The sequence below is a fragment of the Podarcis filfolensis genome (genome assembly GCF_964270895.1).
Source record: "Podarcis filfolensis genome assembly, chromosome: 14".
In the NCBI taxonomy this organism is placed as follows: domain Eukaryota; kingdom Metazoa; phylum Chordata; class Lepidosauria; order Squamata; family Lacertidae; genus Podarcis; species Podarcis filfolensis.
The window spans coordinates 265,941-388,852 of record NC_139616.1 but is presented as its reverse complement, the minus strand read 5'-3'; the positions used below and the strand labels follow the sequence as shown (position 1 = coordinate 388,852).

Below are 122,912 nucleotides of genomic sequence, written 5' to 3'. Positions count from 1 at the left end.
GATCCTGAGCTCCCTCTGCATCCTGGGCCATTTTGACACATGGGTGGTAGCACCAAACAACGTGACAGGGCTTGAGCTGTGTCTGCAGAGGAAGACCATCTGCATTACCTGCTTGATATCATTCTAACTATGCCTTGAAGGCTCCCTGTATCTGGCATCAAACATGGCAAAAGAGGGTGGCGTTTGCCCTAAACAGCCTGGCAAGCAAGCAGGGGGGATAGTGTTGTATAGTGGTTTGAGTGTTGGACTAGGACATGGGAGAGATGAACCTCACCGGGTGACCTTTGGCCAGTCACCGCCTCTGAGCTTAAGCTATCTCACATGGTTGCTAAGGGGGTTAAATGAGGAAGGAGAGAACCATGTACTCCTTGGAGGAAAAGGTGATATGTGTTATAAAATGAATGAAAAGAACGCCTCTGAGGCCTGGCACGCCTAATTAGCCATGAGGGCTGAAGGTTCCCCACCTCCGTAGTACAAGAGATAGAAGCTGCCATAGACCATGTCAGACTGTTTGTCCATCAAGCCCAGCACTGCCCGCTCTGACAGGCAGCAGCTCTCTCTGGTCTCAGGGGTCTTTCCCAGCAGGCAGCACACAGTTGAACCATGGAACTCCCTGCCACAGCACAACCTAGATGGCTTTAAAAGAGGATTAGACAAATTCATGGAGGAGAAGAGGGCTGTCGATGGCTCGTAGCCACAATGACTATGTTCTGCTTCTGCCGTTGGGGCAGCAATGCCAGTTGCTGGAAATCATGGGGGAGGCGAGAAGCTCTTGTGCTCAAATCCTGCTTGCTGGTTTCCCACAGGCTTCTGCTCAGCCGCTGTGAGAACAGGATGCTGGGCTAGAGGGGCCACTGCCTTGATCTAGAAGGCTCTTCTGTTATGAAACCCCTAAGCTGAAGGCACACAATTTCCCATCAGGCCTGCAGCCTGTTCCCTAGAAGGAAGCCTTGCTACGATGTTACGCTGCCTGGCTTTAACTACACGTGTTGCAAATACAGAGCTTGAACAATTCACTAAACGTGCAACATGCCTCCCTTGCAGCATCACAGAGAATTATGGGGTCCGACCACAGCCATTAACTCAATAATGTGCTGAAGTCACCCATCCCAGCAGCACAGGAGGAGTGTCTGGCTGAATAAAAGGATCTTAGGGGGTTTTAGCAGATCACCAGCTTAACGTAAACTAACAGTGTGATGCAGCAGCAAAAAAAGCTAATGCACTTGTAGGCTGAATCAACAGAGGTGTAGTGTTCAGATCAAGGGAAGTCATAGCCCCACTCTATTCTGCCTCACAGACCCCACCTGGAGTATTAACAGACCAACTGACCATACATTTGCTAATATATCTTTGCATTCAAAGGCTAGACATTTTTATTTTTAAAAAACACTGAATGCTGAGGTCCTGAGGAAGCTGGATCCTGCAAGGCAGATTCTGCAATTACAGTCATACCTCATGTTATGTTTGCTTCATGTTACGTTTTTTCAGGTTGTGTCCTGTGGCGACCCAGAAGTACCGGAAAGGGTTACTTCTGGTTTCGCCGCTCACGCATGCGCGTAAGCGCCAAATCGCGATACGGCACTTCAGGTTGCGGGCTTTACATGTTGCGAATGGGCCTCTGGAATGGATCCCATTTGCAACCAGAGGTACCACTGTATTCTGATCCCACCCACTTTAGTCTACAGACAAAAGCATGCATTTAGTACTTGCTTATCACAGACACATTGACTCTCACATGTACTCTTCACATCCAATAGTTTCCTTTTTGCTGCATGGACAGCTCTGTGTTCTCTCCACACATGTTGACTGATTTGGACCAATTAATTAATAACCCTGTTCTTTCTCAATGTTTTTTCCAAAAGTGCTTCTATTACCTGCAATTTTTCCAGCGGATTTTCAATTGTTAGCAAGGTGTCATCTGCAAATAACCTTCTTTTCTCTTTTTCTTTATTGCTTATTCCTTTTATATTTCCATCTTCTCTAATTACATTGGCCAGAGTTTTAATGACCAATACAAATAAAATTGGGGGAAGGGGGCATTTTTGTCTTGTACCTTGGGCTAGTGTTATTTGTTATGTTATACCATTGTTCACTAAGTTATATGCCTTGTTCCTCAAGTATAATTGATTTATTAATCCTTTAAGTCGTTCTCCAAATCATAAACTTTCTATAATCATTTTTAAATGCCAGCCATTCTACTCAGTCAAAAGCCTTAAAGATATCCAATGCTACTATACCAGTTTTCAATTTATTTCTTCTTATTATATGTATTTTATTCAACACTCTTCCTATTAAACTAGACATCTGTTTTCCTACTAGAAAGGCTCATTGGTTTTTATTTATATATTTATACATGAAATTAGTCATCCTTTTCCCCTACTGATCAGAGAACGGAATGAGTTCACCAACAGAAGCCTCTGAACAGGACGGCTCCACATATTGCTCCACAGTTTTAATTCTTTTAAACAAGCCCTGCTGCTAGCAATTAGGATTTACATCTCAGGCCTCAGCTAAATAACTTGCGACGCCTGGAGAATTATTATGGAAGTGGACACCCTTCTACCCAAAGTACTGTCAAAACAGAGCTGCTCCCATGTTAAGTTTCTTTTGCTCTCCTCCTGAACATGGAAAAGCAGCCACCCCGGGCTACCTATCAATTCTCCATCTTGCTCACAGAGTCCCTCAGAGCCGAGGGAAAGCCTTCTGCTTTTGGTGTGGACAAGTGTTCCAGTTCATAGCGGCCGTCCTGGGGGGCTGTGCTGACACTGGAAGAATCCTCCTTGGCGGCCTGCTGTAGGCTCCTCTTATGCTCCACGATCTGCTGCAGCTGGAGTCCCGCGTAGTCTGGCTTGGCCGTCAGTGGGCAGAGGGGGACAGGTATGCCCAGGATGTCTGGCACCATGTACGGACGGAGCCAGCCCACTAATGGGGTGCTACCAGGGTTGTAATGAGTTTCCTTGTGATAGAAGAGGAGCCCGTCCACCTAGGAAAGAGAACAGAGAGAAACCAGGTAGGCTATACAGTCTATACAGTCCATGGCCTTACATGAGGCCTTACCTGAGCCCGGTCTTGGCTGGGATATAAATAAAATTTATTATTATTATTATTATTATTATTATTATTATTATTATTATTATATTATTATTATTATTATTATTATTATTATTATTATTATTATTACTACAGGATGGTCCAGGGGTAACCTGCCTTTTGAAAAATGGGAGAAAGTGCTGTGGGCATCCCACCTCACCTCCTGTTCTATTGGTTAGAAGGAAATGCTTCTTTCAAGCTTAAATCCAACAGGAGAAGAGGGGACCCTATGGGTATGCCTTTGGTGACAATTGGGATATTTTGTGGATTCAAAGCACACCCCTTTTGCTGTGGGAATCAGCTATAGCCTCTTTTAAAATAATGGCAATTTTCTTCTTTTAAAAAAGCCTACACCTTTTTAAAATTTCCACCTTTATTTTATGGAAGTAAATCACACAAACCAACAGAATAAAAATGACAGAAGTACATAAAAACAGTGCAGTATAGCTAGGAGAGACTGCCTATTAGGTTAGTAAAGAACTTAAGACCCCCAGGAAAGGCCAAATTTCACAGTGTACTATGGAGAGGGAGTTCTGTGAGTCTGTCTTTCCTGTATATAAGATAAAATCCCACCAAACGGCACAGAATTTTTCAGGGTCCTCCAAGCCCCTGGCAATATATACTGTAATTTACTAACTGCAGCTCCAATTCTACGGAGGCCAGCTTACTGTGCGGCACCGTTGGAAGGACAAGGTGTGATGATAGGCACCTTGCAGACCTTGATACCTTGAGCTCCTTGGATGGGAAACGATAACAGAATCTGAATCAAGTCCTACTGAACTCAGTGGGACTTGCCTGTGAGTAGGCCAGAATAGAGCTGCACCGGTTGAACTGAAATCCAATGTGCATTTACCTGGAAGTCTGTCCCACTGAGCAAATATGTTAAAGGTTGTGCTTGTGGAGCAGAAAACATTCTTTCAAGCCAGGGGTGGGCAACCCGTGTTCTCCCAGATGCTGCTGCGCTACAGCCCCCGTTTTCCCAGAGTATTGGCTGGGGGCTGATGGGAGTCAGATGTCCAGCAGGAGCTGGAGGACCCCAGGCTCCCTCCCGCCATCCTAAACTGAAAACTGCTTTGAGCACTTTGGCACAGCATGTAAGTGTTACCAAATAAATAATATGAAAAATGAGGTGCATTGATAGGGTAGCCAAGTAAAAAGAGGATGTGGTGGTGGTGGGGAATCCCCTCTTCTCTACAACTATTACAGCTGCAGAAGCCCCGTCTTTTTCTTTTAATCACCAGGCCACTGTAAGGTGCAATACAGATGTATAACTCTCTTGTGTACGCCATCACATGAGTGGCTTTTCATCAACTAGCCAAAAGTCTCTCTGTAAAAAGCTCCAACCCCACCCCCACACTTGGGTTATTTTTTAAATAGATACATGATTGGGTTTTGTATTTGCAAATCTAACAGCTTAAGGAGAAGATACCTGGATATCTAGTGCTGCTTAGTAATTAAAGCTGCCTGCATAATCCTGCTGGCATGTCCATCTGGCAAGGTCCCCATTGGTTGGGATGTAATGAGAAAACAAAAAAACATTTGCCTCCTTACTTACTTACTTCACCAAACCTTTATTAGACATTACAAATATAGGCCATCATCAAACATCCATATTTTAAAAATATACAAATAAACAGCCATGTAAAATATGTAATAACAAGGGTTTTCATTGGAGTTTCTTCCCACTAAATAGTGCTATTCACCACTCTGAAATACTATTGACAAAAAACTCAGCCACCTTTGCAGTTACTTCCGGGTTAATGTCAGACAGATTGAATCTGATATTTTCACCATGCCGTGATGTTAGACTACCCAAAAAGGGGGATAGCACACATTTGCGTAGCTGATTGTACAATGGACAGTAGAAAAGAATATGTTTTACAGCATCTAGCACATTCAAAGAACATCCACAATGTCTATTATTTCTGGGGATGTTTGAATATCTGCCCTTGACAAAAGCTGAGGGGAAAACGTTCAGTTGGGCTAACATAAAGGCCCTGTGTTGGACTGGAATTATTAATTGTGAAATATAAGTGACCCTGTTGTCTGTTGTGTTTAAACCATAGAACTTGGGGGAGCAAATTTTATTTACAGCTGACTTGATGTTTCATTTTTCAATGACCCTTAATCTGGATTGACTATTGTGATATATTGCTCACTTGAATTATACATGAATTCCAAGTCAGTGCCAATAGATCTGATTTTGTTATGTAAGAGTTAGAACCATTTGGATTTATAAAAGTCCTTAAGTCAGAGAGCAGACTCGAGGGTTGGCAACGGAAATGGCAACGCAACCAGTGTTTTCCAGTGCTAGCCCATACCCAATATTCCATTGTGTGTATACCTAGTTCTGCACACATCATCTCATACTTGATTGAACTTGGGAGCCCCAGGATACGTCTCAAGAAACTTAAGTGTATCTTATTTAAATCACTATTATATGCTTGTATCCATATTGGGATCCCAAAAAGTATCTGGGACGACACTTTGGTTTGAAAAATCTGAATATCAGCTGGTATAAATTGGTTACCTTTCTGAAAAGAAAAGCGAGCTACTGTTGAGGAGGTAAACTTTGCCTGTTTCATAGCACTTACGTGATGGCTTGACCAACCTGAGTTGCTCTGGAATAAAATTCTGAGATATCTTTGAATCTTTTCTTTACTTGGATTTCTTGTCCTCTAATTTTCCATTTCTCTAATTTCCAGGAATTAGAGAAGATCAGAAATTTTGTCTTCTCATAATTTATTGAAAATGTATTGCTTTCATAATAGGAAACCAGGGAAAGTAAAAGATGTTTCAGACCTATCATCAGTGATAATAAGGCCACATCATCCGCATACAGTAACAATGGGACCGGGTTTTGATTGATTTTGGGGGCATGTGATTCTACTTTTTCAATGTGCTCTGGAAGATCTGATAAAAATAAATTAAAAAGAAAAGAGGCAAGAATACACCCTTGTTTTACACCTTTCGTATTCGGGATGTTGGAATAAAGCTGACCTTTGGCATTGAGTTTGATTTGGCAAATGTTAAAGGAATATAAATTCTGTATTAAGATCAGCAAATGGTGATCAATTCCTAATTCCACAAGCATCTTCCACAATATATTTGCCATTGGGGCAGAGTTGCCTGCAAAACAAGATTAGCTATGCTATTGCTTCTGTCCAATATGGAGACACCATTAGACATTTCCCAGGCAATAACGCTTATGTGAGATTTAAAAAGCAAGGTCCTATTAAGTCCAATTTTAAAGATTTAGTACCCTACTTTGTTGACCATTGGGTCTACAAAGCCTTTGCCGAAGCCCCATCAGTGCAGTCATTGTGGAATGAGAAAACAGCAACATTGAAATAATTTTTTTAATCCATCACTTTGCTTCTATGTTGTTCAAGACAGTTCTTAAATGCAAAGCTAACTTATGGAATTTCACTGCAATAAGGTGCAATGGTGGCCACTAAGTTCGCGGTTTTTAAAAGGGGATAGGACAATTTTTGTGACATGGGCTGTTGTCTAAACCACTGAGCCTCTTGGGCTTGTCGATCAGAAGGTCCTTGCAATGGGGTGAGCTCCCATTGCTTGGTCCCAGCTCCTGCCAACCTAGTAGTTTGAAAGCACACCCCCCCCAAAAAGTGCAAGCAGATCAATAGGTACTGCTCTGGTGGAAAGGTGAATGGTGTTTCCGTGTGCTGCTCCAGTTTCGCCAGAAGCGGCTTAGTCATGCTGGCCACATGACGCGAAAAAACTGTCTGTGGACAAACGTCGGCTCCCTTGGCCTGTAAAGTGAGATGAGTGCCACAACCCCAGAGTCGTCTGTGGCTGGACTTAACTATTAGAGGTCCTTTACCTTTTAGGACAATTTTATGGAGCAAGTTACTAGCCATAACGGTTCCATAGAACCTCCTGGTTCAGAGGCAGTATACCTCCAAACACCAGCTGCTGAGGGGGCAAAGGGAGATGATGTAGACCCTTGTTGGATGCTTGATGGAGGCATCTAGCTTTCTACTGTGGAAAACAGGATGCTGGACTGGATGAGCCTTTCATCTGAACTGGTAAAGCTCTTACATTTAATAAACAATCAACATTTCCACAGCATTTTCAAGTGTTCAAAGCACTTCATATGCAAATCCCCTGCTGTAGCTTCCTCTGGGGGATGTCCCCATTTCTAAAAGTGCATTGTTTCATGAAAATAATACCAGCCAGACTGGTTAGTCTCAAATGTTCTATCATTTTCAGAGGCAGCACCTAGGAAATACTTCTAAGTATCTAACAAATGGCATTTGGGGCACACTAAATTAGAACGCAAAAGTTCTGCAATTCTTGTATCCCTTGAAACTGAAACAATGTCAGGGAAGTGCATGCTGCTGAGTGACCAAATCTTCTAATAAAAATGGAAGGGACAAGTCAAGCCTTGCACTGGCTTGAATGCAACCTGAAACATGCATTTAATAATAATTTAAATAATAATAATTTAAATAATTTAAAGTGTGCTTCCTTGGATGCAAATACTTCCATTCCATTGAGATTCCAGGAGGGTGGGGGTGGGAATTGAGATTTGCATTCCAATGAATTTAGAATGTGAAAAATAGTTGCTGGTACCTCCAGCTTCATAAGGGTGGGGAGGGAGGGGAGAGTGGCTGTGTTTTGTATCTTCCTGCTTGCTCAGGCTGAAGAAATCCTTAACATTCCCAGGATCCTCCTCTCCTCTGACAGTCAATGTGAATTAAGAGCATCCTGTGCTTTAACAAGCCTTAACTCTTTCCATCATTTCCTCTTGCTGCAATACTGCAGCTGGCGAATACTCCACACCCCTCCTGCTAGTCCCATCTACATACATTCCCCCTTTGGCAGTAAAAAAAGAAAAGGAAAGATTTTTCTATTATCCCTCATGTTCAGCTCCCCAAGGGGAACAGAATTTTACAGATAACCTGCTGTGGAGTTTCCTAAGATTTGAGCTTTTGCTACTTTCAGCTAAATTGGCCTGTGCTTTTAAAAGGCAATTTGTGTGCAGGGAAGTGATGACTCTGGAAAAAGGAGCAGCGGAAGCTGGGAAGAAGTTGGGGGGGGGGGGAATGATGACAAAAGACACAAACTCTCTGCAAGCATTTCTGGCCGGTAAGGGGGGCTCCTCATTCCCGCTCCAGCATTGTCTTTCCTTAAGAGCTCTGGCTCGAAAGAAGCAGCTTTGATCAATGCCGCCAAAGCCAGCAGCATCAACCTTAGAATCACAGAATCACGGAGTTGGAAGGGACACCAAGGATCATCTAATCCCAGCCCTTGCAATGCAGGAAGCCTGCCCACACTGTCTCTGGGGGGGCTCCAGCCACCAACCTTCTGGTTAACAGCCAGACCCACTGACACACTGCATTGGATGGGGGCCGTTGGCAAACCACAGCTTCCCAGGGACCACAGCCAAGACCCTTCCGAGAGACGTCATGGGTAATACCTTGGATTTTGTAAAAAGAAAATGCCCTGTTAGATCAGCTCAGAAGCCTGTTTACCGGGTATCCTGTTTCCCGAAGTGGTCCAACCAGGTGCCTCTGGGAAGCCCACAAGCAGAATCTGAGCACAGCAACACACTCCCCACTTGCAACTTCCAGCAAGTGGCACTCAGAAGCTTGTTGCCTCCACCAATGGAGGGAGAGCAGAGTCATCAGGGTCAGCAGCCATCCAAGTCAGTGGCCATCACATTCCTTCCTTCATTCCTTCACTCAATACCTCCTGTGGAAGCACATTCCGCAGTTTAACTATGAGCTGGGGGGGGGGGGGATACGTTCCTTTGACTGTCCTGACTCTTTCAACATTCAGCTTCACTGGATGAATGCAAAGCTTGTAGCATCATTACAAAGGTTTGGTGTGCATGCTTTAAAGTATGTGCATCAGAACATATGGCGGGGGTGGGGGGTGGCACCTGGCCTGACAGCAACACATGAAAAAAAGATCTAAGGCTCTTAGTAGACCACAAGCTAAACATGAGTTCACACAGGGTTGCAGCAGCAAAAAAAGCTAATGCTATTCTAGGGTGCATCAACAGAAATCTAGTGTCCAGATCAAGGGAAGTCACAGTCCCACTCTCTTCTGCCTTGGTTAGACCACACCTGGAATACTGTGTACAATTCTGGACAACACAATTTAGGAAGGATGTTGACAAGCTGGAACATGTGCAGAGGGCAAGCAAGATGGTCAGGGGTCTGGAAACCAAGCCTTATGAGAAATGGTTGAAGGAACTGGGCATATTTAGCCTGGAAAAGAGGAGACTGAGAGAAGATACTATCAGAAGGCCTCTTCTTCCTTGGAGGTTTTTAAGCAGAGGTTGGGTGGCCATATGTCGGGGTCACTGCCAACTCTAAGATTCTATGTGCATGTAACATACAGTATGTGTTACACCCACACATTCACCACAACACCCATCAACCAGGGTTTAGCACCTCACTCCCTCTGTATCCCTGGCACTCAGTTCTCACGGGATTGTCGGGTTCCATTGTCCCTTTGCACCTTTTAAATTGGATGCTGAGAGTTTTTCTCGCACAAAACAACCTTAATTTAGTCATTTATTTTAAAAAAGCTCAGAACATGTGACCCAAACAAGGTTAATTGTTTTGGCATCTTATTTCCCATCTGTTTTTGGAGACTTTGGAAAAATACTGCCTTGTATGTACACAATTCAACCAGAGGGGCAAAGGAAGTATTGTCACCCCCTAACCCCCTCTCAAAAAACACACTGTTTCTGTTTGCTACTTTAAAAACTAAAATACTTACAAGAATTCAGTACCTGCACCCCTTAGGTCAAAACTATACAGCTATGTCTTAAGCCAGCCTTCCCCAGCTGGCGCCCTCCAGCTCTTGGACTCTGATGCTCCCCAGCCCATGCTGGTTGCAGTCCAAAACTAAAGGGGACAGTTGTTTAATGACTGCATGGTTATCCTGCATCCCCCATATGGAACGGAAGATGGTATAGACATGAGGTTGTTCATATTGCCAGCCCTTCTCCAGTTCAGACACTGGCCAGACCAAAATCTGCTTGCTTTCAGGATGGGGGCTGGCTGTACCATGCGCTTTTGGACCTTGCCCAACCACAGCCTTCTCCAACCAACATTTCACACTGGACCTCCCAACAGCTGGAGCCAGCTGGCTTGGCTGATGAGAATTACCAGGATAGACACTTTCAACCCTTCTAAGTGCATAAATCAGTTTCATTCTATTTATACTGTTTGGGACACAAACAAAGAAAAACGCTTCCCAAAGTGGGGAATGCCTGCTCTCTCCTAGCTTTTAAAAAAAAGAAGACTGAAGGGTTTCCCACTTGGTCACTCCAAAAGGAAGAGGATCAAACCACACTCTCCCGCCTCAGTGCCCCCCCCCCCAAGATCAAGGCATTTAGGGAAAGTCCCCGGAGAGCAGCAGAATCCAGAGGCTCAAAGGCACTGCCTTTGTTAATAGCCTCTCCACTTTTCAGTAGCCCAGATTATTCCATCCTGTGAAGCTGCTCGTGTTTATTTAATGCACCGTCTGCCTCCTTCCCACTGACTCACGGCACTGACGCCAGCTGAATCAGGAAGGATGGATGAAGTTACTGTTTGTCTAAAAGCCTGGGGTCTGACCGGCAAGGAGTAGCATCAGCACTTTGCTCTCTGGACAGCCAGAGGTTCCAGACTCTCTAGATGAGACAGAAGCAGCTGAGCTGCGAACTGGGGCAGCAAAATGGCCATGCGTGAGGCATGCTTAAAGCCAGACATGATGCTGGTCTCAAACCAAGGAACTGTGGGTGGGGGTGCTTTTGTTTTAAAAAGGGGCTCCTCAGAGACACATTTCCATCGCCACAAGCCATGCAAGTAGGGATGTGGCAGTGTGTGTGTGGGGGTGTGTCCATGGCCCCTTCAGTTGTTGTTGGACTGTAGCTCCCATCCTCCCTGACGGTTGACCATGCTGGCTGAAGCTCATGGGAGTTGGAGTCCAACACGATTTGGAGGGTCCCCTATGCCTGCCTTACAGACAGAGCAGTGTTGCTCAACAGCACCACCTAGGTTGCAGTACAATATGGGGCTCAGTCAGCTGACACTCTCAGCTGATTCCCAGGGGCCAATCAGGTTCCGCCAAGCATTATAAAGCCACAGCCTCAGCCCCTGCCTTACTGTCTTTCCGCCAGCGGCTTGCCTTGCTGGTAAGGACTTTGCCTGGCTGAGCAACAGCTCCCTTTGGACCCTGGGCTACACTCTGTGCCTCAGCCCCTCCCTCTGCAAAATGGGGAATACTACTGTATTAATGGGAGCAAAAGAGGACGGGCATCTAGTACTGCTGAGGTGTTCTGGGAAAAGGTTCCAGAATTTTGGATGGCTCAGGGCAACCGACACAGGGCAGTAAACGCTGCAAGAGGACACGAGAAGAGTTCTGCCAGATATGAGGCGAGAGGCCCATCACGTCCACCTTCAGGAAGCCTCCAAACTGGACATGAGGGGGAAAGTCCCTTCCTGCTGTTGCTCACTCAGCCACAGGTATTTCAGTGGTACAATGCCTCTGGATAGGGAGGCTCCATTTTGCCTCCATGCGCAGGGACCTAATTTACTCTGGAAACAGCCCTGTTTCTCTGTGTTTACTTTAGTCTGTTTCTCAGGTTTGTGTTAACATTGTTTTTTTCTTTTTGCAGAGAGAAAAATCAAACACATAGTAACACAATCATACACTGAACAATAATCATCCTTGGAAATTAGAAGTTTCCAAAATGATAGAGAAGGGGGGAAAGTAGGATAAATAACCTAATTATCTGTATTATCCTAATTATATGCACTGCACAACTCTTAATAAACTAAAGGGCTGAGTATTATCCTGTACCTATTTTTGGTGCATCATGAACATGGAGCATTTCTCTACAAAACTGATGCATTGACTTGTTACATGCAATACTTTGGAAAAGTCACAGCTTTTCCCCAACCTACAGATTGCTGTGAGATCATAACTCCTAGCAGCTCTGACCACCATGGCCAATGCTCAGGGGATGATGGGGCTTGTAGTCTACAATGCTTGTTTTACTGTCTGTGTTTAAAAATATCTGCAAGCTTCAACATTACTGCACATCCCAGATCCCACTCATCCAATTTCTCAGTGATGGCAGGTCCCTCTGTTTCCACTTATGGCCAATCGCCCGCCTGGCTGCCGTTAGTAACAAATCATCATCTGTCCATCATCCATGAGTACTTTCTTTCTTACACTGCCAAACAATGCAAACAGCAGGCCGAATGACATGTTATAGCCTGGAATTTCCCAGCTATGACCCCACGCCTTTTCTTACTAATTACACATTCCCGAAAGAGACGTACCAAGCTTATTTCTTGTTAACAAAGAAGTCAGGGATCTAATTTGTTCTCATGCAAATGGTGCTGAGTTTGTTCAGATGCAGAAGACACCAGGCAGTTCCTATCACAGGAGGGAGGTATGGCTTGGCTGCGACGGAACGGGCTCTCTCCAGTGGAACATAATCATTCCTAAACTAACTGGAGCTAGAGATTACCAGCATTCATACAACATACGAAGCACCTGCTGGATCAGGCCAATGGCTCACCTGTTTCCAGCATCCTGTCTCCAGTGGCTAACCAGATGCCTGTGGGAAATCTGCAAGCAGAACCTGAGTGTAAGAGGCCGCCCCCCCCCCCGTGGTTTCCAGCAACTGGCATTCAGAAGCATTCCTGCCTGACAGGGGAGGCAGAGCAGAGGCATTATGGCCAGGAGGCATGGATAGTCTTCTCTTCCATGAATTTGCCCAAACCTCTCTGAAAGCCACCCAACTTGCCTCCTGTGGGAGTGAGTGCCATAGCTTAACCATGTTCTGTGTGAAGAAGTCCTTTTATCTGGCCAGAACTGTCTGTATGTCTTGAACCGTCTGAATCTCCAGCTAGAGCTTAGGACAATGCTAGTCTGAAACTGCTAGTCTGCATGAAGACAATACTTTATCCTGATGTTAAATGGACAAATGGTCTATTCATCAGGATAAAGCAGCTTCTTTCTATGTTCCACTGAGCCAACAAGTGCACGTGCCCCAAGGAAAAGGAAGGGGCAGAGCCCACTTGAGCTTGCAGGAAATCCCAGATCACCAAACCATGCTTTGCAGGTTGGGCAGCGCTGTGATGTCCAACATCTATAAGTCACCCACACAGCCAAGTGTAGCATCATATTACTGAATCAAGTCATTAACAAAAAAGGAGCCTTTGCTCCCAAGCTAGGCTTAGCTGCACTAAACTTAAATGAGGAAGAACGGAGTCTCCGTTTGTGTGTGTGGTCAAAATGGGCTTCCATTGGCCAAGTTCTGCTGGCACAGCTGCATTTCAGTTAGAACATGCAAGGGACTCCTCAGCAGTTTCCTTGGATCCTGGCCAGCAACTCCGGCACCTCCCTTGGTCCCAGGATGGCTTGGAAAGCGGGGACCTGCCAAATACTGCTCAAATCCAGCTACTGCTACACCAGCCTGGTCAGAATCTGCAATGTGCAATAGCTGGGGCTGGGGGCTGCTCAGAAACAGGAGACTCTCCACTTGGATTTGGAGGATCATTCTGATCCGAGCTCTGCCAGTTGCTGGAGCCATTGAGGGCTCCATTCTACATGGAAGTACATGGAAGCAGCACACAGTTAAACTATGGAACTCCCACAGGAGCAGTGATGGCTACCAAACTGGATAGTTTTAAAAAAGAATGAGGCAGAAAGGGGAAGATTGATGGTCCAGGTTCTTGAGCTCATTGGCCAGTCAGTGAGTCTCTCTGTGACTCGGCGTCTGTGCTACGCCTTGAAGCTGGAGCAACAGGGAGACCACAGGAGGGGAGAGGGCTGCTCTTGTGCTCAAATCCCGCTTGCAGGTATCCTTGGGGGCATCCGGTTGGCCACTGTGAGAACAGGAGGCTGGACCAGCTGGACCCCTTTGGCCAGATCCAGCAGATGCTCTGCTTTGGTTCTTAAGAGAGCTGCATCTCTTAAGAGAGCTGCATCTCTTATTGCTTCACTTTCTTTCACTAGCAGCAGCAGCAGCAGCAGGAAAATAGGCTTCCTCCTGCTTGCCCCGCCTTGCAAGCAAGAGGGGAGGGAAAGGGTGTTTGATTCCCTGAGACTCAGTCAGAAAGGAAGAATGTGATCTGAAGGGAGGGAGCTGGAGGACAGGCAGACTTGGAACGTCTGGTTCCAACATGTGGCACAAACAAGTTGTTAAGCCCTCTTGCACAACAACAGCATGGAGTCTGTAAGCAAATCCAAAACATTCCCACTTCCTAACCTGATGCCTCTGGCAAGCCTGTCAGGGCAACGGCCCTCTTCACCTGAGGTCCCCACAGACTGGTATCCAGAGCCTGCTCCCTCTGAGTGCTGGAAGATTCAGGACAGATAAAAGGAAGTCCATCTGTGCACAGTGCAGAGTTAAACCATGGAACTCACTCCCACAAAATGCAGTGATGACCACCAACTTGCCTGGTTAAAAGAGGACTAGGTAAATTCATGGAGAGAGCTGACGATGGCTCCTAGCCACCATGGCTATGTTCTGCCTCCATGGTCGGAGGCAGCCATGCTTCTGGATTTTTATTTTATTTATATACCACCCTATACCTGGAGGTCTTAAGGTGGTGAATGCCATTTGGTAGAGATCATACGAGGGGAGGGGGCTCAAGTGCTTGAATCCCACTTGCAGGTTCCCCACAGACATCTGACTGGCCACTGTAGGAACATGATACTGGCCTAGAGGGGCCCCCATGGGCCGGATCCAGCAGGCTCCTCTTAGTGCTTCTGTTCTCTAAACCTGGACGTGGCATAGAACCATCATGACAGCAGCGACTGATGGCCTTATTTACTCATTTGCTTAGAGAACTGTTTTACTCACTCTTAAGCCCCCCAAAGGCTCTCATGACAGCAGCTAAGTAATCCCCAACAGAAGAGCACTCAACCTCTTTTTAAAAACCTCCAATAAAGAAGAGTTCACCACCTTCTGAAGTAGTCTGTTCCACTGCCAAACAGCTGTTACCATCAGAAAGTTCTTTCTAATGCTTCTTAACAGTTTGGTCCAGTGGAGAGAATGAGTGCTTCTAGAGGGCAACAGCATAAAAACCACCTCCTGAGGTGTAGCCGATGCCTGTGCCAGCCCCAGCCATGTTCGCGAGTGACTGACAGCTGCCATCTGCTCCCCATCCACATGGTACTGGCCCATTTCTCTTCCTTCCTGCTAATCCGAATATTTGTGGCACACACGTTCTCTGCTCCCTCAAAAGGACAGGGTCAGATCTTTGGGGCTTAAGTTAAAGGAAGGCAATTTGAGCAGAACATTGGACAAAACTCTGAAACCGTAACAGCAGCAGGACATCAGAGCCGACTCCCCTTGGGGGCAGGCTGGCTCTCCCTCGCTTGGACGGTCAAGCACAGGCCGGAAGCCATACTTGGGGGTGCCCAATCACAGCTCTGGGCTGTCTGCATCAAGCAAGGGGTTGAGGGCTTTTTCAGTCCAAGGCCTGCAGTCCCTCCCGGGTAATCTTTTGCATCCTCCTTAAAGCAATCAAAATTGGTGGCCATCACTGCCTTCTGTGGGAGCAAGTTCCATTGCTTAACTATGTGCTGCATGAAGAAATACTTTTTTATTGGTCCTGAAAACTTTATTAATTTGGGGGGGGCAGTAAGCAGTATTGCTTAGCTGGAACCTGTTGCCCCTGGGGCTCCTACTCTCCAGGTTCTTTGGGGGGTCTTCTCCACCAGGAATACAAGTCTTGGGGTTGAAAGAGACAGAGCTGTGGTGCCAACAGATGACTGCTTACCTCAAAGGGGAAATCTGTGGCCAGAACCTTGCACAGGCTTTCCGGTGTGCAGGAATAACTCTGCAGTCCCACAAATTTAAACTGAAAGGGAAGAAAAAGAAAAAAAAAGAAAGATCAGAACTACAAGTGCTCACATCTGAGCCTCTCCCATTCATCTCTCAATGGCTGAATGGAACCTCCAGATTCAGAGGCAGTGTATCTCTGAATCCCAGTTGCTGAGAAGCTGCTACCCACAAAGAAAGGGCTATGCTCCCCTCACTGGAGGAATCCTCTTTGGTGGGTGACCTGGAGCTCTCACAGCAAAGCATCTTAGAGGAGCAGCCTGTGTTGAAGAACCAGGGGGCATGCCAGAGGGACGGGGCTCTCCCACTGGAGAGCCTTCTGATAACCTGTGGCTGAGCCATGGGCTATGTGGCTGGAGGGCCACAGGTTCCCCATCCAGATGGGCTTGGACTCCCACTCCCACCAGCCCAGCAAGCATTATGATGGTTATTATTGTTGTTGTTGCTATTATTATTATTAATAATAACTTAATTTATACACTGCTATAAAATAAATAGATGGTGAAGATGGGTGTTAGACACAGAACATACACATGGAGTTGGGGACCCACATTCCTTTCTTCAACAAGCCTTTAAACGGTGTTCAGCTCTCCAAAGTTTCCCAGAGAAGCAGTCAGCTGGCAGTGGAGAGGAAAATCCCAAGAGCCATTTCTGAAATCTTTCCAGACCAGAAGCCCTGTGTGGTTACAAGGGGGAAACCGTATCTTTGTGTGTGTAAACCAGAGAAAAGTGGGGGTTGGAGTGTCCAAGAAAGAGCATAGCTGGCAGGAATCCTGAAGAGGAGCACCCTATGCTGCAGCATTTTGTTGCAGCAATTAGTCCAAGGGTCAGCAAACTTTTTCAGCAGGGGGCCAGTCCACTGCCCCTCAGATCTTATGGGGGGCTGGACTATATTTTGGAGGGGGGAAATGAACGAATTCCTATGCCCCACAAATAACCCAGAGATGCATTTTCAATAAAAGGACACATTCTACTCATGTAAAAACATGCTGATTCCCGGACCATCCGCAGGCCGGATTGAGAAGGCAATTGGGCTGGATCCGGCCCCTGGGCCTTAGTTTGCCTACCCATGAGTTAGTCCTTCAAACATAAAAGTCATCCACCTGAGACTAATGTTCTAAGGGGCTGTTTAGCACACTGTGGGTCAAATCAAGCAGTGTTCCTTTTCTTCATCAAAGCCTTCTACAAACTGAAACCTGGAGAGATGTGCTATTTGCTAAAGTTTCCCTGTACAGAAGGCAGACAGATTCTGCCCCTGCCAGCTTCTCCTGCCCACAGTATAGGCACCAGGAGAATGCCCCCCCCAAAAGAAGGTAGGTGGTTTCTGTTTACATCTGCCTTTGTAACAGGGAGATTAAAAGCAGGGATGAAGTCAGCTAATACCCAAATAGTAAGGAAGGAGGCACACACAATTTAATCTTCCGGAAGGTTTGCCTTATGCCCAGAAGGTGATATTTCACCATTGGGAGATGTTACTGTGTCCAAGATTGGCAGGTCCAGGATAAGCAATTCTTTACTGAATTGATCTACGTCATATACACTGGGGTGGGGAACCTCAGGCAGGGGGCCAAATCCTTCCCAGACCTGTAGCCAGAGGAGCTGCTTTATAGATGTTTAATTTCTTCTTTGCAATGAGAAGAGAACAAAATTGTATACCTTGCAACTAGGCTGCTGCATTGCTGGCTGGCAGCTGCTTAGCAACTGGAAATAATACTACTACTAGTAATAAACATTTAGACCTCCTGCCTGGCCCCCGGAAGTCCCCCAGGCCATTCCCCTCACTGTTTCTGCTTTGTACCCAGAGTGTTTTTTCCTGGCTGCAATGTGTCCTTGAACTCTGATCCCACCTCTTGCTTGTCTGGATGGATGATGAGAATGATGATGATGATGATGATGATGATGATAATAATAATAATAATAATAATAATAATAATATATTATTTATACCCCGCCCATCTGGCTGGGCTTCCCCAGCCACTCTGGGCGGCTTCTGTTTAGGGCTTTAAAGGTCAGCACCAACACTTTGAATTGTGCTCGAAAACGTACTGGGAGCCAATGTAGGTCTTTCAAGACCAGTGTTATATGGTCTCGGCGGCCACTTCCAGTCACCTGTCTAGCTGCCACATTCTGGATTAGTTGTAGTTTCGCTTTCAAAGGTAGCCCCACGTAGAGCGCATTGCAGTAGTCCAAGCGGGAGATAACCAGAGCATGCACCACTCTGGCAAGGCAGTCTGCGGGCAGATAGGGTCTCAGCCTGCATACCAGATGGAGCTGGTAAACAGCTGCCCTGTACACAGAATTGACCTGCGCCTCCATGGACAGCTGTGAGTCCAAAACAACTCCGAGGCTGCGCACCTGGTCCTTCAGGAGCACAGTTACCCCATTCAGGACCAGGGAGTCCTCCACACCCGCCTGCCTCCTGTCCCCCCAAAACAGTACTTCTGTCTTGTCAGGATTCAACCTCAATCTGTTAGCTGCCATCCATCCTCCAACCGCCTCCAGACACTCACACAGGACCTTCACCGCCGTCACTGGTTCTTATTTGAAAGAGAAGTAGAGCTGGGTATCATCCGCATATTGATGAACACCCAATACAAACCCCCTGATGATCTCTCCCTGCAGCTGCATGTAGATGTTGAAAAGCATGGGGGGAGAGGACAGAATCCTGAGGCACCCCACAAGTGAGAGCCCAGGGGTCTGAACACTCATCCCCCAACACCACTTTCTGGACACAGCCCAGGAGGCAGGCACGCAACCACTGTATGACAGTGCCCCCAGCTCCCAGCCCCTCAAGACGATCCAGAAGGATGTTATGGTCGATGGTCTCAAATGCCACTGAGAGATCCAGCAGAACTAGGAAACAGCTCTCACTTTTGTCCCTAGCCTGCCTCTGGAGATCATCGACCAGTGCGACCAAGGCAGTTTCAATCCCATGATGAGGCCTGATTCCCAACTGGAAGGGATCCAAATGGTCCACTTCTTCCAGGCATGCCTGGAGTTGTTCAGCAACCACTCGCTCAATCACCTTGCCCAAGAATGGAAGATTTGAGACTGGGCGATAGTTGGCTATATTGGCCGCATCTAAAGATGGTTTTTTAAGAAGGGGTTTAATAACCACCTCTTTCAGCAGATCTGGGAAGGCTCCCTCACAGAGAGAAGCATTCATCACCCCACGAAGCCCATCGCCCAGCCCTTCCCCGCTAGCTTTTATAAGCCAGGATGGGCAAGGATCAAGGAGACAGGTGGTTGGTTTGACTCGTCCAAGCAGCCTGTCCACATCCTCGGGGGTAACAGATTGGAATTGATCCCACACAACTTGACTAGACAGGACTCTACCACTCTCCCGCCCCGGCCCTGCTCCCACAGTGGAGTCTACTTCCCGAATCTGAGCGACTTTATCTGCAAAAAAACTTTGCAAAATCATTGCAGGAAATCTTGTGGCCCGTACTGGGCCCCGATGTAGCAGGTGGTTCCACTAAATTGCGAACCACCTGAAAGAGTCTCCTGCTGCTGTTTTCTGCAGATGCAATAGAGGCGGTGAAGAAAGCCTTCTTCGCTGTCGCTACCGCCACTTGGTAGGCTCGACATTGAGCTCTAACCTGTGTCTGGTCAGCTTCAGAATGAGTTATCTGCCACCAGCACTCTTGCCATCACAGCGATTGTTTCATTGCCCTCAAATCTGTGGAAAACCACGGGGCTGTCTGGGCTCCATGCAATCAGAGAGGGCGCTTCGGAGCCAAACAGTCAATAGCCCCGGTTAACTCCACATTCCAGCAGGCCACCAGGGAATCAGCTGAAAGGCCATCAACATGGGATAAAGCATCCCCTGCCACTCTCTGGAAACCATTTGGATCCATTAAGTGGTGGGGGCGGACCATCCAAATCGGTCCCACCTCCCTGCAGAGGGGAAGGGTCGCGGATGACAAAGAAGGGTGGATGATCCTGTGTAGAAGCTAGCACACAGTGCAAAAGCGAAGTCTATAGCTTTGTTCTCTGCACACTGTTGCCTCTGGCCCTGCCCACCAGCAGCACATGGCCCTCAGAAAGCTGCCCAGAAGGGAATGTGGCCCTTGACCTGAGAAAGTTTTCCCTCTGATATATTGCCACAGCAAACTCTATTCTCCATGTGCCTGCCAGCCCTTGCGCATCCAAAACCAACAGCACCCAAGCACAAGGAGAAGGCATCAGCGAGTTTGCGGGTAAACCCAAAGGTATGCAGAAGCACCCACACAAAAAATAATAATTAAAAAATATTTAGGGAAGAACACCCTGCACCGCAAAAAAAAAAAAAGCAGATTGAAGGCTGAGCATGCTGGTTGGTGGCAGGCGGAACAGGACAGAACACCAGGGATGGGGAGGTAAATGGAATAGAGTATCCTGTAAGGGGGCCCTGAACAGGAAGACTTCACAGCAGATTATTTCCTTGCAGGTCTCACTTGTCTAGAACATCCACACTTCTGGGCAAAAAGGACTTACTGGATTAAGACGGCTTTTCTTTCCCAGGCCATCCTCTTCCTGCATTTTTGAATGCAGCCAATAGAACCTGAAGTCTGTCTGGGGGGGAAAAGAGAGGAGGAGGAGGAGTTTGGACTTGATATCCCACCTTTCACTCCCCTTAAGGAGTCTCAAAGCAGCTAACAATATCCTTTCCCTTCCTCCCCCACAACAAACACTCTGTGAGGTGAGAGACTTCAGAGAAGTGTGACTGGACCAAGGTCAGCCAGCAGCTGCATGGGGAGGAGCGGGGAAGCAAACCCGGTTCACCAGATTACGAGTCCACCGCTCTTAACCACTACACCATGCTGGCCAGGAGGGTCATGTTAGGGGACTAAATGATAAGCAGCAGCCTCAAGAGCTCTGCCCTGAATATGGGAAATCCATCTGAATTTCTATGAGCTCCGCATGGAACAACCCCAAAAGGAGGCAACACAGAAGCTTTGTAGAAGCAGAGCAACTGCTTCTGCTCTGGATTGTGAAGCAAACTATCATGACTTCAACAGAATCCCTTATCTTGCTAAGCTCTTTTGTTGGTTTTAGATTAAAAGAAAGTATATGGAGAGGTGGCCAAGACAAACAGGGATCCACTACAGATAGGTAGCCGTGTTGGTCTGCCATAGTCAAAACAAAACAAAAAAATTTTTTTTCCTTCCAGTAGCACCTTAAAGACCAACTAAGTTAGTTCTTGGTATGAGCTTTCGTGTGCATGCACACTTCTTCAGATACACAGATCCACTATTTAGGGCTAGTCTTGGTCGCCATGCCAAAAACCGCAGTCATCTGAACATCGGAAGCTGCAGCCAGCGCAGAATGCTGCAGCATGGTTGCTGACAGGAGCGAGGCCCTGTCAGCGTATTAACACCTCTGCTCAGAGAACTGCACTGGCTGCCAATTTGTTACTGGGCCATGTTCAAGGTGTCACTATTAGTATTTAAGTCCCATAATGGCTTGGGTCTACTTTGCTCCCAGAATTGTTTTACCTCTTATATGCCCCCCATTAAATATAAAAAAATTAAAATTTTACTATGGGGCAACATCTCCAAAAACACCATTACAGGTGAGTTTTAGCAGAATCCAGGAAGTGTCTCAGAAAGGGAACAGAGAGGAGGAAACAGCTGCCAGGGATGCAAGCCAGTAGCAGGACCAGAGGCAAAAAGGTACCTGGCAGTCGTACACAGGGTGTCCCCGCCAACACATCACATCGAGGATGTAGTACATCTGCTGGGCCTCGCTGTAGATGCAGTCCAGGATTGTGTATTCTTCACACAACAAGAGGCAAGAGATTAATCTCGGCCAGTGGTTCCCGAACTTCTTTGGGCCACTGTCCCTTGCTTCCATACACTTATCCCCAGTGCTCCCTACCCTATAACAGGCATTATTCAGAATAGTTGTTTGCACAACCACTAAAGAAGAGAATTACACAATAAAATTCAAAATAGGAACGAATAATTGCACATTTAAAATCCAGTTAAAACTATTTGCTTTAGCTAATTCAGCCAAACTAAGGAAAGTGATCCTGAAGTTGCAAGAAAACAATGTTATAACAATGAACAATACAAATATGAAGAAACTTTGATCAAATTTACTCTAAGCTGTATAAAGCTCAAACAATCTTTGGGGGGGGGCAGGGTCGGATAGATGATTACTTGCAAAAACAACATCCAGCAAAAATCTCAGACTCTCCCAAAAATAGATAAATAAAAATCAATGGCCCTTTAACAATTCAGGTGTTATGCGATGCTATTAAAAAATCCAAGAAAGAACAGGTACAGCGGCCAGCTGCTAAATATCAATTTTTTGAAGAACTTCTACAACCCTTACAACAAGGACAATGAATAATATACTCATATACCAGATAGCTAAAAGAGGCCAACATCCCACTTATACCTAAAGAGGGACAAGATTTGACCTCAAGTAAAAAAATATCAGCCAATCTTATTACTGAACTATAAATTATTTGGAGTGATTTTGGCAGCAAGATTTTTTTATTTTTTACAAGACTGGTCATGATGTATAATTTTTTTAAATATATTTATTTATAGATTTTTACCTAAAAGACAGTTAAGAGACAATGTCAGAAATATGTTAGATATTTTGGAGTATTTGAACTGTCAGAACAAGAAGCTGTATTGATTTTTTGGGATACAGAAAAAGCTTTTGACATTGTGAACTGGGAATTTCTGTTTAGAGCTTTGCAAGAAATGAACTTTGGAGATTTCATTAAATGGGTGAAATTGATTTATTAAGCAGAAGACAGCTTACATAATTGTTAAAGGAGAATTAACAAAACCTTGTGAGATACAGAAGGGAACAAGGCAAGGGTGCCAACTGTCACCATTGCTTTTCATCTTGGTTTTGGAAGTCTTGCTTAGAGATATTAGACAAGATGAGAGAATTAAGGGGATAAAGATTAAAAAGGGAAACTACGTTAGGAGTTTTGCAGATGATCTGATGATAGTTCTGGAAAACCCATTACAGGGAGTGGAAACTCTTATGAATAAATTAAAGGATTTTGGCATGCTAGCAAGTTTTAAGGTTAATCATTAGAAAATGAAAATTTTAATAAAGAATATGACTACAGAAGAACAAGACTTTGACAGGGAAAACTGAATTTCAAATTGACAAAAAAGTAAAGTACTTAGGTATTAACCATAAGAAATTTGAATTGTATGTTGTTTCAAAATAATAATGTTAAGACGTGGGTGGAAATTTAAAAAGAGATGTTAAGGTGGAATAAATTATAACTGTCCTTGTTGGGTAGAATTTCTGCGATAAAGATTAATATATTGCCCAAAATGATGTTCTTGTTCCAAACAATACCTGTTATAGCTAATGACTTATCGCTCAAGCAATGGCAAAAAGAAAAGAAAAAACCCATGGAAGGTGGGTAATGAATGGTACACGAAAGTTGGTTTTGAGTAAGGACCTGGAGTGTCTCTTTCAAGCAGATCTTTGCCCATTGGGAGATTGCAAAAAGGGAGGGGAATCACGAAGTTACCTTTCCCTGTTGCTGAAGTACGGCGACTCCCACCTGGCAAAAGAGAAGGGAATCGGTTGACACAGAAACCGCTTTTGGTGTAAGCTGCAGTGGAGCCCTGGAAGGAGAGAAGAGAGGGAGGAGGAGGAAGGGATCAAGAACAAACAAGAGTGATTTCCCCCCCACTGTAAAAGGACTTCCTAAATTGTATACTCCAAGTAGAGCGGGGGGGGAGGCCCCCAAACCCCACATATATTTTATTATGTTTATATCCTTCCTTTTCTTCCATTGTGGAGCCCAAGGCAGCATTGCATGTGGTAGTAGTAGTAGTACTAATAATAATAGTAACAACAACAAGAATAATTGTACCCCACCCATCTGACTGGGTTGCTGCAGGCACTATGGGTTGCTTCTAACATATATAAAAACATAACAAAACATTACACATCAAAAGGCTTTCCTATACAGGGCTGCCTTCGGATGTCTTCTATAAGCCAGATAGTTGCTTATCTCCTTGACATCTGGTGGGAGGGCATTCCACAGGGCAGGCATGACTCCCAAGAAGGCCCTCTGCCTGGTTCCCTGTAGCTTCGCTTCTCGCGCGGTGAGGGAACTGCCAGAAAGCCCTCGGCGCTGGATCTCAGTGTCCAGGCTGAATGATGGGGGTGGAGACGCTCCTTCAGGTTTTCAGACAACCGCCTGTTCAGACCCAGAACTGCTTAGCTTTAGCCTCATGTGCCTTTAGACCAGCTAGCTTCAACCTTTTCACACTCAGGACCCACTTTCAACCCAAATATGCATTTGGGGACCCATTTCTTAATCTTTTTACCATATATTTGCATGGTGGTAGTACTCCTATTGCGACCCACTTTGGATCAGGCTGTAACCCACTAGTGGGTCCTTCCCCACCAGTTGAAGACCATTACTTGAGACTGTACCTTGGAACTGTATTACTGTTGGAACTCATTGCAGCGATGGCTGCTCTCATTTCTTTTTTAAAAAAGAAACATATTAATAGAAAATTATGTTTTTTTTAACAGCAGGAGTGGGGGACCTCTAGCCCATGGGCCAACTCTGGCCTGCCAGGCCATTCCTGGCAAGCCATGTCAACAGATGCCAAGTGGATGCTGGAGGAAGGATGGAGAGATTGGCTCCTCCCTCCGCCAGCTTGCTGACTCACCTATATGGAATTCTTTGTCACCTACAGTGATCATGCAAATTGTTAAAAACAAGGCTGGGATCACAAAAATGTTAAAGGCCACAAACACAATGCACAATTAAACAAACCTATCAACAAAACAGTAGATAAGAAGCAGCAGGGAAAACAAGTTCTTAGAAATCATCAAAATACTTTTTAAAATGGAGTGTGTTTTTTTAAAATAAAAAAAATGCTCTGTCAAGCCCTGTTAAAATGCAGCTTGTTCAGATGGGGCGAGATGGAACAGATCCATTTCGTAGTCTTGGAGGAGTTTCACATGCAATAAGCCTTTGGACACGGACGCGAGAGTTGCCTGATTTCAAAGGTTCCTCAACCCCAGCTTGCCAAGCTATTAGAATGCGGCAGGAAGACAATTTACAAAGCAGCAAGATAAAAACTCTTCCTTGGTTTGGCTTGTGGTAGAAGCCACGGTCTCTTACCTGAGATGCCACAATAAGAGCCCTCTTCCCCACAGGGCACACCACCAGCAGCCACTCCTGCACCAAATCTGGGGGCACGTCAATCAGCCATTCAGACAGCATCAGCTACAAAGGCAGTAAAGAAAATTGTTCACTTGTAGCACTGGGGAAAACGGCAAATGTCACAGCCTTCCCTGGCCTGGTGCCTGCCAGACACTGTAGGACTACCACTCCCATCAGCCCCAAGCAGCATGGCCAATGGTCAGGGATGATGGGAGATGCAGCTGGAAAAAAGTGGAGGCACCAGGTTGGGAAAGCGTGGCGCAGAAGGAGAAATGCAACCAGAAACCTTACTGGTTAAAGCCATGCCTGAACAGCTGTCAAGGCTATGAGATGGCCATAACCCAGCGGCAGAGCACTTGCTTAGCATGCAGGAGGCCTCAGGTTCATTCTCCCCTGGAAAGGACTTCCGCTCAAGAGCCTGGCAACCTAGTCAGTACTGAGCCAGCACTGGATTGATGATCTGAGGATACCTTCTCTGCTCCTCTTTATTTTTATTAATCCTGGCCCAAAGAGCCACTAGATGCAGCAAACCCCAGAGCTGCCACAATGAAGCAAACCGCAGAGCTCTAGGCACCTCTTGGGGTTTGAGATGGAGGAAGCTGCTGTGGTCAGGAGTGTTGAAGTTTCAAATTCCAAGAATGAGGGGTGCTAAAAAGTTGCAATGTGGCTCAGGAATTCTAAAGATACTTTGGTAAAACTGATTGATAAGATTCATTGATTGATTGATTGATAAGATTGACTGCTTGATAAGTAAAATATGTGTAAAATTGCATAGAAAACAAAAAAACGATTGCCAAGTGCTTGAAGTTTTATTATTCATTATTATTGTTGTTATTATTAATCACTTTTCAGAAGGTAAAAGTAAAAGTCTTTCATTTTCTGAAAGCTGTTTATATGCTTCTTAATCAAAGGTAGACTTACTAAGCTAAATGTTTTCCAATCACAAAAATAATTGCAAGTGTGAACTCACACCCAAAAACATATTTTTAAGATCCCTCACTGAAGAAATGTGCAAAAATTAAGTTTCTCTCCCTAAAATGACAATTCCTGCCTACTGCTGTAGCTCTAAGCCAGGATTCCTCAAACTCAGCCCACCAGAGACTACAATTCCCATCATCCCAGACCACTGGTTCTGCTACCTAGGGATCATGGGAGTTGTAGGCCAATAACATCTGGAGGGCTGAGTTTGAGGAGGGCTGCTCTAAGCCACTTCCTTGGCTGGCTGGCAAGAAGGGAGAAAGAGAAAGCTTATCGCTCAGCAAAGGCTGATAAGAAAGGCCTCCTTTTGCAGAGAAAGCCATAACAAGCTGGCACCTGCTTATGGACAGCGTTGAAACAGAAGGTGCTTCCCAAACCAGTGGAATTAGGGTAGAAAACTTAAAGAACCCTGGCTGCATTTGTCCCTAGAAAACTAAGCAAACAAAATAAGTTGAAGGCCCTCAACAGCCCTCAAGCCAACCAAGGCTTCCCTTTCGCCTTCACCCCAAGGGCTCACTGAGTAAGCCCTGCACTGGCAACTATGAAGGACTCTTCAAATTTAAAATGCTTTGTTGCTTCAAAGTTGCCATGAAACTTCAGCATCCCAGGAACTCTTATGTCGCAGGGCTAGAGGGATTTGAGGATGGAACCATCCGTAGGGGGAGACTAGCTTTGTCCTCGTGGTTTGTGGGCTTTTGCTATCATTTTCATATGGCTTTTTAAAAATTCCTTTCCTATTTATTACACTGAGTATTATATCATTCCCTTTTTGTGGTTCTTTCTTGCTAAATTACTTCAGAACTCACAGTAATGATTAGGATAATTTAAAATGCAGGGTTTGATTTTCATTTTAGTTTTAAAAAAGCAAACAACCCTGCATTTTTGTAAGTCATCTGGAGACTATTTTTTATTAGGAGACTCATAAATGAAATAAAATCAATAAATGAGAAATAGTCACATTAATATCACATAAGGGTCATCCCTCAAGTAGTTTATTGTTTATATTTATTTCCCCACTTTTCCTAGGTTGACCATTGTACATGAGTAAACTCTTTAATTAAGCATAAAACTGTAGAGTTGAAAGGGTCCTCAGGGTCATCTAGTCCAACCCTTGCAATGCAGAAATCTCAACTGGATCTCAGTTTCAGTTACAACTTTCAAGCTGTATAAACACCATACATTTAAAGAACATCCCCCTTAACTCCAAAAAGAACAAAGGGAAATGTAGTTTGCTAAAGGTCCTAGGAGTTCTGTGAAAGGCAAACTACAGTTCCCAGGGTTTTAAATGTATGGTGTGTACATAGCCTGAATCTGTGGCCCTCTGCGGTTCCACTTTCTCTTTCTATAATGCTCCCAGATGACCATAATTCCATTGCTTGTACTCAAAGCCACAAAGGAGAAAAATCAAATAAGGTTGTAGTCAACCAAGTTCTACTCAGAGGAGATCCACTGACATGAATGTACTCAAGTTAGTCATGTCCATTAATTTCAATGGATTTCCTCCAAGTATTCTTAGGATTCGATATAACCCAAAATCTATTAATATTGTACCAACTATACAAAAAAACAACAACAACCCATTCTCTTAATGGTGGTTATTATTTCTTAGATTTATAATCAGTCAGACAAACTTATTTGCTAAAAAAAGCTTGATCACTACAAAATACAAGATGGGTGACACCTGGCTTGAGAGCACTACATGTGAAAAGGATCTAGGAGTCTTGGTTGACCACAAACTTGACATGAGCCAACAGTGTGACGCGGCAGCTAAAAAAGCCAATGCAATTCTGGGCTGCATCAATAGGAGTATAGCATCTAGATCAAGGGAAGTAATAGTGCCACTGTATTCTGCTCTGGTCAGACCTCACCTGGAGTACTGTGTCCAGTTCTGGACACCACAGTTCAAGAAGGACACTGACAAACTGGAACGTGTCCAGAGGAGGGCAACCAAAATGGTCAAAGGCCTGGAAACGATGCCTTATGAGGAACGGCTAAGGGAGCTGGGCATGTTTAGCCTGGAGAAGAGGAGGTTAAGGGGTGATATGATAGCCATGTTCAAATATATAAAAGGATGTCACATAGAGGAGGGAGAAAGGTTGTTTTCTGCTGCTCCAGAGAAGCAGACACGGAGCAATGGATCCAAACTACAAGAAAGAAGATTCCACCTAAACATTAGGAAGAACTTCCTGACAGTAAGAGCTGTTCGACAGTGGAATTTGCTGCCAAGGAGTGTGGTGGAGTCTCCTTCTTTGGAGGTCTTTAAGCAGAGGCTTGACAACCATATGTCAGGAGTGCTCTGATGGTGTTTCCTGCTTGGCAGGGGGTTGGACTTGATGGCCCTTGTGGTCTCTTCCAACTCTATGATTCTATGATTCTAAAATACCAGATTGAGAAAGTTATAGTCTAGCACATGTGACCCCAATATACTAGAATTTTTTGTCTGATTTTCAGGGCACCTAGAGCCAACAGAGCACAATTTATCCCTAACAATCAATACTTAGCAAATTTCTTTCCAGCAATTCAAAAAGAAAATTGTCCAAAAATCCTATTTAAAACCCTATGGTAGTTATATACAAGGAGCAATATAACAGTATATTAACAAAACAAAAAAATTTTTTTCCTTCCAGTAGCACCTTAAAGACCAACTAAGTTAGTTCTTGGTATGAGCTTTCGTGTGCATGCACACTTTTTCAGATACACTGTAGCACCTTAAAGACCAACTAAGTTAGTTCTTGGTATGAGCTTTCGTGTGCATGCACACTTCTTCAGTCTTTAAGGTGCTACTGGAAGGAAAAAAATTTTTTTGTTTTGACTATGGCAGACCAACATGGCTACCTATCTGTAACTGGAAGTATATTAACAGTATATTCCAGTATATTCCACCTCTGCTTGGTCACAAACACATTAAATGGTGCTGGATTTATAGTCATTCATCAATAAACATTTCCTGGAGAGCTTACAACACAATATAGAATAGCATTAAAAACCAATGGCAAATGACATGAAAATATTTCCTTCCCTAAAGAAAGGAAAAATTGTTCACAACCTGGATTTAAAATATAGTGTGAAAGTCTATGCTGACTATATGAATGCACCTAACATATTAATTAGGACCGTATCAGCAAATAATAGAGGAACTGAAACCATGCATTGTCCAAGAGAGGTACAAATCTAGTTCATTCCAACACCAAACTAATTGGTTTGATTGGGATTGTAAAAAGTCTCCATCAGTTGCAAATATGCCAGAAAAGTCAAGACAAATCACTCTCCAAACATTATCAAGGAATTTATAAATAAGAAACACAGGAAGCAAATCAGGGATAAGAAAAGTGCTTTTCAGAGACACTTTTGGCTTAGCTCCTCTCTCTCTCTCAATATATATAACTCAGCCTTTTGGGGGGGAATTAATTTATAATTGTTTGAACAGAGATAATTTTTTATTAAGTTCCCAGTTTGTCAGATTAGATTGGGGGAAGTATTTGTACCTCATCTTTTTAATTCTGACCCGCTTCCTCAGGTAGATCAACCATTAGGTTCTGCTCTCAGAACCACAAGTCTACAGCCTCCTGCCTCCACTCTAAAGACCCAGAAACTTGAATTCACATTTTGCTAACAAATAAGGCTCTGGGGAAAATTATGTCCCAGGAGGGAAATAATCAGAATGATACCTCATATACACAAAAGCAACAAGGGCTGGCTTCTATTTGGAGCCCAGTTTTCCCCTTGCTCAGTTTTCCTCTCTGCTACCAGTCCCCCTCACCTGGTTGGCGTAGCGTTTTGGTAGCTTCGTCCCGACTTCCATCTCCATGTCTGCACTGTCTGCACCTGCCCCCTCCTTCTCCTCCTCCTCCTCGGTGCCTGTCCAATCATCCTCTGCCAGCCTCCTAGCATGGTTGACATAATCCAATCGCTTACTTGTCAGGAGAAAGAAAAAGAAGGAAAGATTTGAAATTTCCCACCAACTTAGATAGGAAAGAAAATTCTTTATATCCTTTTCCTGCTGCCCAGTAACAATAGCTTTCGGGGTGACATACAAACAAAACAGTAATATTTTATTCAAAATATATATACTAAAATAAAAAAATCCAATAAAACAAGGGTAAAAGACAAAACAAAACAAAATCAGTAAACAATGCAACTACTGTATTAGAACAAACCACCATTCCAAAGCAGAGATAGTAAGGAAAATGTCATAGAACAATAAATTAAGGAAGAAATGCAATAGCCCTAAAGCGATCAATTCCATAGTTAAAACCATTATACTAAATCCACCGTGCAGCTTTTGTATGGTAGCATCCTGCCTTCATAAGTCTGCCTGTCAGGCTGACACTTTCTGTCTCATCTGAACTTTTCATTAACATAGGGTTGCCGTATTTCAAAAAGTGAAAATTCAGACAGAAAAGTTGATCAGTTTTTTTCTTCTTTCAAAATCTTGAAATTTTTTTAATTTTTTTTTGCAATCCTAATTAACACTGATTTTGATGTCTTGCTATGGTCTGTTGGTTTCAATCTGAGCTGACCAATTTTATTCCATGCTGTGAATTTAAGATCTTCCCTCCACAATTTTTGCCATTCTGAGAGTTGTATATTATGACCTAGATCTCTTTCCCACTTTACCATGGCTGATTTTACCTCCTCATACTTCACTGACCATTCTAATAAAATTTTATACATTTTGGACAGTGTTTTGTTGTCATTATATATCATCTATATCTATCTATCTATGTATCTGTCTGTCATCTATCTATCTATCTATCTATCTATTATCTTTTAAATTTTATTCAGTTTATTTACAACACGTATACACACACTTGTCAAACTGAACATAAAAATAATACAGAATCAAGAGAGAAACAAACAACAAGACATAAAACAAAACAAAAAAGTACAAATAAAACATAACATGAAAACTTATACAAAACAAATAGTCACACACACACACACACACACACACCATATTTCAGTTCTTTTCTTCCATTTGATTTAATCCTCAACATGGTTCTTTTATCGTTTTTGGTAAACCGTCTCTTTTTTAGTTCATTATTACTCCTTTTTCTTTGTTTTTAACTTAAGTACCATAAATTATTTTGCAGAAATCAATCAAAATAAGTCCAAGTATTAATTTGAGGGCACTGCTATTAAAAATATTCTCTTTGTTTTACCCATTCTTTTTGGAAATTTTGTTTGGTTTGACCCCAATTGCCTCTGTCAATCTGGCCAATTTAATATAATATAATAATCTGTCTTGCCTTTATTTTTATGTCGGGATTATTTCTTTTTTCCAATTTTTTGGCAATTAGTGTTCTCGCCACTCCCATGGCATAAAGGAATATTTTCTTATTTTCTCTGGCAATATCTATGTCTAGTATCCCCAATAAAAAAGCTTCTGTTTTCTTAACAGTTTTGTTTAAACATTTTCTTTAACTCTTCGTACACTATATCCCAGAAGCCTTTGATTTTATCACATGTATGTATGAATGTCCCCTCTGCTTTGTTACACCTCCAACACAGATTTGATTTTGTTTTATGTATTTTACATATTTTGGTTGGTGTTAAATACCATCTGTAAAACATCTTTATTAAATTTTCCCTTATCACTTCACAAGTCATCATCAAGTCACTTTTGAATCCTGAAGGTTCTTTACTAAAGCCCTTTTTTATCTTGTTTAAATAAGTCACGTATTTGGTGGTATTGTAACCAATTGTTGACTTTACTTCTTATTTCTTCAAAATTTTTGAGTCTTAGTTGGTTGCCTTCTTCACAGATAATTTCTTTATACGTAACCCATTCAACCATCTTGTTAATTTTCTTTACTGTCATGGCTCCCATCGGCAACAACCACCAGGGTTTCTTTTGTTCCAGGATACCCTTTTTTGTCCAGACTGCATATAGAGATCTTTTTATTACATGAGTCGTAAAATCTCTGTGAACTCTCGCCTTATCGTAGCATAAGTAAGCATGCCAGCCAAACAGCTGTTAAAACCCTCTGTCTAATAAGTTGGGACGCGGGTGGTGCTGTGAGTTAAACCACTAAGCCTCTTGGGCTTGCCGATCAGAAGGTCAGCAGTTCGAATCCCTGCGACAGGGTAAGCTCCCATTGCTTGGTCCCAGGTCCTGCCAACCTAGCAGTTCGAAAGCACGTCAAAGTGCAAGTAGATAAAAAGGTACCGCTTCAGTGGGAAGGTAAACGGCGTTTCTGTGCGCTGCTCTGGTTCACCAGAAGCGGCTTAGTCATGCCGGCCACATGACCCGGAAGCTGTACGCCAGCTCCCACGGCCAATGAAGTGAGATGAGCGCCGCAACCCAAGTCGTCGTGACTGGACCTAACGGTCAGGGGGCCCTTTACCTTTTTAAGTCTAATAAATCAGTACAGTGGTACCTCGGGTTACATATGCTTCAGGTTACAGACTCCGCTAACCCAGAAATATTACCTCGGGTTAAGAACTTTGCTTCAGGATGAGAACAGAAATCGCACAGTGGCAGCAGGAGGCCCCAAGAGAATGTAACCTGAAGCGTATGTAACCCGAGGTACCACTGTATGGGGAAGCTACCAGAATCATGGGAGGAGGCCTATATAACCTTAATCCCTAAGGGAACATCAGTTAAGAATTACCGACCTATATCTCTCCTTAAAAATGACTATAAAATATTCACAGATATAATAGCAAGTAAATTGAAACGTATACTGAAAGACTATATTCATGAGAACCAAGCAGGATTTCTCCCAGGAAGCCATATGAAAAATAATATGAGATATGTAATAGATACTCTAGAGCTGGGGTATCCAACTGGTTGACCACAGGATGATCGTGGTCAACCGTGGGATCCTTATTGCGTTGTTTAGAATCATGTCTCCGCCCCTCCCCCTTTCCCTGCGTCGCTGTGTTTGTCTGTTAGCGAATGTGTTGTTGGTGAGCGATTTATTTTAATTCTGCACACTTACTGTTTAAAAAAGGGGCAACAACTTTGACCTGCCCCCCTAAAAAAAGTTCAACAACTCTGAACTCCCCCCCCCCCCGGGTAGATCACTGCCAGTCCCCCCCCCCCCGGGAGTAGATCGCAGTCTCTTGGGAGCTGGACGTCCCTGCTCTAGAGTATCTGGAAGTCACAATCGAAAAACAGGTGGCACTGTTATTTATTGATGCAGAGAAGGCATTTGACAACGTCTCCTGGAGGTTTGTGAAAAAAACATTAGAAATGATAGGAGTGGGAGAATTTTTTTATAAAGGTATAAACGCAATATACTTGCAACAAAGAGCTAAACTAGTTATAAATAACAATCTAACAGAAAAATGTAATATAAAGAGAGGTACAAGCTAGGGGTGTCCTTTATTCACATTGTTATTTATATTGGTGTTGGAAATTCTGAATACGAACATTAGAAAAGAAAAGAAAATAAGGGGTATAATAAAGAGTATAGTTGTTGGAAACAAGACCTTCAAAGTAAAAGCCTTCACCAGTCACCTGACTATAACCATGGAGAACCCAAAAGAAAGTGTGCCAATAGTGATAGAGAAGATTACGGAATTTGGGCTAGTTGCAGGCTTTAAACTTAAGAAAGAAAAAACTAAAATGTTAGTCAAAAATATGAGAAGAGGATAGAAGAGAACTACATCATCTTACATTTCAGATACAACAGCTAAAGGCCAGAAATCATAGAATCATAGAGTTGGAAGAGACCACAAGGGCTATCGAGTCCAACCCCCTGCCAAGCAGGAAACACCATCAGAGCACTCCTGACATATGGTTGTCAAGCCTCTGCTTAAAGACCTCCAAAGAAGGAGACTCCACCACACTCCTTGGCAGCAAATTCCACTGTCGAACAGCTCTTACTGTCAGGAAGTTCTTCCTAATGTTTAGGTGGAATCTTCTTTCTTGTAGTTTGGATCTATTGCTCCGTGTCTGCTTCTCTGGAGCAGCAGAAAACAACCTTTCTCCCTCCTCTATGTGACATCCTTTTATATATTTGAACATGGCTATCATATCACCCCTTAACCTCCTCTTCTCCAGGCTAAACATGCCCAGCTCCCTTAGCCGTTCCTCATAAGGCATCGTTTCCAGGCCTTTGACCATTTTGGTTGCCCTCCTCTGGACACGTTCCAGTTTGTCAGTGTCCTTCTTGAACTGTGGTGCCCAGAACTGGACACAGTACTCCAGGTGAGGTCTGACCAGAGCCGAATACAGTGGCACTATTACTTCCCTTGATCTAGATGCTATACTCCTATTGATGCAGCCCAGAATTGCATTGGCTTTTTTAGCTACCGCGTCACACTGTTGGCTCATGATAAGCATTTAAGAATTGATAAGCATTTAAGAATTTAAGAGACAGCAGCTGACATGTTGCCTGCAGACAATTATATATATTTTTAAAATATATTAACTATTATCTTTCCTGAGCGACAGGTGAGTGTGGCAGGTAACTGAGTGGCAAATGTGTCTGCTTCTTAAATTCCCCACCCCCTGTCTTCAATATGGCAGTAACGGTACTTGCCTGCTTTACAAGGTTGTTGTACAGAGTAACAAGAACACAATGAGATGTAGTCAGTGTGAGCTCAGAGCCAATCCATTGAAACGAATGAACATCATTCATTTAGGTCCATTAATTGTGTGAGTTTCTTGTGGCTGATTAGCTGCTTTCTCTGTGCAAAGGTCAGAGGGCTTGTAGGGCAGCTGCTGAAGAAGGAACAAAAAGGGTTTTCTTGTGTGAGTTTCTTGTGGCTGATTAGCTGCTTTCTCTGTGCAAAGGTCAGAGGGGGCAGGGCTTCTGTTGAGGTAGGTGATTAGCTGTGGGAGGAGCTTGTCAGAGCTTGTAGGGCAGCTGCTGAAGAAGGAACAAAAAGGGTTTTCTTGTGTGAGTTTCTTGTGGCTGATTAGCTGCTTTCTCTGTGCAAAGGTCAGAGGGGGCAGGGCTTCTGTTGAGGTAGGTGATTAGCTGTGGGAGGAGCTTGTCAGAGCTTGTAGGGCAGCTGCTGAAGAAGGAACAAAAAGGGTTTTCTTGTGTGAGTTTCTTGTGGCTGATTAGCTGCTTTCTCTGTGCAAAGGTCAGAGGGGGCAGGGCTTCTGTTGAGGTAGGTGATTAGCTGTGGGAGGAGCTTGTCAGAGCTTGTAGGGCAGCTGCTGAAGAAGGAACAAAAAGGGTTTTCTTGTGTGAGTTTCTTGTGGCTGATTAGCTGCTTTCTCTGTGCAAAGGTCAGAGGGGGCAGGGCTTCTGTTGAGGTAGGTGATTAGCTGTGGGAGGAGCTTGTCAGAGCTTGTAGGGCAGCGGCGCGCGCCTAGCGGCGCGCGCAGTTTGATCCATCTTTTAGATTTAGGGGAGCTAGTCTCAAACGTTTGTTGGGGGAGATATAGGTTTATTTGGGGGGATTTATTTGTCCTGTCTTCACGCTTTTTATGATGGAGGACCGCTGTAGTCACCCCCAACGACACCTTCTCAAGATGGAGGGTGAGGGAACAGCTGCAGTCGCCTGTGTTTCCTGCGCAATGTTTGCCATCTTGCCAAAGGTTGCAGGCAGCTTTACCTGCAGCAATTGCATGTTGATTGCCCTCTTAAAAGACAAAGTCCAGCAACTGGAGGAACGTGTAGCTACGCTCCAAAGAATTAGAGAGCTGGAGCTCTTCTTGGAAGCAACAGAGCACACCGTCTCCACCAAGGAGGAGACAGGGGACTCCCCTGAGAAGGAGGCTAGTTCACCAACACAGGAGCCAGATATATGGAGAAACGTGACTCAAAGAAGTAGGAGGCCCAGGATTCGCTCTGATTGTTTAGAAATACGCAATCGCTTTGAGGTCCTTTCTCCTAGCATGGAAGACGAAGAGCAGACTCCATTTGAGGATCTCTCCCTCATTACAGTCGATCAGGTATATGAAGACGAGCAGCAAAGGCAGTCCTCAGGGAATGTGCAGGCGACCTTGGAACGGACAGCTCACGGAAGAACCCCGACCAGACCTAAGAGGAGGCGTGTAGTGGTGATAGGGGATTCCCTACTGAGGGGAACAGAAGCAGTGATCTGTGGGCCTGACAAGATGTCTCGGGAAGTGTGCTGTCTCCCCGGGGCTAAGATCCAAGATGTAACTGAACGACTGCAAGGAATCATAAAACCCACTGACAAATACCCCTTCCTCTTGGTTCATGTGGGAACCAATGACACTGCAAGCAATAGCCTCCAGAAGATCAAAAGAGATTACGAGGCTCTGGGCAGGAAACTGAAGCAATTAAATGCACAAATTGTCATCTCATCTGTCCTCCCAGTTGAACGACGTGGCCCAGGGAGAGAGGGAAAAATAGTGGAAGTGAACAACTGGCTTCGCAAATGGTGTAAACAGGAACGGTTTGGATTCTTAGATCACGGAATGCAGTTTCTTGAAGATGGACTTCTGGCAAGCGATGGGCTGCACCTCACAACGGTTGGGAGGAATGTTTTTGCAAAAAATCTCAGAAACCTCATCAGGAGGGCTTTAAACTGACTAATGTGTTGGGAGGGAGACAGTGCTCCTGAAGGTAGGAGTCTATCAATTGATGAAGATGATCATCCAAATGTCATAGACCGAATGGAGCAAACAGCACGCAGACCTAGTGGTGGGAGGAAAAAATCCTTAAATAAGAGACACGGGGGAATGATTAATGGACTTCAATGTCTGTACACTAATGCGCAAAGTATGGGAAATAAACAAGATGAGCTTGAGCTCTTGGTACAGCAAACTAAATATGACATAATAGGAATCACTGAAACCTGGTGGGATAAGTCCCACGATTGGAATGTAATAATGGAGGGATACAATCTATTTCAGAGAAACAGACCAGACAAGAAAGGAGGAGGAGTGGCGTTATATGTCAGGGATGTGTATACCTGTGAAGAGATCCAAGATTTAGAACCTCAAAGCCAAAGTGAGAGCATTTGGGTCAAAATTAAGGGAGAGAAGAATAACAGTGACCTCATTGTGGGAGTTTACTATAGATCCCCAAGCCAAACGGAGGACATAGATGATGCCTTCCTGGAACAGATGGCCAAGCATGCAAAAGGAAGGGAGATAGTAGTAATGGGGGACTTCAATTACCCGGATATTTGTTGGATGTCAAACTCAGCCAAGAGCATAAGGTCAAACAGATTCCTCACTGGCCTTGCAGACAACTTCATTGTCCAGAAAGTGGGAGAAGCAACAAGAGGAACAGCCATTTTAGATCTGGTCCTAACCAATGTTGATGACCTGGTTAGTGGGGTAGAAGTGGAAGGATCATTAGGCGCGAGTGATCATGCTCTTCTGAAGTTTACTATACAGCGGAAAGGAGCAGCCAAGCATACTAGGACTCAATTTCTCGACTTTAAGAAAGCCGACTTCATAAAACTTAGGGAAGTGCTTGGTGAGATCCCATGGACAGTAATACTAAAAGGAAAGGGAGTTCATGATGGCTGGGAGTTTGTTAAGAGGGAGATAGTAAAAGCACAACTTCAGGCAATACCAATGAGACGGAAACATGGAAGGTGCCTAAAGAAGCCAGGGTGGCTATCTAAAGAACTTTTAACTGAGTTAAGATTAAAAAAGGATGTGTACAAAAAATGGAAAAGGGGGGAAACCACCAAAGAGGAATTCAAACAAATAGCCAGCACGTGTAGACACAAAGTCAGAAAAGCTAAAGCACAGAATGAACTCAGGCTTGCTAGAGAGGTTAAAAGCAACAAAAAAGGCTTTTATGGGTATGTTCGTAGCAAAAGGAAGAACAAAGAAACAGTGGGGTCACTCAGAGGAGAAGATGGTGAAATGCAAACAGGGGACACAGAAAGGGCCGAACTCCTCAATGCCTTCTTTGCCTCAGTCTTCTCCGATAAACAAAACAATGCCCGACCTGAAGAATTTGGAGCAAATGATTCAGCAGATGAAACACAGCCCAGAATAACTAAGGAGATAGTACAAGAATACTTGGCTAGTCTAGATGTATTCAAGTCTCCAGGGCCAGATGAACTGCATCCAAGAGTATTAAAAGAACTGGCAGATGTGATCTCAGAACCACTGGCAGTCATCTTTGAGAATTCCTGGAGAACAGGCGAAGTCCCGGCAGACTGGAGGAGGGCAAATGTTGTCCCTATTTTCAAAAAGGGGAAAAGAGAGGACCCAAATAATTACCGCCCAGTCAGTCTGACATCAATACCAGGGAAGATTCTGGAGCAGATCATTAAGCATTAAGCAAACAGTCTGTGAGCACCTAGAAAGGAATGCTGTGATCACCAATAGGCAGCATGGATTTCTGAAAAATAAGTCATGTCAGACTAACCTGATCTCGTTTTTTGACAGAATTACAAGCCTGGTAGATGAAGGGAACGCCTACCTTGATTTCAGCAAGGCATTTGACAAGGTGCCCCATGATATTCTTGTAAAGAAGCTGGTAAAATGCGGTCTTGACTATGCTACCACTCAGTGGATTTGTAACTGGCTGACTGACCGAACCCAAAGGGTGCTCATCAATGGTTCCTCTTCATCCTGGAGAAGAGTGACTAGTGGGGTGCCACAGGGTTCTGTCTTGGGCCCGGTCTTATTCAACATCTTTATCAACGACTTGGATGATGGACTCAAGGGCATCCTGATCAAATTTGCAGATGACACCAAACTGGGAGGGGTGGCTAACACCCCAGAGGACAGGATCACACTTCAAAACGACCTTAACAGATTAGAGAACTGGGCCAAAACAAACAAGATGAATTTTAACAGGGAGAAATGTAAAGTATTGCACTTGGGCAAAAAAAATGAGAGGCACAAATACAAGATGGGTGACACCTGGCTTGAGAGCACTACATGTGAAAAGGATCTAGGAGTCTTGGTTGACCACAAACTTGACATGAGCCAACAGTGTGACGCGGTAGCTAAAAAAGCCAATGCCATTCTGGGCTGCATCAATAGGAGTATAGCATCTAGATCAAGGGAAGTAATAGTGCCACTGTATTCTGCTCTGGTCAGACCTCACCTGGAGTACTGTGTCCAGTTCTGGGCACCACAGTTCAAGAAGGACATTGACAAACTGGAACGTGTCCAGAGGAGGGCAACCAAAATGGTCAAAGGCCTGGAAACGATGCCTTATGAGGAACGGCTAAGGGAGCTGGGCATGTTTAGCCTGGAGAAGAGGAGGTTAAGGGGTGATATGATAGCCATGTTCAAATATATAAAAGGATGTCACATAGAGGAGGGAGAAAGGTTGTTTTCTGCTGCTCCAGAGAAGCGGACACGGAGCAATGGATCCAAACTACAAGAAAGAAGATTCCACCTAAACATTAGGAAGAACTTCCTGACAGTAAGAGCTGTTCGACAGTGGAATTTGCTGCCAAGGAGTGTGGTGGAGTCTCCTTCTTTGGAGGTCTTTAAGCAGAGGCTTGACAACCATATGTCAGGAGTGCTCTGATGGTGTTTCCTGCTTGGCAGGGGGTTGGACTCGATGGCCCTTGTGGTCTCTTCCAACTCTATGATTCTATGATTCTATGAATTTCAATGGGTCTACTCCAAGGAGAACTTAGTTGGATACAATCCAATGTTTCATATATAATTTGCTTCCATGGCTCCTTTTTATGCCGCTTTGGGAGATTTATAGTTGCCTAATTATGTGGAATGACTATGATTAGCATTCTTTCGTTTTGAATGTGGAATTTGCATTCCCATGTTATATTGATGGTTTGGTTTACATTGCTTGGTTAGTATTGGACCTGAGAGCCCAGGATTCCAGCCCCACTCATTCATGAAGCTCACCAGTCTCTGTCTCTCAGCCTCACCTACGTGCCAGGGTTGTTGTGAGAATAAAATGGGAAGAAGAATCACCATGTGTGCCACAGTGGGCTCCTTGGAGGAAAGGCAGGATAGAAATTTAATAAATAAATAATACCCGCAACAACATGGAAATATAGCCATTTAGAGATGCCCCTTACGTTTTCTGAAATGCAAGGAGCTGCCGTCGCCTCTCTGCCTGCTCCAAGGAGCTGTACTTGGATTTGTACTGTGCCAGCCGGGGGTGTGGTGCTGCTGTGCTGTTGAGGTCCTGGGAGACAGCAAAGCTGAAAGCGAGAGCTTGGCTCAGCTCCTCCATTGTTTCTGTAGGCGAGACAGCGTAAAGAAAGCCAGACCAAGACATTTAGGTACAGCAGAATTAATTTGGTTCAGCTCAGAGTAGGTCAAGCCAATGCAAACACAACCAAAGGTCCATCTAGTCCTGCATCCTGTGGGAGTGGTCTAGATGATGCTTGGGGTCCTTTCCAACTACAGTGGTACTTCTGGTTAAGAACTTAATTCATTCTGGAGGTCCGTTCTTAACCTGAAACCGTTCTTAACCTGAGGTACCACTTTAGCTAATGCGGCCTCCTGCTGCCACCGCGCGATTTCTTTTCTCATCCTGAAGCAATGTTCTTAACCCGAGGTACTACTTCCGGGTTAGTGGAGTCTGTAACCCGAGGTGTTTGTAACCCAAGGTACCACTGTATACGATTCTACGATTCCTACAGTGGCTACCCAGGATACCTCCAGGAAGCCCAAAGGCCAAAGATGAAGCTCACAGCTCTTAAATTGAGAGGAAGACTGCTCTGAGCCAGGAATGTCTCATACCTAGGGGCCAATGTGCCATTCAGAACTCTGTCTGGCCCTTGTCACTCTCTCCAGGCCATGCCCCTTACTGGCCCCAGAGTTTTTGCCTGGCTGAAACATGTCCTTGAACTCTGATGATGCCACTTGTTTCTCAGGATGGAGGTCAAAGGTGCGTGTGAAGAAAGCAGCCTATTGGACCAAAATTAGATACACTCTCATTGCTCCAATGGCCTTTTAGTCCATAAACGTTTATACGGCGATGAATCTGTCTGCTACATCAGGTGCTGAAAGTCTTGTCTTTAACGGACTGAAATCTGCTAACTAGCTTGTCTCTGCGTCTCTGCTAACTAGCTTGTCTCTCTTGTCATCACCAAACTCAGCATGAGGATTCCCAAGTTGGGGCAGCCTCTTCACCCACATTTGGATGCCAGGTGCCATTTTGAATCAAGATGGGAGACCAAAACATGGCCTGGCATGACTTCGTCCTTTTTTTGGCATAGGTTCATCTGCCTCTCGAGATACCGCTGCTGAACTTGCATGAGACTTGGTGGTCTCTATCAACATTTGGACGCAAGGCACCATATGGAGTCCAGACGGCGGCTGAAACTTTGCCTGGTTTTTTGGCATAGGCTTGCCCACCTCTCAAGGTACCATTTGGCGGGGCTCCTAAGACAGGAAACGGGGCCTGTCCACACTTGGGCTCCAAGCTGAATAAAGGCAGGGGACCAAAGCGGGACTTTGGCTTCACATGATGTTGGGGGTGATGGCAAACTCAGGAATTACACTCCCTACTGAAACACCGGCCTCTTTGGGGGCTCCTGGAGTTTCCTGGGCAGTGGCGGGTGGGTAGACCTACATGTAGGTAGGGAGCGCCCGGCATTGCATCACCATCTTTATTCTCTCTCTCTCTATACAGTGGTACCTTGGGTTACATACGCTTCAGGTTACATACGCTTCAGGTTACAGACTCCGCTAACCCAGAAGTAATACCTCGGGTTAAGAACTTTGCTTCAGGATGAGAACAGAAATCGTGCAGCAGCGGCGCGGCGGCAGCAGGAGGCCCCATTAGCTAAAGTGATGCTTCAGGTTAAGAACAGTTTCAGGTTAAGAACGGACCTCCAGAACAAATTAAGTTCTTAACCCGAGGTACCACTGTATGTAGGAAATAAGCCCCAGATCCGAAGTTAACCCCTTCCGACTGTGATGACACGCCCTGGGGGGGCTTCCCAGTCGCGCAGCATCGCACCCCTCTGAGGAAGCCTGGTCCGTCTCCCGGCCGGGGCTCCGCGGCTGGGCGGGGGCGGCGCTGATGCTTCTCGGCCGCCCGATATCCCCGCCCCCAGGCTGCGCCTCCGCCGCCCCCCGCCCGCCAAGCCGCCCAGTCTCCCGCCGGAGCTCACCTTCCCCGCTGGACCATCCAAGGCGGGAGGCGGGGTCTCCCAGGCGCCCTGACCAGGCGCGCCTCGCTGCCTCCCGGCGGGACTCGAACCGGCAGAGTTCAGGGCGCGGAGCGAGCGGCCGACCGTCACGCGCCCGCGGCCTCCGTCTCGCCTCGGCCAACCGGCTTCTTCCCCGGAGTTCGCCGCTCGGCGAGGCGGAAGGGCGGGGCCAGGAAAAGCCCCTCCCCCAGCCCGCCTCTCCCCGCCTCGGGGGGACGCATGCGCTTTCTCCGCCCCGCCCCTCGGCCGCTTGCTTAAGGTCGTATTTCCAAAAGCGCTTTGGAAAAGGCGGAAATGAAGAGAGCGCCTGCCCCAAGGAGACAGCCAGCTTATAAAATTGTGTACGGCACAGAGAAAGCGTCTAAAGAAAAGATTCCCCCCTTTCTAGAACCTGTGGACATCCATTGAGGCTGAATGGGGGAAGATTCAGGACGGATAAATAGAAGTCCTTCTTCACAAAGCACATAGTTAAACTGTGGAACTCCCTTCCACAAGAGGCAGCCGTGGCCACCAACTTGGATGGATTTCATAGAGGATTAGACTAATTCATGGAGGCTATCAGCGACTACTAGATGTGTGGCATAATGGTTAGAGTGCAATGGTATCCTGGCTGCAAGGCCATGCACCATTCATTTGGGAATAAGCCCCATGGGGCACAGACGGACCTCTGGTTGAACATGCATAGGATGGCACTGCCTGGCAGTTGCTCCACCAGAAGCAGAGCTAATATGAAATGTGCTTTTGCAGGCATCCACATGTGACATTCCTGACTGGCATTGTGGACCTTATTATTTTTATTGCGTCATTTATACTGCACTATCCATGCATATGGCCCTTGATAAAGTCCCTGGGGGCAGCAGTCTTTCCTGATGGGATTGCAATCTAAAATAGCTATAAATGAGAGTTGGAACAACCAGCTGCAAATCAATTCTGATAATCATATTTGCTGCAACAGACTGCAATGGATGGAGGTGAGTATCAAGTTATTGCCCCTCACAGCAGACTCATTGAAATTAATCTGCACACCCATTAATTTCATTGGGTCTACTCTGAGTAGGACTCTCTTTGGATTTAACCCCTCACCTGGGAGGTTTGGGTTTAAATCCCCATTCTGTCAGAGAGCTTGGCTGGGCCCGTCATTCTCTCTCTCATGGCCTAGACTACCTCCCACAATTGCTTAGCCGTGTTGGTCTGCCGTAGTCAAAACAAACAAACAAAAATTCCTTCCAGTAGCACCTTAGAGACCAACTAAGTTTGTTATTGGTATGGGCTTTTGTGTGCATGCACACTTGTTCAGATACCCACAACTGCCATAAGGGGAAAGGGGCAGCAGGAAGAGCATCAGCTCTTCATCAGCATTACAGGGTGGGATAAAACCTGCAGCACAATGTTGCAGCGCAGAGTGCTCTTGCTCAGGGTGCCAGCTATGCCCCTTTCCAGGGTGCTTCATTCCACCCCACCAGTCTTCTTTGGGGCCCTCCCATTATTCAGTAAGAAGTCCATGCCCACTGAGCATGCTCATTCCTCATGGGGTTGGTTTTTTTATCCCCTCATGCCCTTTCCTTAGACTGCAACCCGTTCTCTGACCTGCACACTAATTTGGGAGCAAGCCACACTGAACACAGTAGGACTTCCTTATGAGAAGACGTACATTGGATTACTCTGGTAGGGTGTTTTTTGTTTTGTAGACCTTGGAGTCTGCCCCCCCCAGCTTGCTGATGCCTCCTTCTTATGTGGGAGGGGTGCCATTTTGTCTACACAAGGAGCCACCCTTGGCGCATCAGTTCTTTCTTTGCATATAGGATTAGCATGCACCAAGCCAGTCTGACCTGAATCCCTAAAATGCATTTCCTTGGAAGCAAGTTCCACTTAAATAAACAATACTTCTATCCAAGTGAGCCTGAAATCCGTATAGGATAGAAGTATTGTTCTAGGTAACATGGTTACCTAGACGTAAGCACAACAGGGCAGTGAGTACCACTAACAAACTGGATCAGGCTGTACAGCTACAATCTTAACACAGTATTCAGTGGAACTTCAAAATAAGTGCAGGATTTTCTCCAGGGGTCTGCCTTTCATGGATGCAATCATTCAGTGTTTGGACTGCAGGTGCACAAGCAAATGAAAGGTCCTGACCTAGTCCCGGCGGAAGCTATAAAACTTCATGCAGACTGGTGGGCAAAAATCCTGGCCGCTACTTTTGATGCCGTAAACAACAGTGGGAAGGTACCAAGAATATGGAAGGATGCGATTATTGTTCCAATTCATAAAAAGGGCTCGACAGATGATCCGGGAAATTACAGGAATATCAGTTTATTGTCATTAATTGGGAAAATATATGCACGGTTCTTGTTAACTAAGCTTACTAAGTGGGCCGAAGAGAACAACCTGATTGGGCCTGAACAGGCTGGTTTTAGACCGAATCAGTCAGCGGTTGATCATGTCTTAGTTTTATACCACCTTGCCCGGAAATATTCCTCCCCAAATAGAGGCCAACTTTGTGCGGCCTTTATTGATTTAAAGGCCGCTTTTGACAGCATCCCCAGAGGATTACTTTGGGGAAAATTGGCCCGATGGGGAATAGACAAAAGACTTTTGTGGCTAATAACTAAATTGCACGACGGATCGGCCGCCAGGGTGAGAATCACTCCGGCCGGCGACCTCTCAAATTCAGTAACTATCAATAGAGGTGTTCGTCAAGGATGTATCCTTGCTCCGACCCTTTTTAATCTATTTATAAGTGATATGAGGGTGCCTCTGATAGATTCTCAAGAAACGATCCACGCCCCCCGTATTGCCCAATATCGTTGCCCCCTTCTACTCTACGCAGACGACGCAGTGATCCTATCTTTCTCAAGAGTCGGCCTTAGGAGGGCATTAAAAATTTTCGATGTTTACTGCAAATCAACTTTTCTTACAATTAACCATGTTAAGTCCAAAGTCCTAATTTTCACCAAGAGTCGAAAAACCTATAATTGGAGAATAGACGGAAAAGCTATTGACCAAGTCTTTAAATTTCAGTACTTGGGAGTCCTTCTCCAACACAACATGGGCTGGAAGGTCCATCTTGCATATGTATTAAACAGAGCTAAAGCCCTTTCCTTTGCGCTACTGCGTTTTTTCTTTTCAGATGGGGCTTTCCATATTCCATCAGTGTTAAAAGTTTTCAAGGCAAAGGTGATTGCAACAATAGCATATGCAATCCCAATATGGGGGCCCTTTGTTAATCTAACCCATTTGGAGGTAATCCAAAACCAGCTTCTAAGAAGGTTGCTAAAATTACCCAGGTGTGTAAGCAGTACTGCTATACGACTGGAACTAAATGCTACATCTCTAGAAACCACATTATGGAAATGCATCCTCTGTTACTGGTTGGCACTATGGCATAAACTTCCAAATCTCCACTTGATACAGTGTCTCTGGAGAGATGACTTCCCTAGCCCCTGGGCAAAAATATTACATGGGAAACTTGTGTCCCTAGGACTATCTCCATCTGAACTATTAAAATTGGATTTAATTTCTGCCAAGAGAATTATAACTCACAAATTAGAGGAGATGGATTTACAATTTAATATTGCGACAGGTGGTGGCACCTGTTCGCCGATAAACCTTGGCTTAACACCACCAACGAAACTTCCATCTTATTTAACTACCTTATCTGTGGTGACGCACAGGTATGCCTTTATAAAGGCCAGATTCAATGTTTTCCCATCAAACGTGTTGGGTAACAGACTCTCCAAAGGACAGATCTCTGTGACTGTAAAAGTGGATCTATAGAATCGTTATATCATATAATCTTCTGTTGTCCATTATATTCGGCTTCACGGTCCAAGTTTCTGGCCCCATATTTATCAAGAATTGCTGACAGACCTCAGGAAGCCCAAATAATATACTTATTAAACGACGAAGATACAAGTAGATCCCTTGCAGTCGCTAGATACCTGATTAATGTTTTATTTCAAAAGAGGAGAAATGGATCACTGTATGACTCTGACAGCATAGCTAAACTTAAGTACCATCAATAAGTGCCAGAACTAAGACGCATACCCCCCAAAATCTGATGGATTTGAATTGCGGTTTACATAGAGGGAGCTTATTGTGTATAGTGTTTACTTAACTGAAGTAAAATTGGTTTTATATGGGTGTTTTAATTTGGAACTGTTTAAATTGTATCGTTTATGGATAAATTATGATGTATTGTTTTCAATATGGGCCAATGGCCGTAATAAATAAATCTATCTATCTATCTAAGCAAATGAAAGACATGCGTGCCCCTCCATATTTCACTCATTCCCTGTGCATAGAAAACCACAGGGAGCCCAATTTAAATGACTGCTTTCAATTAAATGTTCCCATCCCATGTAATTCCTAAGCAAAGTCTGTGTTAATTGGCTGGAATAACTTAAAAGCAAAACTGAAAAGCTGGAGTCTCCATACCAGCTACGTCCGTGGTCAGTGAGGGTGCGGGAGGACCACTTTTTTCTTAAAGATAGCCGTGGGTCACCTGAACAAAGCTGACAGGCCCCCGGTGGTCTGTAGAGCACAGCTTGCGAAATACAACTCTCAGCTCTCAGCTGGCTGCGGAATTGGGAGTTGTAGCAGCAGAAGACAAACAAGAGGTTGTGTTTTCGTTTTTCTTGAAGTCCGCTTGACGTGGACTTGGAGGAGCCTGCCGAGCTTCCCCGGGAGAGCGGGCGCGGCTCCGGCAGCGGGCTGCAGAGGGCAGCCGCGGTCCTCGCTGCCTGCCGGGGCGGCTCTGGGTCGCGGCTGGGCGGGAGCGTGCGCGCGTGTTCGCGGCGGCCAGCCGGCGCCCCAAACTTCCGAGGCTGCCCGGCTCCTGGCGCGCGTAAAGGAGCGCGACCGGGCGCGAGAGCAGCGCTGCGCCCCCGACGAGAGGGCGGAGGCGGCGGAGGGTCGGGGCCCCGGGGACCTTCGGGGCTTGAGGCAGCCTCGCGGACGAGGGCCGCCGGGGGCCGGGCGAGGGCTGCTCCGCCTCCCCGCGGCCCCGGCCTCGTTCCCGGCGGAAGTGGCTCCCGTTGGCCCGGATCCTGCTCTCGGCGCAACCAGCCGGGCTCCGTCGCAGCAACTCCGCGGAAACTTTCGGCGCTCGGCCTCCCCTTGCGCGGCGGGACAGAACCCGCGCTCGCCCGCCCGCCCGCCCGCCCGGAGGCTGCCCTTGACACTTGGACTCCGCGGGCGCCGGGAAGCGGCGACCGCCTCGCGCGAAGGACTTTCCTGCTCCGCTCTTTCGCAGCGCCCCTTTCTCTCCGCGCAAGAAACAGGAGACCCCTCGGACGAGGCTGGCGGGATCCGCTCTGAAGGACTCCAGAGCAAAAGGCACCTGCGGCCTTGAAGGGATTTAACGCTCAGCTGGCGCAGCGGAATCCCTGGAAGCGAGGAGATCTATTTGGAGAGCTGGGGGGGGGCAAGAAAGTCACGTTGCTGCGTGGAATCCTCCTGCCTTTTCGCCCTCCCAAGGCCTGCAAAGCAGCAAACTACTTCTTCTGGTTTCTATTTCATTTTCTTCCCTCCTGGCAAAAGACATCAACAAGTCCTCTTGAACTCTCTGCTTGCTCCGTTGAAATAGGAGGGGCTGTGCATGTTTGTGTTATTCTGAGGACTAAAGGCGTGACCCATTCAGTTTTGGATGGACTTGCGGCTTTTAATCCCCCCCCCCACCCCTCTGGAGGGTTGTGGATTTCGAATCAGACCCAAAAGGCTTGCAAAACATTTTCAATCTGTAATAACAACAGTAGGGTTTTTTCAGTTGTTCTTTTTTAATTCTTCTTGAAGGCGTTTTTTTCCCAGCACCATGATCGTGTATTACGCTGGATTTACTTTCAGATGAAATTGAGCAAAATTATTTAATTTTAAAAATATACATACATTTTGAAAGAGAAACTTTCCTTACCAAAGCCCTATCTTGGATATCACTCACCTAATGGGAGACTGCTAACTTTTATGGATACCTCAGGTTTGGTTCAAGAATAACTTGTTTGCAAGATAAAATCAACACAGGACTGACAGTTTTCTAAATTATTCATGGATCTGACCAAGTCCTGTATAACCTGAAAGGGGGGCAGGGGTTGACAATGCTGTTTCCTTTGCCCTGAGCGGGTCACCCTTGACCAGGGCCTGCCGACTTGTTGGACCTGATAAACCTCAGGACTGATTCTGAAGAAAGAGACAAATTGTTTTGTGTCTTTTCCGGGAAAGTCTATGAAACCCCTTTGATTTCGCAAAAGTGTTTCAGATTTTAAGGCACATGGCAAGTGCTGTGCTTAAGTAGGGACTTAAGTATTCAAGGAACAACTCCAGTGCTTGTGGTGAGGAGACCTTTTTGTGTCAGCAGCGGGTTGTGCCACAGTGAGCAGCCATGGCAATGAAAGCCAGAGCTCTCTACAGCTTCCGCAGCGAAAACAAGGAGGAGATCAGCATCGAGGAGAACGAAGAGCTGGTCATCTTCAGTGAGAACTCGTTGGACGGGTGGTTGCAGGGGACCAATAGCCGTGGCGAGACAGGCCTCTTTCCCGCGTCCTACGTGGAGATCCTTCGCTCCAGGACAGCCTCGACTTACTCAGACTATTCCAGCAGCCCGGCCAGGTCCCCTGGAAATGGCTCCTCCTGCTATGGGACCCCGTCCAACACCAGTGTCTCCCACCAGGGCAGCTTCGAAGATGACGATGACGATGACTGGGATGAGTGGGATGACGGCAGCACTGTGGTGGAGGAGCCCAGGAGCAGGCCTGGCACCAACGGGCACCCGTCCCCGCACCTGTCTTACCCTGGGCCGTACAATATGGGCTACCGGCCCAAGCCTTCCTTGGAGAGGCAGGACAGCATTGGGTCTTCCAAGAGGGGCAGCGTGGTGGGGAGGAACCTCAACCGCTTCTCTTGCTTTGTCCGGTCTGGGGTGGAGGCCTTCATCTTGGGCGACGTCCCCATGATGTCTAAGATCTCAGAGACCTACTATATTGACATGGGCCCCAGTGGGCCCCAGTGGAGGCCCAGTCCGCACCCTCTGGTCTGCTCCGTGGAGGATCCCACCAAACAGACCAAGTTCAAAGGCATCAAGAGCTACATCTCCTACCGGCTGACGCCCAGCAGCACCAACTCGCCAGTCTACCGGCGGTACAAACACTTTGACTGGCTGTACAACCGGCTGCTGCACAAGTTCACCGTCGTCTCTGTGCCCCACCTGCCCGAGAAGCAGGCCACGGGGCGCTTTGAGGAGGACTTCATTGAGAAACGCAAGCGGCGGCTGATCTTGTGGATGGACCACATGACCAGCCACCCAACACTGTCGCAGTACGAGGGCTTCCAGCACTTCCTCACCTGTGGCGATGACAAGCAGTGGAAGCTGGGGAAGCGCCGGGCAGAGAAGGATGAGATGGTGGGCGCCAGCTTCCTGCTGACCCTCCAGATCCCGACAGAGCACCAGGATTTGCAGGACGTGGAGGACAGAGTGGACACGTTCAAGGCCTTCAGCAAGAAGATGGACGACAGTGTGCTGCAGCTGACCAATGTGGCTTCTGAGCTGGTGCGGAAGCACCTGGGCGGCTTCCGCAAAGAGTTCCAGAAGCTGGGCAACGCCTTTCAGGCTGTGAGCCAGTCCTTCCAGATGGACCCTCCCTACAGCTTCAGTGCGCTCAACGGTGCCCTCTCGCACACGGGCAAGACCTACGAGGCCGTGGGGGAGATGTTTGCTGAGCAGCCCAAGAACGACCTGTTCCTCATGCTGGACACGCTTTCCTTGTACCAGGGGCTCCTCTCCAACTTCCCAGACATCATCCATCTTCAGAAAGGTAAGTGCAGAGCGCGCAGCCATCCAGGAGGGTGCTGCCAAGTGCACCTTAGGGGCAAAACACTGCTGGGGAGGAGGAGGCAACCGGTGTGGCTCGGGTGTTGCGTTCAACAACCGAGTGAGAGGCCGTCTGTAGTGGTGCCTCCTTGTAGCATCTCAGAGTGTGTGAAACATTATTGTGTGTTGCTGCTACAGGACCATTGGCTCGCATGGTGCTTTGCAGAGTGGAGGAAGTCAGGTCCCGAGGGGCTTACGATCTACAACCTGCCCCCTCTCCAGACGCTTGGGACTACAGCTCCTCTTAATGGGGCTGATGGGAACTATAAGCATAAACATCTGGGAGGGCACCAGGTTGGAGAAGGCTGTTCTTAGGAAAGAATCGGAACCCAATGAGGAAGGAACATGTAATTCTTTCACTTATTGTTATTTTATTTTAAAATGCTTGTTGCTGATTCCTTGAAAATGGTGTGCAAAAGATAAAAACATCCAATAGATGATAGAAACAATGAAAAAACCCTCAATAATGCAAAACAGAACCATACAATCTACTCTCCGTGGTGAGCAAGCAGGTTTGCCAATCCATATCGATGGCAGAGCAGAGACAGGGAGGAACATGGACATCTCCAAATGATCCTGGGCTCCAGCTGCCCTCCCTTGACCACTGGCCATGTTGACTGGGCCTGATGTGAGTTAGAGTTCAGCATCCTCTGCATCCCTTGGAGTAAGCATGGAGTCTCAGGGTGTTGGTCCAATAACAAGGGTGACATATTTATTCCACTTAACTCTGCACCAGGCTGGGCTTCCTGTGGCCTCCCAGACATTGCAGGTCTCACAACTCCACTCAGCATCAGCCAACTGGAGGGGGGTGGCAGCTGGAGTCTAGCAACATCCAGCGGGGCATAAGTTTCCTACATAAGATCCCCCCCCCCCGGTAAATTAGAATTTGAACTTACTAGCTTCCCCCGGAGACAATTCCTGAACCCATCAGTATTTCACAACCAGACTTCTTTCTTTTCTTTTTTAAAAAGAATTATTTCTGCCTGAAAAATATTAGAAGCCTTTCCATAGGAAATGGGCCCTGGCTCCTTTGGGATTTAACTGTTGGAACTGATCCCACTTCTAAGTGTAGAAGCCATTTGGGAGTTACAGTGCCATGGCATTTATTGCTTCCCTAAGGCCAGACAATAAGTGAGAGGCAGGAAGCATAAGCAAAGGATTGTGGGTATTTTTTGGACTCATTCCCTTGAGGAAGGGGGACCATTTTCACAAGGGACACTTCCTTTTATCACACTTACACTAGGCGTGTCTGCTTGGAAGCAAGTCCCAATGAATCCAGTGCTTTTTTCTCACAAGCTCTTTCTTGTGTGTAGGTAGCCTTAAGTCAGGTTTTTTGCACCACCTGCCTCGGTAAATCTGCTCTGTGTTGGTTTGTTGCTGTGGGGCCTCTGCAACTGATTGCCTAAGTTGGTTTGACAGCATGCCATGGTTGGAAGCCTTGCAGCTGCTCATGCTGCAGTCTGGTTTCTGTGAAGGAAAGGGACATTGCTAGCTTGGCTGGGGTTAACACCCTCATGCAGTCTCAAAAGACAGGGCAGCTTTGCAGAGCAGGACTGGGAGGCTAAGCGGGAAGAAACCCTGTGACAAGGAAGAGGAAGGAAGGGTGCAGAGGATGCATTGGGCTGATGACACTTGTCGGACACTGACCACTACACAACCACCGGCTCACTACTTCAGTGGGTCTGCTCTGAGTAAAGCTGACTCAGTGTAGTTGACTACATTGATGATGGAGTTTACCTCTTGGGGTGAAGTTAAATCGCTGTGTTAGCAGTGTCAAAGTGACCTTCCCAGGCACAAGTTTGGGCAGTGTGCCTGGAGGTCCTGGGCTGCCCAAACAACAAGACCACCCCACCCCCAGTCTCACTGATGTGGTCCAAAGGAAAGCAGAGCAAGATGTTGGGCACCATCTTCGCTGCAGGAGTTGCTGAAGGAGGCATCCTTCAGCTCCTAGAATTATTCAGCCCTTAGAATTATTCGTGGCAAAGGCTTTCAAGGATTAGAGCACCCTCCATTGGACGCAGGAATCATTATCTTCAATACACACAGGAAATAATGGTAAATGGTTCAGGCAGGGAGGGGGAACCTGTGGTCCTTCAGGTATTGCTGTACTACAACTCCCAGCTTGCATGACCACTGACCATCTGGCCTCTGGGGCTTTTGGGGGTTGACATCCAGCAGCACCTGCAGGGTCACAGATTTCCAGCCCTTGAAGCAGCGCTGAAAGGTGATGAAACTCCTTTCATCACCGTCTGTGATGTACGGTCTGTGATGTTTCAGTACAAAGTTCAGCTGCAAGATAAGCACCCTGACCTTCACTGCAGCCATCACTGACAATGACACCATCTTCCTTGCTGTGGCATTTTGGCAATTTCACACCTGTAAGTGGGAGAGACCAGCTTAACTCAGACTGAGGCCTAAGCATATAGAAACCAACTGGCAATTTCTTGCTGGGAATATTCCTTGGAAGGTCTTTCATTGACCTTCCTGTCAGCAGCTGAGCATCTGGAGGGTCTGAACTGTTCTCCACCCAATTCCTGAATGCTGAATTTTTTGAACTGCATGCAGTGAGTCCAGCAAAGGAGTCTTGAGATCTCAAAACACACATTTGCTAGAGAATAGGGAAGGGACCCTAGCCCAGCACTAGAAGCTAGGACACCTGCTTGGCATGCAGAAGGTTTCAGGTTCTGTCCCTGGAATGTCCAGTTTAAAAATTTGACTTGCAGGTGGGAGGAAGGGCTGCTCCTGGAGCCCCTGAAGAGCTGCTGCCAGAGTTGGCCCAGACATGAGGCCAGTGAGGCTTTAGAAGCCCTCTAGGTGACATTCCTGGGGATGCCCCGCCTGCCCTGCCTCCTCCACCATCGGTGGAGAAGCACCTCCGCCATCAGCACTGATTTTAGACAAGATCACAGCCATGTTGGGCAAGATCTCACCCAAAATTGGAGCGAACTTGACCAATATGGGCAGAGGTGGCGATGTTGCTTCTTCGCCAGCAGCGGAGGGGGCAAGGCACATGGCGGTGGCAGAGCATGTGGTCGCAGGAGCCTCAAGCGGCAAAATGGGACGTGCTGCTCCGGCTGTTGCCAGTCAGAGTAGACAATACTGACAAGTACCTGGCCTGGTCTGAGCGGTGGTGCCTGGGGCCTGCTGGAGAAAGCAAAGAGCCCAGCAGCAGGTGGCACCAGAGCCAGTGGCAGGTGGAGCCTCCCTATCCTAATTTTGTCTCCATCATTGTTGTGTTTCCACAAAGTTGGCTCTGGGACCAAGGAGGAGGAAGGTGACTGGCAAGCCATCCCTCAGACCAGATGCAATCAGAAGGCAGAGAGCTGGGGGGTCTGCTGAGGGCAGAGCCTCACTTGGGCCAGGAAATTCCCAGGGAGAACACTGAGCATAACAAGGTCAGGAACTGAGTGTGGTGCTGGGGAAGAGTATCTCTGGGGAAAGGGCCTGGCCATCTGACTGCTGCACACTTTTCTTGGCGGGCTCACAAGGTGACCTGTGGGGCCTCTGTGGTGATGGCAAGTAGCACACCAGCCCTGCCGTGTCTCCCTTTTTGAGGCAGAAGCCAGGAAGGATGGGAATGTTAGACATAGCTGTGTTTCCACCCAGGTAAAGGCTGCAGGATCAGGCCTGTGGGGTGGCTATATTGAGATGGTGGTTGTGTGATGCAGGGATAATTTTTACACCTGGAGTTTCTTTTCCTATGCTGTGCAGATTGTGACCAAGATCTCTACATCTCTAGCGGGAATGTACCATTTCAGGACTGGCGCAGGATGGAGTGCTTTTCTCGGGCCCCTTTCCCCGCCCCAAATCCCTTCCATACAGAAAAAGAGTCTGTCAGGGAGGAGGGAATGCAGCCCAGCCTTCATCTTGATCTGCTAGCTTTCTGTGACTGAACTCCTAGGCATACCCTCAGCAGGCCTTGCTCCAGAGGGAGGGTGGCCCACCTGTTCTGGGACTCCCAGCTCCTCTCAGCCCCAGCCAGCATGCCCAATGGTCAGGGATGATGGGAGTTGTAGTCCAGTAACACCTGGAGGGCAGCAGTTGCCCCGCCCTGCTCCAGAGTAATCTTGCATAGCATTGCACTGCATGTGTATATAGTGGTGAATAATCTGAATCAAGTGGGTCCTGCAAGCCTGGCAGTGCCACTTTCTAGTGTGTCATGGGCCCCCTGGGCTACACAAGGAATGTCACTGAGCTTTGGAAATAGGAGGCAGGGATGCTGTTCCCATGTTATACAACTACCGCCCTGTGATTTTGTGCTCAAGGACTCCAGTGCAGGCTCTTTCTCTAGTCACATGCCCTAATTGCCCTCTGATTCAAAAAAAGCATGGCATGGGCTGAAGTGCAGTAAAAGCAGATCACTTGGATGAAAACTGGGACATGTATGCTAACATCCCCTGTATCTGATAGATGGGGAGCCTCCCTGTTCCCTGCCCCCATAATGTTCTCCCGGAGGCTCTGCTGTGCCTGTTGTCTACATTTGCTGTGTCTGCCCTGCATGGTTTTAAAAGTCAGCCCTGCTTTATTTCCCTCTTCCCTGAGGCCATAAAAGAAACACAAAAAATAAATCAAAATAAACAGTGCATGAAATGGCTGATGACAAAACCTACAGGCTGTCAGGACAGACAGGAGATGGGTCAGCCGGCGTTAGTTGCCTCTGCGGCAGCAGCAATAGCAGTGCACAGAACAAGGTTCGGATAACTCTGAGCAGCCTTCCCCAACCTGGTGCCCTCCAGAAGCCCTCCCAACATAGCCCAGTGGTCAGGGTTGATGGGAATTGTGGTCCAACAAGGCCTGGAGGATGCCGAGCAGATGGAGGCTGTGCTGAAGCACAAGATGATGGCTTGAGCAACCCTCCTTTGCTAGCTGACAGGCTTTTAAAGATCTTTGTTTTTTCCTTGGAGAGAGGCCAGAGCAAGGGAGCTAAGGTGGCACTTGCAGATGAGGCCAGACTGCAACTCCCATGATCCCTGACCCTCAGCCATGCTGTCTGGGGCTGATGGGAGTTGGAGTCTCACAGCTTCTGGAGGGCACCACGTTGGCCCTCTCTGTGCTGGAGAAACACAACTGTCCTCTGCTATGGGCTGCTGAGCCTGGCCAGTATTGGAAGTGGCAGGTGGTGGATTTAATGTGACCATTTAGAGACAAAATGCATCCTTCCCCAAGATCTTACACAGAGTTTTGCAGGGCATGCCTACTCAGAGGTAAAACACATTGCACCCCAGGGACTGGCTATTGCATGTATTCTTGTTTATTAAATTTGTATATTGCCCTCCATCCACAGATCTCGGGGTGGTTTGCAACATGCAATATTATGACCTTAACTTCTGGCAGGGCTGGGACAGGGCTGTGAAATGGGAAGAGCAGCAAGCCTAGGCATTGGCCTGAATGATAATTTAAACAAGGCAACTTGAAATGAGGAATAAGATGGAGGCTTTTCAGGTGGTTGTTGTTGTTTAGTCGTTTAGTTGTGTCCGACTCTTCATGACCCCATGGACCAGAGCATGCCAGGCACTTCTGTCTTCCACTGCCTCCTGCAGTTTGGTCAAACTCATGCTGGTAGCTTCGAGAACACTATCCAACCATCTCGTCCTCTGTCGTCCCCTTCTCCTTGTGCCCTCCATCTTTCCCAACATCAGGGTCTTTTCCAGGGAGTCTTCTTTTCTCGTGAGGTGGCCAAAGTATTGGAGCCTCAGCTTCACGATCTGTCCTTCCAGCGAACACTCAGGGCTGATTTCCTTAAGAATGGATAGGTTTGATCTTCTTGCAGTCCATGGGACTCTCAAGAGTCTCCTCCAGCACCATAATTCAAAAGCATCAATTCTTCGGCGATCAGCCTTCTTTATGGTCCAGCTCTCACTTCCATACATCACTACAGGGAAAACCATAGCTTTTACTATACGGACCTTTGTTGGCAAGGTGATATCTCTACTTTTTAAGATGCTGTCTAAGTTTGCCATTGCTTTTCTCCCAAGAAGCAGGCGTCTTTTAATTTCGTGGCTGCTGTCACCATCTGCAGTGATCATGGAGCCCAAGAAAGTAAAATCTCTCACTGTCTCCATTTCTTCCCCTTCTATTTGCCAGGAGGTGATGGGACCAGTGGCCATGATCTTCGTTTTTTTGATGTTGAGCTTCAAACCATATTTTGCGCTCTCCTCTTTTACCCTCAATAAAAGGTTCTTTAATTCCTCCTCACTTTCTGTCATCAAGGTTGTGTCATCTGCATATCTTAATTCCGGCTTGGGATTCATCCAGCCCAGCCTTTTGCATGATGAATTCTGCATATAAGTTAAATAAGCAGGGAGACAATATACAGCCTTGTCGTACTCCTTTCCCAATTTTGAACCAATCAGTTGTTCCATATCCATATTTTTCAGGTTGAGGGATCAGCAAACAGGAAGTTCTGGATAAACAGGAGCTGTTGGAGCATACGGAGTTAGTATTTCCTATGCCTTGCAGCAGATGACTTCTTTTCCACAGTGGGAATTCTTTTTTTATATATAATTTTTTATTGGTTTTACATAATTTTATACATTTTAACTTTAACCATTTCAAAACATTAAAATAAAAGTTCTTGCCATCTCTGTATACTCCATCAATTTAGTCTGCCATTCTTCTCTGGTTGGCCCTTCTCCCTCCTTCCATCTCTGGGCTAGATGTATTCTTGCTGCCGTCATTGCGTACATGAAAAGCTTTTTGTCTTCTTTTGGTATCTCTTCACCTATTATACCTAACTAAAAAGCTTCTGGTTTTTTAACAAAAGTTTTCTTAAACATTTTCTTTAACTCATTACTGTATATATCATTTCCCAGAAAGCTTTTACCACTCCACAGACCACCACATATGGTAGAAGGTACACTCTTTCCCTTTACATTTCCAACACAGATTTGAACTAGTTCTATACATTTTCGCAATTTTACTCAGTGTTAGATACTAACAGTACATCATTTTCATATAGTTGTACTTCAACGAACAGCATGCAGTAAATTCTAAATCCTCTTTCCATAACTTTTCCCATAATGAAAATTGGATATTGTTTCCAAAGTCTCTTGCCCAGTGAATCATCACTGTCTTAACTTCTTCATCTTTTGTACAGTAGAACCTTGAGTTGCAAACATAATCCGTTCTGGAGGCACGTCTGCAACTCGAAGCGTTCGCATCCTGAGGTGCTTTGTCTGCGCACGCGCGGCGCGATTTAGCGCTTCTGCACGAGCGGCGGAAGTAACCATTCCAGTACTTCCGGGTTGCTGCGGGACGCAACTTGAAAAAACGTAACCTGAAGCGGATGCAACATGAGGCATGACTGTATACAATTCTAAAAGTAATTTGTACGTTTTTAAAAGTACTTTCACATTATTTTGCAACAGATCTATTTCAAACCTCGACCTCTCTGTATCAAAACCTTTTTTCTTATCTACTTTAAAGATGTCATTTTATTGATGATACTGTAACCAATCTGTTAGTAACTCTCTTATATCTTCATTTTTAGTTGATCTTCTGCTTCTGTTAACGATTCTTTATAAGTGGCCCACTCTCCTCTCATATTCAATTTTTTAACCGAAATTGCTTCCAATGGAGAGAGTCACCATGGTGTTCTCCGCTCCAATAAACTTTGGTATCTATCCCATACCCCATAGATTGATTTTCTTACCAGGTGGTTCAGGAATCCCTTGTGTACTCTCGTTTTTTCATACCACAAATATGCATGCTACCCAAACCTATTATCATCACCATCCACGTCTAAAGATCTGGGGTTTTAAAAAACAAAATCCAATCCTGAAGCCAGAAAAGGCAGGACGCTTCATAATATAACTTCAAATCTGGCAAGGAGAAGCCACCTCTTTCTTTAGAGTCTGTCAGTAACTTATATTTTATTCTTGGTTCAGTCCTCTGCCAGATAAATTTAGATATTGTTTTTTGCCATTCTTTAAAGTGCCCTACCACACTGATCGTGGTATTGATTGAAACAGAAATAGTATTCTTGGTAGCACATTTATTTTTATAGCTGATATTCTTCCCTAAAATGATAAATTTATCCTTCCCCACACCTCCAAGTTTCTCTTTACTTCTTTCCACATAGGTATGTAATTATCATTAAATTTATTAATATTTTTTGTAGTTAACTATACCCCTAAATAGTTGACCGTTTTCCCCACAGTTATTTCCATGATCAATTATTTAGATTGTACTGTCATATTTTTGACCAACATTCTGGGTTTTGTCTTACTAAGTTTAAAACCAGCAACTTGTCCAAACTGCTGAATCTTTTCTAGTGCCTTTGTTGCACTAGTCAAAGGTTCTTCAACTGTTATCACAAGATTGTCCGCAAAGGCTTTCAATTTATATTCTTTGTTCCCCACCGAAATTCCTTTCACTCCTGCTCTTACAGTTCTCGCCAGGACTTCTAGGACTAAAATACCTGTAAATAATAATGGCAACAGGGGACAACCCTGTCTAGTTCCTTTAGTAATGTCACATTTTTCACTCAGTACATTGTTAACAATCAGTATGGTTTCTGCTCAGAGTATATAGCACCAATTCCTTTGAGAAATGATTCTCCAAATTCCATCCTTTCCATAGTCCATGAAATATTGTCAAAGGCCTTCTCCGCATCAATAAACATCAAAGCTGCTTCCTTATCATTCTTGGCCTCCAGATATTCTATTACAATGGTGCCTCGGTTTAAGTCTGCTCTATCGGTCGTCCATTCCGTGGCACATCCGTGGCAAACCTGGAAGTACTGCAATGGGTTAATTCCGGGTTTTCCACTCACTCACACACAGAAGCGCTAAATCGCGCTTCACGCATATGCAGAAGTGCAAAACTGCTCCACACGCGTGTGCAGAGTGACGCTCTGTCGAGCGTCCGGGGCTCCAGAACAGATCCCGGACTCAAAACGAGGTACCACTATATGTCTATTATATTATGTTGTCTTTCATCTGTCGGCAGTGCACATATAAAGTTTCCATATAAAATCTTACAAATTGTTTCCTAATCTCTTTTGGATTATCTATTATTTTGTCTTCTACTTTCAATTTATTAATTGTATTTATACCTTTCTGACGCACAGCGTAAATTAATAATGCAGAGTCTTCTTCAGTAAAAGAATAAAAGCTTTAATGAGTTAAAATAAACTTGTTTGCAAATAACAGCATAGTGAACAGAAGATTAAACTAGCTTCAGAGCATACACAGAGTTTCCACGGAGCACAGGCTTCACAGAGCACAGGCTCCACCACACGCATAGATTGAGACACTGCAGACACTGACTGAGTCACTGAGTCTTTCTGCAAGCAGATACAGGGAATGAGTCATCCTCAAGATGAGTCACAGTGATTCAGCATGCTAAATGATTCTGAAGCTTTTTAGCATTTCACATTTCTAGACTTTACCGCTTCTGCTCTCAAATACCTTTGTCACATGACACCTTCTTCCTTAACTGCCACACTAAAAGTTTCCCTGGTTTATTAAGAAATTCAAAATTTTTATGTTTTATCAATTTTTCACCCACTCAACTTCCTGATTTATTAGCATCGAAAATTGGGTTTGTAACATCTTAATACACTGTTTTATCAGTTCGTTTCCGGGTTTCTTAATTAATTGCTTTTCATAATCAACTCATCTAATAACTCTTTTTCTTCTCCCTTGCCTTTTTCTGCAAGGTGTTTTGTTGTGTAAAGAAACCTCTCATCACTGCCTTACTTGTGTCCCAAACCACATTTAAGTCCGTACCATGATTCAAATTCAATTCAAAATAATCTCTCAGGGTTTTTTGAGCTTTCTGCAAAGTCATTTGATTATCTAATAGTCCTTCACTTAGCCTCCACCTAAATGGTGAGTTTTCTTCTCTTCTTAATTCCAATAAAATTGCATTATGATCCTAAAGTGTCCTTGGTTGTATTTCCACCTTTCTCGTTCTTAATGTTAGTTCCCTGGAAATCCATATTGAGGCTATTCTTCTAGCAAATTGATTTGGTTCTGAGAAAAAAGTATATTCCCTTTCCAAAGGGTGTTTGAATCTCCAAATGCCCGTTAATGTAAGATTTCCCACCAGATTAAAAAAAGGTGGCAAGTAGTCTCCCTTCTTTCGAATCTGTCTTTCTTATTGTTCTATCTATATCCAGGGACACTACCCCATTAGTGTTACCCGTAAATATTATTTTCTGATCTGTAAATTCAAATAATTTTTCCTCTAACAGTTTATAAAGTTCCGATTTTCTTTCATTTGGTGCGTATATTCTATTACATTTTTTTTTTTTTGCCCTGTGATGTTATCTGTTTGGCTATCATTCTTCCCTCCTCATCTTTAAAAATTTGCTGCGGGTCATATCTGTCTATACATAAATTACTATTCTTTTTTGTCTTATCTGATGTTATGAATTCTTTTCCTAATCTTTTATTTGTTAAGACTTTTCTCTGTTTCCTCGCTATGTGTATAGCGGTCTTGTATCTATACTTCCCATTGGAAAGATTGTACTTCCAGAGTTCAAGTAAGTCTTTATTTCCAAATTATAGCTCCCCCTTTATGTACAGGGATGGGAGTTAGTCCTTCTTTATTTTCCAACCCTGTAAATTATTTAGTGAAAGTTATTTGGCAGCAAAAGAAAAACAAAATGCAATCCGCTACTCTAGCACTTGTAGAAAGTCCCCATGCAGAGTAGAGCTCATCACAGCCAGGACAGACCTCCTTTTTTCACCCCATCTTTTTTGCCAATTATAATCCAGATTTTTTTGCCAATTAATTAATCCTTTTGGCTTTTAGCTTTAATTTACCAGAGAGCTTGCAGCTTTTTTGCTTGGAGCCTGAGGCTTCTCACCACGGGGTAGCCAATGGATCCTAGCACTCGCGGCTCAATCTCGCCCTTTTTCCCTGCTCTTTATAGGGCGGATCGGGGGGCAAGAGAGCTTGCTAAGTGCGCAGCCATATCCCCAGCGCCCAAAACATCCTTTCGGGCTTCTTCCAAAGGTACACAGCGCCTTTGTGTTTCCCCTAAATCCCTTGCGGCGATCGAGTCTGTCCCAGAGAACTAGACTCACACTCCTATGCGATCCGCAGCAAACCGGAAATCCACGGTGGGAATTCTGTGTCCATGTCTCAAAGCAGTTTCCGTGTGGCTTAACCTGCAGTGTCCTCACAATCCCCAATGAGGATGGAACAAGGATGGCCAAGTTGGGAGGGCGAGAAACTGGCGGTTTCAAAGGAACATTTCTGAGGAATTAAAGGACCTGAGGCCCTGTTCCCCCCAGCATAAAAATTTGCATATGCAAATTATCTGTAGAGATGCCTCTGGCAGATTAAAGTGAAGGGGAGCAGGGACTGTACTTTGCCCAGCTGTAAAATAAGTAAAACAAAACAAAACAAAGTTTTTAAAAGGGAGGAAAGAGGCAGCAGATCTGAGGCCTTAGCACAGAAGTTCTGGAGCTGCCCCTGTTTGCTAGCTTGTTGAACCAAGCCAGTCTCTCTGGAAGCTTATTAGTGCTCTGATCTCAACCCCTTGTTGCCTGCATTTCGCTCAGCTTTCCCTGTGGGAATTTTATTTATTTGTAACATAATTAATTTTATTCATATCCTGGGTTCCCCTCCCTTCCAGCTGTTAATGCATGCAGATGCAGAATAGCTCACAAACTAAGTTAATGGAAGACTAGAATTTAAAATATAGTACAATAGAGAAGTACCATCCCAGTTTACTTTCAGGATTGCCTTACCCCAGACATGCCCTTTTGATCATGTCAGTCTGCAGAACTGGTTACAGGTCCACATCATGCTTGCTCCGCACTCGTAAGAAGTCAGTCTTGTAGTGGAATAACACCTACACTTTGGAACTCCCTGCCTGTTGACATTAGGCAGGCATCCTCACTGCAACCTTTCAGCACCTGCTTAAAATATGTTTGAGAATTTTACTTTTTTGATAATTTGTAAACAGCTTAGAGGTTTTCTGTAATCAAGCAGCATATAAATTTTGTTATATAGGTTAAATAAATAAATAAATGTAACAGTCAGGCATGAAAGCAGAATTGAAACAAGGGATCTGAAAGGATTCCATGACACCCACTGCCTTGCCTTTTGGTTTCATTACAAAGAGCAGCTGTCTCTGTGTGTGTTTGTGTCTGTGTGAGAGAGAAACAGAGACAGAGGCTGGCTGAGACTTATCTCCCTGGAACTGTGCCCAGGCATTGAGAAAAAAGGCAGAAAGTTACACAGAGATCAGCAGCTCACAGGGGCACATGGGCATGGTTACACAGAGAGCTTGTCACCGCACAGGCAGCATTGTGGTGGCTCTTGGTGCCAAGACTTGGCGAGGCTGCCACGCTCTGCAGGGGGGGCAGAAGGAGGGCCTTGCCAGGGGCCTTTCCAGTTCAGCTCTGCTTCCCTCAGATTGGGGAGGCTCTTGTCCCAGGCAGACACTGTAGTAAAAGCATAAGAAGAGCCTGCTGGATCCAGCCCATGGCCCATCTTGGCCAGCATCCTGTGCTCACCGTGGCCAAGAGCCCTCTTCCCTCCCTTCCAGCAACTGGTTTTCAGAAGAATCCCAGAGCCGAGCCATCAATAGGCCTCTCCTCCACGTAGGAGATGGACAGTATATAGTCCTAAGCATGTCTGCTCAGAATAAAGTCTTCATGAGGTCAAAGGGCTTATTCACAGGAAAGAGGGATCCTTGTATGGGAAGATGCCAAGAATTTGTTGAACCCTCTTTGAAAGCCATCCCAGTTGGTGGCCCTTCCTGCCTCCTGTGGGAGGGAGTCTCATAGATCAACTGTGTGCTGTGGAAAGAAGGGCTTTCTACCATCTGTCCCGAATCTCCCAACATGCAGCTTCATTCTGGTGTTGAGGGAGAAACACTTCTCTTTCTCCACTCCTGGCAAACTTCTCACATGTCCCCTTTTTAGTAACAAAAAACCCCCAAACACTGCAGCTTTTCTTCATAGTTGCTCCATCCCCTTGATCATTTGGGTTGTGCTTTCAGAACTCCAGCAATGAGTTTTATATCCATAGTGTCAAGGTGGCAATGTTTAATCCACAAATCAATTAGACATTTGCATGTTTACTTGGGAGTAAGAATGCCAATTTATGTGTGTTTAATTGATAAAGGCTGCATGCTTACATAGAAGTAAATCTCACTGAAATCAGTACGACTTAATGCCTAAATAAATCTGCATGTGATTGTGATTGTACGATTTCCTTGAGTTGTCCATTGGGTTGTATTGAACAAGACATGCTCAAAGCAGACCCACTGAACTTAATGGACCTAAACTAGGAATGGGCATTAATTTTAGTGGGTCTACTTTGAGTATGACTAAGCTGGATACGAAATATATCAAATGCATTCTCCTTTTTTGTAATCTTTAAAACAACCATAAGGTAGACCAGTATTATTGATGGCAGGTGCAAGATTTTTTAAAAAAGAAAAAAGGACTCCCAAAGACCCCATTTCAGACTAGTTTGCAGGGTTGTAGTCCCCACTGAAAAACTATTCCACACCCACTTGCTTGGGAGTAAGCCCCATTGAAATTAACATGATTATCATCTTAATGCACATTTGGGGTTGTGCTGTTACACCGCAATCCAATATGCATCTACTTGGAAGTAAATAACGCTGAGTTCAAGGGGGCTTACTCCCAGGTAAGTAGGGGCCCTTTTTGGTTAATAGGAATTTCAGAAAAGTGCCACTGCAGCCCTCCATATAGATGGACTATGCAGAGGCGGAGCTGCCTGCTCCGGCACCCAGAGCAGCACACATGCTGTGCACCTGGGGGCGGGGTGAGCTGCCCAGGGGGCGGGGCGGCGATGTCACCCCCCCAGGATAACACCTGGGGCAGACCGCACCCACCGCACCCCTTTCCTCCACCAGTGGGATTACGGCTCCCATCAGACACAGCCCTCATTGCTGATGGTTGGAGATGATGGGAGTTGGAGTCTCAAATCTCTGGAAGGCCCGAGCTTGGGGAAGGTGGACTTCTTGGACCGGACCCAAGCCATTCCAGTCCAGGAAGCTTGCCAGCAGGGCATAAAACAACCAGCCATGAAAGGTAGACTGCTTTGGAAACTGGAGGTTCCATTTGGACTTCTGGGGAAGAAAGATGGCAGACTAAGTTATCAGCTACTGGTGATCCCATTGGCAGAGATAATTATGCGGTGGTCAGAGGTAATCAAGGCATAATTCCCTTTTGAGATAAGAGAGGAAACCTCAGTGTCTCGGAAGAAGACGACAGCACACTGGAGACAAGGACGTTTTAGGGTTTTTTATTTTTCAAAAAATCTTTATTAAACATATTTCACAAAATTATACAACAATATAATATATTACAATTTATATCCCATCCCATACAACAACAAAAAATAAAAAAGAATGCAAGGCATTTAAAAAGACCTAAAGTAGACTTCTGAATGTTCTCAAAAAAACTGAATTACTCTTGTTATATTTTACACAGTTTCATACTATTCTCGAAAGTGGCACCGGCCCTGTGGAACGTCCTCCCACCAGATGGCAAAGAGAAAAATAACTACCAAACTTTTAGAAGACATCTGAAGGCAGCCCTGTTTAGGGAAGCTTTTAATGTTTAATAGGTTATTGTATTTTAGTGTTTTGTTGGAAGCCGCCCAGAGTGGCTGGGGAAACCCAGCTAGATAGGCGGGGTATAAATATATTATTATTATTATTATTATTATTATTATTATTATTATTCATAAATCTTTTTGATAAAGAAAAAGAAAGAAAAATTAAATAGAAACAATAAATTTACTTATATTATCTGTACATTGCAAGACTCATTCAAGATCTGCCAGGAGGTTTTTGCTGTCACAGTAATTTTTAAGATATTCCTTGAATATAATCCATTCTTGATTTACTTTTTGCTTCTAATACCCTCTTACCCTCCCTGTCATTTTTGCCATTTGCAGATATTCTAATAGTTTAACTTGCCATTCTGATTTTGTAGGTGTAATTTCATTTTCCCAATGCGTTGCAATTAAAATTCTGGCTGCGGATGTTGCATACATAAAGAGAGGTCTTACTTCTTTTTTTATTTCAGTTGGCATTATCCCTAATAAGAAGGCTTCTGGTCATTTTGTGAATGGGATTTTTAACATCTTTTTTAGTTCGTTATTTATAACATCCCCAAACTTCCTAATTTTTCCACATTCCCTCCACATATGCATAAATGACCCTCTCCCCTCTTTACATGTCCAACAATTTTCCAATCTTATACATTTTGGCCAGTCTGGCTGTAGTGAGGTGTCACCAATATAACATTTTCATAATATTTTCTCTTAAATTATAGCACGCTGTGAACCTGACATCTTCTTTCCATAGTCTCTCCCATTGGTTCATATAGATATTATGGCCAAGGTCTCAGGCCCAACTTACCATTCCACTTTTCACTTCTTCTTCTTTAGTTTCCCACTCGAGTAGAAGATTATACTTTGGAGATTATATTTTGGAGATATGCTTACTTTTGGCTTGTACTAATTCTTTTTCTAGTCTTGATGTTTCTTTTTCAAATCCTGTTTGTCTATCAATGATCCACCTCTTGTTTATTTGAAAGTGTTGTAGCCAATCCGTCACATACCTTCTAATTTCATCAATTTTTTTCAGGTTAAAATTATTGTTATTTTCCTCTAATAGCATTCTATACGTTGCCCAATCACCTTGTGCATTTTTTCTTTTTACTGCCGTGGCCTCTATCAGGGAGGTCCACAAGGGGATTTTAGGTTCCAGTATTCTCTTATATTTGTCCCAGATTTTATAGAGTGATTTCTAATTATATGGTTTAGAAACCCCTTGTGTACCTTAACTTTCTCCTAAACCATATACGTGTGCCAACCAAACCTGTTGTTGAAGCCCTCTAAATCTAATAAATCTGTGTCTTTAAGTATGATCTACTCTCTAATCCATGACAGCCCAGTCGCAGCATGGTATACCGTATTTTTCGCTCTTTAAGACGCACCAGATCATAAGATGCACCTAGTTTTTGGAGGAGGAAAACAAGAAAAAAAAAATTCTGAATCTCAGAAGCCAGAACAGCAAGAGGGATCGCTGCTTTCGCTGCGCAGCAATCCCTCTTGCTGTTCTGGCTTCTGGGATAGCTGCGCAGCCTCCATTCGCTCCATAAGACGCACACACATTTCCCCTTACTTTTTAGGAGGGAAAAGGTGCGTCTTAAGGAGCAAAAAATACGGTAATTCAAGATCAGGTAGAGCAAAACCCCGCTCTCCCTCTGGTCAATAAGAATTAGATGTTTTATTCTTGGCCTTTTACCATTCCATTTAACCTTGCGATGGCCCTTCTCCAGTTTTGAAAACAATTCATACCTCCTAAAATGGAATGGTTTGAAATAAAAAAATCATTTTTGGTAAAACATTCATCTTAACTGCCAATATCCTACCCCAAAGGGAGAGGTGAAGTTTGCTCCAGATTTCCAAATTTTTCTTAATTTCATTCTATGATTTCTTGATACAAGTCTATGCATTTAGCTGAGAACCAAACTCCTAGGTATTTTACTTTATTCTTAATCTCTAGACGTGTGCTTTCTTGTAAATCTTTCTTCTCCTCTAAGCTCATGTTCTTAACCAATGAATTAGTATTTTATAGTTTAATCTAAATCCTGCTTGTTTTTGGAAGCCACCCACAGTGGCTGGGGAAGCCCAGACAGATGGGCGGGGTACAGTGGTACCTCGCAAGACGAAATTAATTCGTTCCGCGAGTCTTTTTGTCTTGTGAAGCACGGTCAAGTTGCAACTGCACCTCTTCAAGCGGTTTTAAGAAAAAGGAAACAAACTCGCAAGACGTTTTCGTCTTGCGAAGCAAGCCCATAGGGAAATTCGTCTTGCGAAGCAACTCAAAAAATGAAAAACTCTTTCGTCTTCCGAGGCATTCGTCTTGCGAGGTACCACTGTATAAATAAATTATTATTATTATTATTAGAGGCAGCCTTGCCTTGTGCCTTTTCTAATCTCTATATTTTCTGTGGTAATGCCATTAATAATCAATCTTGCTTTTTGATTTGTATAGATGGCCTCAATTCCTCTCTCAAATCTCTCTCCCAGACCCATTAATTTTATCTGTTTTTTTATAAAACACCAAGAAATGTTATCAAAGGCCTTTTCAGCGTCTATTAGCATTAAGGCCATTTGTTTATCATTTCTAAATTCCAGATATTCTAAAATATCAATAATATTTCTGGTGTTCTGTTGGAATTGCTTTCCCGAGGCAAGGAAGTTTCCAGGGGGTGGGTGAACATCTTGAGCAAGGAACTTTCCATGGGGCCCACCCTTTCAGGGCACCAGGTCAGCAAACCTCCCTCTTTTAACAATTTTTAAGACTGGAAGCAAATAAGAATGGGATTTTCTGTCTGCCAGTTAATTGCTACTCAGAAAAGAAATGGGCTGCTGGGAGATGATAAAGCACTTATCAACAGGCATGAGAATGAACCAAAACGCTTAAAGTCTGAACCTGCTTTAAATCTTCAACATATATTGTCTATAACTCTCCATTGCGAGCATGCTTGTTTGCTATGAAAAGCAAAACTGTGTTTGATTCCTGTGTGAAAGGAATGTGTAAGCAGACACAAGTTCTTGGAAGCAGAGACTCCCAAAGGGTGTGTGACTAAACAGAATTTGGTAAAAATAATCTTGTGTTGATTTTTTTTACAATGGCTACTAGATGAACAGCTGTCAGAATTAAGAGTCTAGATACGTGGAATTCTGAGAGAGATCAAACTGTAGATACTTCAGATGGCAGAAAGCGCAGGATCTGCCCGAGGAGATTTGGATCAATAACTGCCTGCATGTGAGGCAGCAGCAGGTGAGGGTGTGGACTGCCTGGAGGACTGGAAAGACAAAGAAAGCTGTTGAGATGCCTGAAGAGAGAAATAATAATAATAAAAATTTTTATTTATACCCCGCCCTCTCCAGCCAAGGCCAGGCTCAGGGCAGCTAACAAGCAATAATAAAAACAAGTTGAATGAATACAAACTTAAAAACAAGATTAAAATACATTAAAATATTGAAAATGCAGCCTCATCACAGGAGGAGAAAGGAAAAAGAAAGAGGGGGAGGGAATCAAACTGATTCTAAGCCAAAGGCCACCGGGAGCCAGTGCAGCTGGAAAAGCACTGGGTGAATATGCTCCCATGGCAGAGACCCCGTGAGGAGCCTCGCTGCAGCATTCTGCACCCGCTGGAGTTTCTGGGACAGCTTCAAGGGCAGCCCTGCGTAGAGCGAATTACAGTAGTCAAGCCTGGAGATGACTGTCGCATGGATCACTGTGGCCAGGGCGGGGCGGGAAAGGTAAGGGACCAACTGCTTGATGCGGCGAAGGTGGAAAAAGGTCGCCCTGGCTGTTGCTGTAACCTGCGCCTCCCTGGAAAGGGAGGCGTCAAGGATTACACCCAAACTCTTAACGGAAGGCAATGGCACTAATTGGGCCCCCGCAAGAGAAGGGAGTTCGTCTCTCATCCCCATGCCATCCCGACCCAGCCATAGGACCTCTGTCTTTGAAGGATTTAGTTTCAATCAGCTCCCACAAAACTATCCAGCCACAGCTTCCAAGCATCTGGTCAGTGTATCCGGGGCCGAGTCGGTGTGGCCATCCATCAGCAGATAGAGCTGAGTGTCATCAGCATATTGGTGACAGCCCAGCCCAAAGCTCCGGACAGTCTGGGCAAGGAGGCGCATAAAGATGTTAAAAAGCATTGGGGAGAGGATTGCACCCTGTGGCACTTGCCACACCAAGGAGTGGTGCAACAACATCTCCCTCCCTAGCACCACCCTCTGTCCCTGACCAGAGATAAAAGAGCACAGCCATTTACGGGCTTTGCCCTGTATTCCCATGTTGGTGAGGCGGTGGTCCAGAAGATCATGATTGACCATGTCAAAGGCTGCTGACAAATCTAAAAGAATCAGCAGTCCTGACCCACCTCGATCCAGTTGTCTACGAAGATCATCTGTTAGGGCAACCAGAGCCGTCCCGGTCCCGAAACCAGGACGGAACCCGGACTGAAATGGATCTAAAGCCGATGTTTCCTCCAGAAACCTACCAAGCTGTTCAGCAACTGCTCTCTTAATTACCTTACCCAGATATGGAAGATTTGAAACTGGGCGGTAATTGGATAGGTCTAAAAGATCTAGTGAAGTTTTCTTTAAGAGCGGAAACACCACTGCTTCCTTCAGTTCCCCTGGGAATGTCCCCGTGCCAAGGGACAAATTGATAATTTCAACCGGGGGGTCCGTGCGACATCTGGACACGCCCTAATCAGCCAAGACGGGCACGGATCGAGAAGGCAGGTGGTGGGCCTATCAGCTTGGAGGAATCTATCCACATCAGCAGGGAGTATCTGATCGAAATGGTCCAACACTGGACCCGAAGACAGTTGAGGGGCCTCCAGTTCAGTCACTGTATCTAAATTGGCAGGGAGGTCACGGCAGAGCAACAGGACTTTCTCCGCAAAAAGGCTCGCGAATGCCTCACAGCTGTGGGTCGAATTTGTGCTTAAATTTGCTTGTCCTCCTAAGGACGTTATAAATGTATTGATGACCAGAAATGCCAAGAGACAAGCAGAGATGGACTTGAAGAAAGGTTCCAGGGCACAAGTGGAAGTGAGCACAGGACGAAAAGCCTCAAAGGTTGTGGTGGTTGCTGTGGGAAAAGAAGGGAAGAAATGGAAGACACACCCCTTTCCCTTTTTTAAACAGGATAAAGCAGGATTATCTTGGAGTGTATACCTTGAATAAAGGTAAAGGGACCCCTGACCATTAGGTCCAGTCGTGGCCGACTCTGGGGTTGCGGCGCTCATCTCGCTTTATTGGCCCAGGGAGCTGGCGTACAGCTTCCGGGTCATGTGGGCAGCATGACTAAGCCGCTTCTGGCGAACCAGAGCAGCGCATGGAAACGCCATTTACCTTCCCGCCGGAGCAGTACCTATTTATCTACTTGCACTTTGACATGCTTTCGAACTGCTAGGTTGGCAGGAGCAGGGACCGAGCAACGGGAGCTCACCCCATTGCGGGGATTCGAACCGCCGACCTTCTGATCAGCAAGCCCTAGGCTCTGTGGTTTAACCCACAGTGCAACCCGCGTCCCTTATACCTTTAATACTTTAAATAATTGTTATAGATACAATTGGCAGACAGATAACCTGAGCGCACTCTTTTCATTTTTGTTTTTTCTTGCTTTTTTTCTCTTGCCTTTCTGTGGTCTTTAATCTTTGCTTGGTCTTTGTTAATTATATATATATATATATATATATATATATATATATATATATATGTGTGTGTGTGTGTGTGTGTGTGCTTTGCTTTTTGGCATTTTCTTTCTTGGACTAATGAAGAGACACCCCAGAAGGTGGTGGGTGGAAGATGAGGGGCCTTGCATGACAGGAAGTGTGCAGAGGATCTCCCAGGTGGGAGGCTGGCAGAAGGGGGGGAGAGCTCCCTCTTGTGTGTGTGGAATGAGGGTCAAGATACCATTATGGCAGAGGACCTTGAGCTTCTTTCTTCTCTTCTTTTTCTGTTACTTTATTCTTCTCTCTTGCTTCTCTTCTATTTTCTTGGCTCAGAGTTCTCTTTATTGTACTCTATGTGGAAAACTCTCAATAAAGCTGACTTTAAAAGTCCAGGAAACGAGGCTCCCTTTGGAGAGCATTGCCAAAATGCCGGCAGCTGTCACTGCACCTTGTGGCAGCAGATTCCATCTCTTCCCTATGGCTGGTGGGAGCAGAGAAGGAGAGAATTGCAGACAATGTGGGCGTCTCTCCTGTTTGCATGCCTCACTAAGGTGACACACACATGGAATCTAAACCACACCTGTGGATTGAAGGTGGGGTTTGGAGTAGGCTGACACTCCCGTGAATCAGGGCAGGGGAAAAGGAGAAGTCATGTTTGAGCTCAGAGGCAAGAGCTGCCTTGTTTCCCACTGAAAAGCGAGGTGGGTGGTGATCCGTGCCAGATGGGTTTGAAAAGGTGGCCTAGGATCATAACCACAGCCAATTTATTGGTGCGCTGCATTTCCCACAAATCCATTTTGCTCACAGCAGTTCAAATCCAGTTTGGCAGTTTTGAACTTCTGAGCTTTGCTTATGGGAGACAAAATAAACATGCTGAATTTAGATCACTCTAGGGCACTGGAAAAATTCCCTATGCAAATCTCCCTAGTTTGCATAGGATTTTTTTCTGGAAAGTTTAAAGTCAAAATGTTCTGGGAAATCTACATCACATCACGGAACCTACTTTATTGTGAGAGTTATCTAACACAGTCCGTATATTTCATGTTCCAAAGTTCAATTGTCTTTTACAACCACTGCTGACCCCACTGGGCGTGGTAATCCAGTCAGGGAAAAAGGGAGGCAGACTATGTTTAGGGCACCTTTTCTAGCTCCTCCCCCTTTTCAGGGTGAGCAGAGTGGATCCTAAATAGGGCTGCTCAGTCATGGATACAGCTGCCGAGCTGTATTATATACAGCTGCCACTCCAATTGGAGAACAGCCTTCACCAAAGGTGTCATGGACTTTGAAGACATGCAAACTCGGGACGAAAGGGAGAAACGTGCTAAGAGCAAGGCAAACCCTCACCGTGATCAACTCCTGCCCAGAAACCTGTGTCCCCACTGTGAAAGGTAGCCAAGGGGTCATCCAGACCAAACCCCAGCAGTTTTAGAAATCCCCCCGCCCCGCCATGGCCATCAGTGAAACCTTTGCAGCTGTGTGAGTGCAGGGGGAGGGAGCAGAGGCCCCCTCCAAGTGTCGGTGTGCTACAACTCCCATGAACTCAGGCCAGCATGGCCAACTGTCAGGGATGATGGGAGTTGTGGTGCAGCAGCGTCTTGAGGTCTCTGGAGCTTGGCCCAAACTCTGCTTTCTGTTCTGTAAGATGTTCTTTTTCTGCTGAAGAAAGGCAGGAATCGTAAGCAGGGTGGGGGGTGGGGGTGTCATGAGGCCAGCTTCATAACTGCTTCCTGGGCTGCCACAATGGATTATATAACCTCCGGTCAGCAGTGAGGGAGGACATGAACTCCTAGGGAAGCAAGATCCTGTTTATTTGCACGCAAGTGCCAGGAGGAAAGGGAAAGGACAGCAGGAAAGCAGTGAGTCCCAGCAGCTTCTCAGCACATGGTTTAAAAGCGGGGGGTGGGGCAGTAGACAGAGAGGCCCCTTCCCAACCTCTGGTGTCTTATGTGGGCATATGCCTGGCCTGCCTTCCCAAAAGGCAAATGCTCTTGCTGTCTTCCTTGGGAGGAAATGAATGGCGGATGGTGAATAAGGTCAGCATTACAGTGCATCCCATCTGTAGTAATGCTGGGCCACACCCACCTTCCCCACCTGTCCTACAATCCAGCAGGACCCGGCTAGGAGAGGGAAGGTGGTGCCACAGCATTTACTTTTTCAGGACAAACACAACAGAAGGGGTAGTTGCTGCCACCACTCCCTTGTCCGGGGATAGCCCAGAAGATTAACCCAAGGGAGAAGGTTACTCTTCCTTGTTACAGGCTGCCCCCACCCCGTATTGCTTTACCACAAAATGCAGGCAGAAATTCAACAGGTTCAGTAGGAGGCTAAGTGGTCAGACTGTGGATTCAGACTTTCCCCAGAAAGGCACACAGAACAAAATAGGAAAATCCTTTTTTAAAAGTTATTTAAAAAACAAGATTAAACATACTTAAAAGTAGGCACATCTCTTATGTGGTTCAGACAAGAAAATAACAACATTGTAAAGCATCGCTAGCTAAACGTACGGTATTTTTCACTCTATAGAACGCACTTTTTCCCCTTCAAAAATGAAGGGGAAATGTGTGCGTCCTATGGAGCGAAAGCAGGCTCCCTGGCTTCAGCAATAGCAACGCGGAGCCTCCAAAGCCTGCGCTCCGGAGGCTTCGCGTTGCTTTCGCTGAAGCCAGGAGAGTCTGGTCTTTGAGGCTGGCGGTGGGGGAAAGCAGCGCTTCCCCCCACCGCCAGCCCCACAGGCTCAGGGGGCAGCGGGAAGGCATGTGACACCTTCGCGCTGCTCCCAGACCTGGTTTGGAGGCTGGCGGTGGGGAACGCAGCGCTCGGTCAAAAAGCCCACAGGAGCCGCGCACTCTTTAAAGGGTGCGCGGCTCCTGTGGGCTTTTGCGGGAGATGGGGGAATTCCCCCACTTCTCGCAAAAGCAAGCAGAAGCCACACGCTCTTTAAAGGCTGTGCGGCTTCTGCAGGCTTTTCTACGAGGTGGGGGAATTCCCCCACCTCGCAGAAAAGCCCGCAGGAGCCGTGCAGCCTTTAAAGAGTGCGCCGCTCTTGGGGGCTTTTCCCCAAGGAGGGAGAAGGGACTGACTGGCCGAGTCAGTCCCTTCTCCTTCCTGTGGGCTTTTATGGGAGATGGGGGAATTCCCCCACCTCCCGCAATAGCAGGGAGAAGGTCTGGGAGAAGTGCACAGGCTGCGTGCAGCCTGTCCGCTGCTCCCAGAGCTGGGGGGGAATCATATTTTTTCCTTGGTTTCCCCCTCTGAAAACTAGGTGTGCCCTATGGTCAGGTGCGCCCTATAGAGCGAAAAATATGGTACTTACAAAACGAGAACACAAGAAAAGTTAAGACAGTTCGTAAAGTTCTCGGCTGAATCCGCATCTCAAGAAGACAACAGGAATTCTTCATCACAAAGAACACGCATATGAATGACGACTGCCAACAAGGTGGTGAATCTGGCAGAAGGGCGGATGGATGCTGCCCGCTTGCAGGCTCCTTTACTAAGGTTTTTATCCTTAAAACCCCATGTTTAATCAGACCCCAAGGACCATTCAGAATTTCTAACTAATTCAAAATTTACCAATGGTCACTGAGTTGGATAATAACTCAGCTTGTGACAGCTGAAGCTTGTTTGTACTCAAAACCTTGGGATCAAAGGGTTTCTCCCAAACTTCTCACAGACACAGCAGATTCTCCTGTAATGAGGCTTGATAGCCCTTATTCACACAGGGACAGCACTTAGTAACCAGGTGTTAAATCACCACTAATCAACTGGAAGTTTTCCTTCCTGCAGATGCATGAGATAAGTATTCACACTCTCAGAGCCAGTTAGTTTACAGTTTTAAAGCAACAGATGTATATTTCCCATAAATCATTTGGCCTTTGGTTTTCCCACAGTGCTTTTCTTCAGCTTGACCAAAGTTTGCCTACTGAAAGTTCCTAACTTCACTACACCATATTTTATTATAATTACAGTATTCACTTATCACCTGCCCTTCACCCTACTGCCCAGGGTCTGCTGCAGCATTAAAACACAATATTAAAAACAGGAACACCATTTCAGATAAAATCACAGTGGACTTTGCTACCAAACTCTGCCATTTTGTCCTCACCCACAACCACTTCAAATTTGGAGATGACCTGTTCCTCCAGATCAGCGGCACAGCAATGGGCACCCGCATGGCCCCCCAGTATGCCAACATCTTCATGGCAGATTTGGAACAACGCTTCCTAAACTCCTACCCACTCAAACCTCTCTTGTACCTATGATACATTGACAATTTTTATTATTATCTGGACACATGGTCAGCAGACCCTGGACACCTTCCAGCAGACATTCAGTGACCTGGTGTATGCAAGAAATATATTATCTGGACACTACTATAAAAATACAGGATGGGTGCATAGACACCACCTTATACTGAAAACCAACTGACCGACAAACATATCTACATGCTTCCAGCTACCATCCCAAACATACCAAACAATCAATTGTATATAGCCAGGCTCTATGATACAGCTGCATCTGTTCCAACTCTAGAGACACGGATTCTCACCCAAGACTTTGGCCACCTCATGAGAAGAGAAGACTCCCTGGAAAAGACCCTGATGTTGGGAAAGATTGAGAGCACAAGGAGAAGGGGACGACAGAGGACAAGATGGTTGGACAGTGTTCTCGAAGTGGCCAGCATGAGTTTGACCAAACTGCAGGAGGCAGTGGAAGACAGGAGTGCCTGGCGTGCTCTGGTCCATGGGGTCACGAAGAGGCGGACACAACTAAATGACTAAACAACAACAACTAAACATGGGTGGCACTGTGGTCTAAACCACAGAGCCTAGGGCTTGCCGATCAGAAGGTCAGCAGTTCGAATCCCCGCGATGGAGTGAGCTCCTGTTGTTCGGTCCCAGCTCCTAGCAGTTCGAAAGCACGTCAAAGTGCAAGTAGATAAATAGGTACTGCTCCGGTGGGAAGGTAAACGGCATTTCCATGCGCTGTCTGGTGACTTCTGTTTCAGTGTATCTCAAGAAGTGTGCATGCACACAAAAGCTTTTACCCAGAACAAACTTAGTTGGTCTCTAAGGTGCTGCTGGACAATTTTTTAATTTATTATTATTAAAACAGTTTAAAAGAACAACTTGAAGCCATAAAAGTAAGGCCTGTCCTCAGGTGCCCAAGGCAGGGTGAGAAGCCATCTGCAGCATCCTCCAGAATCTGTCGCTGTGAAGGCACCAGACTCACTTCTGTGGGTCCCACAGTTCAGGGGCCACCACAGAGAAGGCCCTTTCCCAGCCCGCTCCCACTCCCTGGAGCCAGTGAGGGTGGGAGAGCAAGCCTATGCGTTCAGTGGGCCTTTGGGGTATTGCAGGATTCTATTTCAGACCTCTTCTATATCATATTCTCTTCTATGCCATTCTTCTCCTAGGACAGGGCTGGGGAACCTCTGGCCTTCCAGATGGTTCTGGCCTCCCATCAGCCCAAGCCAGCATGCTTAGTGGTCAGGGAGGATGGGAATTCTGGTCCAGCAACATCTGAAGCAGTTCCCCACCCATCTAAGGTTGACAATTTGTAAAGAAGGGCAGGACGTGGGTATTTCCAATCACATATTCTCTTGGCATCTTGCTAATGTAAACAGTGACATGCTGGTGAATTAATAGAATTAATAGAGGTAGAGGGTATCGTGGTGGCCATCCAGTCTGGCCCCTTTCTTCAATGCAGGAATCCTGCAACTGCAGCATCCCAGACAGGAGGCCATCCAGCCAAGGAGAGGCTCCCCAACCCTGACTGTTAGGAGCTGGATCGGTCTTACTCCCAGGTAAGTAGGGTTAGGGGTAGGATCATTGCTTTTACAATGGTGCAATTGGGTAAGCTTAAGCTCTGGGTTTGATGGGGTGTATCCAAATACCTTAGATCATGATACCCATTTATGCCAATGGGCCTATTCTAAGTACAACTAGCATTGGATGCAGCCCAATGAACTTAGATGGTGGCTTTTCAACTGTGATCTGTATTATGTCAGCTCTCAGCCCTGCTGCCTTTGTGGGGGCTTTTCTATCCCTGCTGCCACCTGGGGCAGGGGCCTGCCCCAAAGTCCTATACTCAGGAAAGACCAGGAGGCAGGAAAAGTCATGGTTTCCTGAAGTGAGGCAACATTCTGTTGGCACATGGGAAGCGTCGAGAGTATGCAGAATCTTGCTGAATCTTTTTGTCTAGACACTTATTTTTGACATTTAGCTGCTTATTTTTGGAATAGTTTCATTTTGTTCTCCTTCAGACTGGCAGAGGAAGGATTTGAGGAGCAAATTAAGCTTGTCTACGTAGGGATTTGGGGGCTGGCTTAATTTGGAATTGGTCTGATTATCTGCTTTCTGTTCACTGAAAAAACCCCAAGTCCCTGTGAAGATAACAAGAGTTGGAATAAAGACAGGCAAGATTCAATCCAGAGAAGATTTGGCTGAAGAAAGTAGCTGGAGAGGAGAGCCAAATGCCCAAGAATTTTTAACCAGGTCAGGAAGGGTGTTGCCCCAAATGAGACTGAAGGGCAGCCAAGATTGGGCAGAACATCCTCCACGGAAGAAAATAAGGACGTCCTCCTGGCACTCCTGTTCCCACACCAAGGATCACTCTGCAAGCCCCATTCTCTTCACAGTTAAACCTAATTGAAGGCTTGGTGGCTTTGCTGTGCCTCCACATTGGAAGGCAGACAGGCTTCTGAACCCCAGGTGCTGGACGCTGCAGGAGGGGAGAGTTGCTCTGGTGCTCAGATCCCGCTTGCGGGTTTCCTTTGGAGGCATCTGGCTGGCCCCTGTGAGAAGAGGCGAGTGGGCAAGGTGGGGCATCCACAAGACTGCATCATAAGATGGCAATCTTTTCTTATTTGTGAGTTAAGTCCTTGGGAATAAGTACCATCAAACTCAGAGGATCGTGCTGCACAGTTACCTGGTTTGCAGTCTTCAAAATCTAACTACCTAATACCAATAATTTCGAGACAGAATATATTCGCTGGTGCAAATGCAGATGTCATGGCAATAGTGGCACAAGTTTTGCAAGCAGATGTGAATGGGTGCATGCAGTGAGAAAGTACAAAACCCAATCAATTATAGATGGGGAGTACATTGCAAATGACAGCAGGTGGCCTGGTTTCTGCACTCTTCCAATGCTATCCCTTCTTTTTGTGCCCAGAAGATGCGGTTTTATGCCTGAGTAAGTCCGAAGGGTGGCCACTGTGCAGCAGCGAGAGCAGAAGGCAGTCCGCTGTGCCTGCCTCGTGTATTAGGCAGTCCATCTGAATTATTTATTGCCAAAAACTGGGTTATTTCTTCATTTGCATTAGCGTGAGGTGGCAGCTGGATAGTGAGGACTCTTGGCTTCATTCTTTATAGATTCAGAATCTTGCGAACACGAGGAGAGTCCTGCTGAAGTCCGTAGTGGCTAACGGGATGCCTCTTGCTTGCTTGGGGGCTGGCCCAAGACATTTTGTTGCCTGAAGCAAAGGATAAGATGGTGCCTTCCTCTCCTGCATGGATCTTCTTACGAGACCAGCAGTTAAATTTTATTTGTGATTATGGGGCAACATCTTCCACTGTACCTGAGGGTTGCAGACTTGCTTAGGGGCCCCAGAGCAAGCTACTTGAGGAGACCCTGGGAAAATGGAGATGGCTATGGCCCCCAGATTCTCATTCTGTCTAATGGTAGGGCCAGCCTTGTTCTTGGCCTTGTCTTAGACCAATAGTCCTTTTCACTCGGGTGGCATTGATGTTAGCCAGCCTTCCAAGCTTGGTGGTTGAGTCTCCCCCCAGTTATAAGTCATGGTAATCTGAGCAAATAAAGAACCATCTCCCTATCTCATGCTGGAACTGCTTCTTTAATTTACCCCAAAAGAGAGCATGAGAGATGTTTCCTGTAAGAGCTTCATCCATTTCCATATATCTGGTGATATTTCTGGGCTGTGTGTGCTTAAAGAAATACTAGAAAATATATTGGCATGCTCACCTCACTTCTCCTAGCTAGCTAGGAGATTGATTGATTAATTAATTAATTAACTGCTTGATTGTAAAAAAACAAAAAAAGCAGTTTACAGAAAAGATATGTTTGAGCAGACCACATATAGGATTCCACTGTTAGTAAACTTTAGATCAACCACAGTTTTCTAGTTTAGATGCAACAGGAAACTATAGTTAACTGTAGCTTCCTGGCTTTTTTGCTTGCGTGGGCAAATTCACAAAGCTTGTTTATATCAAAGGTTATTGATATGACAATCCAAATGTGGCCCCTCTCTGACTTTCCCAGTCTGTCTTGCTTGAGGTCAAACTGCACTTTTAATTATTTATTTCCACACATAAGAACTAGATTGCATCATGCTTAGCTTGGAGAAGGGGGACAGTGATTTTAAGGAAGATATAAGGAAGTCAAGAAGTCAAAGCAAGATCAGAACACAGAGCAGTCTTTTTGCAACCTTCTGGTTCCAAAATTAACTTAAGCCAACAAGAAACCCTGACCTGTTAAGGCCATGGTAAATATTGTGGTAATCATTACTACCTTGGAATGTGAGACAGTTTATTTGAGATGGTTAGGTAGAACTGAAATGGTTTGCATTAGCGTAAAATAAGAATCAGGACGACAGAGCAGGTTTAGGCACCAGTAAAAAATAAAAAAAAAATGGGCCCCTCAGCAAGGGCGGAATGGCTAATTTTTATTTTTTTTACAAGGCTATAAAATAAATGTGCAATTTTATTTTTATGTTAAGAATAGATATGATAATATTTGTACTTGTTGAGAATATTAAGATCCTAATGACTAATATCAATAATATCAACACCCCCATGATTGTAGTCAAACAAACCTTATACTTCAAATGTTAAACTTGTACATGTAACACAACACAATGTGCACTATACAACTTTGTTGCATTTGCACAGTGTTCACTTAGAAAAACATACAAATGCAACTGTGCATAGTAAGATGTGTCTGGGCTGTCACACTGTCAAAGTGCAGAATCAAATATCCGTATAGAGTTGAAAATGCTTGGTTCACAGCACAAGTTTACAAGAATGTTACTCAGGATTGTGCATGCATTGGACATTAACTATATATTCTGTTGAGAATTACATAAAACATGCCAGATAGTCAGGCACCAGAAAATTGTACCAGGTCCCCACACCCCGCTCTCATTGGCCCTGATAAAAATGTGCCAGGTATCCACTTACAATGTTTCTCAACCTTGGGTCCCCAGCTGTTGCTGGACTACAACTCCCATCATCCCTAGCTAGCAGGACCAGTGGTAAGAGATGATGAGAGTTGTCGTCCAACAACAGTTGGGGACCCAAATTTGAGAAACACTGATAGAGGTATTAATACCCAGTTTATTCTGCAACCACTGAGCGTGCTCAGTCCTCATTGGACTGTTTTCAGACTGTGTTCTCATTTCTGCTTCTGTAAACCTCAGGTTTCCCTTGGGCCTGGGTGTTCATCAGTTTTGTTGAATTAATTAAATAGCTTTAATTGGATTTTGAATAAATGTGCAATTAATTGTTACTGGTCTGAATTTTACTGTGTTAATATCTTCCTTAGTGGGTCATGCAAACTGCTATTCTGAATGATGCTTTTATAGGGTTTGATAGGGGGCACTGGGGATGAACCAAAGGGGTGGGGGGGGTCGCCCAAAATGAAGTCGGGAACCACTGGTTTAAAACAACTGTGCATTCATAAAATCACATCCAAAGCAAACGGTGCCTTTTAAAGGGGGAGACCGAGGATTATGAGTGGGGTACCCTCCATCTAATGGTGTTGCCTTTGCCTGCTGTCTCTCTCTGCCCCGCTCCCCCCGGGCAGGTGCCTTTGCCAAGGTGAAGGAGAGCCAGAGGATGAGCGACGAGGGGAAGATGGACCAGGAGGAGGCAGACGGGATCCGCAAGCGCTGCCGCGTGGTGGGCTTTGCCTTGCAGGCGGAGATGAACCATTTCCACGAGAGGCGCATCTTGGACTTCAAGAGGATGATGCAGTCATACCTCAAGCAACAGATCATCTTCTACCAGAGAGTCAGTCAGCAGCTGGAGAAGACCTTGCGGATGTATGACAGCCTCTAGTACCTCCTGGCTCTCATTTGCCTGGCAGGAGGATGAGCTGGGCTTGCATTTTCCTCTGTGCCTGGACAAGAGTACATCTGGGCATGAGAAGTGTGCCTTCCTACCATACAGCCAGGCTTGTACTTTTAAGGGGGTTTAGGAATGGGAGGGTGAGGTGGAGGCCTCATTGCCAGGTGGACTTGGGTGCCTTCAAGGCCCCTCAGTATGCACACAATCAAAAAGGGAAGCTTGCAGCACCAGCAACCCAACTCCATGTTGTAGCTTCTCTCTTCGTCCAAACTGAACGGAGAGGCAAAACGGCATTCCAGTGAACACACCATCCTGTCTTCCTCTGCTCAGGGTTTGCTGGCTTCCCAATCTGCATTGTTTACAGAGGAAGTGAGAAAATATGTTTTGTAGACGAATTGGAAACAGAACTTTTGTCATCTTGGAGTTTATTATTTGTTTTCTGCTGCTTCTCAGGCTTGATCTTCTAGAGTTTTCTCATCCTAATTGTGCCCAGTTCCCCACTGAATTGGTGAATGAGATCAGGGTTGTTTGCTGCTTATCACAACAGTACTTTCTAGATAGGTTGTGGTGAGCTTAAATAAGTGTTTTTTTTAAAGGCAGAGGGATTGGAATGTAAATTTTGGTGCAACAGAATGGATCTTTTTGGGAAATCACACAAACACACAAGGTATCAGCACCTTTGTATTTTTTTTCTAAACTGTCCACAGAGATAACTACAGGATTATTATTTTTTGTATTCTAAAATCAAAACAATACTTGGGAACCACAATTTTTATGTTCTGCTTGGTTTGTTACTTAAAGTGTATTTTGGGGCAAAATTCAAAGGGTCCGTTGTATCGTCATTAATTAGTTTTTAAAAATGGGTGCAGGAGCTTTTGTTTATGGTGAACTGGGGCAAAGGATGGTCTGAAAAAGGCTCAGACATGTTGACATGCTGCGTTGCCTTGGCAGAGGGAGGCTGCACAGGGCGGGAATCCCATTTGACTCTTTATACTCACGCTAGTGATATGAAAGGGTGGGTGGCCCCAATTTCTATCCTGCTCTTCCCTCTCACTTCCCAGGAGCTGCCAGCCTGTGGCTGGAAATGCAACCAGCACAAGCCCTGGCTGAGGAGCCTTTGCTCATAGCCTGGGGACGAGACTCGCCCTTGACATCTTGAAGATCATAACGCACTCCCTGAACTCGGGATGTTGAGCCCATTCTGGACAAGCTCCCGAGGGCCACATTTCAGGGGTGGGCGGAGCCAAAGGCAACAGTGGGCAGAGGAAACATGAGGCTGGTTTCTACACACTCCTCTTTTATCCTCCACCCAAAGAAGTAAGAGGCAACATGGGAGTTCAAGGATGCAATACATGCAGGAAGGCGGGGGGGGGGGGGGGCTGGGAGAAGGGGGCAGGGCTGGGGAGAATCCCATGTGTCAGATAAGTTCCCCACCCACATCAAAGCATGCACATTGATGCACAGGGATTACATGACCCTTTGATTCCCTTCCAACTCTGTATAATTCTATGATTCTGTGAACTTTTTCAGGGTTCCTGAGAGCATGAAATGAGCTGGAGACACACAGTCTGATCTGAGCTTCAGCCGAACACCATGCATGCCTCTCCCTGCCCCCATGTCATCAATGCACATTCTACAGCTTCTAAGAGGCACTTGGACATACTGAAATGCCTTGTAATGAGAAAGGCTTTTGGTCCCTGTGGCCCAGTATTGTGGACTCTGATTGGTAGGGTCTCCATAAGGGCAGTAGCTCCGTGGTGGAGTGTCTGCCTTGCCTGTCCAAGGTGCCAGGTTCAATCTCCAGCATCTCCAGGTTGGACCAAGGATGCCTCCTGTCAGAAACCCTGGAGAGCTTCTGCCAATCAGTATTGACAATATTGAGCTAGATAGACCAATGGCCTGACTTGGTATTAGGCCATTTCGTATATTCTCATTAAAGAGTGGTCATTTCCAGCTGTCCCACTTGAGAGCCATCTAACTCGGAGAGCCTTTGGCCTTGACAGTGCCTGGGGCTGATGGATTTGAGTCACAGGTTCGCTATCCAGATGTGCTTGGACTCAAATCCATCAGTCCCAGCCAGCATGACCAGGGATGACAGGAGTTGTAATTCAGCAGTTACTGGAAGGCTGCAGATTAGCCACCCCTGTTCTAACTGCAAATGATTGAACCTGGGGCTCTGCATGCAGAGCATGTGCTTTATTGCCAGGCGAGATGGTACTCCTGTAACCACCTTTTGCATTTCCTGCGGCTCACCAAGCATAGTCAAGCATATTCAAGTGTGTGTTTTCTCACCCTTGCAGAAGCTGTTGCAGCATCTGAATCCTCCCCAAATGTGGATTCTGAGCAGGTGTGGTCAGTAAGAAAGTGGGAGGGGCAGAGAGGGGTGGGGGGAAAGATTACATATTTGCAAATACTTTGGGAAGGGGAAACAGATGCAGATAGGTATGTCTGTGTCAACCTTGATTAGCAAGCCTGGACTTGACATGAAGAGATTTCAGAATGGAAAGGATTTGGCAGCAGTGATGGGAGACCTCCGGCCAGATAGGGGTGCCCTGCAGTCACACCCAGCCAATGAACCAGAGATTCACCTTCCTCGCTGCAGTGGATTGGGAAGCAGGTCCTTGCTGTGGGAACAATGATGTCGAAGTTAAGGAGTGTCCCTGTTTTCATTTGCAAAAAGTTGAAAGTCCGAGTCACATGGTCAGGTGAGGTGGGAGTGGGCGAATGCAGGAAAGGGAGCAACGACAGGAGCAAAGAGCTACGGGTGGAGCGTGACCTCTTGTTATTCAAAGCTACTTCACAATTGTGCCTACAAGACAGGATTCTGAGAAGAGGGGTGGATGTCCATGTCCGTAGGTATAAATTGCTTCCAGGCAGGCGCCTTTTCTTGGCTGATTGGGAGGATGTCAAAGTTAGTGGAGTTAGTTACTGTCAACACTTGCTAGCTGATAGATTGGCCTGGTGCGTGGGCTTTGTTTTCTCAGGGAAATATTGAGAATAAATTACAGCATAGAAAGGAAACCAGGCCTGGCTTGGACTTACTCCAGAGTTTCTCGCGGTACCAGAATGTTGTTTTAAGCCTTGAGTCAGTAACTCCTGCTGCTGAAAAATGCAGAGAAGCAACAAGCAATTTGCTTACCGGTGTTCTTATGTCAGCATTGTGATTTCCATGTCATTTTCATAAACCAGGCAGACCCAATGTGCACCAGTTCTGCAACATGAATTTCCTGCCCCAGTCAAAATACCACACAGCCCTGGCACAGTGCTTATGCCTGGACCTCTGACGCATGAGGCCTCTGGAACAACAAGCTTCCTTCTACTTGTGCTCCTGTTTCAGATCATTTAGCCCCTTCCGAAAGAAGAGTTTCAAACTTCTGTAATCATGAGAACTAGACACTTAAGCCAGCAAACAAACCTCAGATCGTCTCGCACACTTTGATTGCACACTTTGGATTCTAAGACAGTGATGGGCAGCCTCTGGCAGAGGCAGATTTAGGTTCAGTTGCACGGGGCACAGAATCTCATGGGGCCACAACTATGATGTAGAATGGAAGACTAGAGGCCGGGGTGCCAAATTTTGGCATCGCACACACGGCACCACTGAAATTTGAGACCCCGAGGTCGGCCACTGCCCATGGCTCTTTGGATGTTGCTGCAATGCAACACCCATCATCCCTCACAAATGTTCCTGGGTTGCTCTGCTACTTTTGCCTGGCATGTGGCCCCTGGAAAGTTGTCCAGAAGGCAGTGTGACCCTCAATCTGAACCCCTACCCCATCCCTGGTATAGGATGATGTTGGTCTCCAGGATCCTCAAGTCTGAGCCAGCATGGGCAATGGTCAGGAATGATGGGAGTCCAACAACACGATGGGTATACAGGGTATTCTGTGTTTTTGTTTCATATGTTTATGTTGTGAACCACCCTGTGATCTTCGGATGAAGGGTGGTATACAAATTTAATAAATAATGATGATGACATTAGTGATAATATCTGGAGGGCCAGAGTTCTACTGCCCTGATCCAACCAGTCTTCCAATATAGCGTCCCTTACAGAAGTGTGTGTTTCCAGGGGGAATGGATTTCTCAGTGGATTTTTGCTAGCAGCAGCAGGGCAGGACCCTGGCAACGTCCCCTTCACCTGCTGCGTAACTAAGTAGCTATGAGGAACTTGACAGCTCCACCTCATATTTTAACCCTGCCAGCTGGAAGGCGGGAAGCCATCTCTGATTATGTTCCCTTCCCTGTCCTCCATATCATCAGACCCAGTTTCTGACACAATGGCTGGGATTTTGAGCTGGGATTCACTTAAGTTTCATTCACAGAGGTGGAACTTGCGGCCCTCTGGTGTTGAGCTACAACTTCCAACAGCCCCAGCAAGTGTGACCAGTGGTTGGGGCCAATGGGAGCAACATCCAGCAACATCGGGGGGACCATGCAAGTTGCCCCATATATTCCAGCTCTGCTAACCCTGGAAAGAGAGAGAGAGATGCAGAGCACTGAAGCATCACCTACCCCTGACTACAACACGACAACCACTGTTGCAATTTCACCAAGCAACACGCACACAGTCTCGCTCCAGAGAGGTTGACCTGCTCCAGGTTGGGGTTTGCAGAGGACAAGCTTTGATGGAGTCCAGGGTAGTTTGCAGGAGAACAGGACCATGGTTAGCTCCCTGCAGAGGTGGCATCTAAGAGCAGAAGAGCAGGTGTTGCTCTGGCAATAGACTACAGGCGACTTCCCACTTACTAGGGGGTTACGTTTCTGGCCCCCTGTGCAAAAGTGAAAGCATGTAAAGTGGGGAGCATTCTCTAAACATTCTTTAAAAGTCCTCTGCTAATCTCGTTTCAATCCATATAAAAAAATACTATATCCAAAAATATCCACAACTCAGATTGAAGCTATAGGGCTGGCCAGAGGCCGGAGGATGTGAGGGACAGTGGCTGCTTCACTAGAGGTGCCAGCTTGTGAGGGTGATGGGGGGGGCAATCTCTAGAATCCCAACCATGGGAACTTAGCAACTTCATTTAAGGAAAGATTAGAAAAATTCATGGAGGTGCTATTATAGGCACCTTCAAATATCTGAACAGCTGTCATATGGATGATGGAGCATGCTTGTTTTCTGCTGCTCCGAAGAGTAGGATGGCTTCCTGACCAAACATCAGGAAGAACTCTCCTTCACTAGAGGTTTTTAAGGAGAGGTTGGATGGTCATCTGCCAGGAATTCTTTAGCTGAGATTCTTGCACTACAGGGGGTTGGACTAGATGAGCCTTGGGAGTCCCTTCCAACGCCAAAGCCTGTGATTTGTTCTCCATCCTCCTAGTCCATTTTCCTTCTGTGATGTGTTCTTTTCTTGTGTGTGTGTGTGTGTTTTTAAAATTAAGCCTGAGGGTAAGGACCATTAATAATAAAGCAACGTGTAAGTTGCTGTGGGAGCATTTTGGGGCTTAAGAGTGGGATTAATAGTTGATACAATTAATACAGAGTGCAAATAAGTAAATAATAAGGCTATCTGTGGCCTTATTATTTAGTCATTGTGGCTAAATGCTACCTCCAGATTTAAATAACATAAGCACCTAGTAATGTAAGAGGAGCCTGCTGGATCAGGCCAGTGGGACCCTTCTAGTCCAGCATCCTGTTCCCACAGTGGCCAACCAGATAGAATTGGAAGGGAAGCCGAGAGTCATTTTGTTGAACCCCAACTCAGAAATCTCCATGAATTTGTCTAATCCTCTAGTGCATTTTGTGGGAGTGAGTTCCATGGTTTAACTCTGCACTGTGCACAGATGGACTTCCTTTTATCTGTCCTGAATCTTCCAGCACTCAGAGGGAGCAGGCTCTGGATACCAGTCTGTGGGGACCTCAGGTGAAGAGGGCCGTTGCCCTGACAGGCTTGCCAGAGGCATCAGGTTAGGAAGTGGGAATGTTTTGGATTTGCTTACAGACTCCATGCTGTTGTTGTGCAAGAGGGCTTAACAACTTGTTTGTGCCACATGTTGGAACCAGACGTTCCAAGTCTGCCTGTCCTCCAGGTCCCTCCCTTCAGATCACATTCTTCCTTTCTGACGAGTCTCAGAGAATCAAACACCCTTTCCCTTCCCTCTTGCTTGCAAGGCGAGGCAAGCAAGAGGAAGCCTATTTTCCTCCTCCTCCTCCTCCTCCTCCTCCTCCTGCTGCTGCTAGTGAAAGAAAGTGAAGCAACAAGAGATGCAGCTCTGGAGACCTTCTCTTAAGAACCAAAGCAGAGCATCTCCTGGATCTGGCCAAAGGGGTCCAGCTGGTCCAGCCTCCTGTTCTCACAGTGGCCAACCGGATGCCCCCAAGGATACCTGCAAGCGGGATTTGAGCACAAGAGCAGCCCTCTCCCCTCCTGTGGTCTCCCTGTTGCTCCAGCTTCAAGGCGTAGCACAGACGCCGAGTCACAGAGAGACTCACTGACTGGCCAATGAGCTCAAGAGCCCAGACTGCTGAGCTGATATCCCTTAATCATCTATAGAGGGCACTGGGCTGTTGCCATAGCAACTGGCTTAGTTAACATAGCACCTGCTGGCTTATCTGAGACTGGGGTGATTCGTGTCCATGAAAAAATAGCCCTATCCTCTATGTCCAGCTGCTCCTACATCTCTCTGAGATGTCTGGGATTGAATTTGTGGCCTTTGCACAAAGCAGATGCTCTGCCACTGGGCCATGGGCCTCCCCCCAAGTCTTCCTGGGAAAGGGTCACCAGTGTCCCTGCAGTTTGCGATGGTCTTCCAGTGTCATGCAGGTCACAAAGAGATGTTTCCTATTGGCATTTTTTTTTTTAAAAAAAGACCCATGAACAATGGGGTTCCACCAGCTGCTCTGCTGCCTGACCGTATTCCTCCTGGTCTCTTCCTTATCAGGTCTGCTTCCCTCCACCTTATCATCAATCTTGCTTTTCTACTGCCAGAGGCTGTCGCTTTGCTGCAAGACAAGTCCCAAGCAGAGCTGGGCTTTTCCATGGAGGTTGCTGTGGAGTCCTCGAGTGGGGAATGTGGAGCCCTCTGGACATTGTTGGACTACAACAAGGGAGGAGGGAGAAATTAAATTACGTTCACTTTTGAAAGTGAACCTGCCAAAATTGTGTTTTCCAAAACAATACGTGAACCAAAACACAACCACCCTGAGAAAGTTTCCAAATTTTGCAGTGCAGTTTTCCAGCCAAGTTCTGTGGGGCATGTTCCCATTTCAGGTCCTGAAACTGAGTGGATTGGGCAGTTGGGTCTTACTTAACACTGGCAGTGAGACAGGATCCTCCATCCACCTGAGGGCAGAAGGCAGTTAATCTGGTCCTGGTAGGTATTGGGTCGGTTGGGGGGGGGGGTTTCATGTCTGTTAGATGTTCTTGGACCCAGCTAGCACCAGACCCAGCCAATGGCAGAACCAGCCCAAGACATTTTGGCACCTGAGGCGAACCACAAAATGCCGCCCCCCCCCCCAGGAAGAAGGAGTGAGGGCAGATCAGAAACAAGGGGAAAGTAGACCTCTGCATCAGGATCTGCTACCCATGTGGATCCTGTCACCTGAGGAGTCACCACAGCTTGCCTCATGGGTGGGCTGGTCCTAGCCAGTGGGCAGGAATGATGGGAGTTGGACTGTTGGTTCCCTCACTTTCTCATTTTGCAATCTTAAATTCAGTTCTCCACATATTTGCAGCAATGTGCAATTTTTTAAAAATACCCCTTGTGAGTGAGACATGGTCTGAATGCACAAGTGTAGCCATATGTCTGTGGAGCTGTATGCGGGTTTCCTCTTATGCAGGATGGCTTCTGAGCATACCAAGGCTGCCCAGAAATGGCATTTTAATAGGGAATTCCTGGCAAGGTTTAACTTCGGGGTGTGGGTGGGTGTTTTTGTTTTGGTCTCTGTAATGGGAAGGAAAAGGGAACTACCTTCTTGAACCTGAGAGCAGAAGAATAGCCTGCTAGATCCAGCCAAAGGGGCCCATCTAGTCCAGTCTCCTCTTTTCTCAGTGGCCAACCAGATGCTTGTGGGAAACCTGCAAGCAAGATTCGAGCACAAGAGCAGCCCTCTCTCCTCCTGTGGTTTCCAGCAGCTAGTATTGTGCATGTATGAAATATAAATTCTTCACAAACTGATATTGTGTCAGCCTGTGGTAGAAAAATAGCCTATCTGTTCCCTCACCTTCCTGTTTTTTGATTGTTTTTTAAAATTCAACCCTGAACCCACTTCACTCCCCCCTCTCAGCCTGGCAGGGCTTTCAAGGAGTGGCTGGCACAGCAATGAGATTGCTCAGATGGCTCCTGATGCCATCATGCGGCTGGAGTAAAACCTGCCTCTGAGGACTCCGTGCTTTCCCTGCCGGCTACAACAGTTGCCAGCCGCTGCCGCCATATTCCATGCCTTAACACTGGAGGAAAGGCTCTCCCATGCTGCCAAAATCCAGCTGAATACCAGCTCAGACCCAAGATCCCAAATGGAATGCCACCCAGACATCACTAGGAATGGGACACCTGCTGCCAACAGACACTGTATTTTTTGTAAGGGGAGGGGAGGGGGTAATAAACGCAGAGCACTGAGCAAGCCTGCTTCCATTTAACATTCCTCCCTGTTCTTTGTGGCCTGGCTTTGAAGTATGTGTTTAATCCCCCCCCCCCCCGTAAGTTCATGCTGTGCTGCAATGACTAAGCAATGCAGGAAAGGAAGGAAGGAAGGAAGGAAGGAAGGAAGGAAGGAAGGAAGGAAGGAAGGAAGGAAGGAAAGGAAGGGGTGGTGGTTGCATCTTACGACATTTTTCAGCAATTGTGCTTTATGGAAAAATGGGTTATGCCTACATGGCTGGGTTCAAGAGCTTTGCAGTCCTTGGATTCCACACTGCATTTGGGAAGGAGTTAGTTATTTCTTGCATCATGATCTCCAGGTCCCAGAAGTGAGCTAAACTGAAAGGCAAACTAAAGGCTATTTTTGTTTGCACCACTCTAATTTTTAACCCTGGAACTTTCTCTCTCTCTCCCCCCCCCGCCTTCCTTCTCCGGTAACAGACGTAATGGGTCTGTTAATAATTCAATAAAGCTGACATAGCAGGAGAGAGCTGAAAAGTCCCCATGGCTTTGTGGGAATGTTCAGGGAGGCAAGAGAGGATATATTGTTTAATGATATCCTTCCTAACTTGTGTTAGCTAGTTCTATATCTTAGCAGAGTTTAAACATTCCCCCTTTTTAAATTTGCACAGCAGTTAGCTTGTTGCAGGCTCGTCTGAGCCTCTCTAAATAAGATTCCTTGTAAGATCCCTTCTTGTCCCTCTTAAAAAGAATAGGCACGACAATCTTATTAAAGTCAATATAAAAGTAGTTTACTCACATTCATTCAGTTCACAGTTGGATCCCAGAAGGCAGACTTAGGTTACAAAACTATATACACATGTGGAACTAACCCATAAGGGAGTTAATTCCTAAGTGACTGCAAACAGGCAGTCACTTCTGCTCACATATAGAGAGAAACAAAACTGAGAAGAAGAGAGCAAGAGAAGAACGTGTGCTCCTTCTTGCCCAGATTAGGCCACACCTACTCTCTGGTCACATGCAGAGGAAGTTTGTCCCAGCTCAGGAGAAAACAAGAAGTTTTCTCCTGGCTGGTACAAAGCATCTCCTAGCATATCCATTCTAGGAATGTTGTACTTGACTGCTATGTGTTTCACATCCCACAGGCTTGCGAAGAGACCCTCCACAGAGCCTGATGTCAATGAGCCCAAAGTGAAGAAATAAAGTTTTTAAAAGCTGTAAAAAGAAAAGATTTCAAGGGCTCCAAAATGGGAGTTCTCGCTGCTGCTCCGCTACCCCCCACAACAACAGCTGTTGGGTGGGAAGCTGTATCACAGGGGGCTCCTCACTTATGTGCATTTCGCTTATGCTTGCGGGGCCCCAGAACGCAACCCCCGCATAAGTGGGGAGTCAACTGTATTTCAATAACCGTTGAACCTGCTCTATCGGAGGATTATTGCTTCCTTGAACAAACAAGGGTTTTTAAAAGTGACTCCTTGGGTCAGCGTATAAGGGGCAATATAACAAATAAAGAAAAATATCTTCCACCTGCAATTGTGCACATATGCATAATCTATCTGCATTTGGTACCCTGTTTGGCATTGCTTGACATCACAACTCAATAAAGGCAGATCTTATTGCTACTGACATTTTAATTGCAAACATTAATATTGTGCAGCTTGAAACAACTGAATGCATAAAACTGACTCTTTTTGGAAGGAAACATTGTCTGAACCCATTAGCTATTATTCAAAATTTTACTTGCAGAACTTTCTTCAAAACAGAACAAAAACATCAAATATGCACATAATTCCATAATACATGTGCTTATCTTAGAAATAACTTTAAAAAGGACTGTGATCAAAATTCGTCTCTCTCCGATTCCAGCCTCCATTGCAGCCTAAGGCTGTGTGATCCTGAAGAGCTTCATGATATCTCTGCTTCCACAGAGCCTGGGGAAAAAGACTCCAGCTACGACCCTTCCAAGATGGTGATTTGCAATTCAGCAACCTCTCATTCGATCTAAAGTTAAACACCTCATCAGAGAACAATAACAGTTAGTGATGAACCCATCAAGCAGCTCAGCAAGCTCTTTTGCTCTTCTTTAGCTTTAACGGAGTCTTCTAGTTAAATACACACAGGCATTCTCCATTTCAGTGTGAATTAAACAATTATACTTAACCATTGAGACAAGTAGCTGACTCTAATATGCTCTGTTTTCAGTACAGTGGTACCTCGGGTTAAGTACTTAATTCGTTCCGGAGGTCTGTTCTTAACCTGAAACTGTTCTTAACCTGAAGCACCACTTAAGCTAATGGGGCTTCCTGCTGCCGCTGCGCCGCTGCTGCACAATTTCTGTTCTCATCCTGAAGCAAAGTTCTTAAACCGAGGTACTGTTTCTGGGTTAGCGGAGTCTGCAACCTGAAGCGTATGTAACCTGAAGCGTATGTAACCTGAGGTACCACAGTAAAGGGAAATGCAGGACACATTTAGATGATTTAATCACTTGTAAGTCCAGATCAAGGGAGTTGTAGTCCCACCCGCTTTCTCACCCTTGAGATGCAGCCATCATCTCCACAGACCAAAAGGTTTGAAGCTTTGTGTATTCTAATGGTTTCCTTTTTGAGGAGGTGGGGGAATGTTGCCTCAAATGCATCTTACAGAGTGCTGCTCTGCATCCAGCCTTGCTTGTGGGTTTTCTATTGGGGCATCTGGTTGTCCACTGTGAGCCAGATGAGCCATTAGGCGCGAGTGATCATGCTCTTCTGAAGTTTACTATACAGCGGAAAGGAGCAGCCAAGCATACTAGGACTCAATTTCTTGACTTTAAGAAAGCCGACTTCATAAAACTTAGGGAAGTGCTGGGTGAGATCCTATGGACAGTAATACTAAAAGGAAAGGGAGTTCATGATGGCTGGGAGTTTGTTAAGAGGGAGATAGTAAAAGCACAACTTCAGGCAATACCAATGAGACGGAAACATGGAAGGTGCCTAAAGAAGCCAGGGTGGCTACCTAAAGAACTTTTAACTGAGTTAAGATTTAAAAAGGATGTGTACAAAAAATGGAAAAGGGGGGAAACCACCAAAGAGGAATTCAAACAAATAGCCAGCACGTGTAGACACAAAGTCAGAAAAGCTAAAGCACAGAATGAACTCAGGCTTGCTAGAGAGGTTAAAAGCAACAAAAAAGGCTTTTATGGGTATGTTCGTAGCAAAAGGAAGAACAAAGAAACAGTGGGGTCACTCAGAGGAGAAGATGGTGAAATGCAAACAGGGGACACAGAAAGGGCTGAACTCCTCAATGCCTTCTTTGCCTCAGTCTTCTCCGATAAAGAAAACAATGCCCGACCTGAAGAATTTGGAGCAAATGATTCAGCAGAGGAAACACAGCCCAGAATAACTAAGGAGATGGTACAAGAATACTTGGCTAGTTTAGATGTATTCAAGTCTCCAGGGCCAGATGAACTGCATCCAAGAGTATTAAAAGAACTGGCAGATGTGATTTCAGAACCACTGGCAGTCATCTTTGAGAATTCCTGGAGAACAGGTGAAGTCCTGGCAGACTGGAGGAGGGCAAATGTTGTCCCTATTTTCAAAAAGGGGAAAAGAGAGGACCCAAATAATTACCGCCCAGTCAGTCTGACATCAATACCAGGGAAGATTCTGGAGCAGATCATTAAGCAAACAGTCTGTGAGCACCTAGAAAGGAATGCTGTGATCACCAATAGTCAGCATGGATTTCTGAAAAATAAGTCATGTCAGACTAACCTGATCTCGTTTTTTTGACAGAATTACAAGCCTGGTAGATGAAGGGAACGCAGTAGATGTAGCCTACCTTGATTTCAGCAAGGCATTTGACAAGGTGCCCCATGATATGCTTGTAAAGAAGCTGGTAAAATGCGGTCTTGACTATGCTACCACTCAGTGGATTTGTAACTGGCTGGCTGACCGAACCCAAAGGGTGCTCATCAATGGTTCCTCTTCATCCTGGAGAAGAGTGACTAGTGGGGTGCCACAGGGTTCTGTCTTGGGCCCGGTCTTATTCAACATCTTTATCAACGACTTGGATGATGGACTCAAGGGCATCCTGATCAAATTTGCAGATGACACCAAACTGGGAGGGGTGGCTAACACCCCAGAGGACAGGATCACACTTCAAAACGACCTTGACACAAGAAATTGAGGGAGCCATTCAAAATATGCAATTGGGAAAATCTCCAGGACCTGATGGACTGACCTCCAGATATTACAAAGCTTTGAAAGAATGGCTTATACAACCGTTGAAGGAGGTCTGTAACGAAATTTTAGAGGGGAAGAAGGCACCTGAATCGTGGAAAGAAGCGTATATTACACTTATACCAAAATCAGAGACTGAGAAGAACCAGATTAAGAACTACCGCCCTATATCATTACTCAATGTGGATTACAAAATTTTTGCAGACATTTTGGCAAAGAGATTGAAAAGAGTTTTGGTGAGGGAGATTCATAAAGACCAGGCAGGCTTTCTTCCAGGAAGACATCTATCAGACAATGTGAGAAATATAATAGATATTATGGAGTTATTAGAAGTTAATATTAATACCAAGGCAGTATTAATATTTGTGGATGCGGAGAAAGCCTTTGACAATATTTCTTGGGGCTTCATGAAAAAGCATCTTCAAGGGATGGGGGTAGGCCAAGGCTTTGAGAATGGTATAGGTGCAATTTATTCTGAACAAAAAGCAAAATTGATTGTAAATAATGTAGTTACTGAAGAATTTGCTATTGAAAAAGAGACACGACAGGGGTGCCCAATATCCCCATTACTTTTTATAGCTGTATTGGAGGTTTTATTAAACATGATTAGAGGGGACCAGCTGGTTAAAGGGATTCAGGTCGGAGCTAAACAATATAAATTGAGAGCGTTTGCAGATGATCTAGTATTAACTTTACAAGAGCCAGACACTAGTACGAGAAGAGTTTTAGAGCTAATACAAGTATTTGGTCAAGTAGCAGGTTTTAAGTTGAACAAACAGAAAACGAAAGTACTGGATAAAAATCTAACAGTTGCTGAAAGAGAGAAGTTTCAGAGTGAAACTGGTTTAATGGTAGCAAAGAAGGTGAAATACCTGGGGATTAATTTGACATCTAAGAATGTGAACTTATTTAAAGATAATTATGAGAAATGTTGGACAGAAGTTAAGAAAGATTTAGAAATATGGTCAAATTTGAGACTTTCCTTGTTAGGCCGAATTGCTGTTATTAAGATGAATGTTTTGCCGAGAATGTTGTTTTTGTTTCAAATATTGCAGATTGTGGATAAAATGGATTGTTTCAAGAGGTGGCAAAAAGACATATCTAGATTGATTTGTCTGGCAGGGCAAAAAGCCCAGAATAAAATTTAAGATACTAACTGACGCAAAAGAAAGAGGGGGGTTTGCCCTGCCGGACTTAAAATTGTATTACGAATCAGCGGCTTTTTGCTGGCTGAAAAGCTGGCTGCTTCTTGAAAACACAGACATTTTGGATTTGGAAGGGTTCAATAACAGATTTGGCTGGCATGCATATATATGGTATGACAAGGTTAAAACCCACCAAGGTTTCAAAAACCATATTGTTAGGAAAGCATTATATAATGTTTGGATTCGGTACAAAGATTTGTTGGAAAACAAAACCCCTAGGTGGTTGTCACCAATGGAAGCTAAGGAAGTGAAAAAACTTAATATGGAATCCAAATGGCCAAAATATTGGGAAATTATAGAACATGAGGAGGGAAAAGTGAAATTGCAGAGTTATGAGAAATTGAAGTCCAAAGTAAGAGACTGGCTTCATTATTACCAGATAAATGAAGTTTTCAAACAGGACAGGAAAATTGGCTTCCAGGTGGAGAGGTCAAAATTAGAAACAGAGCTTTTGGAACCCAATACTAAGAATCTGTCAAGAATGTATAACTTGCTGTTGAAATGGAATACACAGGATGAGACGGTTAAATCAGCTATGATTAAATGGGCACAAGACATTGGTCATGACATTATGTTTGCTGACTGGGAACAGTTATGGACTACCGGTATAAAGTTTACGGCATGTAATGCCTTAAGAGAGAACATTATGAAAATGATTTATAGGTGGTACATGACCCCAGTCAAGCTTGCAAAAATCTATCATACGCCCAATAATAAATGCTGGAAATGTAAGGAAACTGAAGGTACTTTCTACCATCTTTGGTGGACGTGCCCAAGGATCAAGGCCTTCTGGGAAATGATCTATAATGAAATTAAGAAGGTACTTAAGTGTACTTTTCGCAAGAAACCAGAGGCCTTCCTCCTGGGCATGGTAGGCCAATTGGTGTCAAGGAAAGATAGGACGTTCTTTATGTATGCTACAACAGCAGCAAGAGTTCTTTTAGCAAAGTATTGGAAGACACAAGAACTACCCACGCTGGAAGAGTGGCAGACGAAGGTGATTGACTATATGGGACTGGCCGAGATGACTGGCAGTATCCGTGACCAAGGGAAAGAGACGGTGGAAGAAGATTGGAAGAAATTTAAAGTTTATCTTAAGAACTGTTGTAAGATTAATGATTGCTAAAATGTCATGGGTAACGTAAAACAGAATTGCAGCGATAAATGATTGGGTAAGAGAAAAAGGATCAGAGAAATTGAATCATAAGTAATTGAAATTAGGGGTTGCTGAAAAAGTTTAAAACAGGGATGCAGAAAAGGGAGGTATGGGGAAGTCGTTGAAATAAGGTTTAAGAAAAAAAGGTGATGAAATTATACGTGTTTATATGTTTCTTTGTTAATGTGTTATGTTGTGAACTGTTAGTTTTTGTGTGTTAATATATGTTGTAAAACCAATAAAAATTTATTATTAAAAAAAACAACGACCTTGTCAGATTAGAGAACTGGGCCAAAACAAACAAGATGAATTTTAACAGGGAGAAATGTAAAGTATTGCAGTTGGGCAAAAAAAATGAGAGGCACAAATACAAGATGGGTGACACCTGGCTTGAGAGCACTACATGTGAAAAGGATCTAGGAGTCTTGGTTGACCACAAACTTGACATGAGCCAACAGTGTGACGCGGCAGCTAAAAAAGCCAATGCAATTCTGGGCTGCATCAATAGGAGTATAGCATCTAGATCAAGGGAAGTAATAGTGCCACTGTATTCTGCTCTGGTCAGACCTCACCTGGAGTACTGTGTCCAGTTCTGGGCACCACAGTTCAAGAAGGACACTGACAAACTGGAACGTGTCCAGAGGACGGCAACCAAAATGGTCAAAGGCCTGGAAACGATGCCTTATGAGGAACGGCTAAGGGAGCTGGGCATGTTTAGCCTGGAGAAGAGGAGGTTAAGGGGTGATATGATAGCCATGTTCAAATATATAAAAGGATGTCACATAGAGGAGGGAGAAAGGTTGTTTTCTGCTGCTCCAGAGAAGCGGACGCGGAGCAATGGATCCAAACTACAAGAAAGAAGATTCCACCTAAACATTAGGAGGAACTTCCTGACAGTAAGAGCTGTTCGACAGTGGAATTTGCTGCCAAGGAGTGTGGTGGAGTCTCCTTCTTTGGAGGTCTTTAAGCAGAGGCTTGACAACCATATGTCAGGAGTGCTCTGATGGTGTTTCCTGCTTGGCAGGGGGTTGGACTCGATGGCCCTTGTGGTCTCTTCCAACTCTATGATTCTATGATTCTATGAGCCCTTGAGCAGATCCTGAAGATCTCTTTTTAGGTTTTTAAGTCCATATATCAAGTCAGCTGGTTTATAGAACTGTAGTCTCACCCCTTGACGCCATCAAGCCCTATTTCTCTCTTCTAGACAAGGGATCTGTAAACGGTGTTTCCGTGCGCTCTGGCACTCATCACGGCCCTCCCCGTGCTAGTAGTGGTTTGGTCATTCTGGCCACATGACCTGGAAAGCTGTCTGTGGACAAACGATGGCTCCCTCGGCTTGAAAGCAAGATGAACTCCGTACCCCATGGTCACCTTTGACTGGACTTAACCGTTCAGGGGTCCTTTACATTTACCTTTACCTGTGACAAAAGTGCAAAACATGTTCCTCAGAGACAGGCTAAGACATTGCTGTATTTTAGATGGCTATTGTTATTTTTATTGTGATTGTGATTGATTGATTGATTGATTAAATTTATTAGTCACTTTTTGCCACTGGAACTCAAAATGACTTACAATATTTTAAGAAAGAAAACAAACACGTACATTAAGACTAGCCAACAACAGCAACAACCACTAAATTAAAACATCCCCCCCATGCAAAAATGCCATCAGTAGTTAAAAGCCAAAAGGCCTGATTAAAATGGAATCCTTTTGCCTGGTGCCTGGAGATATGTAATGATGGTGCCAAGTGAGATTGCTCAGGGAGAGCGTTCCACAGGTGGGAAGCCACCCACGATTCTTGTGTTGCTGCCATCCAGACCTCCCAAGGAGGGGACACACAAAGAAGGTGCTCAGATAATGATGGCAGCTCCAGGTTGTTACATATGGGGAGAGGCGGTCCTTGAGCTATGGGGGTCTTGAGCTGCATAAGATTTTATAGGTCAAAACCTGCACTCTGAGTTGGGTCCAGAACCTAACTGGTAGCCAGTGCAGTGTTGTAACCTGCTCTGGGACCTTAGCGTCCAGAGTCTTGGGTCTTTTAAAATTATTATTTTGTAAATAAGTGGGAATTCAAGTGAGCGTCCATAGAAAGCTGTCTAACCAAGACAGACCATTGGTCCATCAAACTCCTTATTGCCTGCAATGACTGGTCGGGCCTCTCCAGGGTTTCCTACTGGAATCACAGAGACCTTGGAGATCATCCAATGTAACCCTCTTCTCACTGCAGGATCTGCAATACAGGATGCAGCTACAGCATCCCTGACAGGTGGCTGTCCAGCCCCTGCTTAAATAGGTCTAACAATGGAAATCCCAACACCTCTTGAGGCATTTGCTGTGTTTTTTAATAGTTCCCACCATTTGGAAGCTCCTCTGAATACTGAGCTGAAATCCCCACCTCTGAAATTCCCATCAACTGGCTCTTGCCTTCACCTCTGGAGCAACAGGGAACAAGCCTGCTCCATCATCTGCAGGGAAAACCTTCCACATGTTCCCACCGTCTTTACCCACTGATGCTGCAAATCGACTCTCACTGTCTGCATGCAAAGTATTGCATTGAGCTGCAGGACAGGTAGAAAATCCAACAGGGAAGTGGATCCAAATGTATAGTGAGGATGGACAAGCCATGCTCCCCCAACAGCTGCCGTTGCCCAAATCCAGCACATGCTCTTGCCCTGTAGAACCCAGACTACGTTTGCCCCAATACTTTAGACCTATTTCAACCTCTTTTGCATCTTGTTCTAACTATAGGGAATATGTGCAAGAAATTGTGTGTGCTCCCAGGAGTCCAAGGAGGAAGCCAGCAAAACTCTGGGGAAATGGCACCTAGACAAAAACCAGGGGCACCAGGGGACAAAAATCAGTCTGCTCTCTTCCCATGCCTTTATCAGCAGAAATCAGCTGGTGGAATTTTTCACCATGGAGAGATGAAGTTTATTGCAGGGAGGGGAACCTGTGGTCCTGCAGATGCTGCTGGATTCTGTCAGCTCCAGTTCCTGGTTTTATGGGTTTTATGGGAGTTGTAGTCCAGCAATATCTGGAGGGCCTCACCTTCCTCCACACTGTTCTATCATTTTGTCGGCTGGCCAATTTCTCCCTAGAAACAGAAGAGCAGAAAAGACCCAAAGGCTGTAAGGCAGGTTAGGCTGAGAGACGCCAGACACACTTTGGTTACCCCATGAGCTTCAAGGCTGAGCGAGAACTTGGACCTGGGTCAATCCAGTCCTGGACTGATGCTGCAGCCACTACTCCAAGACATGGGTGAGGAAGTACTACTAGAACCTAAATACCATTTTTAAAAATCATCACAACAACCCAGTGAGGTAGGCTAGGCTGAGCGAGAGAGGGACTGGCCCTCATTGGTCTCTGAGCTTTGGGACCGAATGGGGTTTTGTAATCCCATAATACACAAACTTCTAAGAGGCTGCCTATGGTTCCCTGAGCCAAACTGGCTCCTTCCTTGTGATGATGAAGAGAGGCCCCTGACTCGTAGCAACACCTCAGTCTTGCACTGCCTCCTATTTAAAAATAGTCTTTTTGCATCCCAAATTTAGGACCTGGAGAAAGAGTTTGGTCAATTGGCTGAGCCTCCAAAGAGCCAGCAGTTGGCCAGCAACTAAGTGGGGCAGTGATGGGGCAGAGAGGCAGACAAAAAGGAAAAAGCAAAGACCTCCTATGTGTGTGTCCCCCCCCCCCCCACAGTAGAGCTTTTGCGGCTTGGGGTGGGGTGGAGACAGAACAATTCCTCCTGCACAGATGGTTGCTGCAACCCTGCTCACACGCTGCCCTGCGTGCAACTCCCCGCCTGCCCCCCTGCACTGGATGATCTTGGCATTTCATCACATTCCTTCAGGAGCCGAGATCCACTGGTCCAAAGCCTCTGGGAGTCAAGACAGCAAGTTTTCTCTGGCATTTAGCAGCTGCATTTATTAAACCCTGCGGCTGCTCTTGGAGAAAGTGAGAGAATATCCCTCAGAAATATCCCCCTCCTGAACTCTTGAATGGTACTCATCAGGCCTGGGACAACCTCTGCTCCAGTAAAAATGGGTAAAAGCCCAACATGTCTGGCTTGATAAATTTCTCCTTTAAACAGTCGTGGCTCCATCCCAAAGAATTCCAAGAGCTGTAGTTTGCCGAGGGTGCTGAATCCCACCCCCTGCCCAGAGCTACAATGCTCAGAGTTCCAAGGTAAGAGGGACTGGCTGTTATGTGACACTTCATTTTATGTGACACTTCAGTGTGTACCCAGAACAGAATCTCTAAGACCGTTGGTTTTGAACCTGTTTGCCATGGCACCCTGAGGTCAGTTGAGGAATGTTCAGGGAAGCCCTGGGGGACTGTCCTCTCCTTACCTTGCAGCCCATTAATTTCCCAAAATAAAACAGGAGCAAAAAAAAAAGGTGGGGAAACACTTTTGCACGACTGCTTATCTTCTTAAAATCTCTTCCCCCCCCCCAACAAAAATCCTTCCCAGCTTCAGTAACTAACAGTTCCCTAGTTTTACATAAAGGGCTTGATAAATGCAAGAAAAAAAGCAAAGTATCTTGATGGTGCATGGGCCTGGATATGTGTGTGTTCTATAGGGAGGGATTTAAAAATAACCCTGAAAGTGGGGAGTGTCTGCTGTGTTTTTCTCTCCTTCTACCCTCAACATCCTTCCCCCCCTCTTCCTGTCTCCCTCTCCCCCCAGGCAACCCCCTCTACTTTTTGACAGCCACCCAGCTTTTTGAGGACAGGGAGAATCTTGCAGGAAAGGACCATGTCTGCATGTGTGTCCTGTGCTGTGTGTTTCTCGCTTTCCTTCCCCGCAATGACAAAATATTTCTGCTTTTAATCGTAATCTTGTTTTGCCCTCTCCTCATTAATTTCAGGAAAGGCAGGCTGGGGCTGCCAGCTGGAGTGCAGAGCAGTGGCATTGCTTGGGTTCCCATAGGAATGTGTGCTTCCACTTGCACGTGCACCAAAAACTGCACCAAAAGGGGGGGGCGCAGAACGGGCAAATCCCCACTTATGCATGTCTTGTAACGGAACCTCAGCGAAAGTGGCTTTCACAGGGGAGCCGCAAAAAGAATGTGGTTGGAGCCATGGACTCATAAAGGTTGAAAACCACTGCCTAAGACAGTTGAATGGTGTCTTGTATGCCTCATTCTGGCAACTCCTGCAGCCAAGCTGATGCCAAATGCCTTTTTTCCTGTGGACCACATCAGTGAGGCTGACAGGAGGATCTTTTTGTCTGGGCAGCCCACAACCCCCAGACACATTGCCCAGGCTCATGTCCCAAGGAGGTCACTTTGGGACTGCAAACACAGCAAAAACAATGCAGGAGGCAGCATGCGAGTTATAAGCTCCATGTGATTGGCCTAAGGTATGAGCACTACAGGGGACGCGGGTGGCGCTGTGGGTAAAACCTCAGCGCCTAGGACTTGCCGATCGCATGGTCAGCGGTTCGAATCCCCGCGGCGGGGTGCGCTCCCGTCGTTCGGTCCCAGCGCCTGCCAACCTAGCAGTTCGAAAGCACCCCCGGGTGCAAGTAGATAAATAGGGACCGCTTACCAGCGGGAAGGTAAACGGCGTTCCGTGTGCTGCGCTGGCTCGCCAGATGCAGCTTGTCACGCTGGCCACGTGACCCGGAAGTGTCTGCGGACAGCGCTGGCTCCCGGCCTTTAGAGTGAGATGAGCGCACAACCCTAGAGTCTGGCAAGACTGGCCCGAACGGGCAGGGGTACCTTTACCTTTACCTATGAGCACTACAGGTTGCCTCTGTTGGTGGGAGAGATTGTTGTGTCTCACTGGCCTGCCTTAAACTGGGCAGCCCCCAGCCAGTGAAGTGCCAGCCCACCATGGTCTGCCTGCTTCGGTGTGTGTGCCAATTTTGTTCTCAGCCCAAAGAACGCACATGGCAGATATTGTCACAGGGTTAGAACAGGACCTTGGAGGTCCTGAAGGCCATCTCTTAGCAGGTGGTTGTGCAGACTTTGCTGAAAGCGCTCCTGTGACTTGCCATGTCTGAAGCAAGTGCATAATAGAATAATAGAACTGAAGAGTTGGAAGGGGGGAGCCAAAGTGTCATCTAGACCAACCTACTGCAATGCAGGAATCACAACCACCTCCAGCACATTTCCTTCTGAAGAAGGCCTCTTAAATATCTCACTTGGATGAGATATAGTGGCTCAGGGATTGGACACTGCATGCAGAAGGTGCCAGGTAGCCCTTGGTAGCCCCAGAGAGCTGCTGCCAGGCAGTGTAGACAATACTGAGCCGGATGGGCCAATCATTTGACTCAGTAAAGCATCCTCCTACGTATGAGCAGGATAGTGACTCTCAGTCATCAGCTTTCTCTGCACCCAGGTGCCTGGAAGAAACACATTATTCTGCTTTTTCCAGAAAAGGAGCAAAGCACAGCAAGCTTGGCACAGGAAACCGGGGTGGTGCTGGCCCATGATGCCAAGTTGCACAAAGGATGTGCAGAGTGCCTTGGGCAGGGCTGGACCAAGACATTTTGGAAGCTGCAGCGAACCACAAAATGGCACCCCCCCTTCGCCACCAGGGAAGAAGAAGAGAGTGAAGACCTATATCAGAAAGGAGCAACGTAATATCTACATCAGGACCTGCTGCCCCTGTGGATCCTGCTGCCGGCCCTGGCTTTTGGGCAAACAAAGGTGGCGGGTGGCTGGGATCTCATGGGCATTGCAGTGCACTCTGCTGCCCTGAACACATAAGACCCCCACCTACCCTAAGTTTGAAAAACACCCCTACAGAAGATTCTTCAGTTTCCTTTCGTGTGCAAATCAGAGAGGATTACAGTACTGGTATCTAGAGCCGCTGGATGGTCCCTAAGGAATTGCTGATATCCTGCTGTTGCCTCCAGGATTCATTTATCCTCAAGAGATAGCTCAGTCAGTAGAGCAAGAGACTCTTAATCTCAGGGTCATGGGTTTGAGCCCCACATTGGGAGAAAGATTCCTGCATTTCAGGGGGTTGGACTAGATGACCCTTGTGGTCCTTTCCAACTTTACAGTTCTATGATTCTAAGGGAGTCACGCCTCAGGGGTGGTGGTGAGGCTTAGTGGGGGGAGCCTCAGTGCTCAGAGATTGTTTTATAGAGAAATCTGGGGGCCCAACATTGCTATCATGTGAGGAATTTTAAGATCCTGGATAATTTAGTGTTTTGTCAGTGAAGTGTGTGAGAAGACACCTTTGGGGCTGCAGGGGAATTGGTGATCCTTTAGCCATTCTTTTGCCTCAGATCCTGCAAAAGCAGTTTGTTATGAAGGCAAATTAACCTGTTTGGATGCATCAATGAGCATCTGCTCTTTGTCAGACATGCAAAACCAATCACTCTGCACAGGTTGCTGAATGACCTTGGTGGATAGTGACTGTAAAGGGTTAAAGATTAATTTTCATAAAAAGCTGTGTTTGTGTGCATTGTGCCTGAAACTTAGTGGAGGTTTGCATTTGCAGAATGTCTTGTTTTGCAAGTGCAAAAGGGTACAAAAAGCTGCAAAAAGAGGACTGATTCTTTTGTTTCAATGGTCATGTTAATTGTATTGGTGCAGGAGAAATATATATATATATATATATATATATATATATATAAAAGGATAATTCTTGGATGCCAAGATCCATGTTTGGGGTAAGTACTCTAGGGAGAGAATCCCAGCAGAGATTTAAAATCACAAAACATGCAGCAAAGTAAAGCACTGGAATATAGACTGCTAGACCTTTAAAATATGCCCTTGTTCTTGTTGGCTAAATATTATAAAATTTTAGAGGATCAATTAACTCCGGTGTTATGTGAGATCATGAACAGCATTTTGCGAGGAGGGAAGATACCAGGTACCTGGAAAGAGGCTCATATTACGATGATACCTAAACCCGACACTGACAGTTTGAACATAAAAAATTACAGACCTATATCATTACTAAACAACGACTACAAAATTTTTGCAGAAGTATTGGCAAATAGACTTAAAAAATGTTTAACAAATTTTATACATAAAGATCAAGCAGGATTCCTCCCGAACCGACAACTTAAGTTACAGATAGGTAGCCGTGTTGGTCTGCCATAGTCAAAACAAAAAAAAAATTTTTTTTTTTGTTTCGACAACTTAAGGATAACGTAAAACACATTATAAATATTATTGAGTATTTGGAATATAAGAATGAAATACCAGTGGCGCTAATCTTTATCGATGCTGAAAAAGCATTCGATAATGTATCATGGCAGTTCCTATTAAAATGCATGGAGAAGGCGGGGCTAGAAGGTGCATTCATGGAGGGAATAAGAGCGATCTACTCGAACCAAACGGCCAAATTGATTATTAATAATAGCCTAATGGATTCATTCAAAATTGAGAAGGGAACAAGACAGGGATGCCCTCGACTGGCAGAATCCGCGACCAGGGAGAAGAGTCGGCAGAAGAAGACTGGAAGAAATTTAAGGACTATTTACAGAAATATTGCAAAATTAATGAACTTTGAAAGATGCTGGATTGAATTTATGTGGTCTCTAGCTGTTATGATAAAAAGAAATGGGATAAATATTGTTTAAGTTATAAAATTTAAAAAAGTTGATTGGAAAATAAGGCGTTAGTTAAAAGGAATGTTAAGAGATTAGGATTTGCTGGATAATTTTGAACTAGAAAACAAGAAGGGGAGGTATGAGGAAGTCAAAGAAACATGTTATTGAAATTTGATATCGAAATTGATTTGTTTTTAATATTTTTCTTTTTCTTTTTCTTTTTTGTTTGTATAAAATTGAAAAATCGAATAAATATTTATATATAAAAAAAAGACAGGGATGCCCTCTATCTCCTCTTTTATTCATAATGGTGTTGGAAGTAATTGAGAACAAAATAAGAGCAACATCAGAAATACGAGGAATTAAAGTTGGTGTTAAGGAATACAAACTGAAAGCGTACACAGATGATTTGGTGTTATCATTAGAAGAACCGCAAAAAAGTGTTAGTAAAGCCCTGGAACTACTAGACGAATTCAGTAAATTATCTGGTTTTAAATTAAACAAAATAAAGACCAAAATGATGATTAAAAATCTGGAAAAAAATATAAGAGAACAATTAGAGTTACAAAATGGAATTAAAGTGGTAAAAAAAATAAAATACTTGGTGTCAGAGCTGCCCGAGATCCCAGCTCACAAAGGACCAATGCCGCTTCGTTGTTAAGTACGAAAGTCTTTATTGAAGTTCAGTTTCACTTCCACAGCCGCAGCGTGCAGCTCTTCTGACGCTGATTCCCCTGAGTCTTCCCCCTCCCTCCGGCGGGCTTTAGGAGCTGGTTCCCAATCCGGGTCTCCTGCTGTCCCTCGCGCCTGTACATTTGAACTTGGCGTGTGCGCCCAGCCGGCAACTTTCCTCCTGACCGTTTCACTGCTGCTGTCACTGCTTCCCCCTTCGGGGAGGCTAGCTGCAACTGACCTCCCCTCCGTTCCCCCACTCTCCGATGGAGGCGTGGTCAGCCCTGACTCATCTTCTCTCCCCGCTGGAGGAGACGCTGGTCCTGACACATGTGACTCTTCCCCCCCCCCCACTACGCTCTGGTGGGGAAAGTGGTCCTGATCCCCCACTGCTGCTTTGGGGGTCCCCGCTGGCTCCTTGTTTCTGGTGTCCCCCCCCTGGGACCCCCCTTGCCCTGACCATCGGCGCCCCCTTCTGGGAATCTTCTGATTCGCTGGAGAAGCTCATGGAATCTCTCGGGTCACTGTCATACTCCCCTACGCTGCCTTCAGATTCTTCCCCTTCGCTCTCCATTTCCTCTCTCCCCTGTGCTCCTGCTCCCGAGCCCCTGACATCCATCCCCCCCTCGAAGCCCCCCCTTCCCCCCTCCCCCTCTTCGGGTGTGGGTTCCGGGTGCTCCAGTGCTGTGGGTGTGCGTGCGGGATACCGTTCTTCCCCCCTGGTGTGCAGCCGGCCAGCGGGATCCGGCCAGACCGCAATGGGCTCGTCGACGTCGATTTCTTCTGCTTCCATCTCTCTGCTGTTGTGCTCGAATCCAGGATCCTCCCCCAACACGTCCATGTCCTTCCCTCCCCCTGGTACCTCGGGTGAGGCTGCGTGTAAGGGTCCCCGCAGCAGTTCCCTGCTCCACCCCACCTCTGGTTGATTGTCCCACCAATAGGAGCGGTCTGTGACAAACTCCGAGAGTGACCCCTCCGAGGAGCTTGTTTCCGGCGTCGTCTCCTCAGCTGATGAAAAACCCTGGAACGTACTGGCTGAAAGTGTGGGTGTGAAAAGCCAGTCGTCGAAATACTCTGCCGGCATAGGTCTGTGTGGGAAGAGTGCATGGAACTCGTCTTTGAGGTAGTGCTCCTCCACGGCATAGCACGGTACCCACCTGTTGGCGCTGGCTGGGGTACCTTCCCTGGCGAGGAGATATTCCACTCCCTCTTCCCCCCACCTCGAGTCCAAAATCTCCTGACCTCGTTGAGTGGCGTCGCCCTCTGTGACCCCTCCCCTGTTGGCGATTTGTTAAGTGGGTCTGGCGCGTTCCCTGGCGCCTGAAACCTGTGGGGTGCCCTGTAGGGTGTGAGCACTGACCTATGAAAGACTGGATGCATTCTGGAGCCCTCCGGGAGTGTCAACCGGAAGGCCACCGGATTGATTTGTGCCGCGACCTGGTAAGGCCCCAGCTGCTTGTGTTTGAGCTTCCTCTTAGCTAATGTCCTGGCCGGCACTGCCTGGGCTGCTAACCAGACCCAGTCCCCCACCTGGATGTCTTCCCCCACTCTCCTGTGCCTGTCTGCCTGCATTTTGTAGGCGTGTTTCGCCAGTTCCAAGTGCCTTCGGAGTTGCTCGTGGACCTCCTGTAACTCTGCTGCTAAGTGCTCTGCTCCCCGTGGCTCCCCCTCCCCCTTCATCTCTAACCCCGGGAAGGTTCTGGGATGCCGCCCATTGTTGGCGAAGAACGGTGTCACCCCTGTAGACCCGTGCTTCGTGTTGTTGTAGGCAAACTCGGCCAGCGGTAGGTAGTCCACCCAGGTTGAGGGTTGTTGATTCGCGTAGCATCGCAGGTACTGCTGCATGATGGCGTTGACCCTCTCCGCCTGTCCGTTGGTCTGCGGGTGTCGTGCCGACGCTAAGTTGATCTTGACGTTCAGGATGCCCAGCAGCTTCTGCCAGAAGCTCGAGATGAATTGGCGACCTCGGTCGGACAGGATGGACCGTGAGCTTTGAACACGTGGTCTATGAACAGCTTGGCGGTCTGTTCCGCTGTGGCCACCTTCGCGCAAGGAATGAAGTGCGCCATCTTGGTGAACATGTCTATGACCACGAGTACCGCTGTTTTGCCTCGCGAACTGGGCAGATCTGTGATAAAGTCCAGGGCCACTTTCTCCCATGGTTCGAGCAGCGTCTGTAGGGGTTCTAGCAGACCCGCCGGCTTCCTGTGTACTGGCTTGGCCCTTTGGCAGGTGTCACACCTGGAGACGTAATCTGCGACTTCTCCCCTCATCTTGGGCCACCAAAAGTCTCTGGTTACTAATTCTGCCACCTTGTCCTTGCCGAAGTGCCCAGCGCTGGGCGCGTCGTGTAACTGCTGCAGGACTTTCACGCGGAGGTCGTCTCCAGGTACGTAGAGAGCCCCTTTGCGGATGAGCAGTCCGCCTCGTATCTGGAACTCGTCGTCCTTCGCTGTGCCTCTTCGCACCTCCTCCATCTTGGATTGCGCGAACGAATCCGTCTGAAGCGCTCGACGCACCGCGTCCAGGTCCACGGCGGCTGAAGCGCACGCCCACGCTTTCGGTGCGAAAATGTGTTTGGCCGCCACCGGTGCCGCTTCCTCGAGATACTGCGGCTTCCTGGATAGTGCATCCGCCATGACGTTGTTGTCTCCCGGGGTGTATTCTATCCGGAAATCGAAATCCGCAAAGAACTCCGCCCAGCGGATGTGTCTCTGGTTCAGGAACGCCAGTGCGCCAGTACTCCAGGTTCTTATGGTCCGTGCGGACCTGCACTGTGTGTCTGGCTCTGACGAGGAAGTGCCGCCACGCCTTGAAGGCTGCATGAATGGCCAGCAACTCCCTGTCCCAGATGGTGTAGTTCTGTTCCGACTTGCTGAGTTTCCTGGAGTAGAATGCGCATAGCCTCCAGTCCCCTTGCGGATCTTGCTGCAACAGGACCGCCCCCACCGCTCTGTCCAAGGCGTCCGTCTCAACCCTCATTGGTTTGCTGGGGTTTACGTGTAGCAGCTGTTCTTCGGTCGCGAAGAGACGCTTGAGTCTCTGAAAGGACTGCTCCGCCTGGTCCGTCCAGGTGAACTTCTTCTTCTTGGAGCTGAGGGTGTCCGTGATGGCCGCCGTCTCCTTCGCGAACCCCTTGATGAACTTGCGATAAAAGTTGGCGAAGCCGACGAACTTCTGGACCTCCTTCCGATTGCGCGGGCTCTTCCAGTCCAACACCGCGCGGACCTTGGTGCTGTCCATGGCGAGTCCCTTGTCGGACAGCTTGTAGCCCAGGAAATCCACCTCCGTCATGTCGAACTGGCACTTCTCTAGTTTGGCGTAAAGTCTGTGCTCCCGTAGCCTCTGCAGGACCTCCTTGACGTCCCCCTCGTGAGCCTCCTGCGATTCCGAGAAGATCAGGATGTCGTCTAGGAAGCAGACACACTTCTTGTAGAGGAGTCCCGCTAACACGTGATGCATGAAGGCTTGGAAACAATGGGAGCCATTTTGCAGACCAAACGGTATTACGCGATATTCATAGGTGCCTAAAGGTGTAAACATGGCCGTCTTCCACTCATCGCCCTCCCGCATGCGTATAAGGTTGTACGCCCCTCGTAGATCCAACTTGGTGAAGAGTCGTCCCTTCCTCACCGTCGCGAGCAGGTCGTCGATCTTGGGCATGGGGAATGCTGTGGGCTTCGTCCTGGAATTGATGGTCCTATAATCAACTACGAGCCTCCGTTGGGGCGTGTCTTTCTTCTTCACGAAAAACACGGGACTGCCCCCCACTGCTTTGGATTCTTGGATGAATCCCCGCTTCAAGTTGTGATCTATGAACTCCTTGAGTTCTTGCAGTTCGTCCTCAGACATGGAATACAGTTTTCCAGTCGGCAGCGTCGGCCCCGGCAGGAGGTCAATCTTGCAGTCGTAAGGCCTGTGGGGAGGCAGCTTATCCGCTTCCTTCTCGCAGAAGACCTCCAAAAACTCCTTGTACTTGTTGGGTACCGCTTGCACCATGCCTAGGTGTAGCTGCGGTTCATCCTCTTGCCCCTCCTCTTCCTGGCGGGTCCAGATGCAGTGTTCTGCGCAGTAGGAAGAGCAGAAGGTTAATTGCCGCTGGTACCATGCTAATGCCGGGCTGTGCCTATCCAGCCAACTCATGCCCAACACTATGGGCGTGTCCGACAGGTGGGTGACGTTGAAGCTGATGACCTCGCGGTGGTTTCCAATTTCATTACCATAGGCGGTGTTTGCTGTACCACCTCTCCTCCCAGTATCTTCCTGCCATCAACTGTGACGACGTTTAGGGGCATCGTGGCTGGTAGGAGTGCTATGCGATGTTGCTTGATGAAGTCCACTCCTACAAAGTCTGCGTTGCTACCAGAGTCAATGGTAATTGGGACTTCCAGGGTGAGCCCATTGGGCAGCTGGAGCGATGCGGTGAGTTGCACCACTGGTTTGGGTGGGAGGGGGTCTGTGGGCTGTAAAATCTCTGGGGACTGCTTCACTGACTCGCCTGGCTGGGCCCCAGTGCTTCTGCTTCCAACCAGGCTTCTTCGTTTCCCTGCAGCTGTTCCCCCTGCTGAACTGCTCCCCTTACTGTTGCTGAGGCTGCAGTGTGCTTCTGGATCCTCTGGGGACACTCTTTGGCCATGTGCTGTGCACTGTCGCAGATGTAACACTTCCTGCTCCCTCTAGGAGCCTTCGCCTTGACTGCTCCTGGTGTTTGGGCTCTGCTTGCTGTCTGAGCCCTGGCACCACCTATCTCCATCGGCTCTTCTCCCCTCCCCAGTGGAGGCGTGGATAGCGCGCGCCCTGTCTCTCTGGGTAGGAAGGGAGTTGCTCTGGCTGGTGTGCTTGCCCTACGTCCCTCCTCCCTGCTCCAAGGGCGGTCTTCCAGGCGCACCCCTATCGCCAGCGCTCTCTGGACGACTTCTGTGGTGCTTTTAGGTCTTTCTCCCCTTGCCAGCTCATCTTTCACGGCCCCATTTAGTCCCTCCCAGAACAGATCCCTGACGGCAACGGAGTCCTTCTGCCAGCCCAGCACATTCACTAACGCAAAAAAGCGGGAGAGATATTGTCTCACCGTGGCTTTGCCCTGCTGTAGCCCATGCATTTCCCTCCTGGCCACATCCACATCTACCGTTGATTTAAAACAAGCGTCCATAGCTTTGATAAATGCGTTGGAATCTTGGAGGGCGGGATCATTTTCGCGCCATAAATTCCGCAGCCACGATTTAGCTTCCCCATGCAGATGAGTAATTATGAAGCCTACTTTCTCTTCCTCATCTCTAAAGTCTTTCCGAAGCAAATTGAGCGCGAAAACTATGTCGGCTCTGAAGTTAGGATACTGCTGCAGGTTCCCATCGAAGTGGGCTACTATGCTGCCCCCCCTCTTCCCGAGGCCAACTCCCTCCGGCTTGGGTCCTGGCAGCCCCTCCTTGCCCAAACGTTCCCACCTGCAGAGCGCTACTGTTCCCGGCAGAGCGCTACTGCTTCTTCTTCTCTTTTCCTGGATGCTGCTACTTCTGCGTAAAGCGTCATGACTGTGTTTTGCAGTTCTGTCACCTTCTCCTCTGTAGTCATCTTTGCCTATCTTCGTGAGCTCGCAAAACACCAAGTTTTGCCCCTCGCTGCGCCAACTCACGCTGCGAGGGTTAAATTCTATGGGAGACGGAGCTTACTGTCAGAGCTGCCCGAGATCCCAGCTCACAAAGGACCAACGCCGCTTCGTTGTTAAGTATGAAAGTCTTTATTGAAGTTCAGTTTCACTTCCACAGCCGCAGCGTGCAGCTCTATGTCTCAAACTCTAGATCGCTGAAGCTCCGTCTGAATCTCCTCCCCCCAGATACCAGTTTAAGACTCTAGCCTTGCTCCACCTCTTCCTCTGCTCTTTCCTCCTCTGGTTCCGCCTGTCCGTCGGGGTCTCGCCCTTTCTAGACTCTTCTGACGCTGATTCCCCTGAGTCTTCCCCCTCCCTCCGGCGGGCTTTAGGAGCTGGTTCCCAATCCGGGTCTCCTGCTGTCCCTCGCGCCTGTACATTTGAACTTGGCGTGTGCGCCCAGCCGGCAACTTTCCTCCTGACCGTTTCACTGCTGCTGTCACTGCTTCCCCCTTCGGGGAGGCTAGCTGCAACTGACCTCCCCTCCGTTCCCCCACTCTCCGATGGAGGCGTGGTCAGCCCTGACTCATCTTCTCTCCCCACTGGAGGAGACGCTGGTCCTGACACATGTGACTCTTCCCCCCCACTACGCTCTGGTGGGGAAACTGGTCCTGATCCCCCGCTGCTGCTTTGGGGGTCCCCGCTGGCTCCTTGTTTCTGGTGCGTCCCCCCTGGGACCCCCCTTGCCCTGACCATCGGCGACCCCTTCTGGGAATCTTCTGATTCGCTGGAGAAGCTCATGGAATCTCTCGGGTCACTGTCATACTCCCCTACGCTGCCCTCGGATTCTTCCCCTTCGCTCTCCATTTCCTCTCTCCCCTGTGCTCCTGTTCCCGAGCCCCTGCCACTTGGGAATTTGGTTAACTATGAAAAATATAAATTTAATTGGTGATAACTACAACACAGCTTGGAAAGAGATCAAAAAGGATCTAGATACGTGGAATAGAATAAAACTTTCGTGGTCGGGAAGAATGGCAGCAATAAAGATGAATATACTCCTGAAAATGTTGTTCTTGTTCCAAAACATTCCAGTGATTAGAGGATCTTCAATATTTAAGGATTGGCAAAAAACTCTTTCAAAATTTATTTGGCAGGGGAAAAGGCCAAGAATCAAATTTAAATTACTTGCGGACTGGAGGGAGAGAGGGAGATTTTCTGTCCCGAATTTAAAATTATACTTTGAAGTCTCTTGTCTTTGTTGGATTAAAGAGTGGATTAATTTTAAAAATATGGATTTGCTGGATTTAGAAGGCTTTAACAATAGATATGGATGGCACGCATACCTGTGGCTCAACAAAGAAAAGGTGCATAAAGGTTTCTCAAATCACATCATCAGAGGACCAATATACAAGGTCTGGGAAAGGAATAAAAAACTTCTGGAAAGGAAAACACCCTGGTGGCTATCACCGATCGATATCTTAACAACTAAAAAAATGAATATGGAAGGGGAAAGATTGACTTATGAAGATCTATTGATAAGAACAGAGAATGGATGGAAATTGAGAACATATGAAGAACTAAAAGATAGATTAACAAGCTGGTTGCAATTTCACCAAATAAATGCATTATGGAACGAAGATAAAAAGATAGGGATGAATGAAAAAAATCTAAATATCAGATAGAAATACTAGAAGGTAAAACTAAGTTTCTATCTAAGATGTATAACTTTTTGTTAGAATGGGATACCAAAGACGAAGAGATAAAAGAGGTAATGGTAAAATGGGCAATGGACTTCAGATACAATATAGAATACGATAATTGGGTGAAATTATGGAACAAAGGAATGAAATTCACGGCTTGTGTTACGCTTAGAGAAAATTTGGAAAAAATGATGCACAGATGGTACATTACACCGGTGAAATTAGAAAAAATGTATAAAACCGGAAATAAAGCCTGCTGGAGATGTAAGATCAAAGAAGGGAATTTTTACCATATGTGGTGGACTTGTGAAGAAATAAAAAAGTTTTGGGAACTCATATATAATGAGTTAAAAAAATATTTAGATATACCTTCTCTAAAAAACCAGAAGCCTTCCTATTGGGAATAATTGGGGATGAAATTAAAAAAGAGGATCAGACATTATTCCAATATGCGACAGTGGCTGCCAGGATATTAATAGCACAAAAATGGAAGAACCCAGACACCCCAACTGTCAAAGATTGGCAAATAAAATTATTTGAATATGTGGAATTAGCAAAAATGACACAAAAGATTAGATACCAAAAAGGTACAAAGTTTATTAGTGATTGGAGTAAATTTATAACATATATTGAAGGAAATTTTAGAAGCTTAAAAACCACAGCACGTATAACATAAATCTTACGACGTGTAGATTATTAATGATGAAACTGCAAAAAAGGAAGATTTACTAAGAAGCCCGAAATCGGGAGGGAGGGAGGTCAACATGTATATACAGGAGGGATATTAATAAGATGATGTAATCAATGAAGGACTGTAATAGAAATTTATGCCAGTTTACTTTGTTTAACGATGTTTGTTTTACTTTTGGTTTATTAAGAGAAAATTAATAAAAAAGAATTTTTTAAAAAAATATGCCCTTGTTCTGAATACAGTAGAACATTTATTTGCAACCATAATCTGTTCCAGAGGTCCATCCAGAGGTTGAAATGGGTCGCTGGGAGAGCCACTGTTGTGAGCAGGCACGGGCGGCGATTACCTGCTTCTGCGCATGTGCGAACGGCAATTGCCCGCTCCTGCACATGCGCAAATGGTGGCAAATCTGCCACTTACTTCTGGGTTTGCCGCGGTCGCGACTTGGAACGACCGTAAGAAGCGGTGGTGGTAAGTAGAGGTTCGATTGTAGTCCAAAGTTTTTCTCTTCTAACCCAGAAAAAGACCACACATTTGGTAGGTTAAAAATGGTTTACTTACAAAATTTCCAAAGGTCAAATTCATGTGCTTTTCCATACAGCATTCAGAAAACATTGCCCAGGCAATAAAACTTCTGCATAGACATGGTTAAGGCTACATTTGTTAGTCCCATTGAACTTAATAGTACTTACATCTGAGTAGACATAAATAGTACAGTGGTACCTCTGGTTGCGGATGGGATCCGTCCCAGAGCTCCGGTCGGATCCCAAGGTTTCCGCAACTGGAGGTTCTACACATGCATGAGCAGCGAAACCCGGAAAGATACTTCCAGGTTTGCCACTTTTGCAACCCAAAGGTTACATTACCCAAGGGCGCTGTGGCGCTGTGGGTTAAACCACAGAGCCTAGGACTTGCCGATCAGAAGGTCGGCGGTTCGAATCCCATTGCTCGGTCCCTGCTCCTGCCCACCTAGCAGTTCGAAAGCATGTCAAGTGCAAGTAGATAAATAGGTACCGCTCCAGCGGGAAGGTAAACGGCGTTTCCATGTACTGCTCTGGTTCACCAGAAGCGGCTTAGTCATGCTGGCCACATGACCCGGAAGCTGTATGCTGGCTCCCTCGGCCAATAAAGCGATATGAGCGCCGCAACCCCAGAGTCGGTCACGACTGGACCTAATCGTCAGGGGTCCCTTTACCTTTACCTTAATGTAAGCCGAGGTTCTACTGTACTGTATTTCAAAAAACAAGTATGCAGAACTTTAAGCAAGTCTGGACTCCCCCCCCCCCATTTTTGTTTAGCAATAACAAAATAATGAAAATAATAGTTTTGAAAATCCACAGAGTGCAAGTCTTTCTGAGCTTGAATGTGGCAAGGAGGATTACATCAGAGACAAGGTATGTGACCCAGCTGGAACGTAGCCGCAGGCTGTTACACACACCCTCGCCAGGGCCTGAGTTTGGTGAGGATATTTTCTTGAAAAACCTTGAAGAAACAGCCCCTTTCTTTGCACACATAGATAGACTGGATGCAAGGGCAGACCTTCATGTCCACAAAGGATCGCTTTGGCGGTGCACAAACAATGGCACTAGGCACATGCCAGCCAGCTGAGGGGGATGAAGGACAGTCTAGGGGCCCAAACCTTTCTTCTTGTTCCAAAATCTTCCTTGTAAGAAGAGGGAGCCATAGTCAGGAACAGACACGCATGTCAGCTTCAGTTTCTCTCCCTTTCTCATTCTTTCTTTCCACATCAGTTTGCATTTTTCTTCTTCAAGACCTCATGAAAATTCATCAACATTTCAGTGCACACTCCTCCTAATATTTTTGTATGCAGTTTTGCCAGATGTACCCTTTTTTATAACCAATGGAAGTTCTGGTGACCTTACTCTTTACCAAAGGTGTCCTGGACTTTGAAGAATCACAAACTCAGGGTGGAAAGGAGAAACGAGCTAAGAGAAAGGCACGTTTGGTAAACCCTCACCGGGATCAACTCCCACCCAGAAACCTGTGTCCCCACTGTGAAAGGACATGTGGATCCAGAATTGGCCTCCACAGTCACTTACTGTTAAGACCGTTTTCATGAATGACAATCTTAGTCAGCTCATCAAAGAAAGAAGATCCCCAGCCAGCATAGCTGACTGTCACAGATGATGGAAGTTGGAGTCCAGCAACAAATGGAAGACCACCAATTGCCTGCCTCTGGTGTTGTTGTTGTTGGGCATCCATCTTTCCTGAGACACAGTGGAGCATGACTCCGGGGTTCACAGCCAAACCACTGGAGAACCACAGTGCCTGTTGTGGCTGCAGTAGGATTGTCATATTTCAAACAGTGACAGAATTTTTTTTGAGCTTTTTTTTGGGGGGGAGGGTAAAGTTGTTTTTTAGTTTTGCCCAAAGTTATTAAGCTATTTTGGGGAAATCAGCAACAGTGGCGCTGCCAATACAGGCTGCCATACACCCGGATTTTCCCAGACATTTGGCCGATTTCCGCCTGGATACAGCTACCGACTACACTATTCCAGATATGTCTGGAAAAATCTGGACATATGCCACCCCTAGGCCTTGGAGACTGGGAACTCATAACTGCAGCCTCCCATGTTGTTTTTGCGTTAGCCTGGGCAGTGTGCAGAGAGGTCCTGGGCTGCCCAGATGACAAGATGATGTTGCCCAGAGGAAAGCAGAGCAAGACGTTTGGCAGCAGGAGTTGCTGGAAAGAAGCCTCCAAGGCTTTAGGGATTCCACTCTGGATTTGTGGAAGGTTGACTCTCACTATAATCCTCTTTGCCCTCTCTCTCTCTCTCCTGCCCCCCCTCAATTAATTAAATCCCACTTTGCACTCTCCTTCCCCTTCTTCAGTCTCTCCCCACACCTTGTCTCATCGACTCTTCATACTCACCCAGCACCCCGTCCCTCCCCTGCCTCATCCTCCTCCTCCTCCCAGCCACCACCTGCACCAACCATGATCACCTCCATGGTTTGTCACAGAAACAGCAGAGGCTGCTGCCTCCTCCCCTTCTCTCTCCCTCCCTCCCTCCCTCCCTCCCTCCCCTACCCCACAGGCATGGAAAGAGCGAGCAGAGATGAAAGACAAATGGGGCTTGCGCTCACCAGCTGCTCACAGTGCAGTGAGGCAATGGCATAGCAGCGCATCCAGGGGGAAAGTGTGCATTGCGGGGCAGTCAAGGGGAACAGGACAACCTGTGGACAGACAGCAGCACCTGCAGCCCCAAACAAGGGCCTTCTTTTCCTGGCGGCTTCCACCTCCTGCTTTTCACAATCCCCCTTTCAGCCATGGGTGTCTGCTTGCTGTCCCCACCTTCCATTTACCTTGTCACAAGATTTGAAGGGAAAAAGGTACTGTGTACCAATTAAGTACTTCCAGAAAAAAAGCACTGGGTTTACTCCTTAGCCTTATCTTTTCCCAAAGATGTCTCACAAGGCAGCTGCTTTGGATTTCTCCTTGGGGTTTACTCCTGAAGCCATTATCACAAATGAGAGTAGCCAGAGGCACCACGCTGACCCACAGAATGAGGGGGTCCGGCATATGTTGTGTGTGCATGTCGTTGCGTCACTGGAGGAAGCCAAGCATCCTGGAGGAGCCAACCGCTGAAGTTGTGATGCGCCTTGAGATGGTGCATGCGTCCACATGGAGGAGGCCCAGCCCCTTTCCAGCCAATCTTGAGGGGGCTGAAGACATCTTGGTCCCCTAGAGTTGGCGCGCCTAAGCATAGCTGCAAGGCAGTGGTGGTTTACCTCTGGCATAACCTTCTGAGATTTTACTCAGGAGCAAGTCCCATTGCATTCAGTGGGGTTTACTCCCTCGTAAGTGTGCCTAGGACTGCAACCTAAGTTATCGAAGTCATGGCCACAAGGCAGGCCTCAACTAGAAGCTGGCCTTTAGTGCTGCTGGCCCAGAGGGAGGTCCCTTGTCCAATTTGCTGGAAGCCAATGAGTCCGGCTCTGAAGGACCGTGGGACCTGATTTTCTGAATGAAACCCACAGCAGTTCATGGTTACAGAGAGGGCAGGGTTTTTTAAACATCTTCTGTGTAAATGTCCCTCAGGCTATCACAGCAAATAACTGCAGGAGAGGAGACACCCAGCGATGTGGCCTACTTGGGAAAGATCCAGTGGTTTCTTTCTGGGTTGAGCTGAGTAGCAATAAATACATGTGGGAATACAAAGGAAACTCTGCCCTCCAAGCACATTGGATTACATGGTTTGGAATCTTTAGCAACTAGGAAAGCAAAGCCCATCTCCTCCTGCTTGAAAATGTTTGTTGGGTTTTCAGTAATAAGTAAATGCATAGGCAGGTGATGTTATCTGTTCAATGAAGTCGCACCATTCTACTCCCCTCACTCAGCAAGCAAACATTCAAAGAAAAGGTATAACAAATATAGAGTTCCACACATCTGGAATTTCCCAGACATAGCCAGGATTCGGTCGTCAGAAAGCTCAACACTTTTTGTGTCCGGATTTTCACTTTTTGAAATATGGCAACCCTGACAAATAAGCAAGCTAAGAAATTGAAACAAAGCTAAATCCAGCTCCCTCTCCACCAGCAGACTCTGTGGCTGTAAGTGTCATAAGAATCTGCATGTCCCGTTTGTCCTCAGCAGGTAAAGGTAGCAAAGAAATAATAGCCTACATGCAAATTATAATACATCCAAAAATATATTACATTATCAAAAGAGCAATTTACTTCAAGACATCCAAACCATCATATAAAGTGGTACATCTGGTTACGTACTTAATTCGTTCCGGAGGACCATTCTTAACCTGAAACTGTTCTTAACCTGAAGCACCACTTTAGCTAATGGGGCCTCCTGCTGTTGCCGTGCCACCGGAGCACGATTTCTGTTCTCTTTTTTCCCCCCTATAATAATTTTTTATTCATTTTCCAAACATTTTTATACAATCAACTCATATTAACTCTCACATTCATCAATTTTTTACTTCCCTCAGTTTCTCTGCAAATCTTTCGTTAAAATTTCTATTGTTAACGCATTTCTGAACTTATTATTGCCTTTAACCATTCCTCTTCCTTTCTCCTACTTTCTTTTTTACAATATTTCTTAATTTTTCACAGAGACTCTTCAAAACCAACAAGCGTTGTCTGTGCATCACATACGATTTCTGTTCTCATCCTGAAGCAAAGTTCTTAACCTGAGGTATTATTTCTGGGTTAGCGGAGTCTGTAACCTGAAGCGTATGTAATCTGAAGCATATGTAACCCAAGGTACCACTGTGATGTGACGTAAATCATTAGTTTTATCATTAACAAAGGTGGCTGTGCAAAGTAATCATTCTGTACTTGTTCCCTAATTATTTTTCAATTTAATGGACGTTTTTCCACTAAAGCTAATCTCCAGACTCTGCTCCCAATCCTGGCTGTCCCCACAGCTCCATAGTAGATTATTGCAACACAGTGTACATGGGGCGGACTCTGAAGACAGTTCGGAAACTGCAGCTGGGGTTGCTCATGGGGCAAGACAGAGCATATTTTTCTCTCTGCCTTGTAATACTAGAACCCCAGGCCAACAAATGAAGCTGAATATTGGAAGATTCAGGACAGACGGAAGGAGCTACTTCTTCCACATAGCAGTTAACCATGGAATTGGCTCTGTTACCACAAAAGTTAATAATGGCTGCCACCTTGGATGGCTCTCAAAAGAGGGGGGCAGACAAATTAATGGAGGACAAGGCTAACCATGGCTACTTCCTGTTCCAGAGGCAGCTGAACCCCAGTTTCTGCAAATCACATGGGGAAGGGGCATTGGCGAAGGGTAGGGGGAGTTAGCAGGGGCAGGAGCCCCTTGTTATCTATCATCTATCTATCTATCTATCTATCTATCATCTATCATCTATCATCTATCATCTATCTATCTATCTATCTATCTATCTATCTATCTATCTATCATCTATCTATCATCTATCTATCAATCATCTATCTATCAATCATCTATCATCTATCATCTATCATCTATCATCTATCATCTATCATCTATCTATCATCTATCTATCTATCATCTATCTATCTATCGGCCAACTAACAGGAAGAGTCGGAAGGAGCCTTCATCAAAGCCAGGCCAATGCACTCAAAGGCAAAAACGAAAAAACAACAATGCATGGTTTGATTTCAAAGGCAGATCAGATCAGATTTCCACATCAAATGTGATCTGAATAACTTCTCTGCTGGCTATGGCGGAGTGGTGCGGCTGCCTCCTGGCTCCCAGAGTTGGAGGTGGAAGTTTGGAGCAGGGTGGAAACTGTCAGAGGAAAGCAGATGCAGGCTTGGCATTCCAGGCAGGTGGCCAGGACCTCGGTCTGGTTTGCTGAACAGGATTCATTCCGGAAACGATCAACAAGAGCTGCAGGGGTTGTTTGAGACCTGCTCGATACGTTAATAGACTCCAGCTGCCAGGCAACTCTGTCCCCTCCCTCTTTCAGTGAAGCCGTGGCAGAAGTTCAAACCAGGGAATGACAAGAACTGACTAGCCTAAATTTCCCAGATGCAAAATTCCACCACTGGCATGTTTCAAGGAAAAACTAACCTTCTTTAGGATCAGACACAGTTTCTAGCTTTTTAGAAGTTGTCTTCCTCTGAGAGGGTGGCCACTTTTCAGCATCACCAGAAAACGAGGACCAAAAGAGAAACAGGGGTTCCTCACAACAATCCTGGGAGGCAGGTTAGACTGAGAAATAGGCCTAAGTTTGCAGACCCTCCAAAGGTCCCTATTTTCCAGGGATGTCCCTAATTTGGAGAAGCTGTCCCCGTTTTTGATTTGATCTTGGAATGTCCCACTTTTCCTTAGGGTGTCCCTATTTTCATTGGAGGAATGTTGGAGGGTTTGCGTTCATCAAGGGATGTTCATGGCAGTGAGGTACCTTGGACCCGGGTCTCCCTAGGCCTAGTTCAACTCACTCATCTCGGTGCTACTTTTTCTAGAGAGTTGGAAGTGGCTAAGGAGAGTGAGCATGATGAACTCTCATCCCATTTGCACCCTTCCTAAACCAGTTTTCATTTCTGCATTGCTGTTAATCCCTCCCAAAGGTGCTTGACAGAGGCCTGTCTCCCAGTTCTCTTTAAAACGGGCTATCTCCAGGCTCTGTAGCAGGGTGGGGAACCTTTTTCAGCCTGAGAGCCTCATTTATTGCTCCTCAAGAGGGTTTACCAGCCCCCCACCCCCAGGACTGGTCTGAATTATCTAGATTTGACTGCCGGAGGGTTTGATTCTCCATGTGAATGAGAGCACCTTAAAAAGTTAAGAAGGTTGTGTGCGCAGCTTGCAAAATTCAGCCTGGCAGGAGCTGGTGCAAATGATGGCATAGAGTCGGGGGGGTGGCTTCTGCATTTCCTCTTCCCATCTCCCAATTAACCTCCATTGCCAACAATTATTGCATAGATTCTTTGGGGCATGAAATATACTCGGAGTTGAGAGTGGATTTTATGCTCTTTATTCTGCTCATAGTGGTGAGGAGGAATGGAGTTCCCCCAGAATGTCTGCCATATATACATTATTTATACAATGGGCCCCACATGATTGGCTATTTCCAGGATTCTCCTGTAGGCCAATCAGGTTGCGGATTCCCTTCCACCTGGAGCTGGATTGGGTGGCTCCTGTGGACCAATCAGACTGCTGCATTTGGGATCCGATTGTTCTAGGACCAATCAGACTGCTGCCTTTTGGATCCTATTCAGCTCAGTACATAACAGGGCACGTCCCCTGTGACATAACCAGGGGCTGCTGCTAGGTTTCAGGTTTGGGCTGTGAAATCTCTGGGTCTGAGATGCTCCTGAGCTGACAAACGCCACTGTTTATGGCCATGTTCCAGCCAGCTGAAGGGCCAGTGAGGGGGGCGAGGGCCATGCTGAAGGATCTGGAGGTCACAGCTGGGCCAATTTCCACAAACTTCTAGCTTCTTTAGGGAGCGTTTAACAGAAGCCCCTTTCCTCTTCCTGCTTTCTCCTAATGGCATGCTGTCTTGCCAGACTGCTGTAAAGATGCATTCCTTGTTGCTAGCAACAAAATGCACCGAGGTTCATTCTGTGGCTTCAAATGCTATTTTGGATTGAGATGTTTTGCTGCGGTCTGGTGGAAGCAGTGGGCTGCAAGGCAGACTCAGAGCACACGTCAATACTTTTCCTACTCGGAGAGTCAAGAAAAACACATCTGGGCAGCATTTAACAGGGAAGATTTCTTTATGCAAGTCCCATTGAAATGGCAAATTGCATGTGCAAGAGATGCACATAATATATACACAGACAGGAATCAGAAAGTCCATTGCACTCTCTGTATCTGTGCATACCATTACGAGAGGCAGTGTGGAATAGTGGTTAGAGTGCAGAGTGGAATCATGAAAATAGTATGCAAAAATGCACTACATGAGGGGAAATTGCTTTGCAAAAATATGCAAAATTTCATAGAGGTAAGTATAAATCAGGAGGAATTTGCATGCAAATGGTGATAAATCACCATGAGGAAAGAATGAAAAAATAATAATAAATAAAGATCGCAAGCTGATATGGAAATATGAAGAACTGAAAGTCTGGAAAAATGAGAAATTTACGTGTGTGTGTGTGTGTGTGTGTGTGTGTGTGTGTGTAATGGGCAGATTCTCCAATCCCTTCTTCAACTTTGCCCTGGTTCAAACTGAACGAAGTTGGAAATTCTCAAAACAGATGCTCCGGAATTCACCCTGGGACAGAAAGGAATGACTTTGCTGCGATCGCAGGGAGGTTGCTTTAAAACCTCCCTTGCTGCACTTAAAATATAATGGCTGTTTCCCATTTAAGTGCTCAAACAGGGCTGCACCTCAGCAGCAGGGCCCCTACTTGGCACACAGGAGTCCCAGCTTCAATCCCTGGCATTTCCAGGTGGGACGGGAAGAAGCTCCTGCCTGTAACCCCGAAAAGCTGCCAGTCTGAGTAGACAGTATTGAGCTAAACAGACTAAATGGATGACTCGCCACAAGGCATATGTTTCTTGAGGTGCTGCTGCTAGAGCCTTTCCAGAAGACCCAGTCACCAAGACCCACACAGGGAAACGGATGATTACTAAAACATTCACCAACATTTTATTGGGTTCCTGGGCTGGAGCAGCTCCCAGTATTTCAAATCTGGATCAGAATTTCTGAGCGTGGCTCTGTCTGAACATAAACATGTTTCTGGCTTGCTGTCAGGAGACCATCATCATCATCATCATCATCATCATCATCATTATTATTTATACCCAACCCATCTGGCTGAGTTTCCCCAGCCACTCTGGGCAGCTCCCAATAGGGTGTTAAAAACAATACAGCATTAAATATTATAAATTTCCCTAAACAGGACCACCTTCAGACGCCTTTTAAAGATAAGATAGCTGCTTATTTCCTTCACATCTGAAGGGAGAGCGTTCCACAGGGCGGGCGCCACTACCGAGAAGGCCATCTGTCTGGTTCCCTGTAACGTGGCTTCTCGCAGTGAGGGAACCGCCAGAAGGCCCTTGGCGCTGGATCTCAGTGTCCAGGCTGAACGATGGGGGTGGAGACGCTCCTTCAAGTATACAGGACTGAGGCCGTTTAGGGCTTTAAAGGTCAGCACCAACACTTTGAATTGTGCTCGGAAACCTACTTGGAGCCAATGTAGGTCTTTCAAGACCGGTGTTATGTGGTCTTGGCGGCCACTCCCAGTCACCAGTCTAGCTGCCGCATTCTGGATTAATTGCAGTTTCCGGGCCACCTTCAAAGGTAGCCCCACGTAGAGCGCATTGCAGTAGTCCAAGCAGGAGATAACTAGAGCATGCACCACTCTGGTGAGACAGTGCACAGGCAGGTAGGGTCTCAGCCTGCGTACCAGATGGAGCTGGTAGACAGCCGCCCTGGACACATAATTAACCTGCGCCTCCATGGGCAGCTGTGAGTCCAAAATGACTCCGAGGCTGCGCACCTGGTCCTTCAGGACCCCTGTTCAGGACCAGGGAGTCCCCCACACCTGCCCGCCCCCTGTCGCCCAAAAACAGAACTTCTGTCTTGTCAGGATTCAACCTCAATCTGTTAGCCGCCAACCATCCTCCAACTGCCTCCAGACACTCACACAGGACCTTCACTTCACTGGTTCTGATTTAAAAGAGAGGTAGAGCTGGGTGTCATCTGCATACTGATAAACACCCAGCCCAAACCCCCTGATGATCTCTCCCAGCGGATTCAAATAGATGAATCACAGAGGGAAGCATTCACCACCCCGCAGAGCCCATCGCCCAGCCCTTCCTTTTTTTTTTATAAATTTTTTATTGGTTTTTCAACACATATTAAAAGACAAAACAACACAATACATAAACAAACAGACAAACATATAAACACGTATAATTTCTTGACCATTCTTTCCTTAAACCTTCTTTCAGCGACTTCCCCATACCTCCCCTTTCTGCATCCCTGTTTTAAATCA

At 46.0% G+C, this 122,912-nt stretch overlaps 2 protein-coding genes across 11 annotated transcripts; one reads left to right on the top strand and one right to left on the bottom strand.

The window, feature by feature from the left end:
- Positions 1–2,164: 2,164 nt before the first annotated feature.
- On the bottom strand, positions 2,165–42,214 carry SNUPN (snurportin 1). 6 transcript variants are annotated; one of them, XM_083586905.1, is made up of 10 exons: positions 42,006–42,201; positions 39,957–40,119; positions 29,812–29,961; positions 25,032–25,136; positions 23,415–23,511; positions 21,578–21,675; positions 20,396–20,473; positions 15,858–15,938; positions 14,339–14,427; positions 4,642–12,292 (listed from the first exon to the last, which is right to left on the bottom strand). In XM_083586905.1, the coding sequence occupies exons 1-10, from the start codon at positions 42,020–42,022 to the stop codon at positions 12,241–12,243; spliced, it is 930 nt and encodes a 309-aa protein (XP_083443031.1). In that variant the 5' UTR covers positions 42,023–42,201; the 3' UTR covers positions 4,642–12,240. The 6 variants fall into 6 exon arrangements, with proteins under 6 accessions (XP_083443027.1, XP_083443026.1, XP_083443028.1 ...); XM_083586901.1 differs by lacking the exons at positions 4,642–12,292; positions 14,339–14,427 and adding an exon at positions 2,165–2,983 and having other exon boundaries at positions 29,812–29,965; positions 42,006–42,214; XM_083586900.1 differs by lacking the exons at positions 4,642–12,292; positions 14,339–14,427 and adding an exon at positions 2,165–2,983 and having other exon boundaries at positions 42,006–42,195.
- Positions 42,215–44,090: 1,876 nt separating this feature from the next.
- On the top strand, positions 44,091–81,030 carry SNX33 (sorting nexin 33). Of its 5 annotated transcripts, XM_083586606.1 has the most exons (4): positions 44,091–44,172; positions 46,307–49,849; positions 75,831–75,927; positions 79,944–81,030. In XM_083586606.1, the coding sequence occupies exons 2-4, from the start codon at positions 48,421–48,423 to the stop codon at positions 80,185–80,187; spliced, it is 1,770 nt and encodes a 589-aa protein (XP_083442732.1). In that variant the 5' UTR covers positions 44,091–44,172; positions 46,307–48,420; the 3' UTR covers positions 80,188–81,030. The 5 variants fall into 5 exon arrangements, with proteins under 5 accessions (XP_083442732.1, XP_083442733.1, XP_083442734.1 ...); XM_083586607.1 differs by lacking the exon at positions 75,831–75,927; XM_083586608.1 differs by lacking the exons at positions 75,831–75,927; positions 79,944–81,030 and adding an exon at positions 69,415–69,718.
- The last annotated feature ends 41,882 nt before the right edge of the window (positions 81,031–122,912 follow it).

Bases quoted from the DNA above. Each gene is read 5' to 3' on its own strand.
- SNX33 (XM_083586606.1), top strand. From the start codon at position 48,421: ATGGCAATGAAAGCCAGAGCTCTCTACAGCTTCCGCAGCGAAAACAAG. The intron at 49,850-75,830 runs GTAAGTGCAGAG...TCTTCAATGCAG, and splicing joins CATCATCCATCTTCAGAAAG to GAATCCTGCAACTGCAGCAT. The intron at 75,928-79,943 runs GTAAGTAGGGTT...CCCCCCGGGCAG, and splicing joins TGGATCGGTCTTACTCCCAG to GTGCCTTTGCCAAGGTGAAG.
- SNUPN (XM_083586900.1), bottom strand. The intron at 25,137-29,811 runs GTGAGGGGGACT...CTGCCTTTGTAG, and splicing joins CAAAACGCTACGCCAACCAG to CTGATGCTGTCTGAATGGCT. The intron at 2,984-15,857 runs GTAAGCAGTCAT...TCTCTTTCCTAG, and splicing joins CCACAGATTTCCCCTTTGAG to GTGGACGGGCTCCTCTTCTA.